The 105,896-nt window shown below is 39.9% G+C and overlaps 2 protein-coding genes across 3 annotated transcripts; both read right to left on the bottom strand.

The window, feature by feature from the left end:
* Window positions 1-546: 546 nt before the first annotated feature.
* On the bottom strand, window positions 547-27,569 carry si:ch211-14c7.2 (transcriptional regulator ATRX). Its single transcript, XM_041808382.1, has 6 exons — window positions 27,206-27,569; window positions 23,649-26,610; window positions 13,480-13,679; window positions 12,495-12,607; window positions 7,530-7,644; window positions 547-5,227 (listed from the first exon to the last, which is right to left on the bottom strand). Exons 2-6 carry the CDS (start codon window positions 26,152-26,154, stop codon window positions 5,096-5,098), a joined length of 3,066 nt encoding a protein of 1,021 aa, XP_041664316.1. The 5' UTR covers window positions 26,155-26,610; window positions 27,206-27,569; the 3' UTR covers window positions 547-5,095.
* Window positions 27,570-36,960: 9,391 nt separating this feature from the next.
* Window positions 36,961-96,121, bottom strand: prx (periaxin). Of its 2 annotated transcripts, XM_041807774.1 has the most exons (9): window positions 96,043-96,121; window positions 69,084-69,139; window positions 63,865-63,972; window positions 60,822-60,941; window positions 60,312-60,471; window positions 58,868-59,061; window positions 56,889-57,127; window positions 42,616-56,687; window positions 36,961-39,914 (listed from the first exon to the last, which is right to left on the bottom strand). In XM_041807774.1, exons 4-9 carry the CDS (start codon window positions 60,849-60,851, stop codon window positions 39,631-39,633), a joined length of 14,979 nt encoding a protein of 4,992 aa, XP_041663708.1. In that variant the 5' UTR covers window positions 60,852-60,941; window positions 63,865-63,972; window positions 69,084-69,139; window positions 96,043-96,121; the 3' UTR covers window positions 36,961-39,630. The 2 variants fall into 2 exon arrangements, with proteins under 2 accessions (XP_041663708.1, XP_041663717.1); XM_041807783.1 differs by lacking the exons at window positions 69,084-69,139; window positions 96,043-96,121 and having other exon boundaries at window positions 39,886-40,015; window positions 63,865-63,944.
* Window positions 96,122-105,896: the final 9,775 nt, after the last annotated feature.

The raw sequence follows: 105,896 nt of genomic DNA, 5'->3' as shown, positions 1-105,896 counted from the left end.
ATGCTGCAAAGAAGAGTGGGACAACATTCCTCCACAGCAATGTGAGAGACTCATCCCAATTATGGCAAAAGCTTGCGGTTGCTTCTCCAAAGGATCACCCAACCAGCTATTCAGTTTAGTGATAATTTTGTATTTGCTCAGGTTATTTTGTCAAATATTTGAACTTGTTTGAGGATCTGAAACATTTAAGTGTGACAAATATGCAAAAAAATTAAAAAGAAATCAGTAAGGAGGGAATATTTTTCCACAGAACTGTGTGTGCTTATACACCCTACTGCTGAGGGATACTTTTATGTTGATGAAGTGAATTGGTTTTATAAAAAAGGGGCAGAACTAGATGAGCTTTCTGTTTCATTTGATCATGGTACAGATATATATAACAATGGAACTGGAGCAGCCAAGTCTGCATGATGTTTTCAAATGAAAATAAAATTATCTAAAATGATCGTTTTTTGTTTTATGATTCTGAGGCTTGAAAAATGTTGCATGACCACAAAAACACCTGACATTTCTACATATCTGCAGCATTGAACATGATAGGAAAGCTTTTGTCTGTCACACTGCATCATTTTATTACATCAGTTAACAAGGCGGTAACTCCTCCATCTCCACATCAGAAAATATTCATCTTCTTCTTTTTCAGGGATCTGCAGTTTGCACAAATGGCAGACACACAAACACATGATTTTTTTTTTGAATATCATCACAAATGATTGAATCGACAGGTGAAATATACAACCTAAAGGTAAATGAACAAGGTGATAATGCTATAGTATGTCTAAATTAAAAATGTACAGTGCATCATTGACATGGAAACCATATTCTCATAAAAATATCGCTTTGATTGGCAGCTCGATTCAAGTTTCGCCCTCTCGACTCGAGAAAGGCAGACAGACAGCCAGACAAAGAAAGAGAATTAAAAATAAACTTCACATGCCAGTGTTTTGTTTGAGTCCACTTCAGCGTGTTGGAGGAACACGAGGTTGTGTTTCCTTCCTGCTTCTCGTCTGTAACCTTGTAAACTTTGGCACTGTCACACAGGTTCCTGTTGGCACTAACTGGAAGACAAATGTGTTTCTCTGAGGAACCAAAAGAGTTGATCCTGTCATTGGCTTTTTTTGTAGAAAATAAACCATAAATGCACATGCAACACTTTGCAAAATGGAAAAGAAAAGGTAATGTTTGTCAAATACCCAGAAATCAGTGAGTGAAGTAAATCTTACTACTTATTCTCCAGTGTAATTGCAGGAATTTCAGTCGGTGCTATCATTCAAATATGTTTGCAGGGATCCAGCTGGAATTGAGATCAGTAAAGGAGAATTATCTGATCATGATTTTCCCCAAAAATACTGACATCAGCTTTAGAAAGCAGTCTAAAGTGTTACTGACATCCATAACTTCAATTCCAGCTAAATTTAGTTTTTTCTTAAAGTTCCAGTGTATCAGTCTTGGCACTAAATAATATAAAATTACTTACATTGAATTTTCATAGTGCTTAATTCAAAGCTAACATTGTGAATGTAAACTATTTTATCTTTAAAGCCTAAATGAGCTTCATCAACAGCAGCTCAGTGATAAAGAATCATCTTTTCAGTTGGTGCCTGCCACCTCAAACATCTGGGGGATTTCAATGACTCCTAATAGTAACAGAAATCCTTTTCTCTTGTTTGTCTCTCGTTTGTTTCCATGTGACACCAGCAAACAATCCCTTCTTCAAGTCTTTTCATCAGAGCTGCTTTAGTGGAAGAAAAGTCTCATTGTTTGAATAAAACAACAAAAAAAACCTTCATCACCTTGTGCAGAAAGAAAGCTCTCTCAGCAGACAGCAGGAGTAGTGATGGGAGAAAATGATCCATGTTTACTTGTAAAAACAGGATGCAGACTTTGCATGTTCAAACTACCCACATCTAAACAGATCAGATATTTTAAACTTTTGAGTGGGTGTCGTTGAAAGCACTGTCATACCTTCATTTAATCTATGATGTTTGTTTTATAGTTTTGATGCTTTTTTAAGATTTATTTTGGGGCTTTTTTGCCTTCATGGCAGAGATAGGACAGTGGATAAAATCAGAAACACTGATGAGAGAGTTGGGTGGCGGAACTTGAACCCTGGCTGCCTGCAAACATGGGGCACAACCTCACCGACAGACCATCTGCACCCCTTCAATGCTTTAATGCATTTACCCTGGATGCTTCTTAAATTGTGAACTGGTTTTGTGTGTTTTTATTCCTCTGACAGACAAAGCCAGGTAGAATATACTTGTCTGTTGTCCTTGCAAACATCCATCCAGGCCATTCTTGTGAATGTGATATCTCAAGAACGCTTTCAGGGATTTTCCTTACATTTTGCACAAACATTCACTCAAACTAAAGGATGATCTGATATGATTCTGGAGGTCAAAGGTCACTGGGCCTCCAGGTCATAAGGCCTAGAATGTAAACACAGTATATCAAGGATATTTTGAGTGATTTCTTTCAAACACTGCACAACTCAAGGATTAACTAATTAGATTTAGAAGGTTGAAGGTGGGCTGCACAGCAGCGCTGTGGAAAGTTGGTTAGTGTTGTTGCTTCATAGCAAGAAGGTTCCTGGTTTGAATCCCAGTAAGGTCCTTTCTTTCTGGCATGTTCTCCCTGTGCATGCGTGGGTTCTCTCAGGGTGCTCCGGCGTCCTCCCACAGACCAAAGGTTGTGGTTAGGTTGATTGGTGACTGCCCATAGGTGTGAGTGTGAGCATGCCTGGTTGTTTGTCTCTATATGTCAGCCCTGCGATCAACTGGAAACCAGTCCTCTTGACCAATAACGACTGGGATAGGCTCTAGGTCCTAACAGCCCAGAAAGGAATAGGCAAAATAGAACATGGATAAATGGGAGTTTAATCATTAAGTTCAAGGTTACAGTGCCTCGTGTTCACCTCTTGCTTGTGAATGTGACATTTCATGAACACTATTTTCTTTAAACCTTGCAGAAATGTCCTCACTTTATTGGTAAACTAAGTTAACTTAGAACAGATGATCAACTGAAGCGTTTGCTTCTCTTTTATCCATCTGTGTGTAATCGCATGATGGGCTCCCTCATCCTTGCTTGCCAACCATTGCACTATTCACCATGTAATTGTAGGGTTAAGTTAGCAGACATTACCGCTTTTTAACAGCTTTTCTCCCTTATTAAATCAAAAATTGGCATTTAAAAGTAACAATGGGGCGCTGGTTTAGCTCAGTTGGTAGCAGTAGGGTCGAGATCGAAATGTGGCACATGACATGTGCCATGGCACAAGGCTTTTGAGCCATGGCCTATGAATTTGTGGCGTGACACACGGATGTGGTGCATGTCCTTCTCGGTATGCTATGGTTAATCCTGGCACATTTCATGGTTAGCCATGTTACTTGACGTCATTCTTGTGAAATACAGGTTAAAGTGCCGGCAGATGACATCAATAATAATGGGTTTGCTTGCAACACTTGATGATGTCAATGTGGGTTTTTTTCTTTATTTACAACATTAGTGCAATAATGTGATGTCATTTAATGATTGAATTTGATCATAAGGTCTGTTTAAATGAATGCTTTACATAACGTTACTGGCTGTTATTTCAACACTGAAGTTGTTTCATAAACATACCGTTGCAAACTATACAGTAAAGTTTACAGCAGAGCTAAGTTAGCCTAGCTGCTGTACAGGCAGAACAATCGATAGCAGAAAGTGTAAACCCATTTGTACAGCTCATATAAACTCCCGCCCTGGATAAGGCAGACTGCGGCTCAAAGGCTGTGTGCCGCAACAACACATTGCGCGTGTCATGGCACATGTCGTGTGCTGCGTCTCGATCTCGGCGTTGCTTGTTGGTAGAGAAGGCACCCATAAACTGAGGCTGTAGTTCACAACGCGCTAGTTGCAGGATCAACCCCAGGTCTTGGGCATGTCTTTGACCAATCTCTCCCCATATCTCCTGGTACTCTTTAACAGTCCTATCCACTAAAGGCTTAAAAGGCTAAAAATAATCTTGAAGTGTAAAGGACTTCTTAATTCAAAAAATGTGATAGCAATGTGTGCATTGGGTCTGCACCTACAGAAGCTGTTCTCACAAGAAAAATAGACAAAAACTAAAAAAATAAGGTAGACCAAAGTTATGCCACTACATCTGACAGGATGTCATCAAGCTTGAGGGTAGGGGATTTGGGCAGCAGGCCATAAGGCCTCATGCTCATCCTGAACTAGTGAATGCAATATCTCAGGAACACAGAGATTTTTCTCAAACTTAGCATAAATGTCCACTCAGACTGAAGAATGAACTGATCAAACTAAGAGGTAAGAGGTCAACGGTCACTTGGCCTCATTTATGTCCCCTGTTCATACAGTTTAAGAGTCACACTACCACAAAAAACACCCCAGCCCTTCTTGACCCTTCACTTTGCTGTCACTGTCTGGTGATTGTACACCCTGTCGTATTTATGAAGAAATTCAGTCAACTGAGAGCTGACCCTCCAGAACTCTGAGTCTCAAAGAAGAAGAAATCATGTGATGTTTACTTTGACTTGCTCTTTCTGCTCAAACCATTGGTATTCAATTTAAACAATGGGACAATTTCTGCCATAACTGCAGCTCTGAAATAAAGACGTGTTCAAATCTTTTCAGACAAAAGAGGGAGGATAATGTCTGGTTACATACAAATATATTCTAGGCTTTTTTCCAATATGAGTGCCTTGTAACTGAGGGTTTCATGCTCCAATCCTCCGGTGGCATCCTGCTGTTCTCACGGGGGAGTTGAGAATTTAAAAAATTGAGGTTGTGGTGAAGAAGGTGGCACACGGTGTGAAATGGAAACACTCCAGCAGTTTACATCAACAGGAGCTGGAGGAGACAACTTCTGAAACACAACTGAAAGAGTCGTTTCGTTTTTGTCCAGATTACGTCTCTTCACCAGCTCAGGCTTTAATAACCAAGAAGTGCAAAGAGCCAAAGGTCGCTTTGTAAGCAGATCCATCATACGGAGTGAATCCAAAGTCGTCAGAAATCTGCTGTCAGTCTTTTCTGTCCCCTGCAGGTCCAAAACTACAGTTTTTAATCAATAAATCACAAAGCTGAGCCTGCTCTGTTACTCCATGATGTTTCTGTTGTAGTCATATGACAGCCGTCGCTTAGCAGCAGCGTTCTGAGCGTGCTGATTTGCGGAGGGGAGGCCAGGGGAGAGTCTGCGATTGGCTGTCCGAGGAGCAGGTCTCCCCTCCTGCAGAAATAAAAACACAGCAATAGAGGTATTAAAATAGATAAATGATCACCTTCTTACTGATTTCTTATTTCCTTCCTCTGCTATAATCATGAAACAATATAAATCCACCCAGATCATCTGTTCTATAAATATATGCAATGGTCTACACTTCTGGTTCCAAACCTCAGATCTGGAACCACAGCATGAGGCTGTGTGTGCACTGAGGTTGTCAAATTGGATTTGGATTAAAAAAAAAAAATACAACCTTAATTGTTGATACAAAGGTCTTTTGGTTAGTGCAGACCTGTCCTGTTGGAAATTTATCAGCAAAAACACTTCAAATTCATTGTAAGTTTTGACACTGAAGGATCTCTTTATTTTGTGAAGGTTCTTTTGTTTTTGTTTTTTTTTTTGGGGGGGGGGGGTCTACACCAGTGGTTCCCAACCTTCTTCCATCTTCCACCAGATGACTGAAAGTCATGACAGAGTGTGAATATTCCTCTGTTCCTCCCAGCATTGTGAGTATTATCGCTACAATTCGCTGTCTTTCTCTCTGTTAAGCTCCGACTCATCTCCTCGACCAGGCGTGCGTCTTTGAAACTCTATACACTTTCTCATTCTTGATTAAAGCTGCAGTTTTCCACTTCAGGCACTTTAAGATATAAATTTTTCCTGCCAGAGAGCCACAACAATAGACCGGTTTTCTGTCTATTTTTCCTACCAATCACAACAAAGCATTTAAGCATCAAAACCAGTAATGGACATGCCAGAAATATGCAGCCAAAATGATGCAATCGCCCTCTAGTGGCAGTTGCAATTTAGGCAATTGGGACTGATCTCAGTACCAAAGGCTATTAATTATTTACATTTTAGAAGAAATAAGAATGAAACAATTATATGCTGATTGGACCAATATATTTTTTAAATTTTAGTTTATGTGAAGTCTAGCCCCTCCTGTGTCTTTCAAGAAAAAGCTGGCCCTTGTACAAATGTAGCTCATGGCCCCTGGCCTTGGGTACTGTCCGGGCAGGTAGTAGGGTTTCCATGAGCCCCTGGCTGTGCTGGCGGTCTCCAGGGTGAAAAAAGCCCAGACAAAAGAGATGCCATCAAGCTGCTGAGCAACATGCATTTGTCAACACGTGTTGAGCTTGACCCTGGCTGCCCCCCCCCTTAGAATCCTTAGCATAAATCCTTAGAATAAATGTTTGAACAGCACTCTATCAAAAGTTAAAAAGTTAAAGTTAAATGTGTCTGATTAAATCAGTTCAGAAAACGTAAGCATTTTGACCAAAATTAAAGACCACTTTTTAATTGACTAAAACTGTCAAAATGTCTGACTTTTTAGACTAAAAATAAAACTTTTAAGGTTAAAAATGACTAAAATGTGTCTTAAACTAAAAGGCATTTCAATATCAAGATTAAGACTAGATTTTGAATAGCTGACAAAATTAAAACTGCATCAAAGGCTGTGAAGTCATGAGTGTGGAGTTTAGGAATCAACCTTTGATAAATATTCAGAACACTTCACTATTTGGCTCCATGTCCTCACAATGCAGCATGGGTATCTGTCAACACTACTACCCCCACAGAAACAAACACTGGTTTAAGTTAAACCATTTCCATGGGTGTTGAGCTCTTTTGCTCTCTGTTGTAATCTTAATTTGCAAAATTCTTTGATGAGAGCTAAATCCAGTTGTCAATAAGCATCATATTTGTAATTCTGTGCTAATGATGTTGAGCTAACACCTCATTACTGGAGTAAAGCTGAGGTTACAAGATAAAATTAAAAGGAAGCTACACCATTAGGTGTTATTTCCTGCTCTGCTGCTCTGAAACACTCCACAGGAGTAAACTTCACATTTGCATGTCCTGCAGGTGCTCTGCGCTCCTCTCTGAAGGTTTCCCTCATCTGAGACTCCCTCATCTGTTCATTTGTCTTCCACTGTGAAGTGGGAGGAGTGTTTTGCATGTAACAGCAGTCTGGCCACTTCATTTGAATGAAGCTGCAGTTTTCAAGGCCACTGGTCAAACAGCACTATCAGTTCATTTGACACATTGTTAAGGCTGTGAGGACAAATTCAATTTAACAACACTGAAGCCTCACAAATTGAAACTGAACATGGAGTGCTCCGTGCTAATTCATCTGTGTGAAATTACGTGGATCGTGTGTCCAAAGAAAGAGAGAGAATTAACAGAAACTGTGTTTTAAAGTGCTTATTAATTGTCATGAAACGTGACAGCAGGATGTGAGTCGAGTGATCCAGACAGACTTTGTGTCCCCGTGTTTGTCAGGGAGGATAGCACCAGACTTTCTACTCACAGCGAGCGGCTGCTCCAGGTGTAACGTCTTCAGCAGCAGGTCACGGGACACACCATTTGCTCTCTTGTATCTCTGACAAATCATTTTGTTCAAGTCATGGAAACTGTCCAAGAGTCTGCAGGGTCAAATACAAACAACAAACACAGAGAGACAATTCAGCAGAGAGACAGATGGTAGCTTTAAATTATGAACTCTTAAACAGAATACTGCAGCAATGTGCATAAAACAAACCACAGCATTTTCTTTAATGTGTCTACATCAGCTTTGTGGTTTTATTAGTGATGGATGTTAAAGGAATCAGATAACCCCCCATGGTATGAATCCCATGTTACTGGGGTTTTCCAGGAGAGTAAATGCATCACATGATGGTATAAATCCTGTCTGAAAATCTTTAAAACTGATTAGAGAGAAGAACATTTACTGTCTGCTTTAAAACTGTATTCTAACTATTTTTATTCAGTATTTTTGATTCTTGTCAACACGCACTGCCATGTGACAATTTTATCATAATCTATATCTAAACACTGCCTGCCTCATCCATGCAGGACACAACATCACCCACTAGGTGTCCTCGATTTATTACATACTCCAGGAGCATGGTTCCTGTAAATGAAACATACCTGCACACAGTCACCTGGATGCCAACATAAACTTACAACACAGCTGTGTTTGAGGTTTTTATTTGAAGCTTTAAACTCCTGCTTCTCACTGAAGAACTGCAGAAGAGGCTTCAAGTAAAATACAGCTTTAATATTTTAAATGTAAAATAATACTTTGTATTATATTTTTTTCATTTGTATGATATTTTTCTTACATTTTCCTGCCCAGGGACCGCAGATGAAAATTAGTTTTATAACTAACTCTGGCTTAACAGTTTTGTTTTGCATGGCCCCTGTCAAATAAACTAATAAAAAAAATAAAACAAATAAAATACATGACCCATTTCAGAAGTATTTTTCTGTTCTGTCCTGCATCCTGTATAACATTCTTTCATACGCAGCAACAACACCCAGCTCTGTTATCCAGTTCTGAAAAGGAGGTTCTCCGGATTTCTTCCAGGTCCTGAGAATGAATTCGTAAAATTTTCAAAAATTCTGTTTTCACTTTGTCATGATGGGTTACTGGGTGTAGATTAATAAGAAATAAGATGTAGCATCAGGCTGCAACATAACAAATCCAAAAAGTGAAGGGGGTCTGAATACTTTCTGAATGGACATGCATGTACACAGTTCTGTCTAAAACTCCACAAACGTAGTGCTTCTCCTTTTAGAAAGAAGTGGAGTGGTACATTCAGAAATTCTGCCATATGAGATTAAGTATCACGGTGTATTTGTGCATCTTACCTGATAAAATTCTGCATTACAACGCATTTGCACATTCTGCCTTATGGTACATTTGAACTTTCACATGTCAACTTTAGGTATTAGCTCAAATTTTTAATTATCTTTTTGAAGGTTTGTTTTTGGGCTTCTTGTGCCTTCATTGATAGAGGAGGATAATGGATAGAGTCAGAAACAGAGCGGGGAGAGACATGCAGTAAAAGGCTACAGGCTGGATTCGAACCTTAACCGCCCACATACATGGGGCACACCTTAAACAACGAGGCCACCTGCACCCCTGGAAGCATCTTTTTACTGATTTTTATTTGTCTAATTCATGACAAACTGTGTCTCATTTACTTTCATATCCAGCATACATGTCTGCCACAAGTCTCACAAAGGTATTTATGTAAGACATAAAAAACCAAAAGCATGAACAGATAGGGAGTGATCTTGTTTACACGACAGTTATGCACGTCTAAAACTAAAATCAGGCCTACGATGAGTAAAGTAGTGTATCCATTTTCCCAAAGTGAAGTGAACTGTTCAAGTTTATGACTGAAAAATGCAGTTCTGGTGAATTTCCTTTGTAATCTCCACCCTGGTGTTTAGATTTGGCCTTTCACTTCCTAGTAGTCTTTTCAGTTGAGTTTTCAGCCACTAGCAGAAAACTCAGAAGGTATTTGTTATTTTTAATGCCAGTCTAAAGGTATGTATGAGAAGAATAGTTTTACAGTTATAAGTAACTTCAGATTTAAGTATTTTGGACATTTATGTATTCTCTTCCAGTAGTCCTTGATAACCGTGCCGTCCTGAAGTATATGGTAATGATTTGCATTTTGATTTACACATTTTTCCCAACATACAGGGGAATTATTGTCATAATGAGAACAGTTTTTTAACCTGCCATTTACAATATACACTTCTAAGCGACTATTCTCCCATTACATATTGATGCTGATAACATTGTGTCCCTGTGTGACTTGACTGGGAGGAATGGCATCTCTTGACACTGAAATAAAAATCATCAGTAAAGTGATAAAAGCTGTAGATGTCCTCTAGAAAGTATTAAATATTTCAGATTCTGCTTTAAAGCCTGTGAGGAGTTTTAACTGATTAGAGAACAGACTAAAATAAACAATGATTTATGTGCTGCAAAAGCAGACATTAAACAAACAAGACCAGCAGCATAAAGAAAGCTCATTTCAGAACTATTTTTAAGACAACTGCTGCCATGGGATAGTTGTCAGACAATTTAATGAACCAAATGCTGCAGAGACAGACTTCTGTTATATTTTGCATGGTAAAGATCCTTGATGAATAATAAACATGACTTTAAAAAAACAAAGAGGGGCGAATCTTCTTGTTAAAAAGCAACTTCTAAGTATATAAACTTACATCTGCCCAGGCTGTGAATGAGATATGGGACGGGAGATTTCAAAAGTCAGACACAAATGTGAAATGTTTTACCTTTAAAATAAACTTAGAGGATGTTTGATCAGAGACTCATTAAAAAGATATTAAATTTGGATTCTTTTCATTGTCATCCCAAGACAATAAATTAAAAACTGATTTTGAGTGATTTATAATTTATCTTTTAAAGCTGCAGTTTGTAATTATTTAGCCTAGTGGCAACTGGCAGAACAAACTTGGTAAAAATTAAACATAATATTTATCCAAATTACAGTTTAATCACCTGAATACAAACACGTTTTATTTTCAATTAACTGAGAATAAGCCTTTTCTTCATACATGGGGAGGGTCACCTCCACAGATACTGCCATCTTGGATTTTTACATGTTTCTATGGCACCACAGAAGGAACCAAATATCAGACGTTTGTTTAAATTCCACTGGTTGCCACTGTTTTCACCAGAGAAATGAGCATCACACTCTAGAATTGACTGTTAGATGTTGATATTCCCAGTTTAACACACTGCACCTTTAAAAATACGTTACTGCAGGGCTGTTCAATCACAAATTCAACTTGGCCAAATTTTAAAATCAAGAAATGTAGCCAGGCCAGACATGTTCAGCACCCAGTAAGCAGCTGGTAATGTCAAATTTCAAACAAATACAGATCAATTTGATGAAAAATATGCACTTTTTATTCATAGTCTCCCTTTTAAATTTGGCAACATGACAAAAGCACATGAAAAAGTACATAAAAACACAACAGAGCTGAACATAACCTAAGGTACTAGAAATGCGTTTTTCACTTGAATAAAAATAAAATCAATAGAATGAAAATAAAATCAATAGAATGAAAAAATAAAATGGGATTCTGCAAATAATAATTTTAGTCACATCTTACCCAGGCATATCTTGAAGTGCATACAAACTTAAGTTGCACAGTTGTAACTATAACATTTAGTTCTAGTCATATCATAACTTGGCCTATTACAGTGCATTTAGGTAGACTGTTGCTAGGCTACATGGAGTGATACATTCACAGTGCGAAATACTGTGGGAATTTATGAAAACGAGCAGAACAGGTTGCCGTTTGCATCTCTGGCATGACCACAGGCTGGGCCACTTGGGGGTTAGTTCTGGGCCGCATGTGGCCCCCAGGCCGCTAATTGAATAGGCCTGCTTTACTGTATGACGATCAGGGGACTTATAAGAAAATATTCCTTGCATACAGAGAAAAAATGTCTGTTGATGTATGGTTTTAACCAAAGCTATGAACTTATTAACTTTAAGCTTAAGTGTAGAGTCCTGTTTGGTTTCACACCCTTACTGTGGTTGCTCTGGTCTGGATCAGGGACCATTGATGTTAAGTTCGGTCAATGTTCACATGGGGGCATATACAAGCAGAACAAAACCTATGGTGTTTGTAGTTTATAAATACACCTACATATATACGACACTGACACTTCAACCTGAGATAAAAACATTTGAAATAAAAATTTCAGAGTCGCAAATAAATCTTGAATAAATAAATAAACAAACTAAAAAAAATGCATGAGGAGTGAACTTTGTTTAGTACTTCATATTAAATTGGTCTAAACCAACATGATAAAGTTATTTGAACGCCGCTAAAGATATTACTATAAATGTGACACATTGTTAGAGGGTATAAGTTAAAATAAAGGCAAATAATCTGTTTATTATTAACAAAGTTTTTACATAGGGCCAGGTAGGGCTGGCTTTTCCCCTTAATTAAACAGATACTATTTAAGAACTGCTGTTTGTATTTACTGAGGTTATCTTTGTCTAATATTAAAATCAGTTTGATGACCTAAAACTTTTATATTTGACAAATATGCAAAAGTTAAGAAATCAGGAGGGGGAGCAAAACTTTTCCACGGCACTGTACTCTAAACAGGGTGAAACATCCCACAGTATGCTCTTTGTTTAACCGCTCATTTGTTGCAGGTTAATTTGATCTAATAGTGTTGTGTTCAAGTCATGTCAGACCTACTGTAAAACTGAGCTTCCCACCAGAAAGAATCCTCCATGTTAATTTATGACAGCTGATTAAAGCACATCATGCGGGACTCGTCCATGAGCTCTGATTTATGCTGGTGGAAATTGTAGGAAATGTGTCAACACGGCCATTAAAGACTGCAGCACATCGACTGATACACAGTAAATCCCAATGATTGGGTTATATAAACGGACATAAAGCAAGATAGTTAACTCACCCCTGGTCCTGGTCTGCTCTGCCTCGGAGGATCTGAGTCAGGGTGGGAACAGTATCGAGGTCACTTGAGGACGAAGCAGGCAGAGATGGGAAGGCCTTGGCGAAGACAGACGCCTTAAAAAGAGGCACAAAGGTCTCATTGGACACCAAATCATCAGATAATAATAGCATCTGCTGAATGTCGTTGCCTCCTGGGCATCAAACACACCACTCATGTGATGCCTGTAAGAATAAAAAACAAGTAAACATGGCGGACAACAGGACAGCAGAACACAGAAAGACATTTCTGCAGCCCTCCTCTGTCCATAGCTTGAAGTTTGAACCTGCCCTGCTGCACAGGCCTCTTCATGACACTATCAGCATACGAAACAGCTTATTTGGAAACAGTTTTTTCTCTCCTTTACTGCAGCTTTGGGCAGAGCTCGTTTTTCATCTGCATCTTTTCACTGCATCAGTGTCCGCTGGGAGACTCTTCCTGCAGTGTCGGCTTCTTTCTGAGAAAAAAAGGCACTCAGAGCTTATACTGGCCTAATGTGTGCTACAAAATACTGACTAATTTAAGTCTGAGAACTTCGTCACCTGATCCCCAGGGCTGTGTCAGGATGTGTTTCCATGGTAACGGAGTGGAAAAACAGAAAATTAAAGAAAAGGACTGAACGCTCATAACTGCTTCTATCCAGGTTTTCTGATGCTTATTTGTTTTCAGTGATGTACAAAATGAGACTATAACTATCAGCTAAACATGGGTTGAAAAGTTTGATTTTTAAAATCAAATTTGACTGTAATTTTGATCCTTTAACTTTCAGAAAATCTATAATGTGCCTTTGAGACTAGCTCTATAATCATATCTTATAGTAACGTTAACTTTTTAACTCTTTAAATGCACTACATGTCCAGGCGGCTTGGCTCCACTGTCACATGATGATTTGCTGCTTTATGTTTTTATGAAAGTCAGAAGTCAGAAGCTTAAGACAAAAGAAGATTACCAGATTCTGACTGCCCAACAGTTTCTCTCTGCTCTGCTCCACAGCACTGGTCGGCCACCACTGTCCCGCTGCATCTCGACCCTCATCCGACGAATCCTGAGGAAAGGCCGTCCAGGTGTCGTCTGATTGGTGGAACGAGCCATCCGTCCAGCCAGGTGTCCAGTGTGTTGACTCCCCAGATATAGGGAGGTTTCCAGGTACTGTATTCAGGACACACAGATGTGTAGTTATTGGTACAGTGTGGATGTGTAGAAGCAGTCTTACCAGCCATGAAATGCTGACATGTTTTTAAAGGGATATATCATTATCAACCCACTTTTTAGCATGTTTGCCTTTATACTTGGGAATTCAGGGAATCTGGTCATTCATAAAATGTAAATCAAACCATCCCAGTCCTTTGTCATGGTCCTGCTATGTCTGAAAACATCAAATCTGATTGTCTGTACTGAATCTGTGCTCACTGTAACATCACGAGTCATTATACCTGTCCCTCACCTGGTACCTCCACCCACAGACACTGAAGCTCACAGCTTTTGTGTTTGGAGCTGGTTACACGGGGTCAAAAACCTTCTCTGAGGCTTCATCCATATATTGAAGCACATGACTAAAGCACAGCACAGATGCTCCATTCAGACTACATGGGACTGTGCTTAAAGGGCACGATATGTCACCTTTAAGACAGCTCTGTCCTTTTTAAGATAACCTGGATGAATTAAATTTGTAGAAAAGCTTTTCAATCCAACAACTGGTATTCATCACTGCCACAAACATCTAACTTTCTCTACATCTGCATATATAATTTGTGTTACTACAATCAGATGGGGCTATACTTGGTTTGACTCAGCACAGCGGCCCAGCCCAGCATTTGCTTTTCCACCACAACCAAGTTACCCGTTTGAGGGTGCATCTAGAGCTGATGAGTTTTGATTTGATGACTTCACTTCAGTTTGACTTGTTTAATTCTGCCAGAAGAGGATGAAACAGTGTTTTCATTTAGCTGTCCATCCGTATAACGCATGTCCATGCAGTTGTCCCGATTATTTCAAAGTTTGGCGCAGCAGTTGCTACTTAGACACGTCTGCGAGGCGTCCCAGAATGATAATGAACCACTGTGATGTCACCACGGTGCGCTTGGAGGCAGGGTGGGCATGCTTGGGCTCTGCAAAACTGGTGATGGAAAAGTAAAACAGCAGGGCTTGCTTTGGATCAGCGCGGCCAGAAATCACAGTGGAAAATAGGGCTGAATGATCTGCAAAAATAATCTAATTGCGATTTTTTTCCCAATACTGCAATGTGATTTAATATGTGATTATTTTTAGGTTTCTTATATTATGTATTGTTCGTCAAAAATAAGAAATAAATCATTCTATATTATAACCAGCACAACATTAGATAAATTACAATAGGGATGAAGAGATTTAAAAAAGTATATATATTTTTTGAAATTTTGGCTCATATAGCAAATTTGATATCAACTGCTAAACTGAAAGGGATGATCATTTTTTATGTTATTCTTTTTTTGATTAAGAAAATCATAAAATCATAATCATTATTCTATAAAAACACATTTGAGTGTTTGTATAATGTGTAGAGCATAAAATCTGCAAAAAAAAAAAAAAAACTGTATCGAACTAGTATTTTGACACATTTCAGGTTAAGGAAATATTGTACGGTCTGCGATTTGAAAATTGCGCTAGGCCATACTGCAATTAATTGCCCAGCCCTAGTGGAAAAGCCACAAAAGTCAGGAAAGGAACCAAACTAACCAATCGGTATCATCCTACTATTTTGGCATCCTTCTGTTGGTTTACTAAGAGCACCTATCAAACCCTGAAGAGTGAAGCTTGATACAACATGACTCACAGATTGGTCAAATGAGTCCTGGGCCGTCCGTGAATGAATGCAAAACTCCCCATGAATGTCTTTATTATATTACTGAGCAGAGCCAAATGACCAAAATTTCTAAAAAGAGACAGAATTCCCATCGCTCTGAGCAAGGCTGGATGGACAATGACTGTGGAAAACAAGCAAAATCTGAGATTTTTGACTAGAGTGTGTGAAATTGTACTGAACAACACTGAACCATACACCATATGATCTCTTTACTCTTTGTTCTTAGAATATTAGATCAGATATTACAATTTCATCACAAAGATTCAGTTTAAAATCCTGCAGCACTCTATCACAAACATAAACTTCTATCTAAATACAAACAAATCTGGACTAGCATTTGAACATCTACACCAAAAAACATCATCCTAACATGTTAGTTTCACACTTACAGTTGGATTAAAACTAAAGTTATCTTTTTCATGATTATATTTTTCATAATCCCAAGGAAAAGGTTTCATCACCTCTAATGCCAGAGCTTTTTTTTCATCTGTAGAGTGTTACAACTCCCTTTAATAATCCATCCCCTTTGTTATTTTGGAACAAGTAAGTGAATATTTATGTTGTCTGTTGTATGTTTATCCTGCAATCACTTAAAAAGTTCCCTGCTCTGACATGAGTCCTTGTTTGTTCACTTTGACTCACACAGCAACATCTCGCTCCAAAGGTAAATCATTTCAGAGAATATGTGTCTCATTTTGACGCTGACTGCCTCCACACATCACCTCTCTGGTTTCATGATGTGTCTATTGAGTCTTTTGTTGTGTTTGTGTGACGTTCTCTTTCACCCATTGCCCCACAACCTGAGGCTAAAGCGAGCTCATAGTCCCGGGCCTCGTTTGCCTCCTCCCTCCCTCCCTCGACTCAAACTCTGAATGATTAATACGAGTAGTGAGAGCGAGAGATCGGGCAGGAATTCAGGTCAGGACAGACTCCTACTTTCACTGAAATGGTGCTTAGCTCTACATTTCTCACAAGATTAGAAGCACTATTGATCAAATTATTTTGTACTTTGTGTTATTAGGTTATTTTCTTGTCCAGTATCCAGATCCATAGTCATGAGCTTTTGAGAAATGCAGTCTCACTTAAAGTTTTTTTGTAGACTATCCTGATATCTACATGTTTCACTTCATACACACTCGATGTCAGAGGGCAGACAGTGTGACGGAGTTTGCCTGCAACTTTTGGTACTTAGGACTTAATTTGTGTTGCTGTTGTATCAAACCAAACAAAGATCTTTACTTGTAAATAAAAGTTGAAATTATGCTGTTATGATAACCTAAAACTCAAAACCCTTCACCAATCACCATCTATCATGGTCTGATACATGCTACATGCCTCTGGGAATAGATGTAAATTTTGTCACATTTCTGGTGAAGACAGAGGTTAGTGTTTGATGAATTTAAGCAAAGATTTCCTTTTACATTTGCCTTATTATGTCTGCAAGTAAACGTTCTTTTCTTTTTCAAATTATCCCTTGAGCATTGCTGTTTATCTTCTGAGTTTTAGTTTAACAGCAGAATTTACGAAAGTTACAGCTGTTACTCACATTTTCTACAGATGTATGAGCCAAAAAAAGGGATTTTCTCACATTAAAGGGAATAAAGCTTGCCAAAATAACATGATGCACATTTGTACAAAGTTACATTTCTGTTCTTAAAGGTCACATATTATGCAAAATACACCTTTCAGGCTTTTCTAGCAAAATTATGTGCCCCTGGCCTGTCCACAATCCCCCCTAGAATCAGAAAAATCCATTCCCTCACCTGCTCTCTTTCTCCATTTTTCAAAAATGTATGCTGAAACAAGCCGTTCTCAGATTTTCCCCTCATGATGTCATGTGGGGAGTTAGCACCACCTCCATGTTTGGTTTGCCCTCCCCACTTGGAAGAAAGTCCCTCCCTCCTCCCCTGATCAGCTGAGAGGAGGATCAGGAGAGCCACATCCCATTAAGCCACATCCATTTACTGAGAGGGGTGGAGTCAGACAGCTCATTAACATTTAAAGCTGCAGTAACAGCTTGCTCTGAGTTAAAAGTGTTAAATGAGGGAAACCTAGGATTATAAACCTGGAACTTGTTGTTGCTTTTTTACCAATGAACCAAACCCATACTAAACTGTGACCCTAAAGCCGCGGCACAAAAAGAACTATTAATTTTGTGAACCATTAGACCCCTTGTGATTAATGTCCCATATTCCGTAGTAATTCATGATTAATCTCCCCTTTATGTCTCATTTTGAAACTCCACTATTTTGCATTTAAAACTGTTTCTGTTTTTCATTTAGGACTTTTTTCTGTCTTAAACTAAGGATAACTGACTTCCTGTTTGGTCTACCTGAACTTCAGGTAAATCTACGTTTCTAACATGTAGTTGAGCATAGAAAAGGAACTTGTTCTGTACTGACAAGCAAATAAGGGAACAGTAAAAAGGTATATGATTGATACCACAAGGTGCAGATGACGTTTGCCTTGTCCACTAAGCTGTCTGTGAGATTTTAAAGTGAGATGAGACATTAAGGAGCAGTGGTGGACTTATTTTACATCACTGTGGCTGTGGGAAAGTGTGCAGAGAGGAATTATAAAGCATGTGAAAAACTGGGTTTTGAAAAACTTTAATTACTGACCTTAATTAATTGTGATTTGTGCAGCAGGCAGCTCTAGTATCGGGTAGTTAGGGAATCTAACAGCTGATTGGCTTTATACACAGCATCAAGCAGATTTGTGGCTCAACTTTAAATCTTTGACTTATAACAGATTATTAGCAGCACTTTCATGCAGATATATGTTTCACAGACAAATAAACTATCACCAAAATACCATCAATGAGAGCTGACATCTCAATAGTGCAAAGTTTCACCTTTTGTAAATGTGTACCATTTAATCTGCCAAATAATGCATGATTGGTCAAACAGCTTGAACTAAAAATGTACTACACAGAAATCAGGGCAGTTCACATGCTATAAATACTGACCCCTGTGAATACTGCAGATTCTACATCTCTATGTAGAATGTGTAAAGGAGACTGGGAACCCAAGTATGCATCAAGTTACACACAGGACTATATTATCGAGTTAATTCCTGGAGTAATATTATTACTTTAAAGCCTAATTATCAGTATGCAATGCATTTTAACCCATGGGTCTGTTTACTTACAGTAATCACAGAAGCATTATAATATATATATATAGACTAATATATATATTGGTTTTCACAGAAATCTTTCAGGGATGAAAAAATTGTTTTAAGGCCTGACATTTAAAAAAAAAAATGTAAGCAACCCTTCACTTAAAGTGACAGCCCCTATCAGAACAGATGATGATGTATGTTTAATTAGAAAATAACACATGAAAATAAACAAAAGAGGAATGTTTAGTCATAAAAGGTGCAAAAATACTTTTCTTTCATTTGAACCCCATCAGCTTTAAGAACAATTGAATGATCCTATAACACAAAATAGAATTCATACAAATGGACATCTATTAATGCAGAGATCACCTTCTTAAACTCTTATAGCCTGGACAATATGTTAAAATAATAAAATAAATCAGGTGTATGAAGTGAGGACAAATTTATGATGATTAAACCTTGGCTTAGCCTTGTTGCCCTCTGCGGTAACTGGGCTTATGTGATTAGCTAAAGGGAGCGTGCTGAGGGAATATAAGCACTGATTAACACTGAATGTTGAAGGAACAAAGACCGGAGGATGTAACTCAGCTGCATGTGTGTCGTGTGTGTGTTGAATTTAAAAAAGCTGATTCATGCTGTCAGATTATTATTTTATTCATTCACTTGGTGTTCTTGCTCACAGCACTGTGAAGTCTGACATTATTTATTAATATATTATCTCTCTTTAAAGAACCACACCAGCGTGTTTATGAGTTTTAAATCCCTCTAAATAAATCACGGATACTCTGCCTTTTTTCTGTTGTGTTGATATATATTTTCTGGATTATTTTATAACAAATATGTTTAATTTATTTCCAAAAGATATAAAGCAGTGACCCCATTCTGTATTCCTATTTAAATCAAACATCTAAACAGTATGTCTTTATAGGAATTTACATGAAACCACCTAACTCTTCTTTTAATTTAGTCATTTACTCAACTTTTTAATTCTGTTAGAACTGTTTTTATTTTGTTCTGCCAGTAAGGAGCCTATTAATGGTTTCCGTTTTAGCTGTAGTTAATTCAGAGGAGTTTGTCTTTATAAACTATGAACAAAATGTGAATCTGATTTTGCTTGCCTGCTCCACCAGTGTAGCCAAAGTGGTGCCTGGTGGTTGAGCAGTTTTAAAAATTTGGGTCCAAGTTTCTAATCAGGAGACAGTGGCAGCTCCTGATGCCAGGTCAGCTGAAACCAACAATCTAGATGTGTTTGTCTGAGAAAATCAATTTAGCACGACTTTAACTGGAATACCATGCATTTTAAAAGTTTTCTACATAAATCAAACAACAACAAAATAATGACGCTAATCTGACTTTTTCTGTGTGTAAATGTGACTGCATGAAAACAACAGGCACACGAGTTGGAAAATACTTTAAATCTTTGACTTTCAATCAAAGAAACTACTCCCCTAAACAGTTGTTAAAGGTCACATATAATGCAAAATACCCCTTTTTAGGTTTTTCTAACAAAAATATGTGCGCCTGGCCTGTCCACAACTGCCCCAAGAATCAGAAAAATCCACTCCCTCCCCTCTCTCTTTCTCCACCTTCCAGAAAATGTGTGCTGAAACAAGCCGTTCTCAGATTTTCCCCTCATAATGTCATGTGAGGAGTTAGCAACGCCCCCAGGTTTGGTTGGCCCTCGCCGCATGGAAGAAAGTCCCTCCCTCCTACCCTGATCAGCTGAGAAGAGGATTTTAGACATGCAAAAATCCTATCCTGGAGCATTTTTTCAGCAACAAACTTCACAGGCATGTTTTGGGGACCTCTGAGACCAGTATAAACTTGTCTTAAAGGGGTAAAATATGTGACCTTTAAAGACCTCTAATAAACTTTCACTTAATGTGAGAGCCATTAAATCAATTCTTTTGTAGTGTTTGACAGTGAAATAGCTTACATTTTTTTTGCTCTGCAGGGGCTTTTTAGTAATGTGGAGGTCCCTGACAAAGACCATGAAGCCCTTCTCCATTTTTCTAATAGCAGTCATAGAGGGTGAAAAAAAAATTATAAAGCATGTCTTTTAAGTAAGGGTGCAACTGTCTCTGTATTCATCCTGAGGGATCATTATTTAGGGGTCACAGTTTTGTGAAAAAAGGCAATGGGAGTATTTGCACGCCAATCTAGATGGCAGTAATGCTCCTTACTGTTTGCCAACCACTATTACACAACTAATGAAAGACAGGAGGAAGAAGCAACCACGAAAAAAACAGACAAAGAAGGAAAGCTAGTTTTAGTAGCACCTCAGCTTCTCCGGGCTGTTTTTAAAAAGCAACTGGATATAAAAACAGAGAGGGCTGAAGACACAAATGATAATATATTTCATAGGCTGCAGGTGAATATGTTGATGTAAAGAACACAAGTAGGCATGTTCCGATACGATTTTTTCCTTCCCGATATGATTCTGATATATCGTATTGGCTGATACCGAGTACTGATCCGATACCAGTGTGAACTTTCTGGACTGACTGTGCAAATTATTTTAGACCTATATTTGACTCAGAACATGGCTCAACAAATAGAATCATAATGTCCGGGCACTCAGTGACCCTAAAGTTGTTTTTCTGCTGATTATTGAGTTTTACTGCTAAATATTAAAATAACAATTATAAAGGGGGCTGCATCACAGGCTCTCTCTATCTCTCCATTATGGTCTATTCGTGATCATGAAACAGCCTGCTATTGGCTGACAGAACCTCACAAAGGGTAAACAATATGTCAGTTAGCATTTGAGTTAGCATTCAAGAATCCAGCGCTGGTCTGGAAGGCATTTTAGTGATCACATCCGCAGAAAAACTGTCTCGCAGACCCCATTCTTTGCTGCTGCAGTGGGTTCTTTGCTTCTTCTTCGCTGTTCTAAAAACAGTAGCTTGTGCATGCAGTGCTTTCTGGCAGCAAAGAAGAATTGATTTCCGGTTTAAAGTGCTAACACTTAGCATGGCAAAACAAAGCAGAATATAAAGCTAAACCAAACTAGCTAGTCTGGGGTCCTTGACGGACATACAGGAATTATGATATTGTTTAACAAAACACTGTACCAACTATTTTTCAACACTGATTTGCCATTATCATTAACCTGACATGCTGGATGGATTTGTTTCACACATCCATCTAGGAAAGCTTCAATAGGAAACGTTTGAGAAAAGGCAGAGGCTTTGAAAAAAACTCAAAGTGTGATTGGGTGAACGTTCTTTCTGAGGAATAATGCGAAACATGGCAACTATAGACATCTGTCGTTTTTGAAAAGAAAACAGCTCACTGCTGTTCTTTGTTCTTCTTTTAATGAAGAAATGTTGTCAAGTTCTGATAAAACTTACGCTTTAGCAGCATCCACACTAATCTCTTCTTTTATTTTTAAATCAGTAAATTTGAAAATTCATGGATAACAATAATAATTATATTTTAGCATTAAAAATATCATTTGGGTTAAAGAGCTTCTACATATTGGTGTATCAACCATTGCTGAAACATAAAAAAATGATATTGGTTATTACCAATGCTGTTACTTTAGGGCAGCTGCGGCATAAACCTTACTTTGGTTAGGGTTAGGGTGGTCTAATAAATTTGTTAAACACTGTATATCCATTGCACGGATATATTTCACATTTATCAGGGAAATCTCTCTACAAAGCCTTTAGGAAGGGCTGGACTTTGCAAAAAATCTTGCAATGAGACTGGATGAACATTCTGTTTGTCACATTTATGATGGGCCAATCAGAGTGACAAGACAAAATGACATTGTGGACATGCTCATCTCTACTACTAACCTTAGCTAGCGCTGGCTAGTGAACAGCAGTGGCTGAAATTCATGCACGGTCCAATTAAACTGCCGCTTTTTTACAGCGACATCGAAGCTAATGGCCACCTCTCTTGCTGCAGCTGGTTGGAAAAAAAACCAAAACAAAACATCTTTTCAATTATGAGAAGCTTTAAGTGTGGCTCTTAGTTCCTGTTTTAATAAAAAAATGTGGTCTAGTTTTGCTAAAACTGTCACTAAACCATAGCTATATCCGAGCTAACGGCTGCACTTCTGGCAGCCATTATTATCAGCTCACAGTACAAAAAAATCCTGACCATAGCTATCGCCTTGTTCTCCTTCAACCACACAGACTGACCTAACCTGGAAACTTTAGAGCTTTGCAAGATGGATTTGCATGATGACAGAAATGGCCAGTCTAACTGCTTTGAAAGGTTAGGGGCTCTATACAACAATAATTTTCTTGATCTAAAGACATTTTGGGGCTTTTGAGAGGCTTGGACCTTACTGATGGCAAGATGATTTTGTTAGTGGAAAATCAAACTTTCTATTTTAAGTCTATTGATGCACTCTTAGCAGGTAATCATTGAAAATAAAACGTCAGATCTGATGCACATCTATATATCAATCATATCTTAAGCCTCCTTGGAGCATGAGACCCTAGCAGTTGCATCCTCTTGGCCAGCTTAAACTTGACAGTGTATTAGTTTGGACGATTTCAGAACTAATTTGTTTAAATTTTTCCTTAACCTACACTTGAACAGCACTAATATAATGCTATTTTTTGCTTGCTGTTGCACTGTTCTGTGTTCTTTATGCAAAACTTGTGCTAGCATGGACAGGACTCCCTTCTAATGAATGGGAGTATTCCCAGTTACAAAAAACAAATAAGGCAGCTTACAAGGAGCTAGCTTGTATCAGCTTATAACAGCAAAAGGACACAGTAGCTACTTATTAAATATTATCAAGTTTCTTCCAGACCACATGGTTTTAAATGGGCTTAAACAGTGAAAATCACCAGTGTGGCCCCTTAAAACAGCATGTGTAAGTGCATTCCTGACACGGTACGAAAGGTTAAAAATGCACTAATACTCTGAGTGAGTTATTTCCAGCACAACAACAGAGAGGTGCTGATATTTTTACGCATCTAAATCTGAACATTTGTGAGACTCTGCTCTACTTCTGAAGCCCTTTAATGTCAGCTTTGTCAACTTCAAACCAAATATTTTTGCGTCACATATTGCAGACAGAGAGGAAAACTTAATAAAGCACTCAGAGGGGGGAGAGAGACACTGAAAGAGGGGGAGAGAGAGAGAGAGGGAAGAGAAGGCTGGTAAACAGAGAAAAGCAGGAGACTCACCAACACTCCCTCTGCTCCCACAAGGCACTGAGGCAGACATGCTGGATCCCTCGCTCCAGGCCAGCTCTCCCTCCGCCTGCATGAATACCCCAAACTCATCTTCCTCCTCCTGCTCCTCCTCCTCTGTCCTCCCCTCGTCAGTGGCCACGGTGGAGCCCCTCTCCTCCTCAACCTGCTCCTCCAGCTCTCTCCCGTGCCTCCTCTTCCCTTCCTGGTCTCCTTCCCTGTCCACCACCGTCACTCCTAACCCTCCCTCCTCCTCCTCCTCCTTTTCCGCCTCCAGACAGGGCAGGCCGGTTGCCATGGATCCCAAGGGGGGCAGAGAGGGGGCAGGATTAGCCAGGGAAAGCGTAATAGAGGTGGAAGGATCAGTGCAGGGAACATTAGTGACGTTGGTGTTAGTCTCTCCGTTGGATTCAACATGGGTGACGCTTGTTTGTGCACAGGTGTCTGCAGCCTCAGTCTCATTCTCCCTGCATCCATCGGTAGACACCTGCAACCTTAAGATGTGTTTAGACTCACAGTTTCTTACTTCCTCCTCATCATAATCCACCTCTTTGCTACTTCCTTTTAAACTATCCTCATTGTCTTTGCCCTTACTCTCTTTAACACTGAAACCATACACGCTGTCGTCATCCGTTGTCCAGACTTCCTTTCCTTCAAGATTTCCTCTCTCATCTTCCTGTGACTTCTCCTCTTTTTCTTCCAACACCATCTCATCTCCAAGACGTTCTCCATCAAGCTCACTTTTATTATCATTTTGAATGTTATTAGCTGCAATCCACTTGTCTGTTTCAAATATGGAGGACCTTTTGTGACTTAGGCTTGAAGAGAAAGATTCTATCTCCTCTTTTTTGCTGCTGCTTACCACATTTTTAAAGGAAAACTGAGGTTTTCTGTCCTCGTTCACAGTGTTTGCACATATCGCTTCCTTTTGCTCAATTCTGCGAACATTCACCTCTTCTTTTCCTTCAAACCCGGGGTCTGCTACCCCTTGTTGATCCTCTTCAATTTGAGCTTCATTGCTGCTCTCTTTCTTACTCCAAACAACAAAATTCTTTTGGCTAGTGTTGCAGGTGCTGCCCTCTACAGAAGCGGAGGGCTCAGTGCATGAAGAGACATCCTCAGGGCAGCTAGAGAACTCACCAAGAGCTGGATTAATCTCCTCCTTCCCAGCACCCACAATTTCAGCCTCTGATTTGTGATGTGTTTCCACACAATCTAGAAATCCATTTACATCAGCGGCTATTTCTTCACAGGGGATTTCACCTGGTTTTCCATGATCAATATCTCTCCTCTCTCTTGATGAGATGTCATCAGTCACCCTCCCAGGCCGGCCACGACTAAAGCCGTTGTTTCCAGCCTGTACTTTCATTTCCTCAGAGTCTGTATCCTCCCTTTTCTCTGAACACTTGTCCTTGATGTGAGAGGTTTTCTCATTACTCTCTGCTTCTCTGATCTCTTCAACATCACAACCACTGAGGGACTCTGGTTTAGAGTGGTTGGATTGTAGGTCAGGGTTTGGTACAGCCAAAACAGAGTCACAGACGCCTCCCTCCTCCTCAGGCTTTGGCCTCTCCTTCTTCATCCCCTTCGCTTCACTGTTCAGGTTGTTTCGGACGCCTCCTCTTGGACTTTCACTTCCCTCTTGGCTTTCCCTTCTCTGTACTCTCCTTCCACACTGATTGCAGGTTTTAGGAGAGTCATTATGGCAGCATCTTGAACTCCTGCATGTGCTCCTGTCTTCCTGTTTAGAGTCCAGGCCTCCTTTGTCTCCCTCTTCCTGCTTTTCTTCCAGGACAATTTCTCCTGCAGGATCCCCTCTGTTGCTCTGCTGCAGCTCTCTGCTAGCGCCTGCTTTATCCCGGCCTGCGGCATTACACGACTTCCTCCATCTCCGGCCAGATCGCACTCTTACCCGGTTTGCTCCTGTCTGCGTTGGTGGTGTTGGCCCATTGTCTCTGCTTCCTCCTCCTGCCTTCCCTCTCAGCCATCCTCCAACACTGGAGGCTGTACTGGAAGTCAAACCAGAACCGGGCTTAGCTGTGGAGTACAAACAGCTCCCTTTCTCAGTCCGCAGGAAGAGGCACTGAGTCTGAGTCTTCCCACCGCCCTCTGAGGTCTTCAAAGTAGCAACTGTTACCAAAGCTCCACCATCCAGCCCTAAGGGAAGTCCATACCCCAGGCGACCCCACTCCCCGCTGAGGTATACATCAGCAGGCCGGGGGCAAGGAGTCGAACCCAGTCGGCTTGCAGGAGGAGCCATGGGAGCCTGACCTCCTCCCAAGAGACCCCCAGCCTTCCTTCGGTTCTTGGAGCACAGAGCCCAGGCTCGTAACCCCCGGATGAGCGGCAGGTCCCCCAGGCCCAGCTCCATCCTGCCGGGGAAAGGCAGGGAAGCTCTGGAGCACTTCTGGAGCATCTCCCTGGTGGAGCCTGACACGTTCAGGCAGGGGTAGTTATTATTGTTGTTCTGCTGGAGCATAGTGGCTGTTGTTGGCCTCATTTATGTTTTATTGTTCTGCTCTCCTTAATTAAAACGCAGCGTGCCAGGTGAGAGGGAACACTGGCACTATCAAGAGTCTGAGCGTAACAGCTTCGATGTTAAAAGATTAGAGTTAGGAAAAAATACGGCAAGCATTATGAAAAAAGCTGAAATACTCCCAGGAAGTTCAATGTCATATCTTTATAGTCCATACTAGCAATAGCTCAGTGTTCAACAAAATTAAAGTGTTGTTTTCCAGATGGTGAGCTTGATTTGTGCTTCTGTTCCTCTTCTTAACTTTAAAAGTCTGATGAGGTAAACAAACGCCCAGGTCAGATGTCCAGCTGTCAGAGCTGATGATAGAGAGGATAATGAGAAGTTTGCTTTCTTCTTGTGTGAAGCTCAGTGATGCCGTCTTCGGAGCTTCACCGCCCTCTCTGTCAGCGGCGAGGACTGAGTCAGCTGTCACGGACCGACCTGCAGGGGAGAAAACAAGACAATGAATAGATGGGCAGACGTGACTGATGCCTGCTCGTACAGGAACAGTAAGAAATACGCCAAAGGGGGATTATTAAGATCACACATGAAGGAGATTTTTTAAAATCATAATTGAGCAACATTTAATTTCCTGTTATCCCACACAGAGCAGTGATCGTGTTTCACTTTGGTTTGACTCAGCTTCTCTGTTTGTGGAGGTGTGAGTCTGTCAAAGGTCAAACATTTGAATCCAAGTGCTTTCTTTTCATACTACACCTACACATGCAGGCCTTATGTTTTATATAAAATATGTACCATCACTGGGTATGCATTAGCTGTTGAAACAAACATAAAAAATGTAACATAGATGGCCACAAATCCTCTATTCATGCCTACACAGCTTACATGATTGACCAAAACTGACTCAGTAAACGGCCACATTAGAAAGCAAGAATGATTTTTGGCCAAACACCTCACTTAGCCTACTCATATGAGCAGCCTGTAATAATCACACCACACACTGTACCAGTAAAACCAGTATCCCCAGCCACAACGTCCTGAGAGATGCTCTTGGAAAGATTTCATCGTGTCTCACCTGATCTGCTGCCTCTCAGTCTCCCCGTCCTGGCTCTAAACAAGGTATCCTCCTCTGGGTGTCTCTCTGCTGTTCACGGGAGAAGCCTTTTTCTCTCTCCTCGGGCTCTGGAGCATCCTTCAGCGGGATCAGCGCCACCACATCCCTCCAGTCGGCCTGCACCACTGGAGCTACAGCGCTACAAATCCGTCAAACGCGCATTCGTCTCCGTCCCATCACCTTAATGAGAGCTGAACACCACGGTGAATCGTTTTGTTTTCCTCCTTTCATCTCTCTCCCCTCTCGTTCAGCCATTGCGCATCACTTCACCCACCGCGGCTCAGCATCGTGCGTCGCCGCATCTTACCGCAGTAGCCTCGGGTGCTCAGCGAGCAGGATGACGGAGAGCTAATTTGACTTGCAGCCCACTCACCAATAAGGGGGGTGGATCGTGCCACACAGAGGCAGAGGAGGAGAGGACAGCGGAAGTGTATGTGGGGTGTATGATGCCACACTAGAGGAGCGAGATTAACCCCTCCCTCTACTGCACTTAGGTATGGCTATGGATAGAGGGCCTCTCTCACCAAAATATTAAAACAGTTAAATAAAATATATCACTTAAATTTGGTCCTAAAATTATTAAGGGAGAAACCCATGTTGTATTCACCCTTTTAAGACAAATTTAGATTGGTCTCACAGGTCCCCAAAACATTCCTGTGAAGTTTGTTGCTAAATAAAATGTACACAGCTCAAATTAAACAAACCTGTTAACAGAGGTGTAGCTAGGGATTTTGGGCCCCTAGAAAGAATTTACACAGGGCCCCACTTAACCGGTGAGACAAGCAACATATGTTGAGTCTTTTTTTTGTTGTTGTTTTTTACAAATATCTCTGCATTTTAACGTATTTTTGAAACATAATTTCCCCATTTGTGAGCAACATTTTTACTATGGTTAAATTACATTTACTTGCAATATTTCGTAGCACTGTACTATACCATTTGGACATTTTCAAGGGAGGAGCAGTATTGTATTTTACTCTGTTTTATGCGGATTTCAGTCTGTTGACCGATTCATTTAGTCCAGTGTTACTCAACCCTGCTCAACCAAAGAGCCAAATTGTTGAAAAAAGCATTTGCAAGAGCCACAATCTACGAGGTGAAAAGTGGCAATTAAAATAGGTTAAAGGTAGCAAAAATGGTCAAACAGCAGCAAACACTGAGAGACAAAGTGGCAAAAATGGGAAGAATAAGTTGCATAAAAGGGCAGAAGTGGCACAAACGGGTGGGAAGTGACCAAAAAATGAGTGAAGAGTGACTTAGATGGGCAAAAAGCATCAAAGAGTGGCAAAATGGGAAATAAGTGGCATTTAATTGCACAAGGCAGCTTAAATGGGCATTGAGGTTCACTGCTTTAGTCACTTTTGATTTAATAATGTCACTAATTACTAAGAAAAAATAAATCAAAGTACACTTTTCATTGCAGGCTTCCCAAGGGCCCCTCTCTACTGAGGGCCCAGATAATCAGTACCCTTTATCCCCCCTGTGCTATGCCCATGCCTGTCAAACATGGGACAACACATAACAGTTGTGCAGAATTAACAGCAATGTTTATTTCAGTACATTCCCAAATAATTAACTGAAAGTGCACTACTAAGGCCTTTGTATGTTCAGATCTACTAACCTGAAGTCAGTGTTGTAGTACTCGAGTTCAGGACTCGGACTTGAGTCCGACTCGAGTCCTGATTTGGAGGACTCGAGACTCAACTTGGACTCAAGTGCTGATGACTCAGACTTTGACTCAGACCCAAGCTTTAACCTAGAAGAATAAAATCAGAATTCAAAGATTAAGTCAGAATTCATATGTGTGTTAATCCTGACAAAAGGATGATTTCTATGATTTAAGCCAAAAGTCCAAGATAAAAGTCAGATTCTGAGATTAAATTCAAAATACTAAGATAAAAGTCAGACTTCTAAAATTATAGTCTGAATTCTAAGATTGAAATCATACTTTAACCTCAGAATTTGAGATTGAAGTCAGAATTCTTAGATTTATACTAGATTCATGCAAATCATTTTTCTAGCGAAAAGGGAAATCATATTTCTGGGATTAAAATTCTGACTCTAATCTTATAATTCTATGATTTAACTAGGAATTATGGCTTTATGATCAGACTTATATCTTAAATCAGATCTCATTTTTTCTGTTGCCTGCACCACACAAATGAAACTTAAGTTTGAAAGTAAATGTTGTCGTTAATGATGTAGTTATAAAAAATGTCCACTAGGTGTCACCAGGCTCCTGTAGAAACAGAAAGTGTACCAGTCAGACGGAAAAAGAGAAAAACGGTTGGAGAAACAGGAATGGCAGGAGCTCATGGCGCGTGAAGCCAGCACTAACAGACTTGCTTAAGCTAGGTTACTTGTGCAAAAAGAAAAAAAATATATTTAAAATAATTCTGTTTAGGCTAAGATACTTTTGTTAAAACAAACATATTTAAAATCACATTGAAGAAGAGTGTTGAAGTTGCAGGGAATTTTATTCACTATGGGATTACAGAGGCCAACGTTTTTATGCATATTTTGCTGACTTCTCCGGTGAGTACCGTTGATTTGTTCACTGCTAGCTTAAAGTGATGTTAGCTTGTACCTACCTGTGCCGGTAAGGAAAAGAAAAAAACCCCCGAAGAACTTAGCTTACTATGTTAAAAGAACTCAACATTGTATGACTTTGATAGTAGCAAAGTGAAACGTGAAATAGTGTCACTAGATAAGCTTTAGTTTGTGAATTATAGACTTTAAAATAGACATGTTCATGTTGTAGTTGCATACTTCAGGAGGAGAGCGTTGACATTACCTTGAGTCTGTAACGCTGTAAGCAGGTTGTGTTTTTATGGTTGATACCTGAGGGACCAAAGAGGAGTTCCAGCTGGCGCACACACCACAGCAGGGAGTCTTTGGTGCTTCTCCACTGGGATTACAAATACGACCTAACCACCAAAGACAGAAAAAAAAAAAACAGGTTAGAACTAAACTATGACTTGACGAAAATGAACTTTAAACTTTTTCAAGAACTACATTTCTAGTGTTTAGGGTTTGACATTCGCTTTTCGAGCTGTTAGACATTGGCGCAAACAAGAATACAGGTTGATTTCATGCTAGAGGTTTGTATTTGTCACAGAATTTATTTCCAGCGGCTCAGGTAACGTTTGCTACTTGATAATCAAAGAATACACCATACGACGGCAATTTCCGCTGTTTATTTTCAAAATAAAATACGCAACTGTACATTTATTGCTGCTGTCCAAACTTAAACAGGAATTTAACAATAATTTCAAGTTAACTATATTCGTGTTAACACATATATTCAAATTCGCATAATATAAAAGCCTTAAATATACATATGTTGCTGGTTGCTCTTTAGAGAGTCACAGTAAAGGCAAGAAATTTGGCTTGAAAATCTAGATTTTTAATTTGTTTATTTATTTATTTTTAAAAAATTAGATCAATGTAAAAATAAACCGGACGTTTATGAAAAACAATCGCTTGAAATCGAGTGCTGTTTCCTGTGAGTGTAGAGCATTTTATTGGTGGATAGACCCATAATAAAGGTAGACGCTGCATTGGCTGCTGCTGATGACCGCACCAAGGTGGCGGCCGTATTTCTTGCGCCCCAGCAGCCAATGCGGCGTCTACTTTATTATGTCTATGATCAGAGGAACCCGGACTTTGTGACGTCACAGATCAAAGACACCCTGTGCAGGTACACCACAGGTTATGTTGTGATATTTATGATTGACATTCTCAGCAGCACGAAAAGTAAAGTGAACTTTTGTTCAATTTCACTCATCAATACTGATAAGAAATCAGTTTAATTATCAGTTTAAACAGGTTACCCTCTTGAAGAAATAGAAAGTTAAGAAAAAATGCAGAGCTCACAGTCAGAGCAAATGGAGCGGATCCTCCCAGCCATTCCATCAGAGAGCCTTCGTCCTACCGTGGAGGATTATTTAATGAAATTATCTCCTGATGAATGGAACAATTTAGTGTTTGACAAAAATGAAGAGAGCACAAAAGAGTTATTGGCAGCAATGTGTGCCGATATTATAAATGTGGTCTATCGACACATTTTAATGGCTTTAGAGGTGAGGGAGTCTCGAAAGAGCCGTCTGAAATCAAAGAGGGGCTCCTCCAGTTCTAGGATTTCTGTGACTAGTATCACAGAAAAGGGTGTTAAAGAGTGCCTAGGGGACACTCTTTCACAAGTGCTTGCAGAGTCAGTTGGTGTCAATCAAGAAGACATCGTCTGCACTAGCACAGAGGAGGTCACCGGACTTGTTGCCCAGGAGGTGGCCCAGAGGATAAATTCTGCCTCTGAGCCTAAGAAATTCAAATTAAGACTGAAGAAAATGGCGGATGGTTTGACTGCGATACTGAAAAAGATCCGGAAAAGGGTATTATCTGAATCTGAGTCAAGTAATGAGAGTGGAACTAAAGGTGAGGTAGAACAGATGGAGACATCAGAGTGGGTGGAGGAGGGTGTCGAGGGCTGTGGGACCCTTGAAGTTCCCTTTGTGGATCAAGAAACACTGGAACATTTGTCTGAAAGTCTCTCTGCTTCACTGGCAGTCAAGTCCATCCTCAAGGAAGAGGCTGAGAATATGACTCAAACTAAGGCCAGTGCTGACCTTATACCAGAAGAAGTAGACATGCTTGAGGCCAGCCAGAACAAAGATTTAAGTAAGGTGGCTTTAGATATTGTTGAAGTGATTGAAAATGAATTTCAATCAAAGATAGAAGCCTCACCTTATAGAAAATCTCTGGATTCTGATGAGGGGTCCATGTGGGAGAAGATAACAACCATGACAAAGACCTTCTTCGTTAAAAGATTTTCAATGGAAACATTTTTAGGTGTCATTGTGAAACTTAGGAGCAAATTTGTGCCCAGGAATCGCAGAGCTTCTATGCAGGAGGTAATTGACAGTTTGGATCACATCACTGAGGACCTGATTGAAGACCAGTCAGTGAAAAAGGTTACTGATGTTGTGTGTCTGTACAGAAGGATGGCACAAAAGATTGCTAATGGGGAGTATAAATTGACAGAGCAGCGCTTGGCTGAGTTTATATTTCTCCAACTTTCCCCTGACAAGAAGCGAAGGGTGCGCATGATGGACTTCATACGCACCGAAGTGGATGCCTGCATGAAACTCATGTGGAACTGGCTCAACCAGCAGGCACAGAAGCATGAGAGGAGGGAAGGCTATGCCACTGCTGCCATGGTGAAGATGGAGGGAGTCATCAGCCAGTATCGAATGTTCATGTTCAGGGACAGTAAAGTGGATAACTTTGCCTACATAGAGCCTTGTGCTTCTGCCAGAGATGATCCAGATGACCAGCCGGCTTCAGGGGAAAAGACTGATGAAGACAAGTGGGACAAACTCGCCTGTGAGGTTATGGTGACAGGGCTGTTTCGGAGGACTTTTAGAAATGTCATGACAGATCCGACCACAGAATCCTGCAAAGCTGCCATCACAACAATGACGGAGTTGCTCTGGGAGGAGATGGAGGGCTCCAAATTAGTTTGTGATCTGAGCCCGGAGAATATGCAAGAGATTGTTACAACGGTCTACAAAAAACTCTGCAAGGACCTGAGAAAAAATTGTCTTAGGAGGGGCTTGCTGCAGCAGACAAAATTTGTCATCACATACTCAGTGGACACTCTGAAGGAGTGCCTGATGAAGCCGACTGAGACCGGTTTCTTCAAGACGTGCTTCCAGAAAGTGACCAGGTTCTGCAGGGACATCTTCAGTGGTGGATAAAAGCTGCGCTGCTTATGGGTGGGTGGGTGGGACACACCTTTTCACAGCACACTGACAAAAATGTTTGCTGTGAAAAGGTGTGCTGGGGCCTGAAGTCCGGCCTCTGGTTTATTCTTTGTGTGAGTGGCCTCACTTTGGCTACAAGCACAGTGAGTATAGCTAGATGTGACACCTGGCTTAAGGTGCCCACAGGACCCTGCAGTGTTCAACTCACAGCAAAAGCTGAAGGTTCCTGTCGGAGCCTGAAGCCCCGCTATGAGGAGAACCTGCAGGTCCACTAAGGGGGATTTAGGGTTTTCCCCGAGTGCTTCGGTTCACCCCAAATTAATCATTTGAAAAAAAAACCCCAAAAAACAAGCCCCTTTTCTCTAAAAACAAAAATTAAAAAAAAAATAAAAAGTTTGATTTCTTTACTCCTGTCTTTTCCCATATGAATTAAATAAAGTTAGATTAAAAGTTGAAAAAATAAAAACATTTGTAAACCCCCCATTGGAGGAAGGAGGTGAAACATCTTTTTGCCCTTTTTTCCTTCAGACTTTAAGTTTGCTTTCAGAATTCTAATATTTAAGATGTATATCTGAGAAAGAATGTCAGAATTCTCAGATTAAAGTCAGAATACTTAAATTTTTGTCTGATTTCCCAGATTAAAGTAAGAATTATGAATACAAGTCAGAATTCTTAGATAAAAATCCCGACAAATGTAATCCAAATGTAAAATCATTGAAACTGTATTGGAATGTGCATAATTCCCTCAATCTCGCAGTGAAATTCAGGCCATTATTGTAAATGGAATAGGTCATTTTCAACCTATAAAAAAATGATCTTCAGAGACCAAAATAGTTTGTAGAACTGAGATGTAAACATGTTTAGATCTGCTGCCTACTTCAATATGGGACTTTAAGTGGATTACATTTGTGACCCCAGCCCAGATCTGAGCATTCTTGACCCAAAAGTCCAGTTCCATCGTTAGTGTGAATGTAAATTTACCAGTTTGTTTCAAGAGGGGGTCCTGGGCATAATTCATGCGCACACAGGCATGGTACATGGCAGATTAACACTATAGAGATGCACCATTTGAGAAGAGTAGGGCTGATACTGTTACTAATGTTAAACATAAGTATTTAGGTGATGCCGATTCAGCTGTAGATATACCAGATGCTAGCATAAAATGGATTGGACACACAGATATACACTGTTAACTGATCTGTCTTGGTGCCACATAATTTTGCCAATGGATAATATCTGTAAACAGCTCGATTGTAGCTATCATAGCGGCAGTTTCATCAGACTGGACCACATTCCCTCAAAATAAAATAAAGAGTAAAGAACAGCACTATAAGCTTGCCATGACAGAAAAGATATTTTCATGTGTGTCCTTCCCTGCTTCACCATGAGCTTGTGATAGCTGTAGATGGGGTTTAATTGTACTATGACAATGGCTGCTGCTGGTGTAACAATTAGCTTGGATGTAATGAAAATGTAGTGGTAGCTTTATTAGAACTAGGCCACATTTCTTTGTTAAAACAAGAGCAACGAGCCACACCAAATGCTTCTCTTGATAGAGGAGATGTTTTACACCTTTTGAGCTGGCTTCATTTTCCAACACCTGATTCTTCTGCCTAGTTGTAATAGATCGATGGATGCTGCCATATACAATGTTTTAATTTAGCCTTGTTTTAGACTTAAAGGATTTGAGATGATGGAATACTGAAGTAATGGAGTAAAGTACTGCTGCAGAGTTGTCACTGTTGCATCAGAAATACCCAATCTAGTTCATCTCCTGATAATTATCTGACTTCTCTGAATAAACTAGACTGTAGCTGTAGCACCGTTCACTCCTCATACAGCAGTAATCTTCCCTCAAATACGCTCACCCCTTGTAGCCTACGTTGCACAGCATCATCACAGCAGAAGATTAGTAGATTGAAAATACACACACACACACACACATAATAAGAAGACGTCATACGCTGGTGTTCATAGTTTATCACTTTCTCCTCCAAAGTCCCTCCTCTCTAGATTATTTTTAACAAAGATTGATCCATGTGCTTTTGTGTCTCTAATCCACAGCAGATATTCTTGCTTATCTGTTTCTTAGTGACTGATTCAGGCTTTAGTTAAAGGTCAGATTATTATGCTTCTCAAAATATATTGCTTTGCTTCCAGCTTGCTCCAGCAGTATGCCAGAGGCACTGTTTTAATCAAGGGAAGACCTCACAGTGAATGATCCTGCAGTGTTTTCTCTCTGATTGGGTGAGAATAATCAGGCCACTTGCACAAACATGTGTTCTGTATCTGCTTTTGTATGGGATACTGCCTAGAATTAAAACTGAGATATTAAAGCGGTGCGAAACATTCAAATAACCAGAAATCCCAGACAGTGAAGTGCAGCTTTGTGTGGCTTTTGATAACACCACTAGGGGGTCCTGTGCTTGCAGAGTAAATTTATGTTTTTAGTTTTAAGGATTGTGTAATGTCTTTCATTGACATTAGCCTTAGAATTCAAATTTCATCTAATAACAAATTTTTATGGTGGAAACAAGGATGTTGATTTTTAAGGGGAAAACTCTAAAATTGGGTTCATAAAGTTTGGTAACTGTATGGAAGCCCAATTCAGACAGTAAAGACATATTGCTAGAAATAATTAATTTTTATGTCATAGCATATTAGGCTATATGACCATTTTGTAGTCATATAGCTCATTTTATAAAAAAAAAGTGATAACAAGGCAGGTCAACACTGTGTTTACATGAACTTTAGTTTCCCGATTATGAGCCATTTCCTAGTATCATATTTAGGATACTGTGTTGACATGAGCACAGAGAAACCTGGTTATTCATATCGCTGTATAATGAGAAATATTAGTTTACCAATTTCTGATCACTGCATCATGTTTGTACAGGCAACTGTGAAACTTGATCTATGAATTTTGTGTTTTTCGCAAGGAAAGGTCCTAATTGATACACATCCATTTAGTAGACATAATACTCTAAATTCTTGAGGCTGTTTAGAAATTATTAAAGTTGTTATATTTAGTCAACTTTTTATTTACATTAAAAATGTTTCCTTAACTAAGTACAGGTAATAAAACAACAGCAGAAAATTGACTAAGAGAATGGCAAGGATAGAAAGGGAGAGCTCAAATTAATTGTATATTCACAAAATAACTTTCCTGGAAACAACTTCAGAACAAAAGCATTATGTGAAAATGTGGGTAACTTAAAGTTGGCTCGAAAAAGATCAAGCTTTTACTTTGAAAAGCACACTGGAAAAGGTATCGGGTCTATGTTTCAGGCCTAGGACACAGGACAGACTGAGCAGGATGCCTACCGAGTGCCGTCTATCCATCTTCAGCTCACAGAGCTCTGAACTCTCTGTAACTCGTAGCATGAGCGCTCCACAGTAAACTACTGTCTACTTTGTTGTTTTTTTTACACATAGATATACATTTCTTCCAAGTTAGAGCACATTTTTCATCCATATTAAGAGGAAGTAACAGCGTCTTCTACTGCTATTTCTGACAGATAAGACCAGTGGGACAGCTCTGCGCATGTGCAAATGATTTTATTCTGATTAAAGGCTTGATGCACATATATAAACATTGTAATCAGATCACTTAGTTTAGCGTCAGTGTAAACAGTGCATAAGTAATTCAGTCAGAGTGATTTCAGTCAGATTGAAGAAATACTGCACCGTGCACATGTAAATGTCAATAATGTTTAAGTGAAAACAGTGAGACAGTGAAATAGTTTTGAATAATTTTGGATTTTAAGTCAACTCGATGCTGAAATTTTACACCTTCAGTTTTCTGCATCAACCTGAAATTACCTTTAAAAGGAAGATTAAAGTATAAACAAGAAGACTTGAGTCAAAGTTGATTAAGATGTTACTTCTTGATTAGTCAAATATATAATTTAAAGAACCCGTTTAAGTCAAGACATCATGACATTTCCCTTTAAGTAATTTTTCTGTGAATATCATTTTATTGATGACACATCTTAACAAACATCCTCTCCAATGCAGCTTTTACACAAACACTTGGCACTGAAACCCTCATAGTCTAAAATAAGTTTCAAGATTTGATGAAATCAGAGAAGTAAAAATCTTTTTACATGTAGAAACTACTCTGTTTGTCCTATCTTGACATGCTACTACTCTCATCCCAGGGTTTTCAAATTTATTTTTCACCAGTTAAACAGACATAAAATTAAACGTTGGTATTGAAGAGTGTGGGAGTGGATTTGTCGGTTTATCTTTGGCCTTATGCTTATTTCCACCTTAAACCTAAAAGACTGTGGGTGTTTTCACTACATTAGTTGGTAGTTGAGGTTTTCGGTCAAACTGATTTCCTGCCGTATCTTTTCTCCCTCCAATGCAAACAGTTGGAACTACATTTTAAAAAATGTAAGGGGTACAGACAATTTTTTTAATTTTTTTTTTTTCATTCAAAACCACTCCATGCCTTGGGCCTGGTTTACATGACAGCAGTTTCAAGCAGAAATGACAGCATTTTGTTGCATTTTGGCTGTTAGTTTGAAAATGAAGAATTTGAAGGTTATTAACTGTAAGCTTCTAAAATGCCACTGTTTTTGTGTTTATATAAACTGGAAAAACAAAGTTTCCCCTGAAAACAGTGATGTGTGCACTAGGGATGCTCCGATACCATTTTTTCCTACCTGATACGTATTATTGTTAATAAAATATAATAATGCAGGGGGCTGCATCACAGGCACTCTCTATCTCTCTCTCCAATATGCTTGTCTCGGCCTATCACGTGATTACAGAACAGCCTGCCATTGGCTGACAGACCCTTACAAACGATAAACAATATCGTGCTTAGCATTCGAGCTAGCATTAATAAATTATTGTAGTTCAATTAAAATGGAAAAAAAGACGTTCAGTATCAGGTTTACTTGTGTGGATTTAATCATTTAAGTCCCCAAAAGTCACCCGAGTTCAAGAGGAAAAACAAGTAAGAGGCAACGATTTATGGTTCAGAATGTATTTAAGTTTTGATAAACTGGGTCACTTCTTGTCGTGTTTGACAGCGCTGGTCTGGAAGGCATTTTAAAGATCACATTCAGAGAAAAACTGTCATGTAGCCGCCATTCTTTTATGCTGCAGTGAGTCCTTTGGTTCTTCTTCTCTGCGCTTAAAACGGTAGCCCGTGCATGCAGTGCTTTGCGGTTAGCATGGCTAAACGAAGCAAAATATAAAGCTAAACCAAACGGTATTGGATCGGTGCATAAACTCGTGTACTCGTCGAGACCAATACCTGCATTTTAAGCAGTATTGTTTTTCTGATACTGGTATCAGAATTGGAACAACCCTACTGTGCACTACAGTTCATGTCAGTGGCTGTGTGTCAGTTGTTGGACTGAAACAACATTGGCACACTACTGAGTTTTTGGTAGGGCTCACTCTCAGTTCACATGTTTAAAAAAAAAAAAAACTCATCTTTGAGTCTAGGGTCAACTTGGAGTTGATAACAAACTTCGAAAGGTGGAGCTCACTAATGAACAATTTTTCTCAAACCAAAGTTTTGTCCTCAGCAGAAGCATATAGCATAGTTTCACTCTCAGGTAGCTTGTGGAAAGCCTGACTTCTATACATTTTATAATATAGCTAAAGATCAAATCTGCTGTTTGCCATGTTTTACTGGGAGATGGCTTTGGGACAATATCAACACTCCCCACTCTTCAATCAGCTTTGTATTTAGGTTGTAATACAAAATGGTTAATGGTTTCACCTAAAAGGTTATTTTCACTGATTTTGCCAAAGAGCCAAACGTCACCTATATATTTCTTGTTTGTGTACAGTGTAAACGTAAATAAAAAAATAAATTAGCAGCAGGGTGGCCGAAATTTGAGAGACCAGCCTTCGATGAGAAGGTTTGATCCCCACACAGCAGATAAGAATCCAGAGTGTCTCACTCACTTAATGTGACTATCTCTGGGTAACAGCACCAGCTAAATGCTCAAAATATAAAACTATGGCAGAAAATGAGAAAATCCTAAACTCTCAAAAAACCTCACTCTTTTCTCTCAAGACAAACACAAAATGTTATCTAGTCAAAAAAATATTATCTGTGCTGCTAACTCTGGTAAATATGAAAATAATTACATTTCAAATTGAAGGGATACTGCTCAAAAAGCATTTATAAAGTTGTATTTACATGAATATTTCTCTGGCCTGTACTGAAGTAGTTCAGTTTTAGTCATGGACTATTCCATGATGCTGATGCTTGTAAATGACTTATTACAGTATAATTTAAACCCACAAACAACAATAAATAATAATGAAGTAATACAACATGTTTACATATTGAAACCTTTAAAATCAAACAAAACTGATAAATAATGACTAAACTAACAAAACCCAAAGAACAGTAACAAAAAATAGTCACATTTAAAGTAAAAGAAAAAGATGCATATATTACTCTGTTGCTGTAGTAATGACAAAAATACTCATAGATGATTTTTTTTTCATCTCAGTTATTCTGTAGCTGTTTAGATGAAATAAAGACTTCTATGTAGACAAGGTTTTTTATGTCGCAGGCAGCTTACACTGCATCCTCACCAAAGAAAAGCAACAGAATTAAATTACATTTAAGATATCATTACAGCTTCCTTAGTAGTCAAAGTCCAGTGCCTGGTGAGGTGACGTAGTTGTTGACGGTTCGCCCGTCCGTGTTTCTGTCGTGACCATTTGCCGGGTGATTCTGGTGGTTTTGGTTACCGTTGTGAGAGTTCCCTCCTCTGTGGAGGAGACTTGGTGCTCTTCAGACACTTCCTGGCTGGCGAAGTCGAGCCCTGAGGTGTGAAGGCAGAAAGATCCCGAGACGTCCACCTCACCTGCCACCTCCCCCTTCCTCTGGGCTTGAGGAGAACCCTCTGGAGTTATCTGGAGGAAGCCTGGAGGAGGAGGAGGAAGAGGAAGAGGAAAGAAGCAGTGAATAGAAAAGGAAACAAGGAAGACGATAGATAAAGATATGAAGCAGGAAAAGAAACTCAGTCTTATGCAACAGAGACAAAACAGGAGAATATATTAATCATTTATGGATTAAAAACATATAAAGCACATTAGAAGAAATTAGGGCTGGGCAATGAATCAATTAAATCAATAAATCAGGTTTTTGGAAAATCAAGATTTTGAAAATTGATAACCGAGATTTTCTGTTGAACTTTACTGCTGTTATACCAAAGTAAAAGCTACTGTAAGAAGCTTTAACCCTGTAAACAAAGTGATCCATTTTTTTCTTACATATTGCTAATGTCTAACCGCAGTGTTCTCAAATAAAGAAAAACATCCTACTCAGTTTTAATAATCATGTTCATTCTGAATAATTTCAGTAGAAATTGAAATCAAAAGTAGTTTTGGTCTGCTTGCCAACATTTTTATCTGACACTGGTTCTGTTACAGAGATGACAAGAAATCAAATACAATAATCAATATCCCTCTGATGCTCTTGTTTACTTGTGTACATCATGGAGAGACTTTAGCATTACTTTTTGTTTGCTTCTTAAGCAGATAAAAACTTTCAGAGTCTGAATGTTCATGTAAATAACCCTCCATAGTGCACTTTTAAAGACAAGTTTACAGCTCACACTTGGACATTTAAAGGAACATTCAGTTCTATTTTGTTACAAATAAACATTATAAAAACATTATTATTATTATTGTTGTTGATAAAAATGAAAGAAACCCGTTTGAATATTTTTCTTTTTCATTTGAAAACAAACAACAAAAAATCTATCAAAATCTTAAATAGAGTTTGTGTGAAAAAATCAGAGATTAAATTTTTTAACTATATCGCCCAGCCCTAGAAGAAATGGTAAATAATTGTGTTGTACAGATTAATTCTGAAAATTATGGTCCACAATTACTGCATTAATTTTTAAAACTGCAGTAAATGGCATGATTTATTGTTTCTTTTAACACACTTTGGTTAAGCCACATCAGTGTCTCCCTGCAGCCACAGTGATGTAAAAACAAGCTCAACACTGCTCCTTAATGTCTCATTTAATAATAATATAATAATAATAAACTTTATTTGTATAGCACCTTTAATAATAGAGGTTTACAAAGTGCTTTGACAACAGCAGAATCACAGTTACAAAGCAAAAGACAAACAGCAAAATGTCACACTTTAAAAAACTCACAGACAGCTCAGTGGACGAGCCAGAAATCACCTGAAGCTTGTGTTACCACACATTTACATTTTTACTCTTCACTTATTTCCTTTTCAGCCCATACCAAGTTTCTTTTTAGATGATTAAGGTCATGTTAAAAGTCCTGGATCTACTTATTAAAGCAGGTCTGTATTAGTGCGCCACAATTTGGTGATGATGTGCAATTGTGATTATACCAGACAATACTGCAGTTTAAGATTGTGCTTTTAATACATAAATGGTGTCATGGGTCTACTTGCTTGGTTATCGAGGAAAATGCAGAGAATTATGATAGTTTAGTGTGTGTCTCAACTCAGAACATACATACATTATATTAAATAGTATAAAAATACAAAACCTAAGGTTTTTACAGTTACTGTTTTCAAAATGTCGAAAATAGTGGCACTATTGTTAACTTAAAGGCCTTTCTGCAGGCCTTTCTTTTTTTAACTTTCAGGTGCTACTTCATACAACAGTAATTGAAGCCTTTTATGTAATTATGCAATTGCATGAGTTGAATAGTTTTGCCTTCAAGTCAGAACACAACATGTGAATCATGGATACGGATATCATCAGTGCACCGCCACTGTCTCTTGGGCTGTTAGGAGAAATAAAAAAAAACATAATCGGATTAGACCCACATATGCAGTTAGGACTTACGCCTCGTCAACACAGGGACGAATTTAGGAGTGTGAGAAAAGTCTTTTTTGTCGTATCGGCGTTTGATCCACACAGAAACGTTGCTATGGGAGGCGGTAAATACTACTTTTTGAAACCGGGTCCCAGAATGAGCAAGTCTGTAAATGCGTACCATTTGTCTCCGTGTGAACAGCCAACTGCATATTTTTTTGAAACAATTACGTCACACATAGCATAGCCCACCTAAGCCGCATGCGCATGTCAAACCAAAACAACAATGGCAGATTACAGGTTGTGTTTTGTGTTGCAGAAGCTCCTGACCTTATTATGGCTTTTACAGAAATATCCGATGCTCTTTTACCACCACCGTGAACAACACACACCAGATGTTCTTAAATCCAACGCGGAGAGCAACCAGAAGGGCAACCAGGAGAAAGTTTGTGGCAGTTTTAGGTAACTCCTCTCTTTTGGTGTATTTCCGTGGCAGCGTTACAGCGCCACTTACAGGCTTGGCATATATACTACAGCGTTTTCAGTCGTTTACAGTAGTTCTGTGCTTGTGTGGAGATTTCCTGAAACGATCCTATGTTTACGGAAAACTATGGTTTTCATCTCCGTGTGGACAAGGCCTAAATGTCAGGTTACTCTAAATCTCTACAAAGTGTCTATTGAACCAAAAAGACACAACAGAGGATTATTCGTGCAAAACATAACTATTAAACTGACTTCCATGTGGAAATTAGTGGTTTTCTCTGTAAATAAATTTCCATTGATTATTTCAGCTCAAAGTTTCCTTTCTTCTTACCTGTGGAGTGTGGCTTCAGGGTGAACTTTGGGACCTTGAACCACGGGGCAGTCTCCCTTTCTTCAGACTCCCTGTTTCTGCTTTCAGCCTCACTCCAAGCCTGGACCTTTGCGGAGCTGAACTCCATGGTGAAGCTAGCGGGGGACTCTGAGCTGTCCCTGTCCAGCATTTCTGTTCTGGCAAGTGATGATACCACCTCCTTTGAGGGCTCGACACTAGACCCAGCAGAGCCACTCTTGCCTGATTTCACTGCAAGTCCTCTGGCTTCTCCCTCTGCTCCTGATGGCAAATCCCCTTCTTGTTTCACACTTATTTCTTTGTCCTCCTCCCTTCCTGACAGTTTTCCATATGGAGAGGTAAACTCCACCTTTGGAAGTTTGAATTTTCCACTGAATGTCCCTTTATCATCCTTGGAGCACTTGTGAGGACTTGTGTCTTTTGCACCGTTGAGACTTGAACTGGAACCTTTGACATCAATCTGTCCTGACATTTCAGGTGATAATGACTCCTGAGGCATCTTCATTTTCCCTACCTCTGATGTCTCTCCCTCCCATTCTTTCTCGATGCCCACAGTAACTGATTTGTCTTTAGACTTCCCAAAACTTGGCTTAATTTTGATTTTTGGCATCTTCATTTTGAGGTCTTCTGTTTCAGCCTCAGTCGTTGTCTCTACTTCAAGGCGGCCTGTGGATGCTGCAGGCTCGTCCGTTTGTGGAGGATTTACCAAGACAAAAACAGCCTTCTTCACTTTAGGCATTTTAGGGCCTTCATACTGAATTTCTTGCCCGTAAATATTCCTTCTATCCTCAGGGGAGATGGAGGGTAATGGGACGCCAAACTTGGGGATTTTGATTTTCTTGCTGGATTCTATTTTGCTGTTGTCTTCATCATGTGATGTACCTATATCAAAATCTATGTCTGGAATTTTGGGGACTTTGACTTCTGCTTTGGATGATGACATTCCTCCCTCTGCCCCTGTTCCTAAGCTTACAGAGCCTTGAACACTGGGTGATGTAACCCCCGGCACAGAGATGGTAATACGATCTTTGTCTTCTTTATGTCCATTGTGGGTTTCAACGTCATACTCAGGTCTTCCTTCAACCTTGCATGTATGTTTGACATTACCACTCAACTCCTCATCACCACATTTTTTGCATATTTTTGCTTCTGCTGCTACATCTTTGCCAGTTTTCTTTTTGGGCATTCCAATCTTGAATTTTGTCCCTTTTACTTTAGCACCCTTAACTTTGCTGCTTGTTTCTGTTGTGTTCAAATCCAAGTCAGGTAGTTCAACTTTTTTCTTGTCCTTCTTTCCCTCTTTTCTTTGCAGTCCAATATCGAGCTCAAGATCTCCTTTTGGACCTTTGATATCTATTGTTGGCATCTTAAGTTTAAGGCCTTTGTTCTCTCCCTCAGCCGCTGCGTCTTGGTGAAGTGTTGCATCAGTGTCAAGCTCTGGTGATGTGACTTTTGGGACTTTGGTTTTCCCTCCTGCCTCAAAGCTTGGTAAGTTGATCTCCACATCACCTGATTTCACCCCTTTTGAAAGTTTAACATCTGGGCCTTTTATCTTTCCTCCTGTTAATTCCATCTCCATTGCAGGTGCATCAGTGTCTTTAATTTTACCTTTAGGAAGAGAAACATCCACTGTAGGCATCTTGAACTTTCCTTCCTCACCCTTAACTTCAACTTTGGGACCTTCAACTTTTCCTTTTGGAAGTGAAATGTCCACTGAGGGCATTGTCATGTGTGGCAATTTAATTTTTCCTTCAGCTCCCTCAACCTCCAAATCTGGTCCTTCAATTTTACCAGATTTTCCCTTGGGCAGAGAGATGCTTACATCTTGCATTTTCATATGTGGTAATTTGAATTTTCCTCCCTCCATTTCAACATCTGGACCTTCAGTCTTTACTTTGGGCAGTGAGACATTGACATCTGGCATTTTCATGTGAGGCATTTTAAACTTTCCTCCAGAACCTCCTTCTACTTCAACTTCAGGACCTTCAGTTTTTCCTTTAGGAAGTGAAATATCAACTGATGGCATGCTGAGATGTGGCATCTTGAATTTTCCTCCAGCACCCTTCTCATATTCAACCTCTGGACCCTCAATCTTTCCTTTGGGTAGAGATACATCAACATCTGGCATTTTCATGTGTGGCATTTTAAACTTTCCTTCTGATCCCCCCTTGATCTCAACATCTGGTCCTTCAGCCTTTCCTTTTGGCAGGGAGAAATCAACATCGGGCATTTTCATATGAGGCATTTTGAACTTTCCTCCAGAACCCCCTTCTACCTCAACTTCAGGACCTTCAATTTTTCCTTTAGGAAGTGAAATATCAACTGATGGCATGCTGAGATGTGGCATCTTGAATTTTCCTCCAGCACCCTTCTCAAATTCAACCTCTGGACCCTCAATCTTTCCTTTGGGTAGAGATACATCAACATCTGGCATTTTCATGTGTGGCATTTTAAACTTTCCTTCTGATCCTCCCTTGATCTCAACATCTGGTCCTTCAGCCTTTCCTTTTGGCAGGGAGAAATCAATATTTGGCATTTGCATGTGAGGCATTTTGAACTTTCCTCCAGAACCCCCTTCTACCTCAACCTCAGGACTCTCAATTTTTCCTCTAGGCAGTGAAACATCAACCGATGGCGTGCTGAGATGTGGCATCTTGAATTTTCCCCCTTCCCCTTTGAGCTCCACCTCCGGTCCTTCAATTTTTCCTTTAGGCAGAGAGAGATCAACATCTGGCATTTTCACGTGAGGCATTTTGAACTTTCCTCCAGAACCTCCTTCTACTTCAACCTCAGGACCTTCAAATTTTCCTTTAGGAAGTGAAATATCAACAGATGGCATACTGAAATGTGGCATCTTGAATTTTCCTCCAGCACCCTTATCAAATTCAACCTCTGGACCCTCAATCTTTCCTTTGGGTAGAGATACATCAAAATCTGGCATTTTCATATGAGGCATTTTAAACTTTCCTCCTGATCCTCCCTCGATCTCAACATCTGGCCCTTCAGTTTTTCCTCTAGGCATTGAAACATCGACTGATGGCATGCTGAGATTTGGCATCTTGAATTTCCCTCCTTCCCCTTTGATCTCCACCTCCAGTCCTTCAGTTTTTCCTTTTGGCAGGGAGAGATCAACATCTGGCATTTTCATGTGAGGCATTTTAATTTTTCCACCAAGTCCTCCCTTGATTTCAGCATCTGGTCCTTCAATCTTACCTTTCGGTAGAGAAAGATCAATATCTGGCATTTTGATGTGAGGCATTTTAAATTTTCCTCCTGATCCTCCCTCCAATCCCATCTCTGGGCCTTCAATCTTTCCTTTTGGTAGTGATACATCAGTGTCTGGCATTTTTATGTGAAGCATTTTAAATTTTCCTCCAGAACCTTCTTCTACTTCAACCTCAGGACCTTCAATTTTTCCTCTAGGCAGTGAAACATCAACAGATGGCATGCTGAGATGTGGCATCTTGAATTTTCCTCCTTCACCTTTCTCCATTTCAACATCAGGCCCTTCAATCTTTCCCTTGGGTGGTGAAATATCAACAGAAGGCATGCTGAGATGTGGCATCTTAAATTTTCCACCTTGCCCTTTGAGCTCCACCTCTGGACCTTCAATCTTTCCTTTCGGAAGAGAGACATCAACATCTGGCATTTTCAACCTTCTTCCAACACCTCCCTCAACTTCAACATCTGGACTTTCAATCTTCCCTTTTGGAAGAGAAATGTCAATATTTGGCATTTTCATATGAGGCATTTTAAACTTTCCTCCGCTACCTCCCTTTATTTCAACTTCTGGACCTTCCGCTTTTCCCTTTGGCAATGAAATGTTGACTGAAGGCATATTTAAATGGGGCATTTTAATTTTTGCTCCTCCTCCCTCAATGTTTGCTTCAAGATCAGGTGCATCAACTTCGCCAGTTTTCATGTTTGGCAGGTTAATATCAACATTTGGCATTTTGATATTTGGCATCTTCATTTTTCCTCCTTCTATTTCAGCATGTGGTCCCTCTAATTTACCGGTCTTTCCTTTTGGTAGAGATAATTCAATGTTTGGCATTTTGATGCCAGGCATTTTGAGTTTACCCCCCTCTCCATCTACATCCACATCTGGAGTGTCAATGTGTCCAGTTTTTGGTTTTGGCAAAGTTATGTCAACATTAGGCATTTTCACACGAGGCATCTTAAATTTCCCACCTCCTTCACCCTCCATTTCAATTCCTTGGACATCAAGATCTCCAGATTTTCCTTTAGGGAGAGAAACATCTATTGATGGCATTGTTATCTGAGGCATTTTGAATTTTCCTTCACCTCCTTTAAATTCCACCTCTGGTCCTTCAATCTTTGGGGACTTCCCTTTTGGCAGGGATAAGTCTAGGTCAGGCATGCTGACTTTTGGCATTTTTAACTTCCCTCCTTCAGTGTCACCTGTTTTCCCTTTTGGAAGAGACAAGTCAATATCTGGCATCTTTATATCTGGCATCTTTAGTTTAATGTTTCCCTCATAACCTCTGATATCAGCCTCTGAGACATCCACCTCTGCTTTGGGAAGAAGAACCTCCATCTCTGGGGTTTTAGCTTCTGGAAGTGACAGCTCTACAGAGGGAATCTTGACCTTGGCCTTGCCTTCAAGATGACCACTTGGCTTGCCTAAATCTTTTTCTTTAGAGCCAAATCCTGGCATTGAAAACTTTGGCAGCTTGATCTTGACTTCTGGTGCATGGAAGCCACTTTTCCCTCCCATATCTGCTTCTGCTTGAGTGTCAACATTTCCCTCAGGCAGCTGACCCTTTGGTGATGATACTTTGAACTTGGGGAATTTAACCTTATGTTTTGATTTCTCCTCTGGCATCTCAACGTTGACTTCAGGTTTAGGAATGTCAATTTTCCCCATTTTCGCTTTTACATCCACATCAGGACAAGACACAGATACATCTGCATCCTTTTTGGAAAAACCAAATGAGGGCATTTTGAATTTAGGTTTCTTCACCTTAACTTTTCCATCCCCATCAAACTCTACAGATGGTGCCCTAATTTCTCCTTCCAGCTGTGGTGGGCTAAGGGAAATGTCACCCTTTGGGCCTTTTCCTGACACCTCCAAACCACCACTTTTGGATTTTCCCCCAAATCTGGGAAGTGTAAAACTCGGGGCTTTGAGGGAAACATCAGGAAGATCAAAGCTACCCCCTGAAGACGGCCTTCCTCCCTCTGCTTTCAGAAGTTCCACTTCTACATCATCACCTTTAGGTTTATTGAGGCCAAAGTCTAGATCCACCTTTGGAGCTGAGATGTCAACTGTTGGTAGTTTGACTGTTGGGAGTTTAAGAGATGTGCCTGGACCTTCTAAACCTTCTGTTTCAATGTCTGCACCTTTAACTTTCAATTTGGCAGGCTTGATGTCACCTTTGGGACCAGACATCTCAAGATTTCCAGACCCATCGAGACCAGAGGTTTCTACTTTGAGGCTTTTGTCTTTCATACCAGAGGGGAAGCTGAGGTCAAGATCAAATTTAGGGAGGTCTATGTCAAGTGTTGGCATGTGTAGCCCACCACTTTTTTTACCAGTAAGGTCAACCTTTGGCTCCCCAAACTTTCCTGATGGTCCTTTAATATCAATATCTCCTGTGACTTTTCCCTCTGGAACCGAGATGTCAACAGAAGGCATGGTTATCTTTCCCCCCTTCATCGCTGGTCCTTCAACATTGATATCCCCTTCAGGCAGGTTCATCTTTGGGAGTGACACGTCAAATTTGGGCATTTTGAATTTCCCTCCTTTCACCTCTGGACCCTCAATGTTGAGGTCGGCATCAGCTTTTCCTTTGGGGAGTGAAATGTCAACAGTGGGTAGGCTGAACTTTCCCCCTTTGACATCAGGACCCTGAAGGTTGATGTCAACCTCTGGAGTCTTCACTTTTGGGAGAGATACATCACCTTTGACCTCAGGTCCTGTTATATCAACATCAACTCCTTTTGCTTTGATTTTAGGTAGAGAGATATCAAGTGAGGGCATGTTAAATTTCCCTCCCTTGCCAGTGGGTACATCGATGTCTACATCCACATCTCCTTTTCCTTTTGGCAGTGAAACATCAACTGATGGCATTTCCATTTTTCCTTTCAGGTCTGGTCCTTCCAGATCGGCGTCAAACTTTGGGAGACTGACTTTTGGCAAAGACACGTCAAATTTGGGCATTTTGAATTTCCCTCCTTTCACATCTGGGCCTTCAAGATTAACGTCGCCCGCAGCCTTTCCTTCAGGAAGGGAAATATCAGCTGTTGGCATTTTTAATTTGCCTCCTTTGCCGCTGGGTACATCAATGTCTACATCCACATCTGCTTTTCCTTTTGGCAGTGAAACATCAACTGATGGCATTTCCATTTTTCCTTTCAGGTCTGGTCCTTCCACACTGGCATCAAACTTTGGGAGACTGACTTTTGGCAAAGACACGTCAAATTTGGGCATTTTGAATTTCCCTCCTTTCACATCTGGGCCTTCAAGATTAATGTCACCCTCAACCTTTCCTTCAGGAAGGGAAATATCCACTGTAGGCATTTTTAATTTGCCTCCTTTGCCGCTGGGTACATCGATGTCTACATCCACATCTGCTTTTCCTTTTGGCAGTGAAACATCAACTGATGGCATTTCCATTTTTCCTTTCAGGTCTGGTCCTTCCACACTGGCATCAAACTTTGGGAGACTGACTTTTGGTAGAGACATGTCAAATTTGGGCATTTTGAATTTCCCTCCTTTCACATCTGGGCCTTCAAGATTAATATCCCCCCCAACTTTTCCTTCAGGAAGGGAAATATCCACTGTAGGCACATTAATTTTTCCTCCTTTCAAGTCAGGACCCTGCAGACTCACATCCACATCAGGAGACTTAATTTTGGGCAGAGAAACATCAAGTGATGGTACGCTCATCTTGCCACCTTTTAGGTCAGGGCCTTCAATATTTATCTCTGGCCCCTTGGCTTTCATTTTAGGAAGAGAGATATCAAGTGAAGGCATGTGGAACTTTCCTCCCTTGCCAGCATGTCCTTCAATTTCAATTTCGCCTCCTGCTTTTCCTTTGGGCAATGAAATATCAATGTCTGGCATTTCAATCTTTCTGCCTTTGATGTCTGGGCCCTTTATTTGAACATCACCTTCTGGGAGACTCACTTTTGGCAGTGAGACATCAAATCTGGGCATTTTGAATTTACCTCCTTTTACATCGGGTCCTTCAACATTGACATCACCCTCAAGTTTGCCCTCTGGGAGGGAAATATCACCTCTTAATTCAGGTCCTTCAATGTCAACATCAGGTCCTTTTGCTTTGATTTTAGGAAGAGAGAGGTCCACTGAGGGCAGGTTGAACTTGCCTCCTTTAATCTTGGGTCCCTCAATATCAACGTCTCCCTTCACCTTTCCTTTGGGTAATGAAACATCCAAAGATGGCATTTCAACATTGCCCTCAGGGAGGTTCATCTTTGGGAGTGACACGTCAAATTTGGGCATTTTGAATTTCCCTCCTTTCACCTCTGGACCCTCAATGTTGAGGTCGGCATCAGCTTTTCCTTTGGGGAGTGAAATGTCAACAGTGGGTAGGCTGAACTTTCCCCCTTTGACATCAGGACCCTGAAGGTTGATGTCAACCTCTGGAGTCTTCACTTTTGGGAGAGATACATCACCTTTGACCTCAGGTCCTGTTATATCAACATCAACTCCTTTTGCTTTGATTTTAGGTAGAGAGATATCAAGTGAGGGCATGTTAAATTTCCCTCCCTTGCCAGTGGGTACATCGATGTCTACATCCACATCTGCTTTTCCTTTTGGCAGTGAAACGTCAACTGATGGCATTTCCATTTTTCCTTTCAGGTCTGGTCCTTCCACACTGGCATCAAACTTTGGGAGACTGACTTTTGGCAAAGACATGTCAAATTTGGGCATTTTGAATTTCCCTCCTTTCACATCTGGGCCTTCAAGATTAATGTCGCCCTCAACCTTTCCTTCAGGAAGGGAAATATCCACTGTAGGCATTTTTAATTTGCCTCCTTTGCCGCTGGGTACATCGATGTCTACATCCACATCTGCTTTTCCTTTTGGCAGTGAAACATTAACTGATGGCATTTCCATTTTTCCTTTCAGGTCTGGTCCTTCCACACTGGCATCAAACTTTGGGAGACTGACTTTTGGCAAAGACACGTCAAATTTGGGCATTTTGAATTTCCCTCCTTTCACATCTGGGCCTTCAAGATTAATATCCCCTCCAACTTTTCCTTCAGGAAGGGAAATATCCACTGTAGGCACATTAATTTTTCCTCCTTTCAAGTCAGGACCCTGCAGACTCACATCCACATCAGGAGACTTAATTTTGGGCAGAGAAACATCAAGTGATGGTACGCTCATCTTGCCACCTTTTAGGTCAGGGCCTTCAATATTTATCTCTGGCCCCTTGGCTTTCATTTTAGGAAGAGAGATATCAAGTGAAGGCATGTGGAACTTTCCTCCCTTGCCAGCATGTCCTTCAATTTCAATTTCGCCTCCTGCTTTTCCTTTGGGCAATGAAATATCAATGTCTGGCATTTCAATCTTTCTGCCTTTGATGTCTGGGCCCTTTATTTGAACATCACCTTCTGGGAGACTCACTTTTGGCAGTGAGACATCAAATCTGGGCATTTTGAATTTACCTCCTTTTACATCGGGTCCTTCAACATTGACATCACCCTCAAGTTTGCCCTCTGGGAGGGAAATATCACCTCTTAATTCAGGTCCTTCAATGTCAACATCAGGTCCTTTTGCTTTGATTTTAGGAAGAGAGAGGTCCACTGAGGGCAGGTTGAACTTGCCTCCTTTAATCTTGGGTCCCTCAATATCAACATCTCCCTTCACCTTTCCCTTGGGTAATGAAACATCCAAAGATGGCATTTCAACATTGCCCTCAGGGAGGTTCATCTTTGGGAGTGACACGTCAAATTTGGGCATTTTGAATTTCCCTCCTTTCACCTCTGGACCCTCAATGTTGAGGTCGGCGTCAGCTTTTCCTTTGGGGAGTGAAATGTCAACAGTGGGTAGGCTGAACTTTCCCCCTTTGACATCAGGACCCTGAAGGTTGATGTCAACCTCTGGAGTCTTCACTTTTGGGAGAGATACATCACCTTTGACCTCAGGTCCTGTTATATCAACATCAACTCCTTTTGCTTTGATTTTAGGTAGAGAGATATCAAGTGAGGGCATGTTAAATTTCCCTCCTTTGCCAGTGGGTACATCGATGTCTACATCCACATCTGCTTTTCCTTTTGGCAGTGAAACATCAACTGATGGCATTTCCATTTTTCCTTTCAGGTCTGGTCCTTCCACACTGGCATCAAACTTTGGGAGACTGACTTTTGGCAAAGACATGTCAAATTTGGGCATTTTGAATTTCCCTCCTTTCACATCTGGGCCTTCAAGATTAATATCCCCTCCAACTTTTCCTTCAGGAAGGGAAATATCCACTGTAGGCATTTTTAATTTGCCTCCTTTGCCGCTGGGTACATCGATGTCTACATCCACATCTGCTTTTCCTTTTGGCAGAGAAACATCAACTGATGGCATTTCCATTTTTCCTTTCAGGTCTGGCCCTTCCACACTGGCATCAAACTTTGGGAGACTGACTTTTGGTAGAGATATGTCAAATTTGGGCATTTTGAATTTCCCTCCTTTCACATCTGGGCCTTCAAGATTAATATCCCCTCCAACTTTTCCTTCAGGAAGGGAAATATCCACTGTTGGCACATTAATTTTTCCTCCTTTCAAGTCAGGACCCTGCAGACTCACATCCACATCAGGAGACTTAATTTTGGGCAGAGAAACATCAAGTGATGGTACGCTCATCTTGCCACCTTTTAGGTCAGGGCCTTCAATATTTATCTCTGGCCCCTTGGCTTTCATTTTAGGAAGAGAGATATCAAGTGAAGGCATGTGGAACTTTCCTCCCTTGCCAGCATGTCCTTCAATTTCAATTTCGCCTCCTGCTTTTCCTTTGGGCAATGAAATATCAATGTCTGGCATTTCAATCTTTCTGCCTTTGATGTCTGGGCCCTTTATTTGAACATCACCTTCTGGGAGACTCACTTTTGGCAGTGAGACATCAAATCTGGGCATTTTGAATTTACCTCCTTTTACATCGGGTCCTTCAACATTGACATCACCCTCAAGTTTGCCCTCTGGGAGGGAAATATCACCTCTTAATTCAGGTCCTTCAATGTCAACATCAGGTCCTTTTGCTTTGATTTTAGGAAGAGAGAGGTCCACTGAGGGCAGGTTGAACTTGCCTCCTTTAATCTTGGGTCCCTCAATATCAACATCTCCCTTCACCTTTCCTTTGGGTAATGAAACATCCAAAGATGGCATTTCAACATTGCCCTCAGGGAGGTTCATCTTTGGGAGTGACACGTCAAATTTGGGCATTTTGAATTTCCCTCCTTTCACCTCTGGACCCTCAATGTTGAGGTCGGCGTCAGCTTTTCCTTTGGGGAGTGAAATGTCAACAGTGGGTAGGCTGAACTTTCCCCCTTTGACATCAGGACCCTGAAGGTTGATGTCAACCTCTGGAGTCTTCACTTTTGGGAGAGATACATCACCTTTGACCTCAGGTCCTGTTATATCAACATCAACTCCTTTTGCTTTGATTTTAGGTGGAGAGATATCAAGTGAGGGCATGTTAAATTTCCCTCCCTTGCCAGTGGGTACATCGATGTCTACATCCACATCTGCTTTTCCTTTTGGCAGTGAAACATCAACTGATGGCATGTCCACACTGGCTTCTGGCAGGTTCGCCTTTGGAAGGGACACATCAAATTTGGGCATTTTGAATTTCCCTCCTTTCACCTCTGGTCCCTCAATGTTGAGGTCAGCATCAGCTTTTCCAGTAGGGAGGGTCAAATCAATGTCTGGCATGTTTAATTTTCCTCCCTTAAGTTCAGGACCCTCTACGTTGACCTCTGGTCCTTTTCCTTTCATTTTAGGAAGAGAGATGTCAAATGAAGGCATGTGAAACTTTCCTCCTTTACCAGCATGTCCTTCAATTTCAGTTCCTCCTTTTGCTTTTCCTTTAGGGAGTGAAATATCAATGTCTGGCATTTCAGTTTTTCTTCCTTTAACCTCTGGACCCTCAAGGCTGACGTCTACATTAGGAGCTTTAATTTCTGGTGCTGAGACATCAACATTTATGCCACCCTTGGCTTGTCCTTTAGGAAGTCTAACATCATAGGCTGGTATTTCAATATTTCCATCTTTTCCAGGGCGAATGTCTATATCAATGTCCCCTGTTGCTTTTCCTTTTGGAAGTGAGACATCAATCTTTGGCATTTCAAATTTACCACTTTTGACTTTTGGCCCTTGAAATTTTACATCACCTTTGGGGATTTTTACTGCAGGTAGGGCAACACCCACAGAGGGCAAGCTGACTTTGTCTCCTTCCCCTTCAATTGTGATGTCCCCTTTTAGTTTTCCTTTAGGTGGTGAGATGTCAATAGTTGGCATTTTGATATCTGTGCCCTTGATTTCTGGTCCCTCTGTACTGATATCTCCTCGTTTAGATTTTATTTTAGGGAGAGAAACATCTACTGAGGGCATATGGAAATGTCCTCCTTTACCTTTAGATTGTATGTTACCCTCTACTTTCCCTTTTGGAAGAGAGATGTCAACAGAGGGTCCCTCAATGCCGACATTTCCTTCAGGCATCTTCATTTTTGGTTTCGACACATCAAATGCTGGCATCTTAAACTTTCCTCCTTTTCCTAAGGACCCCTCAACATCAATCTTTCCCTCTGCTTTACCTTTCGGAATAGAGACATCAACCGTAGGCATTTTAATTTTCCCGCCCTTAATCTTGCTTCCCTTTAGGTCTACATCTACCTCTGGTGTATTAACTTCAACCCCAGGGCCCTCAATGTTCATGTCCCCCCCTGGGGATTTGATCTTTGGTAGTGACACATTTATAGAAGGCATCTGGAAATTCCCACCTTGGGCTTCAATGTCTATCTCCCCCTTCGGTGATTTAGTGCTAGGGAGAGATACGTCTAATGATGGCATGCTGAATTTCCCTCCTCCTTTGACTTCAGGTCCTTCAATATCAACATCTCCCTCCTTGGTTTTCATCTTTGGGAGTGAGATGTCAAAATTTGGCATCTTGAACTTTCCTCCAGTACTGCCGCTGCCCTCGACCTCGATGTTGCCCTCTATGCCTGACTTGGGAAGTGAAATATCAACATTTGGAATTTCAGGGAATTCTAGTTTTACATCTCCTTCAGGTAGCTTCATTTTTGGAAGAGATATATCTACAGAAGGCACATTTACTTGGCCTCCTTTAAATTTAGGTCTGTTAATGTCCAAATCCCCCTCTACATTTCCTTGGGGAAGTGAGACATCCACAGTAGGTATCTTGATCTTTCCTCCTTTGATTTCAGGTCCTTCTAAAACAACATCTCCTTCAGGTGATTTCATTTTTGGGAGATTAATATTACACGAAGGCATTTTAAATTTGCCTTTTCCTTCTATGTCAACCTCACCTTTTGTTTTTGGTAGAGAAATGTCAACTGATGGCATTCCAATTTTTCCACCTTTGACTTCAGGTCTTTGTAAGTCAACATCAACCCCAGATGTTTCCATCTTGGGAAGTTTGACATCAAGTGAGGGCATTTTGAGCCTCCCTCCTTTTGCCGATGGACCCTCTATTTCAATGTCCCCTTCTATTTTTCCTTTTGGTAATGATATGTCAACAGAAGGCATCTGGATCCCACTTCCACCTTCGAGCTTGGGCTCGTCAACGTTCATATGACCCTCTGGTAGTTTCATCTTAGGCAGAGAAACATCAAAGGTAGGCATTTTAAACTTCCCTCCCTTTCCAGCACCTCCAGTGTCTCCTTCAGTTTTGCCTTTGGGTAGAGAAATGTCTACATTTGGTAACTTGAACTCCCCTTTCAGCTCTTTCCCTTGTGTATTTACTTCCCCTGATGTTTTAATTTTTGGGAAAGAGACATCAAAATCAGGCATTTTGAACTTCCCATCTCCACCTACATAATAGTCCATATCCACATCTCCACCCTCTGCTTTCACTTGTGGAAGAGAGATGTCTACAGGGGGTAAACTAAATTTTCCTCCACCCTCTGGACCTTCGATGTCTAAACTGGGCATTCCCATCTTTGGTAGGGAGACATCGACCTTTGGCATTGAGATATTGGGCCCTTTAAATGTGCCTTCCACCTCATCAGGAAGTCTTTTGGTGTCCAATTCCAAATCAACATCAGGCACAGAGATGTCAATAACTGGCATCTTGATTTCCATCCTTCCAGCACCCTCAGGGAGGGCAACTTCGATGTCATGCTTTCCCTTTACTTTTGGTAAGGATATATCAACAGAGGGCATTTGAATAGATGGAGCTTTTCCTGAGATATCACCCTCTATCTTTGGTTTGGCTATATTTGCATCAGGGAGACTGATCTCACCTGCTTTGAGTTCAGCTTCTGGAGGTATTATGTCTGTTTCAGGAACTTTCATCCCCTTGGCTTTTACCTTAATGTCACCATCGATTTCGTCTGAATGACGTGAGAGTCTAACTTTAGGTAGTTTCAGCTTTGGCATTCTTAACTTTGCATCTCCTTTGCCCACATCTACATCAACTTTTCCCCTAGCTGCCTCTGCATCAGCTCCTCCTTTGATGTCAATTTTAGGAGCTTTGATTTCTGCCTTTCCTTCCACTGCAGGCAAAGATGCCTCAGGTTTTCCTGACGGCAGTGCAAACTCCACATCAGGTACGTTAATGTCTTTATCACCAGACAAACTGAACTCCACTGATGGTGGCTGAATGTTCACACCGGGGGGCTTCAGCTCCACAGATCCACCTTCCAAAGCCGAGCCTGGCTTCGTGTGTTTGCTCTTCGGAAAGCTGATTCCAAACTTTTGTCCTTTTCCCTTTGTTTTTACTTTGGCTCCTGATATCTCTGGTTGTGAAATGTTCACCTGCCCCTCGAATCTTCCCGTTTCCACTGTTCCTCCAGTTTCTTTTCCAGCATAACTCTTTGTTTTCATGCCAGGAAATCTGACAAAACCAGTTAAAGGAAGGAAGAAAAGAAGAAGAAATTGATTGATATAGCTCAGAAGAAGATATCCCAAACAAGAAACTTTTCAGATGACCATACGATGTCTTTCAAATGTACTCTGTAAGATATTCCACAACACTGGACATAAAGGTTTTGATGCCCAGGTAGGTTACTGTGACCATACTGAAAAAGGAGCTAACCTGATTTTCCTCTTTGCCTTCCCTACAGCTGCAGCTCCTTCGGTCCCTCCTGCTTCAACCTTCACGCTCCTCTGTTTGAATTTCGGGAGAGAAAATTCCACGTCCACGTCACCCATATCGAGCCTGGGGGGCGTTCCCTCAATGACCAGCTCCTCTTTGCGCTTCTCCTTCAGCCTCTTCAGACCAAAACGACCTCCTCTCTTCTTCTTTGTCTTGAATGGTTTTGTGCCCTTTACACTCTGAAATTCACATGAACAGTGATCATTGACACAAGGATTAGACAACAGCATTTAAAGGACCGTAGTTCTGGGTGTAAACAGAAAGGCTAAGATACTAGGGTTGTCATTTACCTGATTTTTAGAAATGGGATTAACTGCTTAATTTCATTAGCTGATCACTGTTGACACAGTTGCATAGTTAGAATTCCGTTATTTTGCTTTTCTTTCAGTCTTCCTAGTGCCTTACTTTAAGAATCAATTGAATGCAAAGCGATGCATTTTGTAAACTTGACTTTTAGATTGATTATTTTTGTATTTTGATATATTTTTTCACTCTCCATCCAGGGTTTTCCTGCCTTATTGAACTCCTGTGTTTTACCGACTTTCTTCAACTTTCTGAAGATAAACTGGAAAAACTGACTCTGACCAGAGGAGCTGAACAGAATTCATCATTCAAGTAAGTTTATGGCTGTTGCTTTATTCCTCTAATGGCTGATAATTAGATAAGCTACGGTCATCATGATACATTTATCTTCTGAAAATGAGATGGAAGAGAGTAATGCTGGTAGTTGTACCTTGCGTTGCAAAATACTGCCAAACACAGAGACTTTCCAGGTTAAAAATTAAATGCTTAAAAAATGTTCAATATAGTGTACAGTTGATCCAACATTGTTTTTTGGCCCATTTCTACCTTAAACCAGCTAAATAACATGGAGCAACTGTACCTATCTGTGGTGCCATGTAGCCCAGCTTCCATTTGTAGAGGTAACGCTTACTGAAATCTCTAGAGCCTAATTGCACTACTATTGCCAAATACCTCATACAGTCCATCTTCAAAATAACTGAAATATCCCTTTAATCCTTTATGACCTACCATAGAAGGCAAAAACAAAGATAAAATTAAATTGTGCTCAATTTGCAATAAGACAGCATGTTAATAAAAAGGAAACTATTCACAGTGCAGTAAGGTCTGTAAAGCGGGATGTACACTGTGCAATTTTCCTGCGATTCAGCCACAAATTTTGAGTTGCACGGCTCACTCTGAAGTCTGGCCAACTTTTAGTTGGATCGGGTGTGATTTGTTGTGCTGTGTACAGGGGGGTATGATGGCTGCCCACAGCCCGACTCCGACCCCACGACCTACTCCCAACTGGTCGAAAGGATGTCTGGCATGTTGATATTTTGGTCGTACGACTCCAGACACTTCACAGTGAGAGCCATCATATGTCATCACTTACACAGAAAGTAGGAAGTGCTGTGAAAGGCAGCAATCCTGATCATATTGTAAATTGTTTCTGATGTATGTGCTTTTTACTACATTTCTGCAAAAGAAGGATGGATATTTCTAGAAGGAAACAGTACTCTGGGACTCACTGAATGTGTGATATTTTAGTGTTACTCTTCTGGTTTTATATGCAAAAAGAATTATTGCTCTCTCTCATTTGGTTGCAATTCTACCCGTGGTTTAAGATAGAAATGCATTGGGAGCGCCGGCGCTTCTGCAGGTCTTAAAGGGCAACAGGAACAGTGTTGAGATTATTTTCCATCACTGTTGGAGCAGGAAGATGCCAAGCTTAGTACTATCCAGCTGCTGCCCCACTACAGGAGCCTGACTACACATGTGACTAATGTGATTTAAAAAAAAATTATGCACTAATTTTGGACCTTGATTGCAATGCAACTAACGTATTGACACTGCCAATCTCACAAAATATATATTGTGTATCATAAATATAAACACAGAATATTTGAAATGATTACCATTTTGGCCATCTTAGCTTTTGGGCCTTTGACCTCCACACTGGGAACTCGAGGCCTCACGCTGACCTCAGATCCAGGGATGGTCCTCTTCAGCTGGAAGCTGACCTTGTAAGGCTCAGCACACTGAAGGATCTTCAGAGCGTCTTCGTACCTCACATTGTCAAAGTAGACCTTGGCACTCAGCAGCTGGTCACCTTAACATAGGGAACATCATAAATTAAATGGTGTTGAAACCTGTCAAGTCACTAGTTAAATTAACACACCTCAAATACTTTGAAGAAGTTTCCCTTTGTAAACCACATGTATGCGGTGGTGGTGGTGCACTAGTGTCCATACTTAGTATATAGTACCACTAGTCTAGACTTACGCCATTTGAAAAAGAACCATTTTGGGTACTATAAGGAACTTCTGGTCAATGTGAGCCTGTGGACAAAGTGGTTCATCTGATCTATTAGCTGACTGTTCCATAAATATTTATTATTTATTCTGTTAAAATCATGGTCTCTCTTTTACAGCGACTTAATCAGCACTCAGCACTGTAAATGCTTTCTACTGAAAATGTAAACAAAAGGTCAGATTTGAACCTGACAGCAACAGTCTTAGGTGTTCATAGTAACGACTGGGATCAGTCTTCTTTCTGATATACCTGCTGTAGGGACGACTATAGATGCTTCAGTATAACTTCTATTTTAGTCTGTTAGTTCAGCAGTTTTAAGGGAAGCAGTCTCAGGACCCCATTGGACTTAGTGCAAACCATCACAACTGTTTACTGATATACTAATGATTCCATTAATCAGGAGAAGCAGGAAGACCTTTCCTTACCAGCTGTTGATGTATTACTTTGCACAAGTAGCCAAATGATTTTGGTTTTGGAATCGGCTAACCTGCCAAGTCTCACCTTTTGTCATGAATTAGGTTTAACTGATTTGTTTAGGCATTTGAAGGCATTTTGGTCTGCACCAGCTATAGGTTCAGTAGAAACAGATTGATACAAACAAATCCAGGCTAACCAGCACATGTATACTTGCCTTTTGGAGGGGTCTGGTTTACCTTCAGCAACCTGCTTGGCAAGTTATTGACTATCAAAACTCTGAAATCAGGATTTCAAAAACGCTTGCCTCAAGAGTTGTGATATCTGGTCTGACATTGATATAATCAGTGTGAACTCTTGAGTTTACGCTGCTCTCTAGTGGTCACAAAGAAGAACTGCAAGCTTAGTAGTTCAAAGGTATGCATTCACCTCATTTTTAGCTTGCAGCTTGAATTGGGTTTTGAAATGGTTCTGAATTTAGACCTTTTTATATTGATTTATAGAACATCAACCCAGGACACACACGATGGCTCAGATTTTGTGGTGTTCATGCTTTTTTATTTGATTTCATTCATATTAGGTTCTTTTGAAGCATGTTTACTTCCTAAATGGTACAGATGTGACCACAGGTACCTTCCTGTAGACTGAGATGTTTAGCAGCTGGCGAGTCTTTGAGAACGTCTTTGACAAAGATCCCTCGCTGTCCTCCACCAGTCACACTGTAGCCACTTGCTCCAACCTCTGCCTCCGTCTCCACCACGATTTCTACTGACTTGGAGACCTCCTCCCCTGTCTGATGCACACAAACACATTGATTTTAGCACCTCAGACAAACCTGGTGTCTATATTTAGTTATGGCTTCATTGTAGTGTCATTCTGATCCTAATTTATCTTAAATAGAAGGGGAGGTTCTTTTGAATCATATTTCAAGATGAAACCTCTGATTTTATGTAAAGCAAAATGTCAACTTAAAAAAATGAGGAATTATGAAGATACTAAGGTCCAAAAAATGATCACTTATCAACACCGTTTGGCTTAATCAGTGTGCAAAGGAACAACAGAATCATGCAATCAGTCACAGTGATAGCATGCCCCCCCTCTTTCCTTGGGTATAAATTGCTGAAAAACAGAGTCGCCACTTACAGTTTTTTCTTCTGTGGGTTCTGGATCCATCTCTGGTTGGGCCAGCTGGCAGGTCGACTCTCTCAGGAGACTTCTTTTCTGACTCAACACCTGCTTCAACTCTGCATGGAGCTTCTCCTTCTGCACCTGCCCACAACACAGACATCAGTGTTAAACTATCTGCAGTGGACCTTGAAGACCTAGAAAAAAATATCAGCTAGTCATGTTTGAATAGTTCTTTTACTAAGATCCAGCAAGGAACTTTTGGTTTGTGTTGACTTTGGCACCACCTGTGGGCACAGTGATTCCTCTGATTACTTTGTGTTTTTTCTGAAACATCTCACTATGTGATAACCTGACACGCGACATAGACTATTTCATTTACATTGCATGGGATATATCTCACATCCATCTGGGCAGAGGTAACCTTGCTAAGCAGATGGATTTGCCAGACCCAAAAAACATTCAGACCAATCAGCATCCTTTGAGAAGAATGAGGCAGTAGCTGCAGGCAGAGTTAAGTTGTACTGGAATCCTATAGCTGCCACTGGTGTAGCAATTAGCCAAAGCTGTAGCAATAGTGTAGCAGCAGTTTTATCAGAACCGTACCACATTTCTTTGTAAAATAAAGAGCAAAGAACAGTGCTGAAAGCTTCTGACATGATGGAAAAGGTATTTTTGCTCTTCTGTCGACCGGCTTTGTTATGACTTTGAGGTTGTTATAGGGGTGGGATTGTTGTTGTAGTGTGAGTCGTATATACAATGGCTACTGTTGAAGCAATTAGCTTGGATGTTGCCATAGTAGCAGTTTAATCAGACCCCAACCACATGTCTTTATCAAAATAAGAGCTAACAGCCACACAGAAAATTTCTCTTGTATTTCTCTTGTATTCTTTCCGATAGGCATCATCATGAATTTTAGCCACCGATAACCTCAGCCATTTATAAACCGTGCCAGTGCTAACCTGTACAGCTCAGGCTAGTACTGGAGCTGTGCATGTCTAATACCACATTTTGTCTTGTCGCTCCGATTCACCCATCATGAATGTGACAGACAGAACCAACCATTTTTGAAAAGTCCTTTCCTTCCCTAATGCTCTGAATGCAGATTTGCCAGAAGAATATAAAATACAACCATGCAATGGATTTATGAAACAGTCTATTTGGCATGTTAGGTTATGGCAGCAGCCCATTGAAAGTGTTTGGGAAGGGCAGCCCTTTTGAAAATAATCTCTGACAGCGATTGGACCAGTGTTTAGTCTCATTCATTATGGGCCAATCAGAGTGATGAAGCAGTAGCTGCTGCAGTTGCTAATCATTTCTGGAGCCAGCTGGTGAAGCAAACTCATGTCAAAGCAGGTTGGGAGAACAGCAAAAACTTTCAATGCTGCTCTTCTTGTCATAAAGAAATGAGGTTTAGTTTTGATAGAAACTGGCACTATACTGTTGCTATACTGCTGCTGCATCAGGCAGATTAGGCAAGATGGATCTGCCTCATGACAGACTCTGGTCTTTTAACAGTCAGATTGATCAGTGGGGAAAAGTTTTCTCTGGATTTTCTCTGGAAATTTTTCTCTCTATTTCTTAAGTTCCTCATCTCATGTATTTTCCAACAAAACAAACAGTAATTCATTCTAAATTACAGCCAACACAATATTAGATTAAACCAGGGCTGAAAAAAAGAAAAAATATGTAATTGTAATGATTTTAACTCATTTTACAAATTGGATATGAACTGTAATATGAAAGGGAATGATAAATTTATATAATTCTTATATTTAACAAGAAAAACATACAAAAATGAAGAAAATATATGCCACTAGAATGATTGCATTTTATGTAATGCATAAAGTCTCTTCAGCAAGAAAAATCCCTACTGAGTCTGTCGTGGTGTTTATCGCAACTGGGCACAGGGCGTGCTTGGATATGTTGTGTCATGGGTCAAGTCAGTGAAGCATCAAGGTGTGCAGTCGAAAACTTGAAATGTATTTATATCAACTTCACCAATCAGACAGAACCAAGGAACGTGAAGTGTTAAACACAGGGGCATGACAAAGGGTCGGTTGACCCTTTGTCATGTCAAGAAGTGTGCCTGTATCTCTGGCAGTGTCTCCTCAGAATGATCACATTGAGAAGGAAGGCATTTGATAAAGTTTGTTTCACCTTAAAGCTGTTTGATATCCTATGTATGCAGCACAGTATGGAGCTGGAGTAACCGCATTGTAGTCCAATACATTTCTGCAAACCTCCTGTGTTATGTAAATGCAAACCTTGATACGGAATGAATAGAATATTGCACAAATGTAAAGCTAAAAAAGTCTTTAAGCTACATTCACATGTTAGAAACCAGTATGTGTCTCTGTATCACACCAAGCTGCTCTAATCATTCTTCACGATAACTCTCAAAGTGCTAACGTGCTACTTTTTGCTGTGGGAATGTTAGTCAGTGTTTTCAGCCAGCGAGTCCCCGACACCTGCAGCTGGTTTTAGATCAGCCACATTCACATAGTTTTTGTTGTGTCGGTGTGAAAAAGCCCGGACTGGCATGTGTGCTGAGCTGTGAGAAATGAAAGGTTGTTTATGTGCTGGACAATGACCTCAGCAGATTGGACTGGACCATTGTGATCCAGTTTCTATGGGGCTGCTGGGTCAGGAGGTCAGGTTTTATACTGTGGCCGTCTTTCCAAATAAATCTGAAGAACAGTGAAGTTTATAAAACTGTCATCATGTTCTGTTGATGCTAGAGTTCCTAGGTCAGTGTTAAAGAAATCATTCAGTTTGCAGCAATTTGTGATGTTTTACAATCATGCCTTTTAAAATTACCATACAAGATAAAACCTAGAAAAACAAGTTGAATTCAAGAACAGCTGACATAAGTATTGATCATAATTTTTCAGAATCTTTAGATTTTATTTTTCTGCTCTTCCTGAAACTCTGATGTATCCCCAGCACCTTTATTGGCACACTGCTTAGTGGAGATGCATTGGTGTCTGTGTTTCACTATCTGGTCCTTGATTCCTTGCTTAATTGCACATACATCTTTGTGTGCGTGCGTGTGTCTCACCACTCTCTCGGGGCTCTCCTGCTCGTCTGTGGAGCTGGTGTGGTGAGGGTTGCGTTGTTGGCCCGAGGGGGATCTGTTCGAGGGGGGCGACCGCCTCTTGTCTTTTACCTTCACACACAGCAGAAGATCAGGTTCAGTCACTTGAAATGTTCATGAAGTTTCACTTTCTAACTCAGATAACAAGATTAGCTCCGTGGCAGCCTTGTGCTGCAGCGTCTGTTAGGCTCCTGGTGTGTGAAGACCTAAAGAACATGAAGACCGTGGTATGAATTTTCTTAGTTCATTTCAACGTTCACTGACAGTTTCTGCCACAGGGAAGCTTCTTTACAGGAGAAGAGTGGCTATAGGAGGAGGCTTCACACTCTCTGCTTTAAGTATATGTCACACAGAGGCTAAGGAACAAGCTCTGGGTTTGTTGAACTCAGAGATTTTTTGTAGTCTGGCCATGCTTTGATGCTGCAGTCTGTGGTAATAATGTAGCACAAAGTCTGAAATCTAAAACCGTTTTGATAAAAGGGTTTTAAAAGTGTGGGAAGCAGTGCTATTTTTGGCAGCTATTTTTAATTTTAGTCTCAGTTTTAGTCTTTAGATGAAATGTCTTTTATGTCATGATCCAGGTTCTGATTTGTTATGTTTTTGAGATTCTCTAGTGTTTTCCTGTGTTTATTCTGTATAGTTCAGTTTAGTTCTTGATCCCTCATGTTTTCCTTGGTTGTTCTGTGATTTCCATGTTTCTAGTTTTACATTGTACTTAGGTTTTTCTAGTTTGTATATTTCTGGTGTTTAGTTCTTAGATGTTTCTTGTAGTCCTTGTGTTTCTGTGTATTTTGTGCCTTATGTTAGTTCATGTTCATGTTTAGTTACTCCTTGTATTTCATGTCTAGTTTATTCCTTGTTTCATATCTAGTTTTACTCCTCGTGTTTCATGTTTTGTAATTCCCTGCTTCATGTTAGTTTTACATTCCCTGTGTTTCATGTTTAGTTAATTCCTGTGTCATGTTTAGTTTTACTCCCTGTGTTTCTTGTGTAGTTTTTTCCCTGTGCTTCTTGTTTAGTTATTCCATGTTTAGAATTACTCCCTGTGTTTCATGTTCAGTTTTCCTCCCTGTGTTTTAGTTTCCCTCCTTGTGTTTGGTTCTTTGTATTCTCCTGTGTTTCCTTTGTTCAACTTCTAGTGTTTAGTTTTGTCATTCAGTCCTTTTGTGCTTCTTGTGTTAGGTTCCATGTTTCCTGTTTTACTTTGTAGTTTGCCTTTCCTTGTGTGTGATTCCAGTTTTGCTTCCTGCCTGAGTTTCCCTCCACTGTGATTACCTTCACCAGTTCCACCTGTGTCTGATTGTCCACACCTGTCCTCCATTGTTAATCACTCCCTGTGCATTTAAGCTCTCTGTCTCCCTGTGTCTGTGTCGGTTCTTTGCAAATGTCTTCCCTGTGCTTGTTACTCCTCGTGTTAATCTCAGTGTTTTCTCCTCGTGCTCCCTGTTGATTTTGCTTTTGTTGGACTTTGTTTTAAGTAAGTTTTTGTTAATGGCTTTTTCCTTGTGATCCTCAGTTGCTTTTTCCTGGACTTTAGTTTGTTTAATTAAATCTTTCTGTTTTATCTGCATTTGGGTCCTCCGTTTTGAGTTTTTTTTTGCCTGAACCCGACATTTTAGTTTTAGTCACATTTTAGTCATTTCTACCCTTTTTAGTTTTAGTCTTGTTGAAGTCGACGAAAACTCAAAAACATTTTAGTCTAGTTTTAATCCATAAAAAGTCCTCACATTTTAGCCTTCACTTTTAGTCCAAGCATTTATTCTCTTGTCTAAATCCGGTGCCAAATCATGGTAGTGTGTTCTATGCACCCTGTCAAACCCGGGGTCCCTGCTTTCTACAGCCGAGAGGCAGAAGAGACACAGATGCATTGTTTTTTTTTTTTGACAGATTTATCCACAGTGGAGAAATATCACAGATTTTGAATGTCCGAAAAAACATTACATTTTAGTCCAGTTTTAGTCATCTTAGTTTTTGTCAGTTTTAGTCATCACAGATGTATTTTGTTAGTTTTAGTCTAGTTTTTGTCATGAAAAAGAAGGCTGTCAACGAACAATTTTAGCCATAGTTTTAGTCGACGAAATTAACGCTGTGGGAAAGCAAGTTGTTCCAGAAGAATGCAGAGTATACTGGCCCCCTGCATCTTTTTTTTTTTTTTTTTTTTTACTGTTTTTTCCCATCAACTTTTCTATTAGTTTTTTTTAAAGCAGTTTAAAATATTTAGAAACATCCTCTTGTATTATGTCAATTTTCTGTTGTTAAGACCTTAAAGGAAAAAAACATCCACTTCCAAAAGCATTCATAAACAATATTACACACACTTTTTTTACCTTTTTGGTTATATCTTTGAATTAATGTCAGCCCTGATTAAAATGACCATATATATTCGAACATTTATTAGGATTTTAACCCTTTGAATAAATAAATTTTAACTACAGGTACATTTTTTTTCTGAAACTTATAATAGCTGTGGTTGTACCTCTTTTGTCTGCTTGTTCCTGATTATTTTCCCAATCCTTTAAGTTTCTAAAAATATCTTTATTTTGTCCCACTCCTTGCTGAAGTAGGCTAAGCAGCTCACTTTTTCTGGTTGATGCTTTCTCACACTAAACCTTCCCTGATGTCCTCTGGTTTCCTACATGGGGAGGCCCGCCTCACCCTTTCCACTGATTGCTGCTGTACTTGACTTCAGTCTGAGGATGGGAACAGTAAAACATGACTGCTTAGATTTCCTCTCTGATTAGGATAAATTCTGCACCATCATATCAAAATAGTCTAACTTAGGATGCAATTTGTTTTGCAACATGCACTGCTTTATTTATTTATTTTTTTCCACTTTGATTTTTAAATCATGTTTTTTTCCTTTTGACTAAAACACGTTGGGTGTTGTACTTCATAACCTCTTACCTGCTTTGTGAAGGAAGCATGTCTTGTCCTGGCCTCCCACATCTCCTTCCTCTGCTGTTCTAACTTCATAAACTCTCACATCTTTTGTAAAAACATCCTGTGTTAGCACTTCACCTGTCACTGTGACCGCCTCACTGCTGGGACCTCTGACACCAAGTACAAGTTTCCTGTGCAGAGCGGGAGCTGAATTCTTTGAATACCTTTTGATATCTTTATTTGTCTTGGCAAAAATCTTGTTACTTTTTAAATCTGCGGTAGGTAATTCATTTGGGATTTTTTTTTGTTTGTTTTCTTGGTTGTTTTTGGTTAATTTGGTGGAAATATTTTTTAGATTTATAAATTCAATGCTGTTTAAAAAACAGCCTCAGTTCTCAGCTGTGGCCATGGCAGAGCTGTGATAAGTTGGCCCAATTACTTCATGAATACTGAATGCTAATATTCAGGCTGTCCACAAGTTTGAATAAACCAGCAAGCTGCATGAGAATGGCAGAGGGAACTAACTGGCCATCATTAATATGGACCACAATGCTCAGCACTCCTGTTGCCCAGTTTTGATGATTGCTGTAACCAGTTATTTGTCTAAATAATCCTCAAGTGTGTGGTGTCCATAAAATGTTTTTACTGTTTCTGAATGGGGCAGAGCTTCCCTCCCTCAAAATGTAAATACCACACAGGTTCAGTAAATACGATTCCAGTTCAGGCTGCTTTGATGGACTGCCTGAAAAATGCCAATGAGAGTGGGTGGATCAGAGAGTCGATCTAGTGTTAAGGTAGTGTAAGGGTGTTTTCACATTAGGGTGCAGTTGTTTCGTACCATGCCCAGACACGATTGCTCCCCAAGCTCTCCAGCTCACACATTAGTGACGTCCTTCCATGCTGAGCACACTTGCATATGTACACAGTCGCCGACAGTCTGAAACTAGTTGGTTTGAAAATCTGTCAAGATGGCAAAAAATTATGCCAACATTCGCTTATGCTCTGTGTGGAAAGTGGGGTCTATCATGCAGGCTATTGTGGTTGTTTTTATGATTTCTGAGAGGCCAACAATGACCCTACCGCGATTTACCGTGTGTCTCCGAGGATGAAATGGACCTGTGCTGCATGGATATGATGGATTTCAAAGATGTTTGAAATACTGCCTTATAAGCTGAGGAGTACTCAGGCCTCCTCGTGTTCACAACTTCTGCCTACCATATTGGCGTCTACATGACCATCTCTTTAAGCAGAGGCGAGGCCGATGCCAAATGAACTGGACTCTGGGCTTGGGGCTGCACAGTGGCTGAGGGGTTAGTGCCATTGCCCCACCAGCAGGAGGGTTTCTGGGTCACTTCCCAGTCAGGGCCTTTCTGTGCAGAGGTTGCATGTTCTCCCTGTGCGTCCGTGGGTTCTCTCTGGGTTCTCCGTCTTCCTCCCACCACCAAAGACATGCTTGTTAGGTTAATTGGTGACTCTAAATTGGCCGTAGGTGTGAGTGTGCGAGTGCCTGGTTGTTTGTTTCTATATGTCACCCCTGCGAGTGACTGGCGACCAGTCCAGGGTGTACCCCGCCTCTTGCCCAATGACAGCTGGGATAGGCTCCAGTCCCCCCGTGACCCGCACCGGGATAAGTGGTGTAGAAAATGGATGGGTGGATGGACCCTTGGGCTAATATGTACTTGGATCTGAGCCCTGGCCCTTGATGTGAAAGCACCATTAATGACTCACATTTCTCAGATTCAGTACATTCAAAATCTAGCTCACTCTTGCTGGTTTGTCCAAAGTTGCCTTACCCGTTTAACTTTCACGTCTGAATATCTCTTCTGCTCTTCATGTAACATACAAACATCAGGTGTCAGATAAACCATTACACTTAAATGTTTTAATATCCTCCAATTTAGTTGAATTGCACAATCATCACAAACAACTCTCTGTGTAATGATGAGTCATGAAATACTTTTTTTTTTTTACATATTAGTGCAGAGTTAAAAACATCCTTAGTAACATCTGTTGACGATCATTTCAGTCATTAAACAGCCATCATATAAAAGAATGGCTCCATTGAGTTTAAGTGTTGGCTGATGTGCCGCATGTTGGTGCAGAGGACAGATGGAGCTTTTTAAGGGGACCAAGGGCATTAAAAATAAAGCAATCACTTTCTTTCTTTCACTTTATCCTGATGTAAAATGCTTGTCATTTAATTCAAAACAATCAGAGCATTCAATTAGCAGCTTATTTTGCCTCTTTTTTTTAATAACAACAGCATAAAGTGTGTTTCTCTAAGAAGGTCTAAGTTCACTTACGGCTGAATCTCTGGTCTGGCTGAAAACATGGCTGTCCTCTTGGTCTCTGTCAGAGTCTGGAAACACAAACATAGCAAGAAAAGATCATAAATGCTTTGTCCTGGACTAGCAGGATTGATTTAACTTTAATATTAATAACTACAACTACCACCAGGCAGGTCAACAGCTGCCAGATCCTAAAAGTATATTAGTGGATCAAGAAGAAGGGCTAGGGTTTCTGTAGTAATAGGGTTCATAGAAATATTATAGGCAAGGGGTGAACACGAGGCCGGTTGAGCTTAATTTGCCACTTCCACAATCTTAATTAGCTCATCCTTGAGTCAGGGTGGACAAGTGTAAAGTTTGAAGAAAATCCCTCAAAGCATTCTTGAGATACTGTGCTTACAAGCATGGCATGGACATCAGGTTCAATAAGCTTGAACTTTGACCAGTTACCTTCTATATCTAATTATTTTAACAATGAGTTATTATGAGCTTTTGTGCAAAGTTTGAATAAGATCCCTTAAAGCATTCTAAAGATAGTGAGTTTAATAACTTCAAAGGCATGAACATGAGGCCAAATGACCTTGACTGTGCCCTATGACCTCTGATATCAGATCAGTTTATCCTTGAGCTAGAGTGGACATTGTAGTAAGATTGAAACAACCTTCAAAGCATTATGAGAGATATCATGATGGGGAGGTAAAGTAACTTACTTATTACATTAACTCAAATTACTTTTATTGAGTAATGTTTTTGGGTACATTTTTGAGTACTTTTTTGGGGGGGTGGGTCCTCCTTAAATCATTTCCTTGTAAAATTCTTATTTGATGCTGCTAGAAGTATTTCAACCAAGTATCTGTCTTCAGTTTTTGTTTTCTTGTGTTAGATTACTCCGGTATAATACCTCAAAAGTCTCTGGAAGTTCATATCCTAACATTGCTTTCATTCCTTTCTGTACTCTTTCCCAATACATAGTTATTTTCATAAAATACCAGAAAACATGGGTATGATCAACATCCTGCTCTCTGCACCATCTCAAGCAGGGCTGTGAGACCAACACAAATCTTTTCTGTAAACTAGGGGTGATAAGATATCTAACAGTATTCCTCCAGCAGAATTCCCTCCAGTATCTAGATGAGTAGTCCTCATTTGTGTCCTTCACATGTTATACCACTCCTCTTCTTTTACCTGCCTAAGTTAGTTATAACCAGAGTAACTGCACTTTTGCTCAAGTACAAATCTCTTCTACTTTTTCCACCTGTTAACACAGTAGCACAGAGTGAGCAAATGATTTCACATCACATCCCAAAACGACTGTTGCTCTCTATCAAGCTCTTGGACAGAGTGTTTAGACGTGTTAAGTTGTGTTTGGATGTTGTCTGTTGTACAGTGATCCCTGCTGGGTACTTTCCTCATGTTTCTGGTGGATTATTTTTGTTTTTGATGTGAGACAGACATTTGCACTATGAGTGAAGTTATCAGCTGAGTTAGAGTTCCCACCTGTGACATTAGGTGTTCTAAAAGACGCAGTGCATATTTTTAATCAGTTTGCATCACCTTGCTATGAGGTTGACTCTGCTTTGTTCTTGCCAGACCCACCTTACCACAGATTCTAACGAGTTACTGCAACTCTGTCATACTGTAAAATGCTTAACACTCTTAAAAATTTAGTTTAACTGTATGTGGTGGACCAGTATAGGCGTTTTCAAAGTTTTAAACTGAACTGTATAGGAATTTAATTAACACTGCCATTTTTTAATGTGTTTGACTTAATTATAGAGGTGTGACTTTACCTGAACAACCCAAGATCTATTCTCTTGTTGTTATTGCCAATAAGGAAAGATCAGATTTTACTGTACATCTCCTGAGTAGCTACTCAGTTCTTAAAGTAAACTGTTAATTGAATGCTTTTGACTTTTATTAGGGTAGATTTTTAAACCAGTATCTTTACTTTAGTACATTTTAAGCAGGGAGACTGGACTTTTGCTTAGGTACAATAGTCGTTAACTTTTTCCACCCCTGATGATATGAGATATGTTCACAAACAAGGGATGAACGTAAAGCCTAATCCTGACCATCTGACCAATGACCATCTTAATCTGATTATTTCATCTTTGAGTTGTAGTGCAAAGTTTAAAAAAATCTGTCATATTATTCATTCTCTAAAAAAATGTTTATATTCAAACTAGGGCTTGGCAGTTAATCGAAAATTAGATTAAATCGCAATATGGCCTGCTGCTATTTTCAAATCGCAAAGGTGCAATATTTCTTTGATGTGAAATTTGAGTCAAAATAGCAGTTTCATTTTTTTTTCTGCAGCAGCAGATGTTATGCATGACATATCATGCAGTCATTCAGATGCCATTTTTTATAGAATGGTCTACAAAAAATCCTACCTTCTTCATTTTTGTACTTTTTCTTACTAAATTTAAGAATGGCAAAGACCTTTCAATGCAAAAATTTATATCCAATTTGCAATACAAGTCAAAATCATCAGAATAAGACACTTTAAAATAATTGTTCAGCCCTTGTTTAGGTATAAAAGAAAGTTAGGGAATAATCGCATATCAAATTGCAATTGCAATATGGGGGAAAAAAATCGCAATTAAATTATCTCCCAAAATCATTCAGCCCTAATTTAGACCAACACTGTATTTGGTTTCCCTTCCTCTGTTGAGTCAACAATTCTGCCCAAAGGACTCAGACCACAAAAACAATGTATAGGGCAGTTTTTGATTTCTCTCGAGGGCTGCTTTACATTTGTGCTTCAGACAACTTACTTTGTTAATCCTGTTTTACTCTCTTTAAATCTGCACACATAATTTAGTGTAAAGTAAATAAAAATTCATGAGCCAGGAAGTCTCAGTTTTAAATGTTTCCAAAATCACCTTCTGCATTATAAAAGTTGTGTTAAATAAGGAAAATCTTTGGTCCATTATTTCATGAGGCTTTATGCCCTTGTGCAGGATGACACTGCCATCATGGAGATGCCATCAGATCAGGGCTGAATCACCTGACAGTGAATTTACTTGTGCAGCATTCTCAAGCATCAGGTGTTTGTCTCAGGTTTTGGCATAGGGAGTTAGAGCATGTGCTGTAGTTAGCATGTGCTACCCTGTAGACTACATGATAGTCTTTAACTTCTGTGGTGGCAGTCTTGAAATTCTTTCTGTAGTCTTGGTTGCCCCTCTACACTGACTGTCTAAACCTGAAGCATCTAAACTCTCAGAGACTTTTGGAAATCCAGAGGAACCACTGTGACAGCCTTAAATGCTCAGTGGTATAGCTACTCCATCATTAAGTCCCCATTGGAATTAAACTAAATGCCATGACAAAAATAATAATGTAGTAGACCATTTAATTTAGGAACACAGCACATCTGTATTTCACTCTCAGAATAGAGAGTGATATAAAACAGAGAAATAAAGCAGACCTGGTAAACAAGGGACTTCAGTATTAATAGAAGAAACCAGAAAAATATAAATTCATACAGCCCAAGTAATTGACATCAACATAAACCAGTCCTCCATGTCATGATATAAGTCTGACTGAGTTTACTAAAGGGATGGGAGAAACCAGACAGTAAATCAATAACTTTATGAGAGTCACAAAAGAGCTGCTGTAAAGTATTTAAAGTTCCTATCTATTGCAACTCGTCTCTCAAATTTATATTAATCACAACCACACAGTGGGAAACTGGTTCATGCTGGCCTTAAAAAGTATTGCAAGCTTTTGACTTCATTAATAATATATTTCAGACCATGAAAATGCTTTAGCCACTGCATTAAAGCCATACAATCAGATGTGGTAATGTCATACAAATTCAGTCAGGAACGTAATAGACCAGATAAACTCTGGAGAAGCACTACACACTGATAAAAAACAGGAGAATACACTGGGGTTAAATGCACAGACAATCGACTCAATGAGACACAGGTGTGGGAAATCAGGGGCGGAGCCAATACAGAAAGCAAGAAACAAAAGAAACAGGACAGAGACAAGGGTAAATGCCTTCAAAATAAAACAGGAAACAATCAAGAAAATTTGCTAGACAAAAAAAACATAACTTAGGCCGGCCACACCCGATTTTTTAAATCTGAAACGATTTTAAAACCGTGGGAGACCACAGATATGAGGACAATTTCAAAAGATTTTTCATCTTTAATCCTCTGAACGCACACACTAGACAACTGAGCCAGATGGTCAGATCACTGGAGACCACACACCTGCCGACCCGCCAGCGACCTCGGTGATCATGTGACTTCAAGACAAACATGAATGTCTGTCGATACCCTGTTGCTGTCCCTCCACAACAGGCTGCCCTGGCATGCGTTGCAGGTGAAGCAAAATCATAAAATTTGTGAAAGACTCGGGATGAAATCCAGGCTGGAATTAAGTAAAAGCTGTTTTTATGGTTCTGAGCGGTGAAAGTATGTATGATCCAGCTGTGAGGCTACCTCGTCTGCTTGCTCTCATTGGTTTTTGTAGGTACTCTGTCAGAGGCACTACAACCTGGAATCGTAAATATCAAACATGTTTGATGTATACGATTCAGGATTTTGGAGGCTACGACGTGATTTTGAGCAGTAAAACAATCGTGTTGGCACCACACACATAAGGATTATTCAAGCTAACAGTCGTTTACGACAAGGCTCCTCTTGGGATACGCCCCCACGATTGTTGGGGGAGGAAAATCTTGCCCCAAATCGGGCTTAAGATCAAAGATCAAAGATTTGTGCCTAAAATAGACCATTTTCAACATTTTAGCAGGTAGTTTGCAGCTTTGTTAACTGAGCTGTCACAGCTTGAGCCAGGAAATCTGACAGTGTTGTCTGCAGTACAGTTTGTCAAGTCACAAATATCAGGTTTTGGACAGAAAAATGTGAAATGAAAGATGTTTAAAAACAGCTCTATGTTAGCCAACAAATAAGAAATTCAAGGCTGCAACGGTTAAATTTGTTCATGGAAAAGACATTGTTTTCAGTATATATCTGAGTCATAACAAGGCTGAGCTAGCAAAGCATTTTTTTGTTTATATGTGCAGTAAAGTTGTGTTGCCATGCGACTACAGTGGTGACATGAAACTTAATGCAGTAATGAATCACCTTCATGCAAGAATCATCCACCCTGTTTTTACACGTTATCGTGATGATAAAGGTACAGAAAAATCAGAAATTCTTAGTAAAAAAAATAGGAAGTATCAAACTGTACAGAAGAGCGAGCATGTTCAGTGGTATACATCAATGTTTCTCTTTTTTTTTGTTTTTGTTTTTTTGTGCCTGCAGTGATTGTGCATTTCTTCATTCTTGTAGAGACAGATTTATTGTGCAGTTACTTAAATAAATCACTAAATTAGGTGACTTATGAGAATCTTTGCTGTGGTAAAGACACATTGTCTCCCCCAGTTGTAGGGGTGTTAACTGAAAGGCTTACAAAGTGATGCAGAGCAGACTGTCACAAGCAGCTGCAAGGTTTCAACTCAGCTCATCTAGAATCTTTGGTCTGAACTGGACTTAAAATTGTCAGCGACTGTCTTTTAAGAGCTCTCTCATTCATGCTCAGTCCCATTTCCACACCAGCCTTCGGGTTTGAGTGACCCCTTGCCTCTTGAAACAAAGTTAGAAGTGGCTTGATCAAGTCTATTGGCCTTTGATTGCTTATTTCAGATTTTTTCTTGAACTTGTTTACACAAATGTGGACTTTGAAAGTAATTTCTGCTTTATTATAGTCTTTCATACTTTACACATGAAAGTTGAATATACTTCATTATTGATTTTACATTACATTGTGAGAATTAATGAGACTAAATCTGTGGCATGTGATGCTATAGTGATGAATTTACATTGTTTTTGGTTTATTGCTATCTTGATTTTGATAACTAGAGGGCTTAGGACAAAGTTTAGTTCAATAGACAATTTCCGTTGGGTCATAACAAGGCAGAAAGAGGGAAAGACAACAGCTTTCCTGCTTGAACCATGTCGAGCTCCGACGGCTTATATTTGTATTAGAAATCTAACGTGAGATGGCGACAATCAGAGTATCAAAGGAGGCATGAGGCAGCAGACTTTTCCCTCTCTGTTTATCTGTAGAGCCTGTATCAGACATCACTTGTGGTTTTTATCTGTAGCCAGTCTTATAAGACAGTGGTTTACGGATAAGAAATACAGATGTAGGTGCCAAAATAAGGCAAGAGGCCCACCCTGGTGTAGTCTTAGTCTGATATCTGTCTGCACAGTCCAGAGAGGAGTGGATATCCTCTTTGAATTGGCTGCTAACTGTTAGCTATTGCAACTTCTGATAGCTCGTTGGGGACTGTAGAGTTGTGGAGGCAATCAACGGGCTTTCCAAGGAAGTTCAAAATAAAAGTGTAGCTGAAATGTGAAACAGCGTAGATCAATATTTTGATTTTCTATACATCTGATTGGATAATTAGTCAAGAAATCAATGTATACTTTGATGGATTGTGGCACTAACTGAAAAAATGTTAAATTACGGTTTTAGATTGCTGTCAGGATTTTAAATCTTACTGATGATTCATAAAGGCTTCTGGGAGATTTCCCCAAACACTTGGTTTGGCCTGTCAGTGTGGAAAATCTCTGTTTGAAGGGCCATGTACCCCTTGCATTTCACCATACTACGCATCTTTAACAAGGGAAACTCTACCCCTTGGCATGAATGTGCAAAATGCAGGGGTAGGGCTAAGTAGTAGGGACTGGGGAGTGTATTAGGATCGACCCCTTTTGAGCAGCCATGGCACTGAAGCAGGAATGATGCCTGCAGGAATCAGTAACTAGTATAGAGTTACTCTGAAACTCATTAAAAGTTAAAGAAATGATCAACTCTATATTTCATTGTTGTTGCACATTATGAGTTAAGATTGCTTGCACATGGCCCTTTTTTTAACATCTGCTCTTTGTTCTTTGACCAATGATTCAAAACTTTTGTCACACATATTTAGGAAAAGAAGGGTAACTGACCAGGTGTTTTCTTTTTGTACTTTTGGAGTTTGTATAGAAGAGTTTCATGAATGTGTAAAAGCTCACGGTCTGCTTGGTTTACTGTCAGCCCATCAGCAGTATATCTCTGCTAGTTCAGGAGTCACTATGACCCTCTGCCACTGTGGCCCCAAGCATCTCATTCCTAACAATCTTGCCTTCATGTGATCGCGTTTTTACCCACCTCAGCTCAGCTATGCATGTGCATGTTTGTGTATTTGTGTCCACACCAGAGAGAAAGCTATCAGTGTGTTTGAATTTGGGTGTGTGTATGTGGACGTGTCGAGTGTCGGCGTAGATGTCGTGCCTGTTTGGGTGGGTTGGAGGTATCTGGTGTCTCAGAGGTCACAGGAATACATAACACACATTCAGTGCGGCCGAGCCATCAGTGAAGCAGTTACAGAGGAGCAGAGGAAGGGAGAGAGAGAGGGGCTTTAATGCAGGAGAACGGGAGAAAGGCCGACCATCAGCACTTGAAGTGATACGTTTTTCAGTGATGAGCAGAGACATTAAATCCCTCTCTGAGCCCCTTGTACAGCTGTAACTCTGCTGCTCCTGCAGTCAGCATGAAGATTTAATGATACATCATAATGTGAGCCTGGTGATGGTACTGTAAGCTTTTTGTATGTTTGGCCTAGGCAGACATGCAGCAATGCATTTTACTCAGTTTTCCTGCTAGAGTGAGTAATTTCAGGTAGTTTACTGGAGACTTTTATGTGTTTTTTTTCAGATCCTAATTTCCAAAACCGTAACTTGACCTATCACATCCTTGTAAGCAATGGCAGCATGGCATGTGATCTGGGCTTTCAAAGTGACCACACTTATGTTTTGTGCTACAGATCACCTGAATTTATCCAGTTATTACCAAAAATAAGTGTTGTTATCTCTACACAATGACATAAACTAATCTATTATCACAGGAAAAACAGATAACCTGATAAAAAAAAGTTGAAATCTTGAGTAAACAACCTGAGATTTATTGTCATCAGAGAAAAATGTAAACTAAAATCTAAATCTGTCTTGCCAGGCTGATTGATTTGGTCAGATTCCACACCTGTCATCAGGCAGATCAATCTTGCGAATCTTCTTCTTAGTCCCATTCCCTGAGAATGACTGGACCAATCAGCATCATTTGTGAGGATAAAGACGCGGTAGCGATGGGCATGGTTTAGTTGAGGCAATGTAGTTCTATCTAGTTTTATCTGCATAGAGCTGGACTGCAGATTTTCCTTGGTTGAGAAGATGTTTTGCTCTTCTCTCAGCCATGATGTAGAAGGATCCTGTTTGATGTGACAACAGCTGCCTGCTGCATGCCTACTAAGTCATATGTCCGATTGCACTAATTGGACTGTAAATAAATGTGACCAACCAGATATTTGTCCAAACACATTTCATGTTTTTTTTTTTTTTGGAAAGGTTCTGCCCTTCCCAAACTCTGTCTATGGTAATGGATGCACACGACCAGTCAGCTAAACAGTCAAGTCTGGGTCCATTTATTGTCAGCACCAGAATTACAATATGATTAATCTAATTATAAGCATTCGTATCAGTTCAGGCCCACAATCCTAGTCAAGTGCTCCATCTCGTAGCCGCCATTGTTGCCTCCTGCCACAGAGCTCTTTAATATAGACAAACACTTAGTGCTTAACCACTAATAGCATGTCATAGGAACAGCCCAGTTTAGCACTGTTTTATGTACAAAAATGGAATTAAGTTGTCCAGAGGTTGCCTCAGATTATACTGAGATATAACTGAAGCATTAAGTGGCAATACTCTGTTTAGGAATGTGCAATCTGTAAACCAAGTTTGCCACATTATGGTTAGGGATGATGTCTTCCGGTACCGACGTGGTGCCTTTACCAATACATCTGATACCTACTGGACTGGATTACAATGCAGATACTGATACTTCATTTTAATCCCTTGACACCCCAACACAACCCCCCTGCAACCTCAACTAAATATGTTGTAGAATTTTTGTAATTAATGTGCACTCACTTTATTTCAACTGAGCATAAATGTCTTTGAATTGTTTTGCTGTCTGAAGTAATGTCTCTGTGCTTCACCAAGGAAATAATCACTTTGACTGACAGTTACTTTGTTTGTCTCAGATTCATCGCCAGTATAGGAATTGGCTTGAACCTTTTACATTGAGAAGTTTCATCAGTTTCCTTTTCTTATCCCATGATCTCTTGACGTCTTTTTAATAAATGTCTGCAAATCATGAATGATACCAAGACAGCTTTTATTCTCTTGCCAACTTTCAATACACTTTTTTTCTCCCAAAAATATTGATTCAGGCACCGTTTAGGCATCGGCATCATAAAAAATGAATCGATTTTGCACCAGTATCAGAAAAACCCCAAACAATACCCAACCCTAGTAAACAAAGAGAAAAAGATTTGCTGCACACTGAAATAGACTTCACTTAAACTTCATTGTAAGCGAACAATGTATTTCGCCTCTGGCTTCTTCAGGCACGCCCAGTACAATCAAACGGGCATACACTGGTGTGTTCCTGGTTGGAACAGGTTGTTCAGGCACGATATAAGTTTAAGTAAAGTCTATTTCAGTGTGCGGTTGATCCTTTTCTCTTGGTTTACTTTGAACCTGCTACCGACCGGCACCTGATTACCTGGGCTGTGCATGGGGATCTCTGTTTAAGAATACCCAACCCTAGTTATGGTGTGACATTATTTTACTGCTGCAGAGTTAAGGGGGTTTACAGAATGTATTTTTTTTTTTTTTTTAACATTAGACTAGTTTGTTAAACTCAACTACAGTTTGTTGGATGGGAAATTATATACCTAGGAACATCTCTAGTCTGTGGGCTATAGCCAGATAATTGTGAAATATATTCCATGCCATGAAAATGAGAAACAGTCAAGTGGACAAAAGCATATTGTTTAGGTTCTCTTCCCTTGAGTGTTCTCTTGTTGTTGTTGTTTTGCTGTCTTTATCTCTTGCTGGGTTCTGCTGCTTTGTTTTTCTGCATGTCAGAGCGCATTGTAAACCCTTGTTTTTAAAAGTGCTCTATAAATAGTTATTATTAGTTATTATAAAAGAGCAGAAACAGAGAAATTAAACGTGCAGAGTAGGGCTGGATGGCCTTCCCTACTGCCCAAGTAAAGTGTCATTCTGAGGGAAACAGGTAAAGGGCTGTAAATTAAGGCTTCACATATTTTAGAAGTACAATTTTAAGTAATTTGACTCCTTTTAAACACTGAATTGTACATACTGTGGCTATTTTTACTGACATATTTTGGTCACATATTTGTCCAACAGAGATGTTGAACTTGTGGTGTTGAGTTCTCGGCTTTGCTATTATTTCTGTGCTGACTTACTGACATTGTGTCAGCAACAACAACAGGTGCATCCACAACACTGCAGCACAGACAGCCTGAAAGTGGCAAACAGAAGGAAGATAATCAGAAAGCTCTCAGAGCATGAAATAATGTTCAAGGTATATGCTTTAGTATAAACAAAAATTTATTGTTTTAGTTATCAAAGTTGTCTGCAGCCAAAAGACACCTTTCTCTCATCAAAATGTAAATTTGCTGACCTCTGCAAACACAAACTGTCTGCAAACCTGTGGAGAAAAACAGTATTTTGTTTCAAGTAAAAATATGACTATCCTTCACAGTTAGACCTGTGGAGGTCTGCAGCTCTGTGTGTCAGACAGACTGCAGCAGGTGGAGGAGGTGGCACTCCCTGGACTGAGCACAGGAATGAAGGGACGGAGCAGGAGGAGGAGGTGAAGATTTGAAATGCCACACAGTCCTTTCTTTTTATAGATCACACTCACACATCTGCATGCCTCTACATGCCTGATGAATGCCCCCCTCAGCACGGACCCCCAGCCTTCTGTATAGTGCAGAGTAGAGAAGAGAGTGGACCCAAAGCCAGACCTCATCAATATCTGCTTTACTGAAAGAGTAAAACAGAGTTTCAGCTGAGGTGCATCCTCACTAGAATTCTTTAAAAAAGGCAAATTAACTTAAATTCTGCTGATTCCACCACAGATTTCTACAGTGGATTGATATTTTTAACCAACAGGACTTGCTACAAAATTCAGCAGCACTTTTCAGCATTTATCTGAGCAGTAGAAGAAGAAAACTGTCCTGAAGCAGCTGAAGAGAGTGGTATGAGTGTCTATTGCTCCCAGCACATGCGGAGTCTTTCTTCCTCAAGCTGAGAGTTGAAGATACCACATTCTGGTTGAATTTGATGCACAATACTGATGTACATTTAGTTTATGTTTTCCCTACAAGAACTGATGTATTTTTACACCAGTTATATCTTAAAATGAAGTTATGTCACAGAGACTTTTAGACTCAATAGCAGCATCGATTAGCTAAAACATTACTGATTTTCGGATATTTGAGAAATACAGAACTGGGTCATTCTAATCCCATCCCTATGGCTGAATGCTCTGTCTGTCTCATTCATTACAGGCCAGTCAGACCATCAAAATATGACATAGTGAGTTTTTAGAGAGTAAAATACAGTATATCACTTGAGTTCAGCAGGCAGCTATGATGGACAAACTCTCTGACGTCACATTCATATGGGCCATTTGGTTTTCTGCAGATAATGTCACTCAGCAGTGACGAACTCCCCTTGGGAGAAGTGATGATATCTGCAAAGAAAAATGCTACCGATAAGAGGTCATGTTTGAGCTGTTTATGATTACGACAAGCGTTAAAGTGTGAAAACTAAAACATTCTTTATTCTTAAGATATTTTTGTGTCCTGAAAGTAGTGAAATATTCAGGCAACAAAAACACTTGTTTATGGTCTGTTTCCACAAAGCTGTCCAGTTTGGTTCAGTACAGTTCTGTCAGAGTTTAGCACATTAAACTCTGATCTTATTCGTGTTTCTTCTGCTGATATCTGTCCAGCCTCTCTGGTTATGGTGGGAAGTCCATCTCTTATAAAAGATCCAGAGCATTTGGCTGAGCTCAGTAGAGCTGGTTATTTGGCTTCCAAACGGCTCTTCTTTTGGCGCCAGTTTGGCTTTTAAATGTGGATTAAATAACGATAAAGGATGAATAAAAGGAAACTGGCTCTCAAACGAGAGCTAGCTACAGTGGCTCAATTAAAGGGCTGTTTTGTAGAACAGGCTTGTTCGTGATTGGCACATCATCATCTGCTGGCCTGAATAATTTGTGATATTAATGGCCTCCACACCAGATAAATCAGTTCAACTGTGGAAAAAACAAACTTTTGTAAAGTGTAGGAATTGTACTCAGTGCATGTAGAACTTTTCTCATGACAATTACAGAGTAGAGATCCATTTAGAGCTTTAAAGTTCTAACTTTCCTCTTTCCCATTCATTCCTAATGGCTGTCACCCACTTCCTGACCCCCAACAGACATTCAGCAGAATCACATGACTAAAAAGAACCTATTAGAGCAACCAAATGTTTGATGTCATAGGTGTGGGCAGCCACTGAGGAGTAACATACATAACAGAGTCATATTAATAGATGATTGTTCACTATCAGTGGAGCCAGTTTGTAAATTAAGCTCTTGGTGAGGCGTGTCAAGAGAAAAGCAAAATGTCTTCCACCATAAAAGAAAAGCTTTCAGTGCAAGCCTTAGTAATATGCATATTTCTAACACCGTATGTACATCTGAGTTTTAGACCTGTGTGAATCAATAATACTAGTTCATACACAAGTCTTAGCTGATAGAAAAAGGTTCAAGGGAGTTTATTTACTTTCCTCAACTTGGCCTGGTAAGTTATAAATCTATCAACTGATTTATGTAAAAGGTCTACTTTATCAGACATAAAACATTTTGACTCTCCACTGACTCCACATTGTAACGCCTGCTGAAAGCCTTTCAGAGCTGCTGCTGAGGATCTGTGTGTAGCTCTCTGTAATCTGTAGTTTATGTAACAGTGGGATTTAGTTTCACTACATTTGCGTAGTAAGAGAGTGAAGGTTACAGCAACTTGTCTCTAACTCTGCTCCTGCTCTCACTTCACTAGAGTTCAATAAGGAGTGTGAAGGAAATAAAACTGTCAGAGTGTTAGGAAAAGAAAATCTGTACAGGTGGAATTTAATTAGGTTATTGTCCTAACTGGAGAAGCCAACAGCCTTGTGAGAACTCTGTGGTTGTGATGAAAAAGCCAAAAGCCTTGTGAAAACCGATTTAACCTGAAAGGAAAAAAAGACTTACAAAAACCCAGGTGCTAACATAATGTAGGTTTTCAAATTCTTTGAATTGATAAAGCTGCACAAAATTTAAAAAAAAATTTTAAGCTCACCAGAGTTGTTACGCCAACGCACTTGGCCAGCTTTGATACACAAACACGACACAGATCAGAGTGAATAACATGACAAAAGCCAAGAGATTGAATTATACCAACCAGCTGGATGTATTTTGGCTTCATGACTTTGATGCTGTACTTCTAGGTTGTTTAATCATTAGTCAGAGGCTATTACCTGGGGTAGGGGTGGACAACTGGCGATGCAGAGGCCACATGCAGCCCCCTCCTCAATTAATGTGGCCTGCAAGTCAATTTCTAATATCAGCACATTGTAAATGTGAAGAACACATTTGAAATAGAAATGCATTTAAAAGCATTTGTGTTTGCATTTGAGTTTAAAAATAGAAACACTGGTTTAGTAAATTCTGATATAAGCTTTATATTTGCTTTTTTTTCTTTTTAAGCAAAAATAATTTTAGTTGTAAAATAGAGAGTCGGACAATACTTTTAAATTTGCCCCTTTTGTAGCGAGGATAAAATAAATGTTGCCTTCTCAGGAACTGAAATTGCCCATCCCTGTCCAAGGGCCTTGTGCTCCAAGGGGCCTCTACATTGAGCCACAGGCAAGGGCACCCATAAGGGGGGTCAAATCGGTCTGGGGCCCAGTATGATTTGGGGGCTGTGGAGATAAAGGAAAATGGCCTTTTCTAATTTCTCACAGTGATTAAAAAAAAAAAAAAAAAAAAAATTTTTGACTTCAACTTTGACATTCATGGTTGCTTGAATGAAATGTGGCCTGATCTAAAAATGTAAGCCCTGTTGTCTTAAAGGGGGTTGATTTTTTTTCTTTTTTCTTTAAATAATGGTAACAATATGTGGACAATTGAACTTAACTATCAGACTGTGTAGAATCATACCAGAAACTGCACAAAAGTTAGGATATCAGAAAAAGGAGGAGAAAATGAGGGGGCCAGTCAGCGCATTTGATTTCAGCTATAACCTTTTAATAAGCTACCAATGCTGATCAAAGCCAGGCCATGGAGGGGAATGTTTGCTGGAGTCAGCCACTGATGGGCACCAGCGGGCACGTTTATATTAGATTTAACTTAGTAGTAGTTCATATAGGACTAGGAAGTCATACACCCTGCTTCAGTCAGCTGACAGCCAGCTGGTTTTAATCAGTATCTCTCAATGCTCACAGCCAATCACAGCTCATTCTCTCAGCAAGGCAGTCCATCGACACATGTTGTCCTTTTTCACTGATCCTTGCTTCTTCAGTAGTGATAACTCCACACTGAAGCCAACTAAGCTTTACCTCCTCCACCCCAGCCTCCTCCTTTCTTGCCTAAAGCTTTTGTTGCACCCTCATATTCAATGTCCTTTGAAGTACTGATTTACCACTGTGGAGTAGACTCCTGCTAAACTAAATTTCATCGTATTTGACATGTATTACCATAAATGTATCTATCTTTATGGGGCTTTTAGCAGTGGAAAGTCAGAGTGTGCTGCTTGACTATCCCAGGGAGAATAACCTTCACTGCCAATTAAAGAGTGTTCCTGACTGAATGACTCGTCTTTCAGGGGCCCAGCCATTTCTGTGGGTGGGTCTTATCATAGATCTGCATCAAATATCAAATAAACATCTAAAATGATGGGATGATGACATCCCTTTTGAACATAAAAAAGGAGTCCAGAGTGAATGAAGCAGTAGGAAAATAGATAGTTATTATTAAAAAGAGTCCTTGGGGAGGACCACTTGCCCCCAAAATAAGGTCCAAGCCCCTCAAAAAGCTCCCAAATTACTCCATGTTAAGCAATTACAGTTAGGTCCCTTCAGACATAATGAACTGATGCACCTGTGGACTGTTGTGGGGTAAAATGGCATGCACTAAATTTAATTGTAGTCAACACATCTTTGGTGGTGGGACGATGCAGTAACTGGAGAGAACCCACGCATGCACCGGGAGAACTTGCAATCTCTGTACAGAAAGGCTCGGACCGGGAACCCTCTTGCTGTGAATAACACTTCTAACTGCTGCAACCATGCAGCCCTAGTGAGCACATAATTTTACTTTTATTAGTTTGATTTTTTATATTTTATTAATTCCACCTGGCCTAAAAACATCTTAAAATCTGACTATGTGGTGAGTTTGCATCATGATGCTCCTCTAAGAGCTGATGAAGCACTGTTGGGTTTGCTTTATGTATCAAACTTGGCTATTTCCTGCAGTTTTCTGGCTACAGAGAGATGCCACATCAGATCATATTTTGTACAATTGCTCTAACTGCTTCTTGCTAAAAGGGGAAGGACCTTATATTGGTCCCTGCCTGAGGCCTCCAAATACCAATGCCACCCCTGGCTGTACTGCTCCTCATTTTAAAAACTAATTAAATGTTTAATTGTTTTCTAAAGATTTCACCCAAAAATCAGATTAAGTAATCATCTTCCCAGTTGGTAGGGAAAGTTTGAATTTCCTCTTTCTGCAGTGAGTAAGAGGCACAGACGGTTACTCTGTGTTCTTGCTGTCTGACTCGATGAGCTCAGCATTTAAAGATCAGAGAACAAACCTAAAGAGCGTGTTTGGTGTGTCAGCCTCTCTGCAGTTTGTCTAACAGCAGCTGGATTAAGTGGTCTGGTGATAATGCAGGCAGGTCTGTTAGTGAGGTCTTAAAGTGGGGGGAAAAAAAAACCTTAAACACCACCTGACAGCAGCTCTTAACTCTAGCACAGTTTGTGCAAAAAGCTTAGTCACAACAAAATGACTAATGCTTCTTTACTTTCTCTACAACTTTTACATTTCACCCTCTGGGAAGATTCACTTCATTTACAGTTTCATATTTAGAGGCTGTAGTGCTGCAGGATTTTTATGTTATGTTGGTAAGACTAGGGTAGCTTTTTTGTACTTGTACATTTTGAATACTTTTTAAAACCAGTCATTTGACTTTTAATGTAGTATATTTTAGGGAAAATGTCACACTTTACTGCATTTTAAAAATCATCAAGTAATGTCTTAAAGAATAAACACTAAAAGCCGAAACAAGGAGGCGCAAGCTTTCTGTCAATAACAAGAAATTATTCCGTAGTTTGGCTTTGACAACACATAACAATCATTAGTACATAAGAGAGTGATTTCACCCAACATCCCATAAACAGTTGTTGCATTTTACTTGAGGTTATGTCACACCTCATATAAACAACCTGGTAAGTGATTCCTATTCTCTTGTTGATATTGCATGTTAAAGAAAGAGCATAGTTCTTCATGGGTTGCCAAAAGTAACTACTCAGTACTTTTAGTAAACTTTGAATGATCTACCTTTTATTTTTTACTTGATAGCTCTGTACTTTTTCCATCTCTTCAACCACACACCATAGAAACAAACTGTTGAATCTGTCAGCGCTTGGAGTCAAGTGCTGCCTTATGAAGATGGACTGATTTCACACATGGCCCCATCAGCTGACTGCCAGCTGATTCGCTGAAAGCATGCTACTGGCTAATCATACTCATGCTGCCATATTTGAATGCTGCTCTGGCCTGGCTACACTTTGCTATTTCTTCTGTGGACTGCCATTTTGCAACCCTCCTCCACCCCAGCTGCTCTTTTATTCTTACTTAACCAATGCATCATGTTGTCATTGATGCCTGCTCTGGGTTGTTTGATGCTTCTCTCCCTGCCTCAGGCTTTCTTTTTAGTACCAGGAAATGCAAGAACATGTGCAGTTCCTGGTTGATGCTTTCCACGTAGGCTTGTGGAAGGGCAGGGAGATCCCAGAAAAGCCACACTGCCAAATATGCTAATTAAGAAGAACATATTTAACTGCAAGTCATGTGTGTTGCTTGAAGAAGTGGTCCTGACTGAAACAGTCTTTAAGATGACCCTTATCGGCCCTTGTCTCTGCTGTGTTTTCATTTCTGCTATTCATTCATAGTTTTCTGTCACATCTAAGAAGCCAAGAGCCAGGGGCGGAGCCACACATGTTTAAAATCCGGGGCTAAGCCCCAACAAAAGATGGCTGAGGGGTGGGCACTTCCCTAGAGTTTTTTTTTGCTTATCGGACAGTTTAATGCACTATTTTTGGGCACTATTAAATAAAAGTTTAGATTCAAAATGGTAACAAATCTATGCATCATTTAGGCAAAATAATGTTGCTCAACCCAAACAAAAAAATACTTAGTTGATAACATCATTTTTATCTTAACCTAACTGAGCTAAAAGTGCCATTATCATTCTAAAATCATAATACACCATGCTGGAGTCCAATCATTTTCACTTCTGCCTCCTAAAAATGTCTGGAGTTTATATTTTGAGTAACATTGCATAGGTAGGGTAGAAATTTGGTGAAAACGTTTACAATTAAAGCTCTACATTTTCAAATAAAGCACATAAATAGCAACAGAAATTTTAATTTATTCACAAAAATGCTGAAAATTGTATTTTTAGGACAGTTTTAAAAGTATGTTTTACACTGCACTGAGTGTATAGATACAAAAAAGTATTAGGGCCATTCAAAATTTGGCATGCATTTTTTAATTCTAAGAAAAAGTCAAAATTTTGCAAAAAAAAAGTCAGAATTCTGTCATTTTTCTTAGCAAATAGTGAATGAATGTTTTGGTTTCATTGATGAGACATAATGAGGGGGAAAAGCTGTTAAAAGTGGCCTTCCTGTTATGCATTTCAAGCAGTCCCAGAGTGCTTTACAAGTAACTCACACTATGAACCGTGAAGGCGACTATAAACAGCTTTTTCAGTTAACTGCAAAAAGTCACTTGTGAGGACATCTCGACGAAAGTTCAACAACAGAAATTTAAAAAACAACTTAGAGTATTAAAAAAATGTCCCTTTTCTAGCAAGAACAGTCCATCAACTCATGACTGACAGCTGCGGAGCTTCCGGCAGGTCCTTCCTTCTGTCTGTGATGATAAATACTTCTGATTGAATGTGATGATATTAGCAGAACGATTGTTGTTGTCCTGCTCTGACTCCCAGCAGCCTCATGAAGCTAAAACCTCTCTGCTCTGATCCATTCAGATGCTGCTAAGCCTTTTAAACCCTTTCAGCGATAGACAAATTAATGATGTTATAGTCTGCTCAGTAATGGCAGCACTGGAGTATCGGAGTCCACCCAAAGAAAACAAGCCCCTATCTGCCCTTCAGAGAGCTGATAACACTTCAGTGACGTAGCTCAGAGCAGGAGTGTTGCAGCACATGAGCGACAGCTGAGGATGTGGCTGTGATTTATTTGTTAGCCGAGGTTTTATCAGCAGAGAGCAGATATCGACAGAAATAGGTTTTCTCTTACTTACATAACAGAACACACATGCAGGAAATACCGAAACATTTCTTCTCAATTGTTGTTGGCATCTGAGGACATAACATGAACCTTATTGGATCTAAATTTAGGACAATCCCAAGACCAGATGAGAAAAACAGTTTCTATTCTGGACGCACAACTGACTACAAGCTTAAACAAACAGCAGTTTCTTTACAAACAAAGTGAAAGTACTGTCCTCTGAGAGCAGAAATAGCTATCTACTGAAAAAGTTTTGAAAAGAAAAGTCAAGAGTTTACTCTTCTCTTCAGAGTTAGAGCCAGCTTTTAATGACCAGGGTGGACAATTATGAGGCACTGACCTCTGCAGAAGTAGCATGAGGTTTGCAAAATCACAAATGACTAGCAGTCTTTGAACTCCTTTTGTCTCTGCTCAACAAATCTACTTGACCTAAAATAAAACGTTTATATATCTTTAACTTTCAAAGCAGCACAACAGAAGGACAACACATACAGTAGACCTTGTGAGTGAGCTTGTCCTTTAAGCATTCATAAAGAAGATGTTAATCCATAGTTACAAATTAAAGTACTAACAAAAGGAAATCAATGTCACATGTAGTACGACATATTTATGGCATCAAAAAATGCTTACTGGCCAACAGAAAGTGGAAGTCATGACATGCACAGATAGCACTGGTTGTTCTCTAAACTGTCTTTGGCTGAGATATAAGAGTCATTCTTTCTCACCTGCAGTAAAGTTACCTACTCTATTCTCACATCATTTCCCCTTGCCTTATACCAGGGCCTGGTGAGAAAAAGTCCTGGTAAAGGAAAATGTCAGCTGTTTGCATTCACACCCCAGCTCTCTGAAAATTTTTTGCAGGTTTTTGGACATGTGAATGTATGGATTGGAATGCAAAGAAAGCCTGGTACTACACAACAAAAAAGCTAATTTAAAAAGAAGTATTGATAGCTAATCATAGGCCCTTTTCACTCATTCAACCCTGAACCTATCAGGAAAATGGCCTGACTTGCTTGTTAACACTTGTCCATCATAGCAGGATTTTTTCCTGCCGGTCTGTCAGTGAAGGGACAGATAGGGAATAAACTAAAGAGGCAAGCAGAAATTTCAGGGTAAAGTCAGGGTGAAAAGCTCTCATGTTTATGTTCACAACTGTATCTTAGCCGGGTATATTTTTTGCAAGTGTAAATAGGGTTGTTGTTTTGAGGTGGCCTCTGGGAAGCCAGTCAGATTGCGGTGATGCATCTGGACAACTCCTGGATTCATCCCTGCAGGACTTTCTGGCTTGCTTGGGCCCAAAATTTAGGCTAAATTTAGGCGCAGATGGGGTGAGTAAGCTTTCTGAGGGCACCATTTGGCAGGAGGGAGAATTGACAAAACCCTGATTCTCTCTGGATGTCTTTGCATAGTACCAGGGATATGGGGAAAACAATCTGTTGAAAAAATAACAAATTCTATACTTTCAGGGCGTCATAAGGGGTGGCAAGTTGGCATGGCCTAGGGTACCGTCCAGGCAGGTAGTAGGGTTTCCACAAGCCCTCGGTCGTGCTTTGGATATCTCCAGGCATAGTAGCCAGGGTGAAAAGGCCCAGACAAAAGAAATGCCTAGAGCTTGACATTGGCTGCTGAGCAGCACATGTGTTGACGTGTGTTGAGCTTAACTCTCCTGTCTACCATTTTGTTGGAATTTGCCATAACTTTATATATGTGTGTAGCATGTTAAAAAAAATCAGTGAAAACCATAGACTGTAGAAAGAATTGGACAAACCCCGTGTGACGTCAGTTGTCTGCTTACAATAGGTGGACTCAAACGGCTCTTGAAGCCAATCCGTGGAGGCATATTGAAATCGCAGTCTCAACCAAACTTTGGATCAACCTAACGGCCCGCCCACTAAGCGCGACTTCCTGTCAGCCTGCTAGCTAGCATTCTGGTTGACAGAAACGGAATCTCTGCCTGCTGAGCTATCTGTCAATCAAATGAGATGTGCCAATCAGCTTTCATCCTAAATATAATCCAAACGATCGTGGTTCAAAAATTCACCCCCCGTACAGTGGGAGCACAATATAACACTAGCTAATGAGTCACGTTTGGTGTTTTGAACCAGGCTGTAAACCAGTTTATTTCTAGTGTCAAAACTGGTTGTTTAACATGTGTCCAGACAGGACTTCCGGTGTTCCTGCAGCCAGCCTCAAGTGGACATTTGCAGTATAGCAATTTTTTGCACTTCCACATTTGCTTCATTTTTCAGGACTGGAGGTTGCCGCTTGGTGAAAACATGAATTTCAACTTTGAGATAATGTAAGGAAATATTACAGGATCGAATTGTTTTAAAAACTGCATAAAAGCACCAAGATGAGCTTTAAAACACATCTAGCAATTGATTGGCTTAAGTATCATTGAAAAAGAGAAGAAGAGGAAAAACAAAAAAATCCTGCTTTACCTTCAAGCAAATGAAAGAAGAATGCAAGAAAAGAGCATGAAATGAAAGACCAGTCTTGCAATATTCATTCATTTTCAGGAGCCAGAAACAGCCTGACACAGTGCTCTGACCTAGCTGCTTTTTACATAGAAACTGGTTGTAATTCTGCATGTTGAATAATGTTAGATAGCCTGAAAACTCTCACTGATTTATTTTTCTTGTAGATACATTATTAAAATAAAATTTAAATGTTAATAACTTGTCTGTCTGTCCCTAATGGAGTAGCAATATCAAAGTGAAAAGGCTTAGATGCTGCCATCATGTAACCTGCCATACAATATCCAAAAATGTAAAACGAGTGAGTATAAGAACAGAAAGAAATCACTCAGAGAAGAAGATGTGGTACCCCAATTAAGCCTTAAAGAGAGGAGAAATCCTGCTGAGCTACTACGCTGTACAGCTTTGTCACCCACTGTGACCATCTGAGCCGAACATTTAGGAAGTGTCTCTGCTGTGAGCCACTTTAGATTACAGATCCAGCATGTCCAAACCCTGCAGATGAGACAGATAATCCCAGCATGTCTCCTGATCAGGGGAGACATCAGATGGACAAAACACGACACACCCGCAGGCGTTAGCTTCTTGACGGGAAATGCCTCCATGTAAACAGGAAACAGAGATACTTCTTACAGATACTCTTAAGTGGTAGAGACACCCATGGATCTAGGATTTTAGGGGTTTTCCTCACACGTTGCCCTGTATTTCATGTTTTTATGAAATATTTATGTCATGGCATCTCAAATATTCTACCAATGTGCTCTCGAGACATTCGTTTACACAACTCTTCCTTCCTAAAATCTCCTCTCAGCTCTCTGAGGGAAGTTCACCCAAGTGTATACGTCAACCAGAGCTTCCTCATGAGGTCTCCCTGCTGAACAGCCAGATCCACTCCTGACCCTACTTCCTGGTCTAAAATTAACCCCACCCACAACAACGACCACCACCACCCAAACTCTGTCGCCAGGAAGCTCCCATCATCATCTATCATTTCATTCTACGTCATTTACTCTCAGCTCATGGGCGTAAATTCAACCTGCTGCTTCTTTTCTACATCCTCTACAGCAACGAGTCACTCCAAAATAACCAGCTATCATTTTGATTTCTGAAAGTGAACACAAAAACAAAATACCACCGGGGATGGACACCTCTGAGACTTTATTTGTGGCATCAGACTCGTGGTCGCTATGATGATTTGTACGGACAGAACAAGTTTAGAACTCAGTTACTGCCCTTGATTAAATCAGGTCTACCTGGCAGCTACTGTTACTACGCTGCAGAGACATCAACAACTCTAAACAAACTTTAAAGCCCACTTTAATATGCTGATATAAAGGAAACATAGAAGAGGAGTTTCCAAAAACAAAAGCAGCTCTGTCAAGTGAAGTGATAGCTGATAGCCAGTACAGATGTTTTCTTCAGAACTTCTTTTGGTCTAAGACTCTAAGGTGCAAACATCTTCTCTTGTGTTTGACCATGAAAATAGATAAGTGTTTGTCCAACAGGTGACTTTTTTGCCCAGAAAACATCTCTAATTAGATTCAGCAGTTAGGTATATTAGATAACAGCATTAAATCAGAAGATACAGACACAGAAAATAAAAACTGATGTTTGTTTATGCTACATTATTTACTCATGACTGATGTTTCTCAACAGGGCTGCAAGCAGCTGATGCATCAATGCATCCCTAGTTATGAAGACTATTATAAATGATGAGATCTCTGTTTGGTGCACTGTGGCTCACACTGAAACTCTCTAAGTGCAATTGTAGTGCTGTAAAACACATAGTTCTGCTGGAATCAGTTAGATTTTGTGCAAATATGATTTTACTAGCATCTACAGCCTGCTTTTTGCTAACTGTTAGCTTATTCATCTATTATAATGGGGTCATGGCTAAATAGCTACATTAGAGAGGGGAATTTACTAAATACTACTTGAGGTATGTGAGGTTCCAAACCTCAAAACTTTTATGCACAAGAGTTATTTATTAGTCTGGAAACCTAAGATTACACTTTAACTAGGTTCGTTTTTCCACCCAGTAAAGCTGCTATGAGATGATTACAACAATAACAACACACCCTGACATATGTTACAAATAGGAATGCATACTCTGCCATCATATTGTTGTTTTTCTTGCTTTCTTGCTCAGTCACTCTCTCTTTACTTCCCCGAATTCAGTCAGATTTAAGCCTGACTGCAACGTCGCAGCTCATCGTCAAAACTCAGGCCTGATTCAGAGAATGTCAGGAATGACTAATGGTCTTGTAGTATGACATAATTAACGACGCCTCCAAGATGCCCCACTAAATTTTCTCACAACATCGTCTAGTTTGACACCCTGACCCAACGTCAACAACATAAATCCTGACGTCTACCAACAGGACGGCATTTGCTCCTTATCTTTGTATCATCATTTACAAGATTTACCACTTTCGAGCTCCTTTTATTCCCTAAAACTAATGTGTAAATTGTATTTTATTTTATTTACAATATTACATGCATACCTTAAGTTCTATCCAAGCGGCAACCTCCGGTCCGAAAAAATAGAGCCAATGTGGAAGTGCAAAAAATTGCTATACCACGAGTGTCCACTTGAGGCTGGCTGCAGGAACACCGGAAGTCCTGTCTGGACACATGTTAAACAGCCTGTTTTGACACTAGAAATAAACTGGTTTACAGCCTGGTTCAAAACACCAGACATGTCTCATTAACTAGTGTCTTATTGTGCTCCCACTGTACGGGGGGTGAATTTTTTTGAACCACGATCGTCTTGGTTATATTTAGGACGAAAGCTGATTGGCACATCTCATTTGATTGACAGATAGCTCGGCAGGCAGAGACTCCGTTTCTGTCAACCAGAATGCTAGCTAGCAGGCTGACAGGAAGTCGCGCTTAGTGGGTGGGCCGTTAGGTTGACCCAAAGTTCGGTTGAGACCGCGATTTCAATATGGAAGAGTCCACGGATTGGCTTCAAGAGCCGTTTGAGTCCGCCTATTGTAAGCAGACGACTGACATCACACAGGGTTTGTCCAATTCTTTCTACAGTCTATTGTTCTATCTGAAGGAGACTCAGTCCATACTGTCCTCCTCTTGAGACATCCATGACTGTTATCCATAATCCAATCCATAATTGTGTCATATTTACATCTTTTTTACAAGCAAAAGACCGCTACAGTCACTTAGCTTGACTGACACACTTTGACCCGCCTCCCTGCCTGTAAACTTGCACTCAGTCGTGGGGAAAGTGGTGACGTCAGCATATGGTGAGCAGTTAGGATCACTCTTGTTGTGTGGCCAGGTTGTCAGCCAAGATGGGACAAGATTTTTGTTGCATAGTCTGACATGGTCCTGTTGTGAATGACCAAAAAAATTGTGTAGTCTGAGCCGACTTTAAGCTTCAGCCATTGTGTCAAACAGTGCATAGATGGGCTAACTGGCTTCTTTTTAGCTTAAGGATGGTGTGTGAACTAGTGCTTATAATTCTTGCGAGAGGACCAGGATCCAGTGCCAAATTTCCATAGTACTGAAAGCAGGCGACCTGGGTGCTCTGTGGGAATGGGATAGATGCCGTTCTTCCTCTTATAAACTGACTGTACAGTAAATGGACTTTGAAATGACTTTTTTAAAGTGGAAAGCTGCTGTTAGATTTTGTTGCTTTTAGGCAAAAACACTAAAAAATTATTGGCTTAAAATACATTTCAGTTTTAACTTAAAATCTTCAAAAGTGGTAAAAAATTTCATTTGATTTACTGTACAACAAATTCACTTATATTTATCATTTACTTAACCCTGTTAAAAGAAATAAAAACAAGTTTATAAAGCGTGTACTGTTTTCCACGTTAAAGTATCTTGCTAATGCAGCAAGAGGATTTGTAGTTGCCTTAAAAGAAGATTTGTACATATATCACTAGGTATAATTTTCTTGCCCCATTGGCTGTTTTTACTATCAAGTAATTCAGGCTTAATTTCTTGTTTTTTTTTCATCTCAAATTAAAGCTTTAATCTGGAGAATTGTCAGGAGAATGTGGCGTACAGTAATTAAAATCAGACATTTTTACTTGAAATAAGACAAATCAGGAATTAAGACCTGAGTTTTTGCGTAGTACGGATCATTTCTGGTCATTATTTACAACATTAAAGAATTTTAAGCCAACAGTTATTTCAGCAATTTATCAGGAGATGTAATCATATGTTATGTTAATGATAAACTAAGCTTTATACAGTATAACTACTAAAGACAGTATTTTGTTTTTGCACATACTTACATAAGTGTTGGTTGGAAAAGAAAGAGAGCTGAGGAAGGAGACAGTGACGTCTCCTGGTCCCTAAAAGGTTTCTTTTACAGAAAACCTTTTCTTCAAAGTGCGAATAAAGAAAATGAGACTGAACATAATTGCTGCAGACTCTTCCTCTGGTTTAATAATGATAATTCAGGGGAAGTATTTGATCTTAGATAAGCCCTGTAGTTTTCTTTAAGAGGAAACTTATTTGGCATTTTATTACTACAAACAGTAGACCTGTGCCAAATTTTGGTGTATTTATCATATAGTGAAGCTTTCTAATGTGCAGGTTGGAAAATGAAATTTAATAAATTAAGTGGTTTTGGATGTCCTGGATGTCATTTTTTGATGCCATGGTAGTGAAACAAGTATCGACATTGTTTAATTTTAGTTAGTATCCTGTTGAAATTCAAAATTCTGGTATAGTGTGACAGCTCTATTCACATCAGTTCAATTCAAAAACTTTATTTGTTCCCAAGAGGAGGCTAATTCAAGGCAGCAGCATTTCAAAAAGCAAAGAGCAGAAGCCTAAGAAAAAAATTCACAATTGCAAATATAAACAGTATATAAAGAAAATATAATCAGGTGAATGTAAAATGGACCGATACTTAGTAAACAAAGTGGTTGTAGCTGTAGCTATGCTGGAGTATACTATTCAAGGCAAGAAGACTACCTAGTCAAAACTGCCTTTATGAAATCACAGCTTGAAAATCTGCTGTTTCCATCTGTTCGAGCAAATCATAACGGTGAGTACCAACGTCTCATCATTTAGCCAGAGCTTTCATTATGTAACTGAGTGATGGTGATCCTCCATCACAGCGTGGGTGTGTTTTGGCTGCAGAAACCTCTGAACTCACTTTGAGCCAACACACATACCAGGCTGGTGGAGCTGGAATTGCGGGGCAAAGAGATCCTGTGACCGTCACACTGCAGCTGTCGCTGGTGTGTAACATTAAGACAGGGACTATAAGAAATGACCATGCAATGCAACAAGTGCTTCTGACAGCTCTAATCTACACATTTAGGCGTCTTAACCACATTTCTGATTGAGCCACTTTAGTGTCAGGTATTTAGGGAATCATCTTAGATGTTAGGTGGCTTCCTCTGAATGTTTTTTGACTTGCTGTGTTGGAGTACTCACGGCCCCACCCTTCTGGCGCTCCTAAAGGTTCAAATAATTGCACTGAAAAATGTTCCAGTGTTAATTGACCCAGGTCTTATTACAAAACACTTATAAACTTGGATTCATAGTGACATGTCAGACTGCAAATGGCTGCCATAAAGCCCAGTGAATGCTGAAGTGTGTAGCAGCAACTGGTATGTAGGAATAAACACAAGTGGCAGCTGTCTTACTAAAACTGTCCCTGCATTTAAACAGCATGCTATTGTTTTTCTCTCTGGAGTCAGCAGTGTGCAGTCTGACACATAAACTGTGTCTGCAGTGCTCTGAGCTGCCAAATGCTGAAGCAATATGTTAGAAATCAAACTAGTTTTCAGGCTGGTTCTAAAGTGAATTATACAAAGAGAGAGCAGAGACACAGAGCAGCACAGGCATAGGTGCTGAAGATGCATTAATACTGCTGTTATCTGTCCCCTTTAACCGTTCCTCCAACGCCTGCCCTCCTCTCTGCTCACAACAACCCCACAGAGCCCCGTGGTATCAGCAGACAGCAGTGTGTCATCAGCACACACTTTATTAAAGCACATCTATCCAGCCTACCTTCTCTCTCAGCCTCAGTGTCTCTCCTCCAGCGCCTCAAAGGTGACAAACCTCCACCTGCAGCACCTCTACTTCCCTCTCAGCCTTTCTTATCTTCCTGTTACTCTTTCTCTCTGTCATTCACTTCCTGTCCTCTGCTTCTCTTCTTCTTATTCCTGTTCTTTTGGATGTTTTCCCCCTTTCTCTCTGTCTGAAACCTTTGCCCCTTGTCACCAGCCAGCCTGTTGCTCCCCTCACTGAAACCTCAGGCCGGGCCGGTTCCATGGCATCTCTAGGAGGGACGCATCCAGCCGTCTGATTGGCCAGAGGGCAGAGAAATGCCCCCATATTAGGGCGGCTAGGGGTGGTGCTGCAGTGAAGGAGGGAGGAGAAGAAGATAACAAAGTTTGGAACATAGTAGTGAATCTGTCTGGCCAGTAGTGAATAGTAAGTTGTGAATGTTTCTCATTTTGTCAATCAGATGCCTGAAGAGGATGTCCACAAGCAGAATTCTTCTGGTTTGGAGAAATTCCAAAAAGTTTAAAATCAAACTTTGTGGAGCTCTATAGCTGGGTAGTACATTGATTCTAAATTATTCTACTGTAAAGCTGTTACAAGGTTTTTTTTAATTAAAGGGTTATTTCTGTATTTTTTAAGTTGGACAAGTTTGCAAACTGCACACAGAAAGTCCACGTCCAACTGGAATTCAAACCAGGACCCTTCTTGCTGCGAGGCAACAGGGCTAACCCCTGCCCAGAAAAACTTTAAGGAACCAGGGGTTATTTGTCTCCTCTGCTCCCTCTCTATGTAACAGATAGTAATGGTGGTAATTTGTGCAATAATGAGATTATAAAAGGATTTAACATACAGTCCCCTCCCTCCAAAAGTTTTGGAACAGTGGGCCCAATTTCTTTATTTTTACTGCAGACTGAAAACATTTGGGTTTGACACAAAAAGATGAATATAAGACAAGAGATCAACATCTCAGCTTTTATTTCCAGGTTTTTACATCTGGATCAGATAAACAACTGAGGAGATAGCTTTATTTGTAATGGAACATCAAATTTTTAGGTGAGCAATAGTATTGGAACAGATAGACTTAAAATAGATTAAAGTGAACAAGGCTTCATATTTAGTTGCAAATCCTTTTCTTGCAGTAACTGCATCGAGCCTGTGACCCACTGACATCACCAAACTTTTACTGATGCGTCTCCGGGCTTTCAGTGCAGCCGCTTTCAGTTGTTCTTTGTTTTGGGGGATTTCTCCCTTCAATCTCCTCTTTAGCAGATAAAATGCATGCTCTATAGGGTTTAGGTCTGGAGACTGACTTGGCCAGTCTAAAACCTTCATCCTCTATCCTCTGATGAACTCCTGTGTTGTTTTGCCAGTGTGTTTTGGCTCATGATGCTGCATGATGAAGGATTCCCAATCAGTTTGGTTGCATCTTTCTTTAAACTGGCAGACAAAGTGTTTCTGTAGACTTCTGAGTTCATTTCTGCTGCCATCGTGTGTTACATCATCAATGAGGATTAATGAGCCTGTCCCAGAAGAAGACATGCAAGCACAAGCCATGACATTACCTCTGCTGTTTTTCACAGATGAGCTTGTATGTATGGGATCATGAGCAGATCCTTTCTTTCTACAAACTTTAGTCTTTCCATCACTTTAGTAAAGGTTCATCATTGTCTCATCAGTCCATGAAACTTTGTCCCAGAATGTTTGAGGCTCGTCTCTGTACTTTTTGGTAAATTCCAGCCTGGCCTCCCTGTTCTTCTTGCTAATGAGTGGTTTGCATCTTCTGGTGTAGCCTCTGTACTTTTGTCCATGATGTCTTCTGAGAACAGTAGATGGTGATACCTTCACTCCTGTCCTCTGGCGGTTGTTGCTGATGTCACTAACAGTAGATGGTGATACCTTCACTCCTGTCCTCTGGCGGTTGTTGCTGATGTCACTAACAGTAGATGGTGATACCTTCACTCCTGTCCTCTGGCGGTTGTTGCTGATGTCACTAACAGTAGATGGTGATACCTTCACTCCTGTCCTCTGGAGGTTGTTGCTGATGTCACTAACAGTTGTTTTTATGGTATTTCTTTCCAGCTCTCATAAAGTTTTCATCATCTGATGCTGTGCTCCTTGGTCTACCCATTCAACATCTGTTACTGAGTACACCAGTGGTTTCTTTCTTCTTCAGGGCATTCCTTATGGTTTAGCAGGCTATGGTGCGCATTGGATTTTCCACCCTCTCTCAGCTTCACAGTTGCATTTTTTTCACTCATAGACAGCTCTCTGATTTTCATGTTGGTTACACCTCTTAACTATGAATGCAGTCTCCAAAGGCAAAACCCAAATCTGAAACTGAGTGTAGACATTCAGTGCTATCTATCGTTTGAATAATCAGTGTCATAGGACACACCTGGGCAACAAAACACACCTGTCAGTCACATGTTCCAATATTTTTGCTCACATGAAAAATGGATGGGTTAAAACAAAGAGTGTTATCTTCAAAGTGTTGTATCTGATCCAGATGTAAATACCTGGAAATAAAAGCTGAGATGTTGATCTCTGGTCTCATATTCATCTTTTTGTGTCAAACCCAAAAGGTTTTAGTCAACAGCAAAAATAAAGGAATTGGGCCCAGCATTCCAAAACTTTTGGAGGGGACTGTACATGATATGTGATTTAAATGACAAGAGTTGGAAAAAACATACCAGGATATGTTGGAATAATTTGCTCAATGACATATGGTTTTTAAAACGTTGACTCAGCTATAAATTAAACTATTTAAGTCAGCTTTTCTAGCTTGAGTATGCCTCCTCCTCATCCTCCACTTCCTCTGTTTTTGTAGCTGAGTTTGGATAAAGAAACTCTAAACTGTCATTGCTTAGGAGTTGTTTGCCTCCTATTGTGATTGTTTTTTTCTCCTTTATTTTGCTTCTCTCTGCAGCTCTCTTGTCTCTATCAGTGGGCTTTTTTCTTTTTTGATTTCTTTGTGTCTTATTGGAATTTTTGCATGTCATGGTTTTAATTTTGCATCATTTCATGCTCCTTTTCCTCTTCTGTCCAGCTGTCTGCAGCTCAGTTTGCATGAAGGAATTGCAAACTCTCATCGTGTTTTTTCCTCTTATGCTGTTCATCCTCCTTTTGACTTTGCCGTTGTCTCTGTCTCTGCCTTTAGTTGAGACTGATCTGCCATTAGCTGTGATCACTTCATAAAGTTGACCACTAGACAGTTTCCAAAGTGACGTATCCTGTACTTATGCTCCTGGATATAAAGCTATCTGCAGCATGTTGTGTCACTTTAGACTCCTGGGTTTTCCTTCCTGTATGTTGTCTGTTTGTGGTAGAGATCTCAATGTCCTGACTGAGCGATCAAACTTCAGTCCTGAGAGCCAAAATAAACCTGAAAACAGGCTCTAATAAAATCCTGACACTCTCTGAATGTCTCGATGAACTTTCCAACAACTGATGTTATCTCAGAGTTATTTTTAACCTGAACGTCTGAAAATAGGAGCAGCAGGCCTTGGAGCTGAATTTAGAGAAAGTGTGACGCTCCCTTTGAGGAGAGCAGCTGCTGTTGTGAGTGTGTGTTTCTGCTTGTGTATTCCTGTCTGAATCTCAGAATACCAGTGTGCGTCTGTCTGAACATTTGTCTGTGTTTGTTTCCTTTCCTGTATTTGTAGATGATTTGTAGGAAACCAGCTGGATGTGAATCAGCCAGTTAACAGGGGTGGATTCTGAGAAAACACCCCCCTGGGCAGAGACGTTTAACCTAGTTATGATCCTGAGTGTGTAAGTGGTCTAAAGTCAGATAAACACATTCTGCAAACCAACTTCACTGTGAAGTTGGTTTGCAGAATGTGGCAAAAGCTAAAAGTGCTAGCATCACCAGCCTTGGCTCCTTTTTGCAGATTAACGTCCACTTTCCTGAGCAAAATGTGATTGTTATACATGAGTTTAACCTGACAGAGTCCACTTTATTCCCATTTTCTTGATAAAAGTAGGGCTGAGCTTCACTGCATGAGATACTATTGATGCTACAGCAGTTAATGGTTGTTCGTATCAGATTAAAGAGCACTGAGACAGCAAGGGAGAAAAACTACAGTGTCTTCTAGTGGCTGCTCTACAGTTTAGACTGAATGTTTGACCAGGAATGTGGGTCTGAACGTATACCAAAAAAAAAATTAAATAATTTGTTTAGGAACTTGTAAGGGAATTAACATTTTTACTGTTTAGCTGGCTTTTAGTGCATATGGCCAGAGATCTACCACAGACATCATGTTTTCATCTTTGTTTTTATCTTTTATGTGTTTTATTGGCTGTTTCAGTGTTGTTTTCTAGATGTTTTTTGTTTTTTTTTTCCTTTTATCATTGAGTTTTTATGTCTTTTGTGAAACACTTTGGATTGCCTTGTTGCTGAAATGTGCTACACAGATATGCTTGCCTTAATAAATGCGTCAATCTTAAACCCACCACACAAGATTTTTAACTCCAGGTCGGGGGGGCCAAACCTGGCCCGTGGTACAGTCATACTTGGACCGCAAGATAACAGTTTTGTTATAACTGGCCCTCTGTTATGAGGTCCGCAGATTTTCTCCTGTATAAAAATGCAGTGTTAATTTTGTCAACTAAAACTATGACAAAAATTATTCATCAACAGACTTTTTATCAATTACAAAAACTAGACAAAGACTAACAAAAATAGATCTGTGATGACTAAAACTGGCAAAAACTAAGTATAATTTTCATCAAGATGACGAAAACTAGACTAAAATGTAATGTAGTTTTTGTCTGACATTCAAAACCGTCATATTTCTCCACTTTGGGTAAATCTGTCAAAAAGCAATGCAGCTGTGTCTCTTCTGCCTCTCAGCTGTAGAAAGCAGGGACCCCAGGTTTTCACAGGGTGCTTAGACCACACTACCATGATTTGGTTCCAGATTTAGGCAAGAGAATAATTGCTTGGACTAAAAGTAAAGACTAAAATGTGAGGACTTTTTATGGACTAAAACTAGACTAAAATGTTTTGAGTTTTCGTCGACTAAAACAAGACTAAAACTAAAAAGGATAGAAATGACTTAAGTGTGACTAAAACTAAAATACATTTCATTTAAAGATTAAAACTAAAACTAAAATTGGTGCGCCGGTAGTCAAGTGGTTAAGGTGCATGCCATATATGCAGGCAACCCGGGTTTGAATCCAGCCTGTGGCACTATTTCCTGCATGTCTCTCCCCTGTTTCCAACTCTATCCACTGTCCTATCAAATAAAGGCAAAAAGGCCAAAAATAAAATCTAAAAAAGAAAAAAAAAAAAAAATTAAAACTAAAATTAAAAATAGCTGCCAAAATTAACACTGTAAAAAATTAAACTTAGCCTTGATGACATAAAATACCATATTAAGTTATAAAATTTTGAAAAAGTAGAGGAATGTGGCAGGAAGGCTGGAATGTGGGAAAAGAAAATATTTTGTGTTTTCATGTAATAGTTTCACTTGTGCATCTTAAAATTAAGACCTAACCTTAGTATTTTGACTTTTTATTTCATATTTTAACCTTTTAGACTCACAATTAAAAGTTTAAAATCATCTTTTAACTTGTTAAAACACTCTTTGTTGGAGTGCCTCCAATCAGGTCGCAGAGGGAAAATATTCACTTGTAACGCACCGCACACCACAGGGAGATCTGTCAAGATAATCTTTAGAATTGTCCAATAATAAAGCTTAAGCTGACTTTGGTCAGAAGGAGGGATTCAGGCAGATAATCAGCACGATTATTATAATGTGCAGCTGTGTAGGAGCAAACAATCAAAACCAGACACACAAAAACATCAAGAATGACACGCTGCGTTCTGTGTCACTTGTTTACATCTTTTCCAAGTAATTTGGATTTTGTTGCTTCTCGTGGATGTGGTGTTGTTTTGCTGTTTTCCACTTTTGTGGTTCTATTTCATCTAAAGCCTGATCCATGCTTCTGCATTAAAACTACACTGTAGTCCACTTGGCAATGAACCCCACGCAGAAATCTATGTATGTTCTCGACGTTCAACTCCTCAAAAATGTTTCTGGAATGAGGAAGACTGCAAGCTCAGTGACTGGTCCACTGGGTAGCACTGGGTAACTGCCAGTGTCTGTGTAAGATAAAAAGGGGGGAAAGGGCAATGCAATTAGTCAGATTTACTTGCTGGCATCAGACGTGCATGTACTCATCCATATGTTCATCTCAGTGGCTGAATAGGAAAAAATGTACTCTGAACAGATTCATTTGTGAGACTGATCTCTCTTTTCATCTTTAAAGTAACTGCAGTTACGCTCAGTTTTAGTTGCCATGGTCTCATGTACACTAACAAGCTGGAAATGTTGTGGCAGAACTGGAAATGGGCACCGAAATCGCACTGCTGAGTAGCGTTTGGGTGGAGTATTGAAGAACGATGTACACACATCAGTCCATGAGTAATGCTTATGACAGTGAAAGCCATCACAGCGTGGCTGTGGGGTAGAATGCAAAATTATAAACCAGGCGTAAGCTCCCTTGTGGTTATTAAGTCCCTCCTCACAATTTTATACTTATTTTGCATTTGGTTTGTGTTGTTTAGATCTCGTTTGAATGTTTTTTGGTCTCTTAGGAGGTGTTTTGCATCTTTCTGTTGTTATTTTTGCTCGTCTTTTCAGCTGTTTTCCCCTTCATAGATCCCTTAGCCTGTTTTTATGTATCTGTAGTCATCATGAATATCTTTTTAAATGTTTTGCTTTGTGTTTGGGGTTGTTTTGTCTCTTTTTTGTGTCATCATTCTGCATCTCTGGCTGTCATTGTTTCTCAATTAGCCTTGTATTTCTCTCTCTGTAGTCCCTGTGTTTGTCTTTAAGGAGTCTTGTATCTGTTGGAGGTAGTTTCCAAACTCTTTGTCATCATGATTTGTCTCTTTTTGTGACTTTTTTGCGGCTAAACTCCCATGGGTCCTTTTGTGTCAAGCTAAATTCTGTTGTTTTCTCCATAGCAGGGTCAGCTTGTGGCTGCTGCAGAGTTCAGTGTCTTGCTTCAGGACACTTCATCATGTTGAAGGCATTAAAGAAAGAGGATTTAATCCTCAGGAGTTTGAAATTCAACAACAGTTTTGTGGAAAAATGTTGAAGGAAGCGTTGATGTGAACAAAGCAAGACTGACACAACTTCACGCTCACTGAGGTGAAATGATGAGGAGACGAGTTCACTCCTGTGGAAGTAACTCAGCTGGATAAAAAAAAGTTTAGCCAAAACTGTGAAGAAATACCAAACATGACTACAGGGGGCTACCTGCTGCTTTGATTTCTTTATGGTGAAGCAGAGAAACATCAAGTATATTTATACAGACTGTCATTAAGAGATGTAAGCCAGCTGACATCAAATCTTAAGAGAAAAACAAGCCTTAAATTCAGTATGAAGCAGCAATAATATAGTGATAGCCTCAGATAATCTTCAGTGGTGATTTACCTGCATAAATATTCAAACCTCTCATCTTTCTGGTCTGAATTACCTGCACTGAAATAAATTGTAATTTTCTCTGTTCTAGGTATGTACAGTTTGCTCTCTTCTCAGTAATTTTGCCACCATAACTTCAACAACAACAGACCTTAAATGAACCAAAAGATTTGCATTCAGAAACATGAATTACGTGTGGTATATAGAAACCATGCAAAACTTAAAAATAGAGGAGCTGGAAAAGATCGATTCACATCAGTATCAAAATTTCTATAACTTAATTGTGAATGAAAAATAAAACGTTAAACATATGTCTGCATTGATGTACTATAATGTAATGGCACTTTTTCATGCAGTAAAAGGCGTAAGGATACATGAGTGATGTCAACATAAGAAGTGATGTCACAAGACAGGACTTACTTGTTATGTTCAGTCAAGTCATATTGATAACATCAGCTAAAGATAGTCACTTCCTCCTGAAAATTCTACATAACAATAACATTAGCACTAATCCTTCTTCTAATAAGGAGGACAGGCACAAGAATTTTAATTTCTGCTCTTAAATACAAAAAAGGTGGCTCCAAAGTTGTAAAAATCAAACCAAAACAGCAGTTTACAGAAAACTATCAAGAACCAAAGATAGCATTTTCTCCTTATTGTATGCTGCTAAGAGTAGGCCTGAATGATATTATGACCTAAATATCAAATCACAATATTTTTCTTGCCCATCATGGTAATGTATTATATCAGGGTATTACAGAATTAAATTTACATACATATTCAGATGCTCAAACCCCCACCCCCCCTTCCTAAAACAAAACTGTGATGTCAGACTGAACTCATGCATAAGATCACAGAATTTTTTTTTTTTAAGTTTCTCTGTGTTAATTTCTTTAATCTGCATCTGTATTTATAAATTTCAGTGATTGAATATAGAAAAATTTGTTTAGGAAACATTCACAATAAAAGCACTTAAGAAATAATATCAGCTACAGACTTGTATTGCGAAGGATTTGATGGAAGTGGCGTGTTTTTCATTAATCTAACTAAGCCTCTGCAGAGGAAACGACAGCTTTCTGCAGCTGCAGAGTTTACAGCTGACTCTCTGACTTTGTTTAACCCCTTAAAGCCTGAAAACACATATATAGATTTAACTTTCTACTGAGATTAAAAAAAATCAAAATTTCCATAAAATTTAACAAATATATTTTTAATATCTCATTTCATTTATTAGGTGTTTTTGGTAACTGATAATCCACTTGAGGGCATTTTTATCATTTATCAGATTGTATTCAGAAGTTTTTTGAGTAATTTATTAAGCATATTGATTAGATAGAGGTATCATAAAAGTATGTATCAAATAACAGGCGTTATGGGGTCAACGCCACACCTCGCTTCTTGGACTCGACATGGACTTAAAATAAGCGAGCCACGAGTTTAAACACACTTTTAAACTGTTGTTTAAGCCAAATCACTGCAGCTCTGGGCTAAAAACAAACTGAAATGACCCAGCTTGTGTTAAAGCCAAGCTGCTACCTCTGGTTCTGAAAAATGAAGCCAATGAGAAAGTGCATAAAATTGCAATATGGCGGGTGTCCATTTGAGACTGGACACGTACACGTACACAACACAGTTAAACAGACGTTTTTTACACTAGAAATAAAGTGGTTTACAGCCTGGTTCAAAAAAACAAATGTGTCTCATTAGCTAATGTCTTCATATCCTTTCACTGTACGGGGGGATGATTTTTTTTGTACCACAATTGTAATTGTATATTATATTTAGGAAAAACCTCACTACACACTGATTGGGGCGTCTCATTTGATTGACAGATAGCTTTACATGCAGATGCTACCTTTCTGTCAACCAGAATGCTCTTTAGCTCAGCTGACAGCAAGTCGAGCTCAGTTGGCGGGCTCTTGATTAGAACCTCTCTGAAACAAATGAAAATGTGTTGTGAACAGTTTAAACTTAAAATCGGTCTCGAAACAAAACATGACCACCACAATTTTAATCAAATCAAGATACTGAACGATTTATACTCCTTGTTTAATCATTTGCAACATAATTTTCTGCACATGCATAGATTCTGAATTTGCATCTCTGACTTTAAATGTTTTTGGGTTGTTGTGGGTCAGTTCCTCTTGTTGCCCACTGTAGAACACCTGCATAAGCCTCAATTCAGAGCCCAGGGATTATACACCAAATTCACACCCCAAATACACCCCTCCATGGACCCAGTCAAGACCTATCCATCCCTGTACCATCAGCTCACAGCCCTATGGATGAGCCCTGGATGTGTCTCATGCCAGCGGGCTGTGCAGAGGTGCTACAGACGAGATGCTGTCGGTGCAGATCAGGCAGCCAGCACTGTGTCAGCGAACACCGTCATTGTTGCACTACAGCTCCAACACAAAGCCAGGA

The sequence above is a fragment of the Cheilinus undulatus genome, linkage group 2 (genome assembly GCF_018320785.1).
Source record: "Cheilinus undulatus linkage group 2, ASM1832078v1, whole genome shotgun sequence".
Lineage (NCBI taxonomy): Eukaryota > Metazoa > Chordata > Actinopteri > Labriformes > Labridae > Cheilinus > Cheilinus undulatus.
Note: the sequence above shows the minus strand (reverse complement) of the source record. Positions and strands in the feature narration are given on the sequence as shown.

What these genes read in the sequence shown, in the direction of transcription:
- si:ch211-14c7.2 (XM_041808382.1), bottom strand. Translation starts at nt 26,154, where the DNA reads ATGAGGCCAACAACAGCCACTATGCTCCAGCAGAACAACAATAATAAC. An exon ending in TGGGAGCAGAGGGAGTGTTG is followed by an intron (nt 13,680 to 23,648) that starts GTGAGTCTCCTG and finishes TCCTGAATACAG; the next exon opens with TACCTGGAAACCTCCCTATA. An exon ending in ACCTGGAGCAGCCGCTCGCT is followed by an intron (nt 5,228 to 7,529) that starts GTGAGTAGAAAG and finishes TTATTTCTGCAG; the next exon opens with GAGGGGAGACCTGCTCCTCG.
- prx (XM_041807774.1), bottom strand. Translation starts at nt 60,851, where the DNA reads ATGGATCCAGAACCCACAGAAGAAAAAACT. An exon ending in AACCCACAGAAGAAAAAACT is followed by an intron (nt 60,472 to 60,821) that starts GTAAGTGGCGAC and finishes TGTGTGCATCAG; the next exon opens with ACAGGGGAGGAGGTCTCCAA. An exon ending in AAGGCAAAGAGGAAAATCAG is followed by an intron (nt 56,688 to 56,888) that starts GTTAGCTCCTTT and finishes TGGTTTTGTCAG; the next exon opens with ATTTCCTGGCATGAAAACAA.